Source organism: Mustela nivalis (assembly GCF_964662115.1).
Source record: "Mustela nivalis genome assembly, contig: HAP1_SCAFFOLD_868, whole genome shotgun sequence".
In the NCBI taxonomy this organism is placed as follows: domain Eukaryota; kingdom Metazoa; phylum Chordata; class Mammalia; order Carnivora; family Mustelidae; genus Mustela; species Mustela nivalis.
The window spans coordinates 92,935-237,113 of NW_028135796.1; the positions used below are offsets into that span (position 1 = coordinate 92,935).

The 144,179-nt window shown below is 48.0% G+C and overlaps 1 long non-coding RNA gene and 4 pseudogenes across 7 annotated transcripts in view; 2 read left to right on the forward strand and 3 right to left on the reverse strand.

Annotated features, from left to right (window-relative positions):
- Window positions 1-56,407: 56,407 nt before the first annotated feature.
- LOC309857539 (transcription factor SOX-2 pseudogene) lies at window positions 56,408-58,442 on the reverse strand (annotated as a pseudogene). Its single transcript has one exon. The product of its transcript is annotated as a transcription factor SOX-2 pseudogene (transcript).
- Window positions 58,443-63,107: 4,665 nt separating this feature from the next.
- LOC309857542 lies at window positions 63,108-107,348 on the reverse strand. Of its 3 annotated transcripts, none has more exons than XR_014307762.1 (4): window positions 107,222-107,348; window positions 84,046-84,171; window positions 83,761-83,886; window positions 63,108-63,251 (listed from the first exon to the last, which is right to left on the reverse strand). It is a non-coding gene; the product is annotated as an uncharacterized lncRNA (long non-coding RNA). The 3 variants fall into 3 exon arrangements; XR_014307763.1 differs by lacking the exon at window positions 63,108-63,251 and adding an exon at window positions 80,952-81,052 and having other exon boundaries at window positions 83,761-83,883; XR_014307764.1 differs by lacking the exon at window positions 63,108-63,251 and adding an exon at window positions 80,952-81,052.
- A 13,008-nt stretch (window positions 107,349-120,356) lies between these two features.
- Window positions 120,357-121,963, forward strand: LOC309857543 (receptor-interacting serine/threonine-protein kinase 2 pseudogene; annotated as a pseudogene). The gene has a single exon. The product of its transcript is annotated as a receptor-interacting serine/threonine-protein kinase 2 pseudogene (transcript).
- Window positions 121,964-124,910: 2,947 nt separating this feature from the next.
- Window positions 124,911-126,926, forward strand: LOC309857541 (protein O-glucosyltransferase 3 pseudogene; annotated as a pseudogene). Its single transcript has one exon. The product of its transcript is annotated as a protein O-glucosyltransferase 3 pseudogene (transcript).
- A 14,736-nt stretch (window positions 126,927-141,662) lies between these two features.
- The window catches only part of LOC309857545 (sialate:O-sulfotransferase 1-like), a 4,328-nt pseudogene continuing 1,811 nt past the window's right edge, over window positions 141,663-144,179 (reverse strand). Inside the window, exons 3-4 of the transcript in view lie at window positions 143,241-143,438; window positions 141,663-142,211 (exon numbers count right to left, since the gene is read on the reverse strand). The product of the transcript in view is annotated as a sialate:O-sulfotransferase 1-like (transcript). The remainder of the gene's footprint in view (window positions 142,212-143,240; window positions 143,439-144,179) is intronic.

The window sequence follows — 144,179 nt, forward strand, 5'->3', positions numbered from 1 at the left end:
AGGGGGCCGCCCACGCCAGAGCACCCTGTCGGGGACCACGGGAGCCAGCACAACAAACGAGCCTGTGTCGGGAGCCCCGAGTGCTCCTCCTCCTAGTCACATCCCCAGGCACAAGACCAAGGGGAGGTCCAGATCGGAGGGCGGCACTTCCAGCAAGGCTGCCCACGGGGACGGGGGCGTCCTGGCCACTCCTCCTAGCACCATCGCCTTTGTGGTCAGCACGGCCCACACCAGCCTTGCCACCAAGACCCCCTCATCCCCTGCCCAGAGATTGACTAGGTGCAGAAGAGCTTCAGCGGGCAACAAGATATCTTCCTGCACATCCCAGCCGACTGCCGCTGCCCCTGCCTTCACAGCGGCCCCCCAAATGCCCAGCACTGTGTCCCATGCTGGGCCCAACAGCCAGCACCCCGACCCCCAAACTGACACCACAATGCCGGCCACCATCAGCATGAGGCTTTCGGCAGCACCCCCAGTTTTGGGGAGAGGGGATGATATTGCCGATCTGTGCTCCAGATTTGGGGCACTCTGCATCTCAGCATCAACGAGCAGGGCCCCAGGTGGCCCGCAGAGCTCCAGGGCAAGCCTGGGCCCGAACACAGGGGGCCGCCCACGCCAGAGCACCCTGTCGAGGACCACGGGAGCCAGCACAATGAACCAGCCTGTGTCGGGAGCCCCGAGTGCTCCTCCTCCTAGTCACATCCCCAGGCACAAGACCAAGGGGAGGTCCAGAACGGAGGGGGGCACTTCCAGCAAGGCTGCCCACGGGGACGGGGGCGTCCTGGCCACTCCTCCTAGCACCACCGCCTTTGTGGTCAGCACGGCCCACACCAGCCTTGCCACCAAGACCCCCTCATCCCCTGCCCAGAGATTGACTAGGTGCAGAAGAGCTTCAGCGGGCAACAAGATATCTTCCTGCACATCCCAGCCGACTGCCGCTGCCCCTGCCTTCACAGCGGCCCCCCAAATGCCCAGCACTGTGTCCCATGCTGGGCCCAACAGCCAGCACCCCGGCCTCCAAACTGACACCACAATGCCGGCCACCATCAGCATGAGGCTTTCGGCAACACCCCCAGTTTTGGGGAGAGGGGATGATGTTGCCGATCTGTGCTCCAGATTTGGGGCACTCTGCATCTCAGCATCAACGAGCAGGGCCCCAGGTGGCCCGCAGGGCTCCAGGGCATGCCTGGGCCCGAACAGAGGGGGCCGCCCACGCCAGAGCACCCTGTCGGGGACCACGGGAGCCAGCACAATGAACCAGCCTGTGTCGGGAGCCCCGAGTGCTCCTCCTCCTAGTCATATCCCCAGGCACAAGACCAAGGGGAGGTCCAGATCGGAGGGCGGCACTTCCAGCAAGGCTGCCCACGGGGACGTGGGGGTCCTGGCCACTCCTCCTAGCACCACCGCCTTTGTGGTCAGCACGGCCCACACCAGCCTTGCCACCAAGACCCCCTCATCCCCTGCCCAGAGATTGACTAGGTGCAGAAGAGCTTCAGCGGGCAACAAGCCATCTTCCTGCACATCCCAGCCCACTGTCGCTGCCCCTGCCTTCACAGCGGCCCCCCAAATGCCCAGCACTGTGTCCCATGCTGGGCCCAACAGCCAGCACCCCGGCCCCCAAACTGAAACCTCAATGCCGGCCACCATCAGCTTGGGGCTTTCGGCACCACCCCCAGTTTTGGGGAGAGAGGATGATGTTGCCGATCTGTGCTCCAGATTTGGGGCACTCTGCATCTCAGCATCAACGAGCAGGGCCCCAGGTGGCCCGCAGAGCTCCAGGGCAAGCCTGGGCCCGAACACAGGGGGCCGCCCACGCCAGAGCACCCTGTCGGGGACCACGGGAGCCAGCACAATGAACCAGCCTGTGTCGGGAGCCCCGAGTGCTCCTCCTCCTAGTCACATCCCCAGGCACAAGACCAAGGGGAGGTCCAGATCGGAGGGCGGCACTTCCAGCAAGGCTGCCCACGGGGACGGGGGCGTCCTGGCCACTCCTCCTAGCACCACCGCCTTTGTGGTCAGCACGGCCCACACCAGCCTTGCCACCAAGACCCCCTCATCCCCTGCCCAGAGATTGACTAGGTGCAGAAGAGCTTCAGCGGGCAACAAGATATCTTCCTGCACATCCCAGCCCACTGCCGCTGCCCCTGCCTTGACAGCGGCCCCCCAAATGCCCAGCACTGTGTCCCATGCTGGGCCCAACAGCCAGCACACCGGCCCCCAAACTGACACCACAATGCCGGCCACCATCAGCATGGGGCTTTCGGCAGCACCCCCAGTTTTGGGGAGAGGGGATGATGTTGCCGATCTGTGCTCCAGATTTGGGGCACTCTGCATCGCAGAAGCAACGAGCAGGGCCCCAAGTGGCCTGTAGGGCTCCAGGGCAAGCCTGGGCCCGAACACAGGGGGCCGACCACACCAGAGCACCCTGTCGGGGTCCACGGGAGCCAGCACAACGAACCAGCCTCTGTCGGGAGCCCTGAGTGCTCCTCCCTCTAGTCACATCCCCAGGCACCAGACCAAGGAGAGGTCCAGATCGGCCGGCGGCTTTTCCAGCAAGGCTGCCCACGGGGACGGGGGCGTCCTGGCCTCTCCTCCTAGCACCACCATTTTTGTGGTCAGCACAGCCCACACCAGCCTTGCCACCAAGAACCCGTCATCCCGTGCCCAGCACCTATGAGGACCTAAAAGAGCTGCACCGTGCAAGAAACCATCTTCTCCCCCATCATAGCCCATCTCTTAAGGGCCCAAAGGGAGAGGCTTGGCTGAGCCAATAACTACCTGGAGACATATCTAGTGGTGTACTTCCACCTTCCAACATTGGGAAAACTTCCCAATCCCTGACCTACCATTTTTAAGGAAGGTGGGGGCCTGAAGCCTCGTCTGTGATCCCAGGGGCCATGGGCCTTCGGACAGTACAGGGTAATCGGGTCCCTTGGGCCTCCAGTCCCACAGCTCCTGGGACTCCTGCCGCTGCCCACAGATTTCCCCTCCCCTCTCCCCACGTTCCTCTCAGAACCTTTAGGTAGTGTTCATTTCATTAATAAAAGCCTGTTCTAGTTTCTCTGCATAGCTCTCTTGAGTCTCCTCTGTGGGTCATGTGGGCAAAAGTTGGGGGCCGAATGGAGGCTGGCATGGGAAGCCAGACGCCACCGTTTCCAGGTTCCCGTGGCCCAGCGGAGCGGGTAGGGCTGGAAGGACAGACCCTTGAAGAGTGAGAGTAGGTTTTCCGTTTCGGGGATGGGCCTGGGAGAACACTGGCCTGGGGAGGGCAAACTGGGGAGACTCACCCTTGCCTATTGGAAGCGCTGCTCCTCTCTCACTGGGGACCCCACGGAATCTTCTTGCTTCACAGCCCTAGGGCGATGTAAAGACACTCCTGGCCTAGAGTATGGGTCTGGCATCCACGACTGTGGCTCAGGGCAAAGGAGGACAGCTTTGCCTTGAGGGTCTGACAGCTCCCTGAGCGGTGAGTGACATCCCACTTCATACAAGCACCAGGCCTCCCTCCGTGCATCTCTTCCCTCTGCCAGGCATTTGGGGGCCCCTTCCGGATGGCACTCAGGAGAAGAATGAGGAAGAAACAAGTCACCTGGGAGAGGGAGGGAGCAAGGACGACGCTGAAAGGACTGTCACCCCCAAAACTCCTCAGTCCCATATTGATTAGATACAAGATCACAGCCAACGAACGAGGAGGTTATACATTAGTCTTGGGTCTTGTAGGTCAACCAGAAGGAATGGGAGTCCTACATCGACCATAGTCTTGCCGGTAAACAGAGTAGGCTGTGCCTGGCCCAGCAGCATGGAATTTTTGGCGGAGAAAAACTCACTCATATGTTTTTAGCTAAGTTTTATCAAGGCCTGAGACAAAATTAAGGAGAAATTATGCCATAAACTAGAGATTCCCAATCTATCAGGGTAGCACACCCATCAAGGACAACACAATTATTAGTAGATCAGAACATTCTGCGGGTACCGCCCATTATCTGTGTTGAATAAATGGAAGATAACAAGAGTCAGGTGGAGCTCTCTACTACTTTGTTGAATCCTTAAAAGGGACACTTGAAAACAGGTGCCAGAAGCAGTAGGAAGCCTGATACCTTCGAAATTCACCAGCGGATAAGAAAGGCAAGCATCCTAACTGCACCCCTCCTCTGTTTCAGTGCATTGCTGCAAGAAAAACTTTAGAAATTTCCTTTGCTTTTTTTGGATAGCCCAGATATCCATTACACACTCCTTGTAAAACCCCTCATCCAAGATCCACTCCACTAAGGAGCACACTCCCAAAGCAAGAGTTAGCTACACTCCCAGTCTAAAATTATTTACTCCCCTAATTGAAATATTTACTGAATCTGAACAACAGTGTAACCACTTTATAGTTGTCATATCCTTTTATGAGGTCAAGAAGAACACAGAATTGCCTAACTAGACGAGAGCCTAGAACAGTATCATCAAAACCAAGTATTCAAGGAAAACACCCACCAACTGTTCAAAAGTACAAGGTCACGAGTATAAAATAAAGGGCAGCTGTCCTAAGACCATATGCTAATGAAGCCATGTCCTGTATTTATTGTACATGGAGTTTGGGGCTTGTCAAAACAAAGCCCTCCTGCCCACCAACCCAGGTTCTTCCTTGTGGCTGATGGCATCTTGTTAGAAAACATCTTAAATTTTTAAAATGCCCATCACCTGCTGCCAAACAAGCCTGATAGTTTCAAGTGAACTGAGCTACACCACATAGTTCTGAGCATGGACGGTTTTAAGAAATAAAGTGGAATCCTCAAAAAATTCCACAGGGAGTGAGCAGTCAATCTAGATAACTTTCCATCTGCCCAGCTCAGACATAATCTTTAAAAAAAATTAGTTTTACATGGCTTTCTGGTTTGTTGACACAAGTAACTTAATAAAATTGTTTTGCTAAAACCCTGATTTTTTTCCCCTTTGAACTCACACAGTATCTACATATTCCATTAGTTGCTTTTAATACTTCACTTGTCCTTTAAAAAAATCTTTTAAAAGGAAGAGAGGGGTGTAAAGATATGCAGGTAAATACAATAAGTGCTTTTCTCTAAATAAGCTGCCAGCATGTTCATTGCTGTATTGCTTTTATTAGTAAAATATTGGAAGCACCTTAAAGAGTTTTCATGAGGGAACTAGCTAAATAGTTATTGATATATAAAGGACTGCAATACAACTATTTTTTTTTAAGTAGCTCTATCTGTACTATCATGAAAGATTTCCATTACAGCATTCAGTGAAAAAATTAAGTGACAGAACAACATGTATAAATGTGAAACCATGAATGTAAAAAACAAAAATATATTTGTGTGCTTGAAAGTTTGGAAGGATTTTACCAATATCTGAGAAAGAGATGGATAGAAGAGAATTACTTTTTGCTGTATACCTGTCTATGATATTTGTTTTTACTACAAGTAAGAATCAGATTGTAAAATAAAGAAAAATGTAAACCTAGAAAAAAATCTCTAAGTGCACAAAAGATATACATAGGAAAATGGATATTTATATTTTCCAGTATGCTTTTTAAAATCTACTATCTAGAATTTTATATCATGGGACATATTATATATATGTAATTTCAATAAAGTAAATTTTCTAAAAAAAAAAAAAAAGTGCATGCAGAGGGGGCAGAGGGAGAGAAGGAATCTCAAGCAGACTCCATTGAGCGTGGAGCCCAATGCAGAGCTCAATCCAACGACCCCGAGATCATGACCTGAGCCAAAATCAAGAGCTGGACACTGAACAGACTGAGACACCCAGGCACCCCCCAGAGGCAACTTTAGATCCTTATCAGTGACCCTGAGCCAGCATGTCTCACCCTCAAAGTCACCCCACCCTGGACTCTGCAAACTGCTTCTCTGTTCACTAGGTGGCTGGGAGCTGAACTCTGTTGCATGAGCTATGGACACGTATACACTCATTCACATGCAGAGACGATCACACTCACAGGCAGACACACATGATCACATACGTACACACACGACCCACATGCTCACTTGGAGATACACGTGTACATGTACACACATGTCCCCATGCACTAACACACAGACACAAACACACGGGTATGTGCATGTTCACGCTCACACACACATGATCAAAGTCACACACACCGGCACCTACTCAGAGGTCTGTCCAGCTCCACAATACAGACAGGAGGGTGGGTCTTGTGGGCATCCTGAAGGCTGCGGAGGCCCCTCCCTCCAGAGCCCAGGCTTTGTTCCCCCATCTGTGCTGCCTTTAATGCTCTCAGGTTTAAACCCCCTTGGCTGGAGGACAGCTGGACAGTCAGTGCTCACTCTCAGGTGAGTCCTTCTGTCCCGGGTGACCCGTTTGGCCGGGTCAATGCCCTCCAGGAGACCCACGCCTGCTGCCTTGGGAAGTTGTTCATTTGGGCTTTACGATGGGAGGAAGCTGAACAATCATAAGAATGCGTTTCTGCAAATTTTGGATTTACCTAAAGACACAAGCATGTGCCTATTAGGCATGGGGGAAATTATTAGCGAATGTTTTAAAAGAACCAATAAAAAGGAAAATATCATTGCTCGTTGTTTTTTATGGATCCTAATGTTTCTTTCTTTTTTGTTTTCTAATGGAAACATCAACAAACTCCCCTCCTAGATGCCGGCCACTAACGGACACAGTCAGCACACGGTAATGCAGGCACGCGGGTACCCGCCTGTCATAATTCATCTTCAAAACTAAAATTGGCCCAACAAAGAGCACAAAATCACTGCAAAGAGCAGATTCAATAAAAAACCGATTTCACTCTCTTTTCCAAAGCAACAAGCCGGGGACGGGAGCTCTTAAGTACATATCAGGTCGCTTCTCCGATTGCCACTCCCACCCCAATTTGATGAATTCTCAGCTATTTACTGAGGACCTACTCCACTGGAATCATTAGTTAGGTACTGGAGGAAAGCAAAGTTTGAGGCAAATTCCCCATGGCCAGGAAGCACAGTCAGGTGGGGAAGGAGATAAGTTACACTGTTATGAAAGCCCCAGAAGAGAGGCAGTGTGGGTGACTCCTGCCAGGGAATCAGGGAGGGCTTTATGGAGGAGGTGGCATTTACACGTGATGGAGAGGCAGGAAGAGGGTGGGCAGGAGCTCAGACTAGCACGGGGGCAGTTTTAGCGGAGTGCAGGGGGTAGTGCGGGAGCGTGCAGAAAGGCAGGTGGAAGGTCCCTGATTGTGGAAGAAGCAGGTGTTGAAATTTGTAGGTGAAACCTGAGCCCCCTTCCCCTCCTATGGTGTGGTAGGACAGCAACCTGCCCCCTGCCAGGCCCTGGGTGGTCCAGCTCCCTTGGCTGCAGGCCTGCCCCCAGGAGCCCAGAAGGGCAATGCAAAGGACTCAGCCAATGCTGCTAATCAGAGGAGGCGGGGGCGGGGGGGGCCTGGGGGGGCTGTCACTGGGGTCACTGCTCACATGGGGCACAGGCCCCACAGTCAACCCCACAGCAGATGGCTCCCGGCGCTTCCAAGGCAAAAGGTTTTGGAGCATTTACTGTTCAGTGATTCTCTCCACCTCTGCTGCTGACATTCCCCTCCTTGAATGTTCAAATGTGCCAGGAAGAGACACTGAAGAGAAATGTTCAGGGGCACAGGAGGGAAATGCTAATGAGAGCCACAAAGCAGAATCCCAGGGAAGGGGAAGTCTCCTGAAGGAGTGGCAACCTGGTTGCTCCCTAACAGGGAAGTCAATTTGGTGACTGGGCAAGAGACTGTCAGAAAAGCGGGGCCCGGGGAACAGAGGCCGGGTGGCAGCCAAGGGTGGTGGGAAGGAGACCCATGCTGGTGCAGGTCTGCTTGCCCGCCGGCCATCCAGACCTCCAAGGGGTATTTGCTAACAGACCGACTGACTGTGGGGAAACTAGGGGTCACAGGTTCTCTGCAGGGGAAGGCAGGTGCTGCTGGGACCTTTCCGTCTGGGAGGATCTTGGCAACATGTGGAATGTGTCCCTCAGGAACGCCCCACCTACACCTGTGGCTCTCACCTTTCTGGGGCAGAAACCCGGACTTGGGGGATCTGGGAGATATTTGCCCTTTCCCTCCCCATGCACATTCCACCTGTTGCCCACTCCGTGTGTCCCCTCTGCTTCTCCTGCGTTTCTCTGCTCCCCCTACCCCACCCAACGACCCCATGGTTTCCTCTGGGACAGACTGAATCTCCAGTTTGGAGGATTCACTGCCTCATTCTAGATCTTACTTCTCAGCCTTCCCCCAGCCCCATGCCCCTCCCAAGACCCCCAGCCCCATCCCCCCACCCCACAGCCCCTCCCCCCAGCCCTTGCCCAGGCACCACAGCCCCTCCCCCCCACCCCACAGCCCTTTTCCCAGGCACCACAGCCCCTCCCCCATCCCCAGAGCCCTTCCCAGGCACCAAAGCCCCACCCCTGGCCCCATGCCCTTCCCAGGCCCTCAGCCCCTCCCCCCACCCCACAGCCCTTCCCCCCAGCCCTTGCCCAGGCACCACAGCCCCTCCACCCCACCCTAAAGCCCTTTCCCAGGCACCACAGCCCCTCCCCCATCCCCAGAGCCCCAAGGCCAGGCCCTGCTCCCTCCCTGCCCTTGGGAGGGAGGTGCACCATGGTGGTCCACATGGGTGGACCATGTGACCTGTCTGGGCTAATGAGCTATTCTTGATGCAATGCCTCAGGAGGCTTGCCACGTCCTTGTGCCCTGGAGTTGGGCAAGCTTTCATTCCTGGGATCCCCCAAGAAGGTTATGCACCAGGCAGAGGCGTCACTTCAGATATGGCCTCTGCAGAAAGCTGAGGAAAAGACCCAAGTCTATTCAGGAGCCTAAAGAATGCCCCGCTCGCCCGCCCCAGAATGAGGGTAGCCCAGATCAGCTGTAGCGAGGTGAACCCGCAGAGCCCTGGTCATGAGAAGAAATAGCCTTTGTCTCAAGTCACGGAGGGTCGGATGCTTTGTTACATGGCGTGGCTGCTCTGTTTGCGGGCTGGTGCAACCCTGGTCATCCAAGCTCCCCCCCTTCCTCCTTAAGCCCAACTGTCATAGGGATGCTCGCTGTAGCAGGAAAGACTTCCCCATGAGAGATATTCTGACTTTCTTCCAGAGGCTTATTCCTTAGTTCACGTGCCAACATACGGAGATCCATGCTCAGCCTTAGCAGGGGCGACAAGAGGCAAGAGCGGGGTGGTTCTGCAGGAGGCTGAGACATACGCCTTTTCTTCGAGAGTGAGAGAGCAGGGCCAGAAGCCAGCAATCACATGGCAGGGTACCGGCCAAGTTTCTGACCCAAGAGGAGACCACGGGGAGACAAAGTCATCATTCTGCAGATGCCCGTGTTTCTTCTTAAAGACAAATTATCTCTATTTTTTAAAAAATCCCCAGTAATTACGAGTATCCCTTCTTCTGCACACACCGCATGAGCCAGTGAGGAACTGGAATGCAACACAGCCTTCCCATATGTCAGTACCAGTTATGCCTTCTTTTAAGGCGTGTTCTGTGCATCCTTCTGGAAGGAGGTGAATGAAATGTTCTTGTAAATGGACAAACGATTCACGGGATCATGACTACTTCTCACCAGCTGCATCAATTCTAGGCAGCGATGGGACTTGGTGAGATATTATTTACAACTTGTTAAAAACACTCCTTGAGACACTTCGGGCCTTGTTTGGTCCTGGTGAGCTCAGCTGCACGTGGCTGGGATGGCAGTCGGCCGAAACTGGTCCTCCCGGCACACCCACGCTGCCTGGGCCCAGAGGAACTGCATGCCGGCGTGGGGAGGCTTCTGGAACTCTTTCCTCTGAGAGGGAGGACGGGGAAGCCTGAGACATGCACGGGACTTTACTGGGCCATCAACGAGGCATTCGATCAGGCATCGATCTAAGTGACATTCTGTCTGGTGATGGGGTCACAGCTACACAGGGCAAAGGACAAACACACAGTCCTGCTCTCAGGTTGTCTATGGTCTCACAGAGATACGGTTCCCCGTCTATTAGGTAGTCTTCAGGAAAGAAATGACCTGGCTTGCCTGTCCCTTAATCTCCTCCTCCGTCAAATTATGAAAATGAAAATGGTCATCACATCCCAGGAAGGTGGGGACAGCCATGTCAGCCAACACATGTCCACCATACCCCCTTGTTCCCTGAGAGGACCCTGAGCTTGTTGGGGCGGCCATGCTTCCTGATGACGGCTCACCTTCTCAGGCTCCCTGCGGCCACGTGGGCCACGCGCCCCGGTTCCTGTCCGTGAGCACAGATAGAAATTTTGGTGAGCGCATTCCTTTCTGAGTAAAAGGACAAAGTTTCGCGAGAGACGCTGCTCATTTGCCTTCTCTCCAGAAACACCTGAATGGAACCTCTGACCACGTGGGACCAAGGGGACAGTGACGGGCTGGAGGGGCCTTGGGCTCCGGACGTGCTCCTGGGCACCTGTCAGCCGTGTTCTACTTAGTTCCAGACAGCTCTTGCTTCAGCAGCTGTCTCACGGGTGAACGTGCTCTGGACAGTGTGAGCCCACAGACTGCAAGGTGTGCAGGAACTACTCCTTGGGGCCGCACTGTGTGGTTACTGATGCCGTGAGCACCCAGGACGGTGGCGTGGTGAGCGGGTGCGGACGCCAGATGCTTCACGGGGTCTGCAGTCCCAGCCAGTGCCACGGGCTCTGAGCCTCAGAGGTCTTTCCAGGCGGACCCCTCTGCTCCTCCCAGCTGTCCTGCCCTCCACGGGGCTTCTACATTGGCCGTTCCAGGAGGATCCAAGCCGGAGCCCTGGCTTCTGTCCTGCACGAATCGTCCGCCTCGCTTATTTCCAATGGGGGTCTGCTCCCAGCTCACTCCCAGATGAGAACCTCCCGGAGGGACCCCTCACCATCAGTAGCCCCTTGACGTTCCCGTCCTTCGAGCCCGAGTGCCGACACTGCCACGGACATTTCAGCAAGGCCTGGGGAGACACAAAACATACCTCACTTTCAAAAATTCAATCCTAAGAAAAAAAAAAGAACCATGCAATGTTTGCTTTTTTACTGTGATATATTCTTGTTAACTTCAATATAAAAATGTTTTAACTTCCCTGCTGATGGAAAGAATTAATTGTATTCGAGGAAGATGCTGGGTGTTCAGCCGCAGTTTTGCGCGCCCCCTCAGAGGGCGTTCGGGAGCTCCCTGTCCTGTCGTCCATGGGACGTGGGTGCCCTCCTGTGACCCCTTGTTCCACACACCGTCCCGTCCTCATGGAGCGTCGTACCTCCCTGGCCACTGGCAAACTCCCGGGTGTGCTCCCGTCTGAGAGAGCCCAGCAGGCCGGCTGTGCTAACCGCTTAGGCCTCTGGTCCCACCACACACCTGTCAAGCACAGGGAACATTCTGTTCATCGTGGAAGGCTTCCAGTTACTCGTGTGTGACCAACGATCCCCACACCTAGAGACCCCTCCTCCCGAGGGGGACAGGTGCCCCAGGAGCAAGCGGGCACCAGCTGCCTGGACGCGCCTCGGTACCACAAGCGGGGAGGCGTGTGGACAAAGAGAGCGTCTGAGAACGGATGTGCCGGCCGGTGACGTCCCCACGCACCCTCGCAAGCCGTCTCTGCCCCGCACCCGAGTGTGGAGGTTGAGGTTGGGGCAGGAGGGCAGGGAGGGACCTGCTTGCTGCTGGGAGGGACCCGGCACGGAGGGACCCATCTCCCGCTCCCCGTCCCTGGTATTTCTTATCCCCAACCCCACACGGGAAACAGAGTGCTTGGTGTTCATTCTGAGCGCAGGTCAGTGGTCTGTACAGGAAACCGGGATGGGCTCTGGTGTTGGCCACATCCCCCCAGAGCCACTTCTGTGTCTCCCACTCTCAGGGGCCCAGCAGAACAAGGGGGGGCTCTAGGTGTCTCCCCCAAGCCCCTCCCCTCGGCCCTCTGGAGGGGCAGGCTGCCCTCCGGGATCTGTCCATGGCTGTGGGCTAAGTGTCCGAGGTCTAACAGCCCCTCGTCTGCCATTAAGAGCTCCGTTATGGGAGCCTTCATAGCAGGTGTCATTGAACAGACATTAAGACCCAACTGGCCATGGTTAAGGGGACCATTAGCCCATGCCTGATGTTTGCCCTGACAAAGGGTGACCCAGCCAAGCACTCATGTGATAATGGGCTGGGAAACACTCCCTGGGGCGAAGAAACAGGATGGGGGGGGCGGGAAGGGCACGCCCTGCCTGGGGCCCTCAGAGCATCTAAGGACTCTAAGTCAGCCTCGCCCTGGCCTCCCTGGGTCTCTGGCGCTCGACCAAGGAGGTGGGGACCGCTGCCTGCCCCACCAGCCAGAGCATGCTCCGGGGAAGCCTGCCTTGTGACGGCAGGACAAAGGGTCACGCTGCCTCAGTTTCCCCTGAGCTGACGGGTCTTTGGGAGCCGAGACCAGCGTCAAAGCGAGCTGAGCTCATTTATGCTTCTGTGGGTCTGAAGGGGGCAGGCCCGTCAGGGCACCGACACCCCACCTCCAGCAGAACTGTGCATCCGCATAGGCGGCCGGCCCCACCAACCCACTCTCCCACCTGCAGCCTTCCATGACCAAAAGACGGCGCAGTGTGGGGTGCAGATGGGCGCTTTGGGTTCAGGTCTCCCTGGGTTCGACGCCCAGCTCTGCCCCCTGCGAGTCAGGCTCCTCTTTTCTGTTCCCTTGGGGCGCTGCGCATACCATCCCTCTGGCCGCCCAGTTCCCTCTGCTCTGTGTTCATGCCTGCACCTGCTGGAGAGTGGAGAGCCCAGGGTCTCCTGGACCCTGCCACTCCCCAAGGGAGCAGACACCCCCTAAATCACGTTCCATCCATGAAGGTCCTTCCCCTGGGCCACGCCCGATGGCGAGCACAGCCGGAGACTATCCGCAAAGCCACCAACCTGCCCGCTGACCAGACCTTGCGCCCCCACCTGCGTACCCAGCCCCGGCCATGCGCTCAGCTCACTCCTGCCATGCTTTCTGCTCCCAGCGCCCCAGGTACCACTTCCTCCTACCTGCTCCTCCTCCTCCCCTTTCTGAGCCCTTCCCTGCCCCCACCCTGCCTCCTCCCAGGCGGTCCCTCCCCCTGAACCTATGGCTCCCCATAGCCTCTATGTCCCTCAGCCTGTAGGCCCCTTCTGCGGGGCACGTGCCTTCAGGAACCTGCCTCGGGCAGCCGGGTCCTCCTCCTCCTCTCTCTCTGCCATGTGCTGTGGTGACCAGCAGTGTATGTGAACGTGCTCTTGCCAGACTCATCCCAGCCCTAACTGAATGTCAGGTGCACTCTACCCGCCCGCTGAGCCAGTCCCAGGGCTGCGCCCTGCCGAAGGGGTGGGAAGGTCAGCACCCCTCGTGCCGGGCCTGTAACCTTGCACACTTAGCCCCCAGCCACGGACAGCCTATACTCCCCCGTGCCTGGAGTGCAGGGTACTCCCACGGGCCGCGGCCAGCCAAGCCCGCAGTGTTTCCCGTGGGTCATCCAGCCCCTCTCACGTGCACAAGTGCCTCCTCTAAGATTTCTCGTTCCCCGTGAGTGGTGGCGCTTTTACTCTTAGGACCGCACTCACTGCGTCAGACATCGCGGTCCGGAAGGGGCTGAACAGTGGCTGCTAGAGAGGCACGTCTGCGTTCGCGACTCTGCAACCTGTGGCGGATACCTTTAACGGGTCTTGCCTAATGTAAATAAACGAAGGATCTCAACATGAGACGGTCCTGGATCATCCCCCAACCCAGACACAAGCGTCCTTTCCAGATACACACACACAGGACAGGACACACGGACACAGAGACAGATGGAGGGACGCAGCCATAACCACGGACCCTGGGGCCACAGCGGCTGTGCAGGGCCAGACAGACCCTGCCTCAGAGCCTGGCCTGAGTGGCTGCTGTGGCCTCGCCTCGCGCATGGACATACGGCGCCCCCGGACACTGATTCCGGATGCCCCACGGACACTTAAGGGGCAGCGGGCAGCTTGTTAGAGTCTCGTGGGTACTGAGGGGCTGAGTCCCAGCCTCCCCGTGAAATGGGGGGGGGGTAGTTGGTAAAAACAACCGTTTGCCCCTTGGGTTGCTCTGGACTTAAGGGTGTAGAAGAATGGACCCATGGACAGCAGGGAGGGCCCACGTGGGACACAGCATGTGCGTGGAAGGCACCTGCTGTAACAGTCCGTCTGCGGGGTCCCCAGCTCAAGCGCTCTGGTCTCCGGGGTCTCCGGGCTCACACGCTCTGGTCTGAGGGATTCCCCTTCTCATGCACTGTGGTCTGCAGGTTCACCCAGTCTCGTGCTCTTGTCTGTGAGGTCTCCCGCTCATGCACTCTGGTGTGCGGGGTATCCTGGGCTCCCGATCTCTGGTCTGTAGGGACCCTGGCTCACCCGTACTGATCTGCAGAGTCCTCTGCTCATGAGCCCTGGTCTACTAGGTCCACTGCTCACATGATCGAGTCTGTAAGGTCTCCGGCTCGTAAGCTCTGGTCCGCGAGGTCTCCCCGACTCTGCACTCTGGTCTGCGGAATTTCCGTGGCTCATGCGCTCTGGTCTGTGTGGTCTCCCCCTCACGCACCCTGGTCTGCAGCACCTCCCTGCCTTGGGCGCTCTGGACTGTGGGGTCCCCTGCTCACGAACCCTGGTCTGTGGGGGTCTCCTGCTAACGCACTCTCATCTGTGGGGTCTCCCCAGCTCTCGTGCTCTAGTCTGGGGGGTCTCCCCAGCTCTACACTCTGGTCTATGGGGTCTCCCCAGCTCATAAGCTCTAGTCGGCAGGGTCTCCCCAGCTCACTCACTCTGGTCTGCGGGGTCTGCCCCTCATGCACTCTGTGTCCACCCCGCCACACAGCATGTGTTTCCCAGCCACCACACTGCTGACACTCCCTGCTGAGAGACTGTCCTGGGCTCTGTAAGATTTGAATGGTGTCCTTCCACTGCATTCGCCCCGGCTTGGCTCCCTGTCATGCGGAACGACCCTGGCTCACTCTGGCCCAGGTTGGGAGACACCGCTACCCTGGTGGAGAATAGCCTACTAGGTGGAGGGGCCAGGACTTCAGAACCTGGTGCTCCTGAGTGCAGTGGGCTTGGGATGCAGGCAGGGGTGCCGGGTGGAGCACTGGAGCCGGCAGATGGTTAGCAAAGGCCCTGGGGTGGGCAGGCCATGCAGGCGGTACACAGACAGGGACCCGGATCGCCCTGGACAGTGGCACCAGCTGCACGGTGACTGCAGGTGCTTCCTGAAGCTGCGATGTGACGGGAGCCATCTGCCCGTCAAGGGGTTGGCTACCCCGTGGCTGTTCCTGCTGTTCCAGCCAGCTGAGTAAACCCTTAATGGGATGCGGGAGAAAACATCTCTTCACGGGGCTGCAAAGCCTCCCAATGAACTCTTCAAATAAGAGTCACACGCCCAGGATGGGGGTGGGAGTGTGCAGTGTGATTTGGAGCAGTGTCTCTGCCAGGGCTGAGATTTCTGTCGTGGTGATAGAGGTTCCTAAAGACCCGGGTCCCCCCGGCCTGGGATGACGATACTGGCTGTTTACAGACAAAGCTGAATTGGAAAAAGAGAGACCACGCTTGGGGAATGTCACTTCATTTTCCTTTCCTGTGACTGCGGTCCAATCCACGGCGGTGCCAGCCCCTCCCCGCGGAGCTCCAGGGTGGCCCTTTCCCCCTCACCTGTCCTCTGCCTAGAAACTGAGGGGAAGAAGCACGAAGTCCCTCAGACTCTGGAGGTCTGAGCCCATGCGACTCTGCCCTTTGCTGCTGTGTGACTTCAGGCCATGCGAGCCTGGCCCACCTTTCTGAACAGGACAAGGGTGGCCACGATGATACCACACCTGCTTACTAGTGGCTTATTCCAGAGCCCACAGGAGTCACGATAGCACTCTGAGGGCGGGTTCTTACTACTCCCATCTTACAAAAGAGAGAGAGGCTTCGAGAGGTCAGACAGTTTGCCAAGGCCAAGCACCTCATCAGGGCCACCCTGTGTGGTTGTTCCGGTTGTGTACTGCAAAAAGGAGCTCCACCTAGGGCGACAGTTACACTGCCGATGAATGCTGACGTCCAAGACAGCATGAAGAGGGCACAGGGCTCCCAGCGTGGCACTGGGCATGTTCGAGAACGATTTCCTTCATGACCCACCCACACGCCCATGCCCGGATCCCCATGCAGGAGCACAGGAGCTCACGCTCCCTCTTGGCCTGACACCTGCTGTGGAGCAGACCCTGAGTCGGCTCTGGCTGCCTGGCTGGAGGATGGAGCAGGTGCATGCTGGTGTCCATGAGACTGGGAGCCCAAGGGAACAGCAGGTGGGCGTGGGGCACCAAGCAGGACCCTGCCCAAGGACCAGGACCACAAACACTGCTCTCTAGCAGTCGGGAGGGTAGACATCCCAAGGCAACCTTGCTGGCTGGACCCAGGAATCACAGGGCTAGCCTCCCTGGCCTGACCTGTTTCATGCCTTTTCCAACCTGCCCTTCTGCGCCCCAGGATCTCAGGATGGCCCAAAGACAGAAGGGAGCCTCACATGAGGCCTGTCCTCCAGGGCCCGGGTGGGTCCCACCTGCTTGCTCAGTGAGGAGCATGGGAGGGGCGTCAGCTCTCACCAGGCCTCGAGATTTCTGTAGGTGGATGTGTCCCTAAATGTTCCCTGACTCCTGCCCAACATGTTCCTCTGGTGCTTCAGCAACCCCTCCGAACCGCCCTCCAGCAAGCATGTCGGGCTCCAACTGCAGCACGATGTGCGAGTTCTCCACACACCATGCTGCACCACACGGGACGGGGACTTCATGCCAGCGGCCTCTGTCAGTACTGTGCACGACCCACTCTTCCCTTTGCACGACTGCCACTGATGATGAAGTCCTTGAGACTGTGCTAGGGTCACCTCCACCAGGAAGCCCTCTCTGATTACTCAGGAGTCGCCCTGAAGATTCTCACCCTCTCTATGTCAAATGACAGTCCTCAGCTCCGTGGCCTGTGCCCAGGGGCCTGCACTCCCCTCTGTCATGACGTGTACCACTCTTGGTGCTCACCTTCTCCACCAGAATTTGATCTTTTCCACGCTGTGGACTCTATCAGCAGGGACTTGACCAACTGAGAAAAGCTTTCTCAAGGTCTGGTGTGGACCAGAGCCAGGGACTCACAAGTCCTTGTGACTCTGCTAAGTCGGGAGCTCCTCACCAGGCCACCGCCAGCAATGTCCGAGGCTCCCCATCCCCCGCACCTCTGGCCCCCCTTCTGGTCCTGAGCTTATCTGGGACAGGGCAGCTCCTCACAGACGGGCTCTCAAACCCTCCAGCAGGCGCCGAGTGCTACCCATTCTTCCCAGGGATACCGTGAGCGTTCCTGTGCCAGGACGGAGCATGCGAGAATCTGATGTGACACGCTCGCCATCCTCAGAGAAGGTTCTGACCAGTGAGGAATGGGCCGCAAGGCAAACCACTGGAACAAGACGTGTTTGCATTGGGTCGAGCAAAGCGCTGTGCAACGCGGTCCTGAGACGGGCTGGCCCTACATGGAGGAGAAGGGGTTGGCTCTGGCCGAGAACAGCGCACGCGAGTTTGGTCCCAAACTGCACAGCACCAGAGCGCCTGACCAGCCCTCCATGCGTCACGCAGGATGCAGGGAAGAGGGATATCCAGAAGAGCCCAGCCCTGGAAGAAAGGCATCTTCACCGCCTGGACAAGGGACCTAGAATTTGCCCTGCATGCGACAGGTGCCAGGACAGTCCCGTACTTCATAGAGACACCACCTTCTTGGGACCTGAGCCAGCGCCCCAGCAGCTGATGCCTTGCTGGCTCTGAGCTCCTCCGGCAGCAGAAAGGATAGACAACCAGGAAGGCCCAGGAGGTGGGAGACCGGGGGCAGCTGTCCTTCTGATGGGGATGTCCTCTTCTTGGCCAGAACCTTCTGCAGCCCTCAAAGCAGAAGCTCTTCAAGGATCAGACAGAGTGACCGGGCCATGGACACCTCTTGGATCCTGGGAGCACGCTCAGGTCCGGGCGAGATGGCGCAGAGATCAGAGAGAACATGGCCTCACTGGGTCGAGGATGCGGCCCTTCCTTCCAAGGAAGCCTCGGTCTCCACATCCAAACCATCTGAACAGCTTCCCAGGCTTGTGGTCGGGATGCAGCCCTCGAGCACGGAGGGAGGGACGAAGGAATCAGATGCTGCCAGGCCTCTCCCCCAGCACCATGCACGCCATCCCCAGGACCGACCGGGGAGCCCCAGGCCAGGGCAAGCTCCTGCCCTGGACATGAGGACCTGGGCCCAGCCCTGGGGAAGCAGGACGGAGAGGAAGACTACGTTCTTGGTGCTGGTCCTGCCGGCCTGCTGGTCATCCCCTCAGGACCAAGGGGCAAGAAAGAGCAAAAGACAGAGTTCTCATCCCCAGGGATTCTCAGTCCACACAGCAAGAAAGACCCAAAGGAGCACCCCAGCTCATGGCCCCAAAGCCACTGGAATGTCACAGTGTCTAGCCCCTCCTTGGTTCTCCTGCACGAGTGGGAGACACAGCTCCTCTGAGAGACCCCCGCGTCCATGGCGATGCTCCCTTCCCGCATCCATGGCGACGCTCCCTTGCCTGTGATCCTCCACACCCGTCTGAGCTGGGCCTGCAGCCCAAACCATGCAAAGATCAGCTTTTTCTCAAAACAAGGAGTTCCCTGAGGCCGGTGGCTTTGTCAAGCCCCAGGCATGGCCTGCAGCAGGTGCACGGTCCCTAGTCCTGAACTGCAGAAACACGTGCCATTAGGCCACCGTAGAAGCTCATGCGGTGGGTGCGCCACCTGCCCTAGATCCTTCCAAGCTGCTCTCTGAGATGCAGGACCTTAGCACCTGGATGAGCAAAGATCACTGACAGTCTTTGCCCAATGGAGGACCCTCCTTTCTCAGGGAAGTAGGTCCTTGGTGGCCAGTCACATCCCCTGGTCAAACCATGGGGCAACCGCTCCCTGAGCACAGCTGATGCACCCCCACCCCCACCAGGCACCCTGGAGTGTAGGACATGTACGGGCTGGGGCGAGCCTCCAGCGCTGGAGGCCAGTGGGTGACCAGCACACAAAGGCTCTGGGGGCGTCCAGGAGTGGGCAGCCCACAAGAACCATTCCCCCGGTCTCATGGAAACTGTCAACGTGGCGGAGAACCTCGTGAGGCCAGCCCGTGATGGTCCGCCAGCGAAGGAATTAGTTTAAGTCTGATGTCTGCTCTTCATTCCAGGAGACGGAAACTGGGACCGCACGGTGGAAAGCTATTTCTGAACACTCAGAGTGGACGGTGGCTTCCAGTCCACTGCCATCCACGTCACCCTGAGGTCACGGTCAGCACCGAGACGCACTGCTCACAGCCCGTCTCCCTCTTGAACTAGAGGCAGGCTCTCATGCCTCTAACGGGTTTCCCGCGGCCACCGGGAAAAGTCACCACACGCTCTCTTGTAGCTCTGGAGTCACGAGGTCTAAATTCGGGGCCGTACTCCCCAGGCAAGTGTGTTCTCTTGTCTCCGAGGAGTCCAGACACAACTGTGCCCTTGCCCCTTGGGCCCTCCTCCACCTCCAGCAGCGCCTGCAATCCTCTACCTGCTTCCCTCGCTCCCGGTCTGTCTCTTCCACACACAAGCCCACACACAGCAACATATACACGTGTGCACACACATGCCTCTGCTTCCCTTGTCTCACCTCATCTGAGGCAGACCCACCTGCCCCCACGTAGGAAGCTCCTCACACGGAGCTGGTGTGTGGCCCAACAATCCAGGATCACCCCACCCCCAGTGAGAACCTTGAACCAGTCACATCGGCGAAGCCCCTCCTGCAAGGGGATGTCACACATTCCCAGCTTGGGGGCAGCAGGACGTGGCATCTTCTGGAGGCCGGGACCCCACCTGGCCCAAGCCCCGGCCAGCTCCTCAGGTGCAGCTTCTAAAGCCCCTCGGGCCTTGGCCTGACCACCCCCCACCCCAGACAGAAGCCTATCTGTGTGGCTCTGAGCAGTGTGCCACCCCTGCCGCCCGGCCCTCAGTTTCCCGTGTGTGCAGGGCCATGGGCTTCCAGTTCTGCCATCCAGCCGCAAGACCGCTTGGCACATAGGCTGAGCAGGGAGGGCCTGGCCGTTCGCTAGCAGCACGGCAGTGAGGACACCTGTGTCCAGAGAGAGAAGCCACTCACCTAGGACCCAGTCATGGAACGTGAAGAAGTCCCTCAGCTTGCGTGTTCTAATTGAATCAGCACAGATTTAACTCGGGTGTGACGTTCAGAACATGACCCATAAAAACATCCACCAGTGTTGCTCTACGGGGCCTCCCGGAGGAAAGATGCCCTCGGGGGGTTCAGGAAAGGGCCACCTGGCTGGGGCTGTTAGCCGGAGGCTGGGAAGGGCTGGCGGGAAGCGTGTCAGGAAGGATCTACGACAGGCCAGAAGATGTCACCCTCCCACCTGGACGTCCCGAAGCAGAGGACGGGGTGTAGCGAGGGTGACCAAGCTGGCCACGGGTCCGAGGCTCAGTGTTCTTGGCTCCAAGATGCCTGTGCCCCTCAGCATGGCTCTGAGATGGGTTGAAGGCAAACCCCTCGTGCTGATCGGCCAGCAACAACCTCCAACGACAAGTGTCCACTAGACCTCCTGACCTCCGTCTGACCAGCCTTCGCCCAACCCCAGAAACACTCTTACTGGTTCCCACTCTGCTAGTGAGGAAAAAGCCCTCCTAATAAAAGCTCCTCACTAATAACAAGAATCCTCTCTTGTGGAAATTTGGCACACATTCTTCAACAACAAAAAGGAAAACAGGATGTATGCTTTGCAGCACTTACCAGCCCTGAGAAGGAGACGTGGTAGACTCTGACTCATTTTTCCAACCACGCTGGGGAACGGAGATGCTGTCAATGTGAGCGTGAAGGAGCTGTGGGGACAGAAGTTAGAGATGAAGTCCGTGAGAGTCTAACAGATGTTATTTTTGGAACTGGATGTGGGGCAGCAGATAGAACCGTCCCTGCTGGGGCTGTGAAGGTCACACCTGTGCTAGGACACCAGGGGCCCCAGTGTCAGAAGCAGAGCTTCCAAGGGCCAGGACCTCCCCATCCCTCACATGGAGGATTTCCTCTAAGAACACCTCCATCCTCACATGAGGGTCCATGTCCACACAGGACGGATGAGAAAGGCTGACACAGAGAGGAGCATGTGGGAATGGGGACAGAGGTTCAAGCCACCGGCCAAACGTGGCACGTAGCCACCAGGTAAAGCGGCGTGTGGTGCCAGGAAGGTGCCATCAGACGTCCTGGCAGAGAGGATTGGAGAGACCACCTCCCCTGCGGACGCAGGGTGTGGGCAGGAGGCCAGGGTCACCTGTGTACTGGACTTCCAACTCCTGAGGGCTGGCTACAATCTGTCTTGTCCATGCCTCTGTGCCCCATGCAGAGAAACGGGCCCAGCAGAGAGCAGGTCCTCACAACATGGTAGCTGGCTGAAGGAACCATGAATGAGTGAGTTCCTAAGCACACGGCGCTGAACCAGCTCAGAGCTGGGCCCTCGGGACTCCAGCGCACTCTGCTGGGGGATCACCCAAGCCAGGCCGCCTCGAGGACCCCCCCAACCAGCTGCCCTCTACGCAGACTCCTCTGGCTTCTCTGGGACTCCTTTACTCAGCCCTCCCTGATGGCCGGCTGGCCACGAGGTGGGACACAACCCAATGCAGGGGCTCCCGGGGTTCCCCGGACGGCTCCCTCCCAGCCCCGCAGACTTTTGGCCACCAAGCCCTCCTCATTCCACCTTCCATCCTCCTTCTGCCTTACAGCTAGCTCCCTCCGTCTCGGCCGGGCCTGCATCCTGCCCTGCGTCCTGGCCCTCTGGCCAGGGGGCCCGACCCGCCTCTGCTGCACTAACAAGCAAGCCCCATTCCAGAGCCTGTGGTACCATCACTGTCACCCGAGGCAACCACAGTACGGCCACTCTCCCAACACAGGGCCCAGCATTCAGGGAGGGGAAGTCCCGTCTGAGATACTGCGTTTTCACGGTAGAAAGAGAAGCCAAGCCAGGAGTGGAAAAACTCAGTGCCTCCGGGATGGTGCCATAGCTGGTCCCCAAGTGTCTGATGCCCCTCCCTCCATAAGACGGAGTTAAGGGCCCCACTCTAGGTGAGTGGGACTGCGGGCCCGCTGCAGCCAGCAAATGTCTGCCCGGGTTTCCTGGGATCCCTAGGGTGTGGCTGCAGGGTCCCCAGGCAGCGTGCTGGCCTCCACCTGTGCCCACAGGGCTCTATCTCCACCGTCTGGGTGACCTGGACATCCACCACGGGAGGATGGGGTGCAGGGCATTGCCTGAACCCTACACCAGCAACGGGCGCAGAAATGTGTGCAGAGAGGCGGGACAGCAGGCCTGCGGCGAGGTTGGGAAATACGGCTCACCCCCCAGTAGACTGCCGCCTGGGAGTGGAAGACCGGGATCTAGGTGATGCCCGTGTCCCCAGCAGAGGGGGGCTCCCCAACGACCCCTTCAGTCTCCCCTCACAGCACCCCTTCCCCTGCCTCTCACCTCAGGACACACAGTCAACCTGCCAGATCAGGTACATAGACTTATCACAAACCCATGTCAAAGGCAGCACACCTTCCCTGTAAAACCTGCTGTGGCTCCCAGTTCCAGTCGCCCAATGCGGCTCCAGCATCTGGGGGCTAGAAACCAAAGGCTCAGGTCATCTCCCGTGAGTGTGGATTGACGGTGCAGGGACACATGCACAGCGGCCCTCTGCTGGCCGGCAGGGGTCGGGAGCTCTCCTACACGCTGGGCAGACATCCAGCAGGCAGAGCCTGCTGTCTGTCCTCCCCGAGGGCCTCTCTTTACAGGTGGCCCCTCCCCCCAGCAGCATGGGGGCAGGATTGCAGGGAAGTGGGAGCATGGGATGGACCCTCAGGGGTCAGCCCTGAACAACACAGTGTCACTTCTGGCACATTCTTCACATCCAAAAAGACCGCAGGGCAGTCAAGTGCTACAGGAGGGGATGAGATCTGTCCTCGGTCGGGCAGGAGGAACAGCGTGTGCCTTTGTGGAGGGGGGACTCCCTGGGATCCATGCTGGGATGCTGCATCTCATCACAAGCTGAGAACAGGGTGCTCGGTATCCACACACTACAGAGATGCCTTGGGTCATCTCAGGAGGGTCTACATAGGGTTGACCCCAAAGTCACACACTCCGGAGGTCTGCCCAGGGAGACTTGGGATGGTGAGACGAGGTCCCATAGGCACAGACCATGAGCAGGTGCAGGGAGAACTCCATGGGGAAGGAGGACCCCCACGTCTGGGTGGAAACTGACACCTGGCTGCACTGGCTGGTGCGGGCAGACAGACGGAGCAGAAGGAGGAACAACTGGTGAGTGATGCCTGGTGCCCACAGGAGGGGAGTCTCTAGAAAGAGCCATCAAGGGCCACAAAGAGCTCAAGGGCACTGAGAACAGATGACTCCACAGTGTCCGTGGGTTGGCACTCCCACATCCTCCCAGGGCAACACCTCCCAGGAGAATTTCGGAGCCATGGGGGCTGGAAGCACACTGCGGCGGGTCAAAGAGGGAGCTGGGAGTGAGGAAAGAGACTCGGTTCTGTCCCGGGCTGGCCGAGGAGGACCGCTGTGGAGGAACCTGTCCTCACACCCCGTGACTCTTGCCGTTCTGGAGCTTCATAAGCCTGAGAGCGGCACATCCATGGGCCAAGAAATGTGTGGGCCAAACCTCACAGCCCCTAAGGCCCGCCGCCATGACCCTCGCCCAGGGCACACCTGCCCCGGGCGATGGCCCACAAGCCTCCTGCACTAATCATGCTCCCTAAGGAGGACTCCATGGTCTCAACCGGGGCTGTGACATGCTTGTCTGCACCACAATATCATGCATCCCACAAGGAAGAAGGTACAAGAAGCCAGGCAGCCTATGCTGTCCATCGCTCCCCTTGCCATGACAGCCCAGTACTAGGAACTCCACCCTGCCTCTGCAATGGACAGCTCAGGCTCTAGAAACTTCTGGGAGCCTCCAAGGGGCCACTTCAGCCGACGGGGGAAAGCCACCCCTCATGGTATGGAGCCAGCCAGGGTGCTGGCTGGCTCCATGATCTGCATCACCCTTGCATTGGGGAAGAGGCAAGAAGGCACACGGGTGCAGAGAAGGCCTTCTGGAGGTGAGCACGGGACTGGGAAGCTTACTCCTTCAAACCCTCACTCACGCGCAGGCCTAACGATGGCCCTGCTCTCCCAGGAGGTGAGCCCTCCAGGGGCTCTAGCAAGAAGACCTCCCCACAGGAGGTACACAAGGCCGGCTGTGACCTACAGGTGCTCGGGGAGGGAGAGCACAAGTGAGGCAGGCCTACCTTGGGAGAGACTCCCCTGCAGGAGACTTGCTTAAATTTCCTGTCTCAGAAATGCAGAAGGACCCCAGACAAAGACGCGCAACCTCCTCCATCTGACTCCCGTGCGCAAGGCAGCCTTCTGATGGCCGCGCGTCGGTGCCTTCTGCTCTAGGAGAAGGAATGAAAGCAGCACTGATGGCAAAGATACCCGGGTTTGATGCACACAGTCCTCATCTCACAGCCAGCCACAATCCGGTAACTCGCAGAGATGCTGCTGTCAGTCTATACACCCAGGGGTGCGTACAAGAACCACAGCCGCACTGGGCCTGCCTGGCCCCCGTCACAGGGTCGTGTCGCCCTCCCCAACCCCGGCTACCTCCGGAACCCGCCACGCAGAGCCAGATGCCTGTCCGGTACTTGGCAGGCCATGGGCTCCGCCGCACTTAGCAAGCTGGATCGTGATTCAGCATCAGGCGCCGGCAGCCTCCACCGGAGCAAGGCAGACGCTTAAAAATAGCAGAGCTGTGGCTGCATCCACCAGTGGGGGGCTGCTAGCCCCCAGCCAAGACCAACCTCCCCAGCCCCCCAGAGCAGTGAGCGGGGTTCCCATCAATCCCCCCAAAAATCCAGGGAACCCTGGGCAGGGAGCGGGGTTCCCATCAAGCCCCCCAAGAATGCCAGGGTCCCCTGAGCAATGAGCTCACAGGTCATGAGCTGTGCAGCTGGGATTTGGAGATGGGCTCCAGGCTCTCCCTGAGTCCCACCTCGGCCCAGGGAGCCATTGGTGAATTCCCGGTCTTTAGTCTTCTCTCTGGGCCACAAACACTGATCACAATTACTGCTTCCCAGAAGAGGACTAGAAATCTGCCTTCACAGCACCAATGTGTCTCCCCACCTGTCCCTTTGTCCTCATTCTCATACACCTGCTGGGCTGTTCTACCTGTCAGAACACAGATGTCTTGGGACCAAATTCACCATCTTCCTAATAGGAACTCTTCTCCCCGACTTTCCATTCCACATACGGACGCTCGTCACGAGAACTCCGACTACCGCTCCTCCCTTGCTTCATGGCATCTTTTTGGCTTCCTGTCCCCTCCGCCCCAGCCACCGGTGTCCAACACAGCCAGACCATTTTCCAGAGCAGCTCTTCCCAGCCTCGGGCCCAGGGCTGAGCTGGGCTGCGCGCCTCCACGTGGTTCCACCCGGTGCATGGGCCGGGGTCAGCGGCACCCCTAGTGTCTGCCCTCTGGACGCCAATCCCAGTCACGGCAACCGCTGTGTCTCAGACAGCGTCCAACACCTGAGGACAGATATGCTACAAAGCATGGCTCAAACATGCTGCTCCTTCCAGGGTCCCGCAAGGGCTCGCCGAGGGCTTCCTGAGGAGTTCTTGGGAAGGAAACAGTGTTCAGGGTATTATGCTTCTGGTTCGTCATTTCCTTCCTCTGGGGTTTTGGGCTTAACCGCCCTCAGGCTGGCAAGTCCCTCAAAGGCTCTGGGGCTGAGTGCCCCAGCAGGGAGGCCGTGGGGCCACGGGCCAGGATGGGACCCCAGCCCCACCACCCTAGCCCGCCTGTATCCCAATACTGCAGTTTGAGGTCTGAAAATGGAGATGAACACAGTACCTGAGTCACAGGGTTAAACGAATTAATATGTGGAAAGCACGTAAACCATGCATAAAGCAGCCAACCACTTCACGCTGGCCTATGGCCACCATGTCACCATCGTCATGCTCACCATCCTGGCAATGCTTCATGTCTCTTACCTACATGTCTCCAAAACACACTCGCAGTTCAGGCCAGAGTGAGGCCCCCCCAAGCAGCACCAAGCCTCACACTTTGCCCAGGGACAGCGCTGCCTTTGTCCCCTGCCCTCCACCCGTGTTTCTACTCCTGGACCCCACGGTGCTGCCTGCACTCAACACAGAACTTCCCCATCACTGCGGCAGGAGACAGAATTACCTCCCGTCAAACTGCGTCCCAACCCCCGGGGGATGGAATCCCAGCTCGAGGTCCCAGGGAAAGCCGGTGACGGTGCCTGGTGCACAGTGAGTCCTTGGTGATTCTCATGGGAATGCTCTTCCCAATACTGTGATAACTCTTCGCAGAGGGGTATCCCAAGGCAGAGCTGGACACTTGTGCTAAGGTATTCTCCTAAAAGTACAGGGTGAGGACAGGTTTCAAACTCTCGGTTCTTATGTGCAAGGTCAGAAGCATGGCAAGACCACGGCTCTGCTGGTGTAGTGTGTGCAGAGTTCATTCATTTTCTCCCAGAAATCAGCAATTGCTTCATCACAGTTCAGCCTTGGTATTGGCTTTAATGACTTATCCATGGTCAGGAGAGTGAAACCCCATGGACTGTGCTCGGGACCGTGACTTTCCCAACATGACGGGTTCCCCACGACAACTGCTCCCTGGTCTCAGCGTGAACAGGTCTGGCTCAGGAACCGTGTTCACTGGGAGCTGTCATTTCTTCACTCAGGCCTCGGGACCCATCACCCCGTGTGTTGGGAAACCCTGGTAGCGCCACCAACCACATTCCCACACCCTCAGAAAGGGACCTGCCACACCAGCTGTGGGCAGCTGACTGCCAATGCCCCACAACCCTTCCTCCGGGGGCTGGAACCTCAGGCCCCAGGGGACAGACCTAGCACAGGGACAGATGAGGACACATGGGGCAGACAGATCCTCCACGGGGTCAAGAACAGCTGCATAGTAAAGTCTGCAAGAAAGTACCAGCTTATCCGAGTACCCCCCAACCATGAATGTGTCCAAGGGAAATTTAAGAGAGGACAGAGTTGCTCGTGAATGCACAAAGTCTAAAACCCAAGATGTGAGGGAAAGCACCTGCCCAAGGCAGGCTGAAGTGGATTCGTGGAGAATGAGATGCACAGGAGGTACGGATGGCTCGCAGCCGCGGAGCTCGCATGCTGGCCCAGACACCGCTGTAAGTGCTTTTCCACATGTGACCTCGTCTAAGCCAGAGAACCCCTGGGAGGTGGCCACCGTTACAGCCCCCACCTATCTGCAGGAAGGCAAGTGACATCACAGGGAAGCCCTCAGGGAGAGGAAATCAGGCTCGCCATCCTGGCTCCACTGCCAGCCTGCTGGGAGACCCCCAGTCCACCTGCTCAGCGATGATTAATCCGCCCTCCGAGGTCCCTGCAGCATGGGTGCGTGTCTAGGGCCCACGCTGGGTAGGCCACGGGTCTGAACGACCAAGACATTTACTATGTTGCTAATAGCCATCATGGGAAACAAAAACAAAAACACGGTTTCTCCTATGCCACGAAGCTATCCGTTTATAACAATAGCAGATAATCACACTTAGAAAGCCCATAATACTTCAATGTGTCCTAACGACGTGCTGAATTACAGAGATAACTAAGACAGAAGCATCATTTTTGCCATTTATTGGAGTATTTCTCACTCTACGCCCATTTTCACGGGAGGAGAAATAAAGATGACTATTTCCCACATGTGACTTTCCAGACAACGCAGGCCTTGGGTCCTGCCTGTTGTTCATCTCTGACTCCCACCCTGGCTGGCCCAGAGCCTCGCACATCAGAACGATTCAGAATATTCTTGCTCAGCAAATGATCGCTGCCTCTTCGAGGCTTACTTATTGTTTTACTATTTAGAGTGAAACGGCTGGACAGCAGTCTTTCTAAATTGCGGCGCGTGCCACAGCCAGGAGAGCGAGCGGTTTAACCGCGGGGCGACTCCAAAGGCACCTGCCCATCCCGGTGAGCCCGGCCCCTCCACCCAAAGGTCCCCAGCACATTCTGGTCCCAAGCCCAGGCATTTAAGTCCAAAACTTCAAAAACAAGGAAACCCTAAGTATGAGAAACAGTTTCCCAAGCCCCTGGCCACCGTGTCCTCCCTTGCCTGAGCAAGGGCCCTGAGCAGTTGGCCCTGAGCCTGGGATGTTCTGGACTCTTTTCGGGTAACGAATGCATGTGAGGCTCCTCACACCAGTCTGCACACACCCCTGCGCCGGAGTGGGGCCACCCACATCTGGAAGCTAGAATGTGGGTGGAGACAGAGGGCTCCCAGGAGGCAGTGAGTAGACGGGTGACTGTGGGGAGCCCGACCTCAGCTGGCCTGGCCACCGCCCACCCCATCGGCCTGGAGGAGGCCCCTGAAGAGCTCAGGCCCAGCCACCACACCCGGACCCACAGGTCGGTCAGAAGCCCTGTGCGCTTCAACTGGGAATGTTGGAAGGAGGAGGGGAGGAACAAAGTAAAGGTCCGACTGGGAGAGGAGAAACCGCCCCGGGAGAGATAGATGCAAAGCGACTTAAAATGCAATCCGAGCCAACTTCCTACTACTGTAGGTATTAACCCATCACTACTCCGCAGGCCCACTCCAGCAGTAATTCAATGTTTACCTGACCTAAGCCAGACGTGGCCTACTTGGTGGCCCGGGGACCCACTTGCAATTGATTGTTTTAGGGGCCAGCAGCTGTAATCAAATACTGGGAGTGTCTAGCAGTTGGCTGATGAGGTTAGAGCAAACATTACGGCCTGTAATTTGGGAAACTGCACATGTGAGCTTCCGGATCATCCCCGGGCCCCACATCAGTGTCTCCAAGTTCTGTGTAGAGCAAACCGCGGGGAACGTTCAGGGAATGACTTAAGAAAACACACGAATTGGAAAACAGCAGATTGTTAACACCCCCCTTCTCTCTCACACACACACACACGCACATTTGCACACATGCCACTCTTCCTTCAGAGCTCAGCTCTGGATCACCTCCTCCTGGAAGCCTTCTCTGCTCTCCCCTGAGCTCTGAGGCCTCACAGTACCCCTTCATCAAAATTCACACTGGTCTGTCTCAGGTACCTGCCAAGGGCTGACTTCTGTCCCCCCTTACCCCCAGACTCATATGTTGAAACCCAAATCCCCCTGAGCGACTGGAGGAGGGGACTCAGATTAACAGAGGTCATGAGGGTGGAGCCCTGAGCCACTATGGCTGGTGTCCTCGTGAGAAGGGACTCCAAGGAGCTCCCTCTCCCCACTCCCTCTACCCACCACACACGGCAGGAATGGCCACTTGGGGCCCCAGCAAGAAGGCGGCCATCTGCATGGACCTCGCTGGCCCCTGACCTCTGATGTCCAGCCTCCAGAACTGCAAGAACATGAAGTGCTGTCTTTTAAGCCACAGGTCTGTGGACTGCCCACACCTGACGCCAGGTCCTCTCCCCCATGTCTCGTCTGAGCTCCTAAAGCAGGACTTACACACAGTAAGCACTTACTAAGTTCCTTTGGTTAGGAGGAACCATGCAACGGGAGGCAGGCAGAGGCTGGCAAGACCACCTCAGTTCCTCACCCACAGCAGCTCAAAGCCCTGCTTGAATCCGGCGGGCTACAGTGAGGAAAATCTCGGGCCCTTCAGGGCTGCATTGGCCGAGGGCAGGACAGGGTTGAAGACTAAACCAGTGTCCTTCTTGCCAGTGACACAGGCATCCAAAGCCAAAGGGAAGGAAGAGTCAGAAGTAAAAATTCTCGATTCAATAGTATCTCTTAATCCCATGGTCTCAGATCTTGGCTGCCAAACCACTAAGGAGCCTATTGACCTGCCGACCAGCCACGAGGCCAGAACAGACTCCGTCCCTCTGTGCTTCCAGAGCTCAGGAGAGCCAGCCCGCCTGGAGCCCACCCTGGAAAAGGAACCTAACATTCCCTGCAGAGGCCCAATGCCAGGGCTGCCCTTGGTCCCAGTGCACAACACTGCTCAGGAGAAACCGTTACAATGTTTCTAGAACACACAGAGTGCAGTTGGGTCAAGAGTCAGTGGGATCCTGGCATGGTAAGTGAAGATGCTAGGCGCAGCAACCACAGACTGGCACTGGACACGGACAAAGCCCTTGGTGACTCCTGGATCCAAACACAACCCCCTGCCCCCCGTGTCCCACTGGCCCAGTGCCTCCAGCAGCTGAGGTGGTGCCTGGGATAAAGGGAGACAGAGGGGGCATGTGGAGGAACCCCTCCCCTGCTGCAGACTCATTGGGGCTGTCCGGAGTTCTGTGGTGCCTTCCCTCTCCTCCCCCCAGGGAAAGAGAGGAAACCTCCCTGGTCATAAGCCCAAGGCAGCCTTCCAGACTGACATGGACTGAGCGAGCCTTGACCACTCGGCTGCAGCACGTGCACCCGACTGACAGCACACAAGCCTCCCGGGACCACCAAAGGGTAAGCAGGAACGTCTGCTGGACAGAGGCCAGCTCTGGGATGGGTGGCGGTGGATCCCATCAGAGTCTGCAGAGTTCACAGCAAGAACCCAGGGCTGAGGGGCACCTGGGAAGGAAGGACCACCCACCCATGCCAGGGTGCTGCCACCAGAGTCCCCGAGAATCCCCGAAGCGTCCCAGAGAGAGAGGACCAGCTTGGACGCAGCCCACCCCGAGCCCCAGCCCCCGGGGGCTGCCCTCCCTCAGCTCCCCCAGTGGTGGAGAGGGGGCGTCCTTGGCCCCTGTTGCCCACGCAGCTGTCGCACCCCACGGGATACCGGGCTGAATGGGGGCTGGAGATGCAGCTGGACACCAGTGAGAGCAGTGGAAGGTCCGGCGCACACCCACCTTGGACGGCAGTTCCTCAGAATCAGGGAGCACCGCGCAGAGCCGTCAGCATACCGGGCGCACGCATTTCCCGTCTCTCGCGGCCTCGGGGGCGTGGGCTCTGCAGACTCTGGAGCAAGTCCATCCCGCAGGCCGCAGGACCTAAGCCCAGCTCTGCCGCCTCAGCCACGCCAATGGAGGCGAAGTGCGCAGCCGCCCGTGACACCCACCAACGAGGGGCTCGAAAAAGAGTCACGGGGTGATTCAACGGGCTGAGCTGGAAGGCGTGGGGTGTCCTTAGCCGAGCTCTCTCAGCGCCTTGGCAGCCGGCCTGGGGGAGCAGGCGGCTGGGCGCAGGCCGGCCGGGCGCCTCAGGGACATCCTACTCCGCAGCTTGCCACGCTCCCTGTGAGCGCCTGCGGACGTTGCCGGCGTATTTCCGGCACTTCCGGCGTCCTGCCCGCACTTCCGGCTGCGCCCATCCCATGCGGCCGGCTGGCCTGGATACTTAAGGCACTTCCGGGCCGGCCCTCTGATGCCCCTAGCGGGTGTGGACACCCCTGCACTTCCAGCAGCCTGGGGAGGACCGGCTGCTGCTGTGGTCCCGCCTCTTTGTGTCCATAGAAATTTTGTGTTCCATAGAAACACAAAATGTCTGGGACGCCTGAGTGGCTCAGAGGGTTAAGCCTCTGCCTTCAGATCAGGTCATGATCTCAGGGTCCTGGGATCAAGTCCTGCATCAGGCTCTCTGCTCGGAAGCAGGGAGCCTGCTTTCCCCTCTGTCTCTCTGCCTGCCTCTCTGCCTACTTGTCATCCCTCTCTCTCTCTGTCAAATAAATAAGTTAAAAAATGTTAAAAAAAAAAAAAAAAAGAAAAGAAACACAAAATGTCTTTGTGTTCCATAGAAGTTTTAGGACTGTTTCGAGCAGCTCTGTGAAAACTGCTGATGGAATTCTGTTAGGGATTGCATTAAATTTTTTAAGAAGATTTTATTTATTTCTTTAACAGAGAAAAATCACAAGTAGGCATAGAGACAGGCAAAGGGCGGGGGAGGGGGGAATCAGGCTCCCCACTGGGAGAGAGCCTGATGCAGGCCTCGAGAACCCTAAGATCCCGACCTGAGTTAAAGGCAGAGGCTTAACACTGAGCCACTCAGGCACCCTAGACATTTAATGGATCTAACTGACTTCCATATCGAGCAGGGGCTAGGTTCTCGCTTAGTCCAACGCGCCTAATTTAATTAATTATATAACAAAACATCTTTTGAATCAATAAAGTAAATTCAAATGGTTTTCTGATTCTTGACATTCTGACACTTTGTGGTGTGTAAAGCAGTTAAGTTAAAGTCAGTTTTTCTATTTTTTCTGTCTAATAATGGAGTCACCTAACCTTTCATCCATAGAGTGAAAATTCAGGAAATCTGCCATGATCAGGGAAGGTCTTTGGCAGCCACAGTCTCCCACCTTTCCGTCTTTGCCTGGATGAGTAGCCAGCCAGAAGTTGTTTGGGTCTTTTTCATCTTCATAGGGATCTTGATGAGGATGCCCTTCAATTATCCCTGTGAAGGTTTCTAACCTTTGCCAAACTTCAGCACCTCCAACCACACCATGTAGTTATTTCTTATCCCTACAGCTAAATGAAGCCAACCATATCAATTTTATTCTCAGGGCATTTTTACAGCAATGCCAAGTGCTAGCAAACATAGGAGTCAGCTTTTGAGGCAAAAGAGGGGGAAAAGGTGAATGTCTTTCAGGGAAAAACATTTCCTTGTATAGCCTCATTGACACCAGAGACAAGGACAGAGAAACATGCTTCTGTCAACACGAGTTTAATTGGGTGATATTGATCCCGAGAAAAAGAATGCAAAGGACCCTGCAACAAATCACCCAAAAGGAGGCGGATGTTACTTTCCTGAGACATGTACTCTGTCCTCTTTACTTGCTCAAGCAGCTGCATAAACCAGGGAGAAGAGGTTGACACAAAAATCTTATTTGGAATTGACTGAATTTTGGCAGAAAACATGTCCCAAGATAACTATTTCATGATGGTCTTTGGTTGTCTTGGGGAAAATTTAGTTTCGCTGAGAGGGCCCAAGAATATGTTGACGGTGGAGTGCTTCTTCAGAACTTCAAATTGTGAGAAAGGTAGCTCTTCAAACTTCATTGATTTTATTCATGCTAATTTATTAATTAATGCTGATTTTAGTCAGTAACTTGAAATATCATTTTTCCTCACTGGCTATATGATGGTTAGTTTTATGTGTCAGCTTAGTTGGGGTCTAGGACCCACCTATTTATTCAGGCACAATCCAGGTGGTGCTGTGAAGTTGTTTGGTAGATGTGGTTAATAACAACAATAAGTTGACTTGAAATGAAAGAGATTGTTCTCAATAATGGAGATGGGCTTCATCCAATCAGCCAAAGGGACTTAAGAGCAAAAACTGAGGTTTCTCAAAGAGGAAAGAATTCTGTGGGTCATGACCACAGCATCAAACCCCACCTGAGTCTCCAGAATGATGGCCTATCCTATGGATTTTCATGTGCCAACCCCACATCCCATAAGCCAATCCCTTGACTCTTTTCATTTGGAGAATCCTGATACAGTTGCTATCCAGCATGTTTTTTTAAGAAGTTACCACTACTTACACATAAATGGAATGATAAACCATACTCACAGATTGGAAGAATTAATATTAATATGTGGATACTACCCAAAGCCATCTAGAGATTCAGTGCAATCCCTATCAAAATACCAATAGTACTTTTGACAGAACTAGATTGAAGTATCCTGAACTTTGTATGGAACCACAAAATACCCCAAATAGCTAAAGCAATATGACAAAGAAGAACAAAGCTGAAGGCATCACAGTCCCAGAGTTCAAGATAAATTGCAAAGCCATCATAATCAGGGCAGCATGACCTTGACACAGAAACACACACTCTTTTTTTTTTAATTTAATTTAATTCTTTCAGTGTTCCAAGATTCATTGTTTATGCACCACACCCAGTGCTCCATGCAATACATGCCATCCTTAATACCCACCACCAGGCTCACTCAACCCCCAACCTCCTCCCCTCCAAAACCTTTAGTTTGTTTCTCAGAGTCCACAGTCTCTCATGGTTTGCCTCCCTCTCCAATTTCCCCCAAATCCATTCTCCTCCCCTTCTCCCAATGTACTCTCTGTTATTCCTTATGCTCCACAAGTAAGTGAATCCATGATAACTGACTCTCTCTGCTTGACTAATTTATTCAGCATAATCTCCTCCAGTCCCATCCATGTTGATAAAAAGTTGGGTATTCATTCTTTCTGATGGAGGCATAATACTCCATAGTGTGTGTGTGTGTGTGTGTGTGTGTGTGTGTGTGTGTGTGTGAGAAAGAGACAGAAAGGGATGAAGGCAGAATGGACGTTGCACAGGGATGACAACTCCCGAGGCCGCAGTGAGCCAGGCTGGCACACGGGGACGCATGGGGCTCTGGCCAAGTACATTTATACGCACACATCTATTTTTGAAGGATAGACCAACAACCTGGTTCAAGACCTCATGATTTCTGTTGCTTTATCCACTGCCCCCAGCTCAGCTGCAGGGAACACAGGCTCCAGAGGCATCTACTCTCAGTACAAGCACACAGACATCAGAAAACACAACCCGTACCTTTGAAGAAGCCGCCAGAGCTTTTCCTTCCAAAGCATAAACTCCGTCACAAAGCGAGGCATCCGTTCTGGGCTTGCTGACATGTGTGTGGGGCTGCCTGATGCCAGTGCCAGAGAGGCCTGATCTCAGAAGATGCCCCGCGGCCCATGGAGGACAGGAGGCCCCACATGGCAGAAAGAGCCGCCATAGCCAAAGAGATGGGGCGTCCGGACACGTCATGTCACCCTTGAGGTGTCCATCCGGGCCTGCGAGAGGAGACACAAGCCTGGCCAGGCTCTGCACCATGATGGGGACATGGGGTGCCAGGGGGGCAGTGAGCGGCTCTTGTCTGCCACACATCCCCTGAGGTGGAGAGCTCCACAGGGTCAGCAGCCAGTCTAGAAAGATGAACCCCTTCCTACATGTTAGTGCTTCCAAATTGTTTGACTCTGCAAGAAAAGGTTATAAAAACATCACACTGCTTGCCCACGAGGCTGCAAAGTGATCAGAACAAGCTAGTTAGGTGACGTACCCTGACGATAACACGCGCGAGCTCTGACAGGACAGGGACCCATGTCGAGGTCCCAGTGCACCCGTTTCCCAGCTATGTCACTTGCTGAGTTTCTGGAACTTTACAAGCCCAGGCTGGCCCATCTGTGAAGTGCGTCAAAACCAGCGCCTGCCTCACAAGGCGCTAAGTGGCTTGCCACATCAACCCTCTGGCCACATGCTAAGCTCTCAGAACCAATGGCATCACTGGTGCTGCTGAGCACCTCCTCCTGACACGTGGGATTCACCTTCCACGCGAGCACCAGAACACCCTGGACGATCCCGAGTGTGCACAGAAGTGTGGGTACTGGGCTCACATGGCCACGCCCAGGTTCTCACTTATTTACTTAATGTGCCTCTGCACAGAATTCCAAGAAGAACGATAACAGTGGCCCTGGAGGGAACACCCAGCATGTGCCACAAGCCTCCCTAAATGTGTGATGTCCATGCTGGATTCTCATGGTGTCAGGAGGAGCGATGACCATCTGCCCCATGTGACAGGTGAGGGAACAGGGCTGACAGAGCTAAGTGATGCACCCCACGGCAAAGCCATCGTGTGGCAACCTACGATGTGAGCCCAAACAGTCAGACGTCAGTCCACGCTCTTGCTAAACATTGCACGCTGCCTCCCGACCCACTTGGGGACCCCATCTCCTGGCTGTTGGTGGGTGTGGAGAAGGCTTGGGGTGGGGACCACAGCCGACGCACTGGTGGGTCCCGGGGAGCCCCAAAACGGGAGGGAACCACTTTCCTGGCACAGCCAACCAGACCCAGGCGCTCAGGGGGCAGATCACCCCTACATTTAAAAGCCCCTGAAGGCTCCATGCTTTCCAGCACCATGCAGTGGATTTCCCTGGGACATCAAGAAAAATCAGACTGTGTGCTAAGAAAGATGGGAAACTGAAGGGGGAACCAGATGACAGAGGGCAAGGGGCAGAGTCCCTGGGGATGACAACGGGTGCCCCGTGACAGCATGACTCCTCCTTTCAAAGACCGCATATGATTCCAGTAAGGCTGAGGAAACAGCAACATCTGATGCATCTGGATAATCTTCCATGAATCCTTGCCTGGTACCCCGAACCATCGTTCAACCTGGCCCCGTTTCTATCAAGTCTCGAAACACAAAAATCCTTCAGTCGGCGCTGTGCCTCTTGGTTCTGAATCACAGTTTTGGCATCTTTGCCCAGTTAGCAGTTCAAGATCCCACGAGTGCTTCCACCAGATACTTTACAGGGAGAGCAGACATGCGAGGATTATTAAACACATACACATGGTGTACATACATGTGTACATGTGCATGTGTACGCACACACACATGCACGCAGCCATGCATGCGCACACTCGCACACCAAAACCTCAGAGGAAAGGCCACTGTGGCCTTTGTGGCAGCGGTCACTCTGGCCATAGCCCTTGCTGGTGGAGGACGAGGCTACACTCCAGTTCTGTGTTCCAACCTTAGCTACCAGCTACTAACACTAGGGTCTGTTTCATTTGCTCCCTGCAGATCCTCCAGACTCCACAGAAACAGCTCTCAAAGCTTCAAAATGAAGCTTATCGGAAGGTAACCGATTGAAAAACATTTAAACAAAACTTGTCAAAATCTTGAAACAGGCATCTTGGACTGATAGAATCGTAATCATGACACCGTCCACCCAATCTAGTTCTGGCTTTCTGAGCAACGAGACACCCCCAGGCCCAGAGGAGCCCCTTTCCTTATGGCCCAGGCTCACCTCTACCTGCCTGCACTTCTGGACATGGGGGACACCGCATCCCTGCAGGTGAGGGTCCCCAGAGTTAACAGGTGAAAGTACTGGGTGCTCAGTTATATTTGAATTGAGAATTTAACAAATGAGTTAAGTCCCATGCAATATTGAGAGTACGCTCAAATTAAGAAATGATTTGTCATTTATCTGAAATTCAGCTTTTACCAGGCATACCGTGTCTTACCTGCCACATGCACTGGAGGCCCAACCCCAGGGACCTGGGACGGGTGGGGGCCGGACTCACGAGAGCATGCCTGCTGCTGTCCCAGGGGCCCCCACTTGCCCTTCCCCCAGCACTGCTTTAGGACGCCCCCCTGGCCTCTTTTGGCTGTCAGCACTCCACACAACCCATGGTCCAGCGGCGTCTTCCCTGCTGCATGCACACCCTTGAAAGAACGTCATGTGGTCGTGTCTTGTTTCCAGGAAAAGCTCCAGGGGCCTCCTAACTGGAGCCTGCTTTTGTTTTCCACTTCCCCCTCGTAGACCCGTCCTGCACGCTGTGCTCAGAGGCCCACACTCAAATCAGTGTGTGTGCTTCAGTCATAATTTCAAGACCCGCATGAAACTGAGAGCTGAACCAGTATGCCCACCTTCACTAGCAGGAAACCCCTCAGACCCCGACCTGCTGCTGTCCCTGGATGCCCTGTCCCCTCACTACTGCGAACCACTGCTCAGGGTAATGACACACATTCGAGGAGAACAGGAAGAAAGGAGCCCTCAGCTCCAGGCTTCCCAGCGTGTGCCAGCCACGGCTCAAGCCCAGCCATAAAATGCAAAGGAACAGAGAGAAGCACGGACAACACAATAAAGCAAGGAGAAAATGAATGACGCCATAATACAGTCTGTTTTCATTTCGTGCAGAGAAAATTAATTTTTTAGGACATTTCACTTAACTTGGCAATATTTTACGGTTTAACCTCTGATGCCTGAAGCGCCTCTCTTTCCTGCCCTTCAGCCTCAGACGGGGGAAGCCCAATTTACGACTAGCTGTAGGTCCTGCCTCTTGGGGGATGACCAACCTCATGGCCCAGCTCAGGGCCGTGTGCACTCAAAGGAAGGGGAGTTGCGCTGACCAGGATTCCCAGCTCATCACCTCCCGCAGGAGCACCCGCTGTAACTGTGAGTCACCCTCCTGAAGAGTGGACACATTACTTTCCAGAGCAAGGAACCGGCATGGGCTGGTCAACCAGATGAGGCTGTGTAGGCACTCGAGGTGCTTGGCCCCCTCCAACTTGTACCCAGGGCAGCAGTGGTAGGACATGACATCCCCACGGGGAAGGAGGTCTGCAACTCGGAGATGTTCGCGTAGCCATTGGAAGAGGCAAGAGGTCTCAGGCAGCCTGTGGCGAGGAAAAGAGGAGGGACGGTCGCACTTGGTCCCCTCTGCACCAACGAGACCCGCAAAACCCTGGCCCCCTGCCCGCCTCCAAGGGCTCTTCAGCCAGACGCCCGTAACCACTTTCCTGTTCGATTCATGTCGCAGAATTTGGCGTTATGCTTGCAAACCACACAGAGAGGCCCAGGGGAAGAGGGAGGAATTGAGGGGGGTACAGCTGGGATCAGGGAGCCCCAGACACACCTCAGAATCATCCGGGAACCTTTAAGCAACACAATCCTGGCTGCGAGCCCTAGGTCTATGCACAGCCAGGGCACCCCGAATTTTTTAAATCTCCCCAGGTGATGCTAACATGCTCCTGGGGGTGAGAAGCACTGAGGTGCTGTGCAGCAAACATACACCCCAACTGTTTCAACAATGGGGACACCTGGGGGGGTCTGAGGAGGTGGCAGCAAAAACACCCTTCCCCTGCTTGGACTGTGAGGCAGGGGCCTGCGGACCCCGTGTGATGCTACGTGAAGATCAATTTGCATTTTAGGTGCACTTGACATGGTTCTCAGCCTTGAGAACTACCCAGAAAAAGGGTGTCTCAGAATACACCCCTCTCGGCCCCCTCCCAAGGAGCTCCTGGTCAGGGTCTGCGCAGAGCCCAAGGACATGCACGGCAGGCATGGGGCTGGGTGTCGCAAGCCCCCACAGCACACCCAGAATTCTCCATGCTGTCTGTGTTCCCACACTTCTGCTTCTGCCAAACGGAAGCTGCTTTTCCGTGTTGAAACCTGTGCCTGGGGAACATTCCCAGGGGCACAGAATCCCGTTCTGTGTGGCCCCCGCTGCGATCCTGGCATTTCCTGTCGGGGTCAGTGGTCTCACTAGAGGAAATAATGACTCTGCAGAGCTGGGGCTCTTCCCGCGGAGAACTAATTGTGTGTGAAGTAAATAACGTATAATGGAAATCCCGACTCTCCCTTCCAGTCGCCGAGCACGGATCACAGCATGCCCATGGCAGCAGGTGTCTGAGCTCTGCTCCCGAGCTGGCTTGCTTTGACATTCTGAGCCTCGAACGGCTTCATGCTCCGCCGACTGCCCTGGTCAGTGAGCTGGTACGTGGGATCGATGTTTCGGCGTGAGACCAGAGAGGCCAGGGCAGCCCTGGCATGCAGAACTTAGGGAAATGCTCCCTTTGGGGCCGACAGTGTCCCGTGCCACAGAGATCCACGGGCCTACTACCACCCAGGCCACATCTGAGACACGTGGCCACATCCTTTCTACACGGCCTGGAAGGATTTACCCGTTGAGCTGAACATGAACTGTGCTCACAGGAAAAGTGAAGTGTCGGGGAGGAGGGGGAGATTGGGACTCAGGAATAAACAGAATCCGTGACTGAGAAAAGTAAGACAAGCACGTCAACATGAACAACTGACCGTATCAGAGTCCCTAAGTGCTGTTCAAATGAGCTGGCACAAGGGACAGTGCCTGCGGCTCCTCCCAAGAAGGAGTGTCATTCCTGGCCACTCCCACAGAGAAGCTGGAGTCCCCTGAATATAAAACAGACAGACCCACAGTGAACAGCAGGTGCGTCTGGACACTGCTCTCCAAAACACAAAGTTCCCAAGGAAAACATGGCCTTGGAACATGCCCGCCTGCTTGCCTGCCCCAAAAGAAGCCAGAAGGGGTTGTAACTGCTTGTAACTGCAGTAGTAAACCAGGGAAAGAGAGACATGCTCCTTGGCTGGGGACAGCCCATCCCAAGCATGGCAGCAGACACCAGGCTTTGACACAATAGCTTGGTGCAACCTCTATTTACACTTCCAGGCAATGGCGAGCCGGCTTGTCAGGCTCTCTCCCCCGGATCTGGGAGTGCAAAGAAAAGCCACAGGACGAGACGTCATGCTAAGGGCCAGTCATGCTCCCCGTGGCGCTCCGAGGTGTCAGGCCATCTAATGCCGCCAGACCCCTCACGCCCATGCCATGTTGGGCAGTCACTGCTTGGGCAGCCAGGCCCCTACCTGCCTCTGCATGGAGATGAGTTCAGGGCACAGAGCAGGGGACATGCCCTGAGGGAGGGTGGTGTGGGTGACGGTGCTATCCGGGGAAGGGCACCTTCCGAGAGCAGCCAGCCGGCTCTGGGCGACGCTCTGAGATGCAAGCGCAGGGTGGTGGACAGAGCAGAGCAGGAGGCCACACCTGAGCCCCTGATGAGGATGCCACCCTCGGGCATTTCTTAAGAAATAATAGGGACCAAAAGAACTCGTAAATAGGTGCACGGAATTTGCAAGACCTAAGAGGGAGAAACCTCTAGAAAGGGCAGGAGAACAGGGGACAGTGGGGGATGCAGGATTCATGAAGGCAGAGGGGGCTGGCATCCGAGGTAGCGTTCTTGGCCCCGGGAAGGAAAGGGACCAGTCGTTGGTAATGTTCACGTGAATATTCAGCCCAACCTCAGATCACGGTAACAACTCTCCACAGCCTCCCGAGAAGTGCCCCCAGAGCACATATATCCCTGGAAATGTCATCTGTGCAGGCTACGTGGCACAGGGAGTTTGAGCAGAGAAGCTCACAAAGGGGTGGCCTGGCCGCCCTTGGTCCTCCCGATCCAGAGCCTCTGTTTCTGCCAAGGGCCATGTAGGACTCTTAAGCCCTCACAGAAGGAAATAATTCATTTCCGACCCCGGGGCACGCAGAGTAATATCAGAGCCTGCCAGCCATGACCTAGAGCCAAGCGCTAGCATTTGTCTCGACCGGAACACGCCAAAACTCCGGCGCAAACAAGCCTCCTCCCGGAAGAATGAATTATGCACTGGCTTTCAAGTCACATGTCAAGAAAATAAAATCAGAATTAATGTGCACGGAAGGACTTATTTTCACAAACAGGGTCCTCCGTGTTGGCCCAGGCAAATGTTAAAAAGGCAAGAGGATTCTTGGGTAGTTTGGATAAAATCTGAATTTGATTATTTTTCTGCTCCTCAGGCATTATAAAAATGGATAACGTTAAGAAAAAATAGCCTCTGTAAAGATGCGTCTTTAATCTACCCTCACCACCACTGAAATAAGTATAAACATTCTGCTGTTTTCATTAAAAATGCCATAGTTCATCATCGTGCTCACAGCCTGGTGACAAAATGCCTATTTCTTAAAAGACTTTTGTTTCTCGGTGTGAAGGAGAAGTCAACATGCTCAAGAACAAGGGCTCTTCTGGTCTGGGCTCTCACGGTGGGCACGAGGGGCTGGTGGGGACCGCAGGGAGGGTGTGTGGATGCCAAGGCCAGAGCCGGTGGGCCCTGCTTCCCTCCACGTCCCAGTGGAGAGACACACACGTGTTCCCAGCCCGCGCCCCTACCTTGACAGAGCGGCAGGTTGTCCCACGTCCCGTCATCACGGCACAGAGAAACCATGTTGTACAGATCAGGGTAGCGGATCTTGAATCCCTCGTGACAGGTGACGATCAGCTTGTCTCCGTGTCTGTATGTCCTGTTATGAATCTCAGCATCGTCGATTTGAGGGATACGGCAATCTGCAAAGGTGTAAAATGGACACGTTATTTTTTTAAATTTCAGCCTGTTGTGCTTCCCAGCTTGGCACAAAGCTCTTCTTTTCGGACCTGGCTTCAGGCTTCCCTGTGATAAAAGGCCCTCGCACAGGGACTGCTAGCCCCTGGACTGGAGGGGACTGAGGACAAGATGTCCCAATCCAGCCATGAAAGGAGCTTCACCTCCAGCCTGGAACCCTTCACACCTCACAGTGGAGCCTCAGGCGATTTTGGAACTAAGAGAGGAAGGACAGAGCTGGGGGCTCACAATGACCTGCTAAGTGGTCCCACCCAGCCTACCGCCTCTGCCTTGGGGCAGAAGAAAAAAAAAGCCTTGCAGAACAGTGGGGGACAAGCTGGGGCCACACCGGCCGGCACTCCCTTCTACCGGATCTGCTCCACGCGGGTAATAACATGGAAGCACATGCAACCACCAACACCACACAGCCCCCCACAGGTAGGTGACCTGCTTCCTGGAAGCAGGTGGGAGCAGAATACACTCGGAAAGGGTCTGTAGCCCAGCATCAGGGGCGCAGGAACAGGAAGTCCACACAGAACGTGATTGAGAGATAAAATACAGTGGATAAATTATAACCCTCCACTTCGAACACGGTCTCCTCCCAATTCCGCGTGTGTCCCCACATAACCTTGGGCAGCCATCCCCGGAGGCGTACAGAGGGGTTGCGCTCCAAGCTTCGCAAGTTTTAAAAATGAAGCAAAATCCAAGAACAGCATTTCGACAATCACAGAAACTTTCTCCAAGAGTATCTCAATGCTGTAAGACTGGGTTTCTCAGCCACTCCCGAAAGCCTTCTGAATCAGCCATATGGTTGGAATGGTGGGAGACTTGACCATGAACTGCTGGCTCTGAGGCCTGAGCCCAGGAGTCCTGAGGCTGCGGAGGGAAGGGACCCAAGCAGCCCATGGCCGGGAACACAGGTGGGTTTAAAAAGCACATCCCAGGAGTTTTGATGTAGGGTTGGGGCTGGGTTTACAGGGACCAATGAAGAATCTGACAACAGACTCTAGAAAACAGGATGACCTCTTCCCGGGGTCATTCAAAGTCAAAGCTTGGGTGTGGCATCTGCCTTCATCTCCAGATTAGCTGGAGAGCAGGGACTGCACCCCTGCATTCTCCCACATGCCCTTGGCACTCCGGGACTCCACACGTGGCTGGCAAAGAAATGTCAAGGAAGTGCGGCCATGGAGCCCCGGGACAACCCCATCAACCCTCTGTCTGCAAATTTCAGCAGGAAGCGTCCTTGATGGAAAACTGTTGTGGTTCTAGTTCGACCTCTCATTTTTGAGCTTCAAACTGTGGAAAGGGGTTTCCAACCCCTCACGTTTAACCAAAAATTTTTCTACCAGAATAGACAAATTCCCCCAAAGTCAATGCCAGAATGATCCTGACTGGAGTCACAAGGCAAGTGACAACTTGGCACCACTGCTGCCTTCTTAATGGAAACGGGAAATCACGTTTCTCAGTAGTGCTAACGCAGGCATTACTCAGAGCAAATAAAAACACCTTTATCCAGGCGCCCCTCTGTAAAACCCCAGCTGCCAACTAACCCCATGGTGCTGATTTACGCGACAAAGCCACCGTTCCCCTGACTGGCTTCCGGCTTCTCCGGGAGCTGACCCAGGTCCTTAGCAGGCAGCCAGCGTCAGTGAGTAAAGCCAGTGGACAGAAGGGACACTGCGGCCCGTGAGTGTGTGGTCACTGGCTGTGCAGAAGCAGCAGTCACTCACACAGAGTGCCCTGAACTCCTGACCAGATGCCTCTGTCCACAGCCAGGAGCTGGGGGCCACCACGGGGCACATGGCCCAAGGATCCCAGGGCACTACGGCCTCCCAAGTTTTGTTCATGATGGAGTCACCATGGGGACTGGCTGCTATGGAACAGAGACTCGCACTGACCAGGGAGCTGGGAGCAGGCACCGGAGCTATGGCCAGGAGGCCAGGAGGGCTGTGGCCCAGATAAAGGACAGAACAAAACAGACCAGCAGTAGCTTCACAGAAGTGGGCCCCCCAAAGCTGAGCTATGATCCTACCCTTGGCGTCTGGCGCCTGAGCCCCCCACCAGAGGAGGGGAGATAGGAAGATGGGCCTGGCCCAGCCAGGCCATCCTTAGCCGGACGTGACTATGCACTTCATGTCTATGGAAACAGAGAAGCCAGGATCTTTAGTGCCCCAAAACAAATACATATAATCTTCATCAGTTCTGAAGTTTCAAACAGAAATAAGAGAAATTTCCTACAGTATGAGTGCATCCCGTCAGCCGGAAGAATGTTTAAAAGCCGCTCCAAAAATGCCGTTACCAAGGATGACAGATAAAGCTCCATCAGTATCTGACTCTGGCAGGAGTGGGGATGTGATCAAACCCGACACAGACAGACACAAACGGGCACTTTGGGGATACAACTGAGAGGGTGCAAAGCTTCCACTTTGAGACATCCTTTCTCCCCAGACCACTGCATCACTGCATCTGAGTCCTGCTCGTGTAATAGGGGATTTAATAGAAACAAGTCAAAGAGGGGATATTAAGGTGATATTACACAGTTATACCTAAGAACAAATTATTCAATGACATTAGTTAGCATAGAGCAGAGTCCTAAGGAGCAGAAAAGGCAAAGTTCTAAGAATACATACCACGACCAATATTTACTGGCCTTTTTAAATGCCAGTTATATGTGAACATGAACCTGATTCCTTCAAGTGCCAACTCTGACACCCATTCTCCCTAAAAAGTGTTTCCAGGAACATAACTACGTAATCGACCCTGGAGCATTCATATCCACACAGGAAAGGTGCTGGAAGCCTCGCTGTAAAGGATGGTGTTGGGTTTTGTTTACCCCTGCATTTATAACACCCGGTATTCATCCATCCAACCATCCATCTGTCCACTGGTGACTCGCTGAGCACCCAGCTGCAAGCGCTGGGCATGGAGAGTTAGGAATCCTACCCTCGCTGCATGGAGAAGGCCGCTAACAAGTTAGTAAATCTGCGAGGTAGAGACTAACATGCAGTGATTGCCGCTCGCATGAGGAGGAACAGGTGCTGAGGTCACAGGGACCTACCAGGGGCCCCTGGAATCCTGGTGCATGGGACAGGCACCCTGAGGAGATAATGTTTATGATGCAGGGCCACATGGCAAGGTGGCCTTATCGAGCAGATCTGGGAGAAGACAGCTTTAGGCAGAGGGAGAGTAAGTGCAAAAGCCAGGAGAACACGAGTGTCCTTAAAATCACACAGGAGGAGGGGACGCCTGGGTGGCTCAGTGGGTTAAGCCGCTGCCTTCGGCTCAGGTCATGATCTCAGGGTCCTAGGATGGATTCCCGCATCGGGCTCTGCTCAGCGGGGAGCCTGCTTCCTTCTCTCTCTCTCTGCCTGCCTCTCCATCTACTTGTGATTTCTCTCTGTCAAATAAATAAATAAAAAATCTTAAAAAAAAAAAAACACACACAGGAGGGGGACACCTGGCTGGCTCAGTCCCAGGGTCCTGGGATCAAGTCCCGCATCGGGCTCCTGGCTCAGTACAGTGTCTAATTCTCCCTCTGCTCCTGCACGCTCTCTCTCTGACATATAAATAATAAATAAAATCTTTTAAACACACACACACACACACACACACACACACACACACACAGGAGGGTCCATGTGTCTGAGACACAGTGAGCAAGGGGAAATGAAGGCCTTCTAAGTTGGGGCATACTTCATTAGGTAGTTAGGACAGGACTGGCAAGAGGTTGTCTTTTAGATAAGCTGTTTCCCAGGATGATAAAACAATAGAAGGCCTTTGTCTCCAGGCAATATTCGCAGAGCCTGCGTGTTCTACTATTGCTGATATGTTCCTGAGCCTGTCTGGGTTTTAAATGCTGAGTATCTTGGGCCAAAGGATTTATCACGGAAGTTGATCTACAAAACCAAATAAACTTTTCATTACTGAAACCTTATGGAAACCACAGCCTGCATGGGCTGCGCATAGCAGAAAATATTCATTTATTTCTAAAATCCTTTTCAAAATTTGTTTTGATTTTTCAAGAGAAAGCTTGTGTAACCTGCAAGGCTGCAAAGTTAAAGAGGAAAAACCACATGCCTGTCTCAATAAATATAGAGAAGCATCTGTATCAAGGGACACAGACTCCTACCTGCAACACAGGGAGCCACCTTCCCTACACAGCATCCACCCGAGGCCCATAGCACCCGTTCTGAATGGTGACGCTGACCATTGTTAATTGAAGGATACTTGACCAACCATGCCCTCTTGCTATTAGGCATAACCACGGTGATTCCATATTTCAGAACTTCCGACAGTGCCGCCAGGGGTGTCCCCGTCTGTCCCCACACACCGTGGTCACAGTACCACAGACAGTACTCCCGGGCGCATGTTCCTTCCTGCGACCCACCTCACAGCTGGAGCTCTCTCAGCCCTGCTCAGCCACCACTCCCATGTTCGTTCCAACGCTTCTCTTACTTGTTCATTTGTTTTGTTGTTGAGATTCCACCTGTCACACACACACCTGTCCTTCTCTGTGTGATTTAGTTCACTTTACTTCTTTGTTTTAATTTTGACTCTTTTAGAAAAAGACCTCAAAAATAAAAGCAGAGACCATGCATGCTCTCAGCTTGGGGAAGCCTTTGCCTATGCTCAGTGACAGTCGAGTTCGGTGCTTCGAAGACTTCCATAAACACGGTCTATGCTAATTCCGAAAAACAGTGAGCTGTCAAGGTCAGGAAAGCTCCATCCACACCCACGGTCAGGGGTGGTGGGGAGAGACGGAGCCCTTGCCCGCACCGGCACTGCCTCCCTTGCGTCAGCCCAACCTGCCGCGGAGACAGTCAGCCCCCTGCCCGCCGCCAGGTAACCTCTGAGCAGTGTTCTAAACTCACACACACCCACGCAGCATGAAGCACACAGAGCAGACACCGCCACGCTTGCCAGAGGTAGGCAGATACCGCGCCATGACGAGAGACCATAGGGTAACTGCTGGAAACAAATGCCCACTGTGCCGCCCTGTCTCCCTATCAAAACCCGCCTGGAACAGACGCGACAGTGACTGAGTGGATCTCCCGAGTACCACACGTTCCTGCCTCCACGGGCAAGTCTGAGCAGCACGTACTCTGCTTTCTCAGGCGCCGGGGCTGGGAGTGCGCGGCTGGCTAGGGACGCAGCAGTGAGCACCCCTGGTGTGACCTGAGCTGCTCTCCTGCCTCGACAGAAACCAGGACCTGGGTCGTCATTGAGGTTGAGGAGGGACACGGTGACTTGTGACACCGAGCCTCCTTTGCGCCCGGCCTGGCCACAATGCTCTCCCGCCAGCATGTGGGGTGGGCCCCTGGGCTGACGCGGCTGGTCCCCACAGCCCCACGAGCAGCCTCCACGGACGAGGGGGGCACTTTACCTTCTTGTGCACAGAAGGGCTTATCACTGGGGATCCAGCCGAGGGTTCCATTGAGATGTCTCACACACAGCCTCTTTGTAGGGCCCTGGAGCGTGAACCCGTCTTGGCAGTGAAACTGGGTGACAGACCTTTCAAGGAAAAGCCCTCCACCGGGTGTCCTGAAGCCATTCTCAGGGACACCGGAAGGTCATCGAACCCTACATTGACAGAGAGAAGAAAAGGAGCCTCTAAATATGTGCTTCCGAGGCTGGGAGCCTTCCTGCATCCGTGACGGACACTGTCACACACCGCCAACACCTAGCCACTCCAATCAGCCCAGAATGTCCGCATTCTGCCGTGTGCCACACTGGCTTCTTGCTTAGAACAGCGCCCGGAGCGTCCTCCATCCCCCGGCCGACCACAGCCCTTCATGGAGGCTCGGGGAGGAGCAGGGGAGAAGGAAGCCACACAGGGAATGACGCCGTGCAAGATGCTGCAGGGGGGTGAGGCGGGAGGGTCAGGGAGGAGGCATGGACTCTGAGCCACCCAGCAGGCCAGACGACATTTCAGGGACAGAACCAAGGATGTAGGACTGGCAGGGCTGGCATTCTCACAGGACAGGCCTGAGCCACCAACACTCGTCTCCTCCCCGGCCCTCAGCCTGGCCCCTCCCGCCAGGCCTCCTCCGGACTTCCCGAGGATCTGGGTACCTTCCAAACCTCCCAGCCACCCATTCTGTGCTCCAACTAGAGCTCAACCGCCACGGGTGCTGAGCTGGGAGCCCTCCAAGGACGAGTCACCTGTTCATCTTTGTGACCCTCAGAATCCGCCGCTGCCCCACGTCACCCCCACGCATGTCCCAGGGAGGAGCAAAGGCCCACAGACTCCCACAGACTCCACAGTCACCCCACTTGGGAAGGGGTGACCCTCGACAGCTGGGCTATGTGGAAGCAACGTGGATCCACAGAGCAGGCTGGGCGTCCTGAGGTCCACAGATGACCCAAGGAGGGGCCGGGATCAGCACTGCTGGGGGCGGAGAGCAGGGACATGGCTGGCTTCATGTCTTCAGTCTGCAGCAGAGTGGAGGTGCCCCCTCCGTGGGGGCTGGTCGACATCAGCCCCCAGAGTCTGACACCCTTAGGGTAGCCCCAGGGGGCTGGGATACATGCAGGGAGCAGGGGAGGGCTGAGGCCCCCAGGGAGCCAGCCAGAGGGAGGACTACACGGGCATTATGCTACACGCAGACCCAGTGGACCACCCCGGCCAGATCCCCATGGCACAGCGGTCCCCCTTGTTCAGAGCTTCCTGAAAAACACTTTTCCTTTGAAGTTAAAAACCCCAGGCTCAACTGTAACCAACCAGGGGAGGGAAAGACAGACTTTAAAAACTCCATGCTTTTTTAAAAAGTTTTAACAAACTTAAACTTCAGAAAAACTTCAACAAAATGCCTGTTCTCTTGAGGATGAAAAAGTGACCCCTTACCGGGTACATGATGACATGCAACTCTTCCCCCCACGTTTCTACCAGAAAAACCTCTCCGGATGTTTAGCATTGCAAACTCTTTCCAATAAGATTCCAAAGTAAGTAACTGTGCCGTTTTGTGTGTCTGGGTCATCATTAGCTGGGAAAGTGCTATTTTGACTCTTTCTTTTCTTCACAAGAATTGGCTAATTACCATCTGCTTTTAATTGCACAAAGGTGACAAATGGGAAAACCATCAAAATCCTGAAGTGCCGCTCCACCGCCAATGCCTAAAATCCTCTCCTGCCCCCATTGACCACACTGGATTCCACAGCTCTGGTTTGGGTCCTCACTCCATCACCACGGGATGCCCCATCTGTGCCCCCTGTGTAGTACATCCCGTGTGTGCCCGCCGGAGGCCAGCCCCACCTGCGCGGCAGCCGCATGGGGTTGGCAGGGACCACGCTCACGGGGATGCTTCCGCATCCACTCCACCTGCTTACGTGCGGAAGCTCCCACGTGGAAGGTTCGAACCGTGCCTAAATGCTGGTCTCCATGGAAACCCGACTTTCATGGTGCCAGGCTCCTATCCCACTATTTTCTTTTTTTAAAGAAGTTTACAGACTACAGCTTTCATTCTTCGTAGGGCATGAGCCTAAGGTTCACACAGGTGATAGGAATGTAGCTCTCCAGAGCATCCCTCCCCCTTCTCTGGAAATCACACCTGTTTGCTAAATCATCACTTTTCACATTACAACTAAATAGTACCTCAATATTATTCCCAAAGGAATCACCTATAGAACAATGATCACAGTTCCTCTCTTGACAAGATGTTTCCTTCTAATCTGCAGCCTCCTACTTTTCTGCTCATCTTCTTAATACAAGATGATTCAGTGACAACACCTCCAGGCCTGTGACATGTGCACACAGGACAGCAAACAACTCCCAACTTCATGGGATCTAGAGTCTAAAGTACACAAGCCTGGACAACAGCGGTCCCCCCAAACCTGTCCTGGAGCTCCTCCTGTCCTGTCCGTCCTGACAGCCCTGCCCATCATGACACTGCTCTTGTCCTGTCTGTCCTGTCCATCCCATCTGTCCTGTACCTCCTCCTGTCCTGTCCATACTGTACCTCCTCTTGTCCTGTCCATCCTGTCTATCTTGGAGCTCCTCCTGCTGGGGTCCTATACCTCCACCTGCCCAGCAAACACCAGGCCGGCTCCCTCTAGCTACATCTTGTTACCTCCATTCCCACTTTATTGTCTGCCTCCCTGCCTGCTGAAATCTATTTTGGGGAAGATAGTCTCCATTTGATGTCCCAGACCTTCTACTGAATTAATAATCTTCCAATATCCAAGAGCCCTATTTATTCCGTGAATGATCCTTTCTGGAGCCCTTGTTGTTCCACAGACACAGCGGATTTTAATCCGCTGAGGATTTTAATTACAGTTTCCTTCAAATGTCTTTTGCTCCTTTATTGATTCTGCTCCTTTCACATTCTTTTTTTAATCTTCCTGTCTGTTTTAGTTTCTTTCATGTGAGAGACTTTCCTCCAGCATGTCTGTCCAAGTCAAGAGACAGCAGAGACATAAGCAGTAGCTGTATATTAATGGCAGAACTGTTTTTTTTCCCTAGAGAGAGATCCTCCATTCACCTGTGTGTGTGTCTGTTGAGGGTGGAGAAAGGGGGGTGGGTATAAGCCTGGGAGCCTCTGTGTGTTGGCCAAAATTGGGCAGAGAGCATTGCAACTCAGTATGCAGACTCTGGTTTGATTCTGTTAAAATGTTAAGTCAGACTGTGTTACTCAAACTCATTCGAAGAAAAAGCAAGGACTTACAATAGCCAGCCAGGCCCTACATGATCTCCACTGCCCACCCCATGGCCCTTCAGTACTCCTGACCTCATCTCTCACTCTTCTCCACCAGCTGACCACCTTGCGGCTTCAGTCTTGCATCTCCCTCAGGACCTTTGCACTACCTGTTCCTCCACCCAGGACACTACCACCTCCAATCTGCAAAGCTCTTTCACTCTCCCAGTGCAATACTCAAATGGCTCCCACTTGGCCACCTCGTTTTAAACCACAGCCCTTCCCCCCAGAACTCACAACTTCCCTGATTCCGAGTTCTTCTTCTCTAAGTATTTATCACTTCTGACATCCTAGGCAAATAACTTTACTACATCTACTATTTACTGTTCATCTCCTCCCACAAGAACAAAGCTTTTTGATCCATTGAGATCACCCATACAGACCCAATACCTGTGACAGTATTCACCCCGTCCTTAGCTGTGCCCAACTTAAGGATTCTGAAAATACAGCACTGGTCTTCTGTTACAGCGAGGAAAGGCAGTCCGCCGGCCACATGCAGCAGAGACAGGAGCCCAGGAACCCAGTTTTCAAACAATTCTCCTGTTTGCAGCTCCTGCAGCATGCTCGCCCTCAGAGACAGCCCATGCCCTCCAGGTCTGTGGCCTCCAGGGACACGATCTTCAGTCACTCACTTCTTATCTGCTTCTACCCTGTTCTGTCCTCTCTGCTCTACAGTACCCATCAGCACAGCGCTGGACGATCCACAGTCCAGCCTCCAAAATGCTGGTCAAGTTCATTCTATGGTTGTCACCCTCCATTCCATTACAGTCAGTTCAGTGAGAGTTCATAGGGGCCAGAAAATAGAGCACATGTTCAGTTTACCACATTTACCTGTGCTGCTAACTATCTGAATCCCAGAACTAGCTCCCCCTTTCCATACTCCCTTGCTCACCAAGAAACCTGATGCTGATTACGGCTCCTCAGCTCTCTGCTCTGGTGCAGGCTAGAGTCTGCTCTGTAGAGTCCTATTAGTAGGCAGTAAGTGCAGTTATCTTGCTCTGTGACCTTGATAATGTCTCCCCAGGAGAGAGAGCTGGAGGCTTAAGAGGCTGACATACCAGCAGACTGAACGTCACACGAAGATAACATAATCTAGAAGCCTCTTGGGAGATAACCAGTGAACCTTTCATTTTTCATACATTTATCCTTTATGCTAAGTATTTTCATTTTTTAAATTTCCGCAGAACACAATTAGATTTTTTAAAAAATATCTATTTTTGAGAGAGAGACAGAGAGAGAGGGTGCAAGTAGGGGAAGGAGCAGAAGGAGAAAGAACCCTCAAGCAGAAAAACCAAGAGCTGGACACCTAACTGAGTTGCCCAGGTGCCCCCAGAATACAGTTGCATTTAAAAAAGAACGGAAGGCCGAAAAAAAAAATCTGTAAGATAAATATAAATATATAGGCAAATAGGTAGGCAGGGGATGGGTGAGCAAGCGGACAGACTGGACAGAGACAGACAATTCACAATAAATATATAATGGATCATTTACTGAGTACCAAACATGCCACAGGCCTTACATAGGTATCCTATACCTACCATATCATTAACCTGCACACTAACTCTGTAATCTGTTATGCTATTTTATTTAAAAACAAAAATGAAACAAAACAAAAAACCCTAAAACCAAGTATCTTAAGTCACTGGCCTGAGGTCACAGAGTCAGCTGAGATAAAGTCAAAACTGCCCAATTCCAAGTTCCATGATTCTTATTCCATACACAGTTTTTAAGTGTCCATTAATACAGTTTAAAACGTGAAATGGGGGTGCGCCTGGGTGGCTCAGTGGGTTAAAGCCTCTGCCTTCAGCTCAGGTCATGATCCCAGGACCCTGGGATCGAGCCCCACATCGGGCTCTCTGCTCGCCGGAGAGCCTGCTTCCCTTCCTTCTCTCTCTGCTTGCCTCTCCGCGTGCTTGTGATCTCTGTCTGTCAAATAAATAAAAATCTTTAAAAAAAATAAAATAAATAAAATAAAATGAGAAATGGAGGGCACCTGGGTGGCTCAGAGGGTTAAAGCCTCTGCCTTCAGCTCAGGTCATGATCCCAGGGTCCTGGGATTGAGCCCCGCATCGGGCTCTCTGCTCAGCGGGGAGCCTGCTTCCCTTCCTCTCTCTCTGCCTGCCTCTCTGCCTACTTGTGATCTTTGTCTGTCAAATAAATAAATAAAAATCCTCAAAAATAAATAAATATAAAAAATTTTAAAAATAAAAAAAAAATTAATAAATAAAAATAAAATGTGAAATGAATACATTCTGATCTGATTTTAACAGAATGTTAAATGGTGACAACATTTTGAATGTTTCCCAAAGCACTATTATTTTTATAACTTGTAATAAACATTAAAACATACTGTCCATCCAGCTCAACATCCTGTCCCAAAATGGCCAGTAGCATCAGTCGATATCCTGTGGTAGGAAAGAGCTGCTTTCCCTCATACCAGCTTCAACACCTTAGGGCCAACCCCCAACACAGTCTTGTTTTTCTAGAAGACTCTGCCCCACACTGGTCCTCCCCTGTGCTGTGTCTATGAGCAAGCCCACACCCACCAGGCCAACAACAAAGCCCAGTTATGTCAGGGTAGAGAAGGCCTCCACTTCCAGCCGCTGGAATCTCCAGCACATGATCACGCCTTCTCATGGGAAAAGGCAAACACTGCCTTTGGGTTCAGAAAAGAAAAATTAAAAACAGTGAGCAGCCATACCTGGATTAGTAATGAGTGACAGCAGCACAGCCGGGAATTATTAGTTTCATCTGGGCCGGAAGGAGCCTCAGTGCAGGAATTTTTGGCTGTAGCTCTGCTCTTTGCTGAGAATTCTGAAAATTAAACACTGATCCCCTCGAAGTGGAATGTGCCTATGCAGATCACAGAAGCGCGCTGGCCGTTGCAGCCAGAGGTTTATATGAGATCTAATAAAGGACTACACGTCGGAATACAGTTTTCAATTTTTCCATTTGAACTCAATAAAAAATAAATGACAGTCATGGCGCTCAAAATATTCACACCCTGGAGCTGCCAAGCTAAATAATTCAGTATCTTTTTGAACAGAAAAATCTTTTCCCCCAGGACATATTTTTCAAAGTATTAAATGTTCTGTTAGCTCAGCCCTCCTTCTGCAGCCAGCTGCATTCTGTTTTTGAAACTGGAGAATGATGGTCTGCCTCTCCCGTAATTGGAGAAAAATTCCAGTCCCATTACGTAGGAAGCATTCAAATCACACACCCTTACAAGTTTATAAGTTATGGTATTCTTAATATTATGCAAACTCTGAATTAGTGAAAATATCTTCAAAAGGTGGAGAGAAAAATGTGCTTTGAAATAAAAAAAGGAAGCATTTTACACTGCATAATTAAGCTAGTTAACTCTTTAAATTTTGTTCATTAAGCATGAAAAGCACTTAGTAACCTAGTAAGATTAATTACAAAAATCAGGACACCTTGATTTGATGAAGACGTGGCCTTAGTGAGGCAGCCCGGGGTGTGCATCTGTCCCCAGGCACCTAAGAACCATCTCTATGTGCTGATCCTGCCAAGGTTAAGACTCATTATGGCTACAATCTGCTGCTTTCTAAATAGTTTAGAGTGCTGGTTACTTCTGTACCTATTCTTAACGAAGATAAGGCAAGTTTTTCATTAGGTAAGAAAACTGAAGAGTATCTTTCAGGGCTTTCAAACGCTGATTAACATTTAAATCCATCATTTCTAATAGCTCTTACTTTCCTGGCTCTCACAGTGTGGAAGTCCACTGTTAAACAGTTCCTTCCCCTACTCTCCTTGTGTGAGAAGGGCAGAGGAGGCCAGAATAGGGAAGGCCCATGAGAAGGTTCCTGTGATGGTTCCTCATCACAGGCAGAGATGCTTCCGGGACTGGCACACACACTCTACCTCAGGCAGGCTCTGAGACAGAGTCAAGAACTTCCACTGCTTTCAAGTTCTTTGTTTGGCTTCATAGCAGCTCCCTAGTTAAGGGGAGTAGGGTGGGCTGAGTCCCCACTCACGGCATCTCTGCAAACCTACTCCCCCGGAAGCCCCCAGGGTTGTCTGGGGGGCCCCTGTGCCCCCGAGACAAAGGTGAAAATGATTTACACTGAACTACCCTGGCTTCCCCATAGACGGGACTGTTGGTACTCTGGAGCACCCATTCTAGTCCCCCAATTTTGTTCATCGAAAACAGCTCGACATCCCCACATATATTTCAGCACTCAGCTTTCAAAGCACCGTCTTCTGGATAAGCAAAAAAAAAAAAAAAGAGGATCTGTTCTGATGAACAGGAGGGAAAGCCCTGAAGCCACCATTCCAGCAATAGTGAAGTGGCCCAGACCAGACTGGTTGGCGGAAGGTAGGGCACACAGACATCTCCAGGAGCAGCTTCCGGCACCAGCTTCCGTGCCGTGGTTCTGTGGTATCAGGGACTATCCCCTTCCCTCCTGCACAGGCAGCCGCCTACACTGCTTCTGTATGTACCCACATGTCTGCATTTCCAGGGCAAAGTTTCTGTTTCCAGGCACAAATACTACTGGATGACTGCAGCTTCGTCTCTGAACTGCCACAAAATCATGGCCTGGCACCGACTTTATTATTAAAACACAGAATAAACATTAATTATCAAAACTAGGCAAAGGGCTCTACTTTTTCTGCCAAGTAACTCATGGGAGGTGGCTTTTTAAAGCAAAGACTACCCTCTCCTCAGGCCCTATTCATCTGTTTCCTGTACCTGAGGCTATTTGTATATGAACATATGTAGGACGTACACTTACACACTTACATGTCTGTCTCCAAGGCAAGAACTGTCAGTGCCAAGTGCACTGGCACACGGCCCATGCAAGCACCTGCGAGGCACCATCACAACAATGTTCACTAGCATACTGCCCAAGCGAGTACCCGTGAGGCACAGTCACTGCCAAGTTCACTAGCACACTGCCAGAGTGAGTACGCACAAGGCACTGTCAGTGCCACGTTCACCAGCACACTGCCCAAGTTACTGCAACGTTCATTAGCACACTGCCCGAGTCAGTACCCGCAAGGCACAGTCACAGCCACGTTCGCTAGCACACTGCCTGAGTAAGTACCCACAAGGCACTGCCAGTGCCATGTTCACTGGCACATGGTCAGAGTGAGCACCTGCGAGGCACCATCAGTGCCACCTTCACCAGCACACTGCCCGAGTGCGCACCCGTGAGGCACAGACACTGCCATGTTCACTAGGACACTGCCTGAGCGAGCACCCTCAAGGCATAGTCACCGCCACATTCACCAGCACACAGCCCAAGTGTGTAGCCACAAGGCACCGTCACAGCCACCTTCACCAGCAAACTGCCCGAGCAAGTACCCACGATGCACCATCACTGCCATGTTCACTAGCACATGACCCAAGCGAATGCACTTAATTACTTTCGTTAAACGTGTTTGTGACACCCTGTTAGCTAAGTCCCACACACTAAACCAGGATTAATCACCAGTAGCTTTTTAAAAGGGGGGTAAGGTGCTTGTGTTTGTTAATTTGGTTTGGTTACTCCCCAGTAGAATTAAGACCCTTGAAAAAGGACATTTTATTTTTGAGGTCCGAATTAGCAGTGCAGAAATAAAAGCAGCATTGATTTCAAAGGAGTATTTTCCTTCTCTCAACTGTGATACATAAGATGTGTTACTTGGGTATCTCGTCCTCCTAGAGGAGGTCTGACTTTGTCAGGCTATCATGGTGAGTCACATGAATGATGATCTTAATTAAGAAGACAACTTTGCACTTTGGCTGACTAGAAAAATATAGACGAAAAGTCTACATTATTGTTTTGTTATAGAAGACCTGTCTGCCTTCAAATGCTTATGAGAAACCCCAAATGCTGTCAATCTGAACTTTTTTCCTAACGAGTTTGTAAATGATTCCAAATAAAGCGTTCCTCCACTGGACAATTAGCTTCAAAAATATAGAATGCTTTTGTTTCCAAGTTGGAAAAAATACAATTAAAATGAGAAACATCTATTTTGTTTTCAGTAGAGCTGGCCACTTGTTAGGAATATCTGAAATGGAAAATTACTACAAAATGCTTTTTATAACCCTAACACCATTAAAATACTTTTTTTCATATTTCAAAAATTTATTTATCTCAAACTGTGCATAATGGAGTAAAAACTTAAGTTGAAAATGTACCTGTTATAAGGATGGTATTAGTTCAAATATATACATGGATTCTTGGCAGACTGATTCAAATAATACAGAACCAAATCTTTAAAATACAACTACGGAAAATAAAGGAGGGGGGGGACCTTAAAATATCACAATAAATTTACAGAAATATTACAAACCATAAGAAAATATTTCAAACACAGTAATTTCATGTTTTTTTTTTTTTTTATCTGAACAAAATGGAAAGTTGGGAAACAAAAGCTATTATAAATTACCAACGAAGTCAACCTGTATGGCCATTTTTGCTTTTAACAGTAAGTTAAAAAAAAAAATTTAGTACAATCTAAAACTTTTTCCCCTTTAAAGAAGACCACGGAGATGGTTTTGCCAGTACTTATTCTAATTTTTCCTTTTGTACAATTTTTAAACAATTACAATGTCCAAATCTGAATATTTTTCTTCTTTCCACGTTTGCAACTGTCCTAAATTTCAGCTGCAGAATCAAAATTCAGCAAAAAGCCTCCCCTTGAAAAATATTGTCAAATTCTCAGCTTATAAAAAATGGACATTTTGATTGCCATGTTTATCTCCATAAATACTGTACAAAAGTTGCTTGCAAATATTAAAACATTTTTTTTCGTCGCTTGGAGACTAGCTCTAAATATTATTGGTAAAGACTTTTGCAAACTTTCTGCAAAGCTCCTACCATATCACTAGAACTTTTAAAAAGTTTTGCGTAGTTTTCTTTCCTCCAGATCTATACAAGGTCCATTCCCTCGCTCGCCCCACCCCCCCAATTTTCTCTGTACAAAAATAGTCCCCCCAAAAGAAGTCCAGGATCTCTCATAAAAGTTTTCTCGTTGGCATCGCAGTTTTTTCATGAGTGTGGATGGGATTGGTGTTCTCTTTTGCAGCTGTCATTTGCTGCGGGTGATGATTTTTTTTTTTTTTTTTTTAAGCGTACCGGGTTTTTCTCCATGCTGTTCCTTACTCTCCTCCCCATTTCTCTCGTTTTTCTTTGAAAATTTCTCCCCCCCTCTAGTTCACTGTCTGGCCCTCACATGTGTGAGAGGGGCAGTGTGCCGTTAATGGCCGTGCCGGGCACCGGGCCGCTCCGGTAGTGCTGGGACATGTGAAGTCTGCTGGGAGCGGCGGGCTCCGGCACCTCGGCGCCGGGGAGGTACATGGTGATCATGTCCTGGAGGTCCCCAGCCTGGCAGGGCGCCCTGGAGTGGGAGGAAGAGGTAACCACAGGGGGGCTGGAGCTGGCCTCGGACTTGACCACCAAGCCCATGGAGCCAAGCGCCATGCCTGGTGTGCCCTGCTGCGAGTAGGACATGCTGTATGTGGGCGAGCCGTTCATGTAGGTCTGCGAGCTGCTCATGGAGTTGTACTGCAGTGCGCTTACGTCGTAGCGGTGCATGGGCTGCATCTGCGCGGCGCCGTGTGCGTTGAGGCCCGGGTGCTGCGGGTAGCCCAGTTGGTCCTGCATCATGCTGTAGCTGCCATTGCTACAGCCGTTCATGTGCGCGTAGCTGTCCATGCGCTGGTTCACGCCCGCGCAGAGGGCGGCGCCCACCCCGACCCCGCTCGCCACGCTGTTGCCGCCGGGGTCCAGCAGCCCGCCGAGCAGCGTGTACTTATCCTTCTTCATGAGCTTCTTGGTTTTCCGCCGGGGCCGGTATTTATAATCCGGGTGCTCCTTCATGTGCAGCACTTGCAGCCGCTTGGCCTCGTCGATGAACGGCCGCTTCTCCGTCTCCGACAAAAGTTTCCACTCAGCGCCCAGGTGCTTGCTGATCTCCGAGTTGTGCATCTTGGGGGTTCTCCTGGGCCATCTTGAGCCGCTGCCCGTGGGACCACACCATGAAGGCGTTCATGGGCCGCTTGGCACGGTCCGGGCTGTTCTGGTTGCCGCCCGCCGCCGCCGCCGCCGCCGCCCCCCGAAGTTGGCTACGGGCCCATCGGCTTCAGCTCCATCTCCATCATGTTGTACATGCGGGCGCTGTGCGCAGGCCCGGCCCGCCGGCGGCCGCCGACCCTCGGCCCCCGCCGACCCTCGGCCCGGCCGGGACTTTGGGGGGCCCGCGGGCGGGGGGAGAGGAGGAGGGGAAGTGGGCGGGGGTGTCGGGAGCGCAGGGCTCCATGAGAAAAATCAGGCGAAGAATAATTTGGGGGATGAAAAGAGAGAGAGAAGCAAACTGGAATCAGGATCAAAAAAAGCGCTTCCCTCCTCTTCTGGCGGATCCTGCCACGCGCCGATGATTGTTGTTATTTTTTGGAAAGGCTTAAGCCTGGGGCTCAAACTTCTCTCCCATTCTTTCTCTCTCCTCTTCTTTCTCTCAATCCTAGTCTTAAAGAGGCAGCAAACTACTTTCCCCCTTTTGCAAACACTCTTCTCTGCCTTGACAACTCCTGATACTTTTTTTGAACAAGTTAATAGATAACCATCCACCATTAAAATATTTAAAAGCAGAGCTGTTACACTCAAATATTAAAGCACACCCAGGAATGCAACAGTTAATGAATTATTGGGGAATAATTAAGTCCCTTTATACTTGTCTGGTGCAGATCTCCTGTCCTCCCTGAATGCAGAGAATAAAGCGCAGAGCACCTTCCTGTGTACAAAGAGGTTCCCTGATACCCAAGAAGTAAATGGAAAGGGGCCCCACAAATCATTTGGGAAGGAGGACATCTTCAACTCAGAAAACTCGTGAAATCCTCTAAAACTGGGGAAGAACTAAGGGAATTTCCCTTAAATAATGCATCTTCACAGAATCTTGCCTACAATTCCAGCGATTCAGCAGCCCTGCTGAAGGCACGCAAAGACAGGAGCATCACAAGGAAGAAGGAATCACGGCCACTGGGCTGTCAGGCAAAGGGACAGGAATTGGGAAATCTAAAAGTATAATAACCCTTGGGGTAAAGTGGGAAAAACAGAGAGTGAGAAGAGAGAAAAAGGGAAGGACAAGGGAGTTGTTGGAACTGAGAACACATGGGAAGATGAGAACACCGAGGAGGAGGGGGAAAAGCAATAGGCGGGAGTGAAGGAGGGAGGGAGAAGGTCTGCTGGCATCTCTCACGGCAGCGCCCCTGTCAATCCTGCAAGCACTGCAGGACATCCACCTTGCACATGTCCCAGCTCGGGAGCTGGAGGCACAGAATGGGGAGGCAGCCTTGCCGCCGACCAGGAAGTGACTTCAACAGAGGCCTGCTGCCCCACCCCGCCCATGCCCTGTGCTTTTCTCCACATCCCTCTTTCAGAGGATGCTCTAATATGTGTGGGGCATCAGAATGCATTCTCTTTCTCAGGGGGCACCCTTTCAGAATCTCAGTGACATGCTTGTCAGGAGCCAAAATGGTCAGGGTGTTCTTTTCTCTTTTTCTGGATGTGCTGTGATATAATCGATGTATCACACTGGGTCATGATGTTCATTCCAACTGAACTGGTACTTTTATTTTAAGGCTTTTGATTTTTAGAAATTTCATAATTCCACTTGTCAAAATGCATCATATACATTAAAATATTATTTTAAAAAATGTACTAGAGGGGCACCTGGGTGGCTCAGTGGGTTAAACCACTGCCTTCAGCTCAGGTCATGATCCCAGGGTCCTGAGATCGAGTCCCGCATCCGGCTCTCTGCTGAGCGGAGAGCCTGCTTTCCTCTCTCTCTCTCTCTGCCTGCCTCTCTGCCTACTTGTGATCTCTCTCTGTCAAATAAATAAATAAAATCTTTAAAAAAAATGTACTAGAAACAAAACCTGTCACAGTCACTCATGAAGGTACTTCAAGTTCCACAGTCTTTCTAAGGTACATGTTTGTCAGACCGGCCGCCAACTACTTCCCTGACATTATTGTCAACAATACTATTTTGTGAATGCTGCCTTCCCAAATCATGGAATTCTTTTTCTAGCTAAACTGATCTGGAAAGGTTTATGTTATACAGATCTGGTCTATTGCATCTAGCATGGTTCTGATTTAGATGGCCCTTTTTGCACACATACTCAGTTTACAAGTAACTTCATTCTTCCCAGAGTTTCAGTAATTGGTATTTTTCACACAGTTACCCCGCAAAAATAGAACATATGCCTCAAAGCTGGCATGCCCTGACAGTGTGTTTCTTTTCTACAAGTGAATGGCTAAAATCATCTTGTCATAGGTGTGGAACATACATAGAACAGACACTTGGAATTTTAAAATGCATTAATTTGATCTTTTCAAAAAACCACACAAACTACTTACATGACTTTAGTCACAGAATTAGAAGCATTCAGAGAAACCATTAATAACATACAGAAATTACCACCATTTTGTTAATATATGGTATATACACATTCACTATTCAGGATTAAACATGGACTATATAGAGTTAATGTATTTAATAGAAAATACACAAAGGAAGCATTCCCAAAATGTGGCTTTTTGCTTTTGAGACTGGCATTTTACAAGGATTTGGGGGTGAAGGAGGGGGCGGATATATACTACTCTGAGATGTAGTTCATGGGAAGCTAGCATTAAAACAGTATTTAAGGGGCACCTGGGTGGCTCAGTCATTTGAGCTTCTGACTCTCGTTTTCAGTTCAGGTCATAACCTCAGGGTCATTGGATCAAGCCCTGCGTCAGGCTCCACACTTAAAACAGAGTCTGCTTGAGATTCTCTCTTTTCCTCTGCCCTTCCCCCACCCCACACACATGTGTAGAGTACAAAAATGAGACATTCTGAGTTTTTATGGAAAAAAAAGAGATGCCAGTACTTCTTGCTATGCTTTTTATGTTTCTTTTTCAATTTTCACTCTTACTGTTTCAATAGTGGATTCCTTCTCTACTGAGATGCTAATAACAATGGGTAGTATGTGTTGACTGCAGTAGACAGCTAGCTCTAGTCATTTTCTTACTGAGGTGTAACTGACATACATTACATTAGTTTCAGGTGCAGAATATATTTTTATATTTGTACTGATTGTTAAATGATCACCAAAGTAAGCAGGGAGCCTGATATGGGGCTCCATCTCAGTATCTTGAGATCATGACCTGAGCCAAAGCAGCCACTTAACCAATGTAGCCACCCAGGCGCCCCTGCACTACAGTGTTATTAACCCTGTCACTAGTTTACTTTATAACTGGAGGTTTGTTCCCTTTATTCCCCTTTATCCATTTCCCCCATCCCACACCCCCTGCCTCTGGCAACCATCAATCTGTTCTCTGTATTCAGGTGCTTGGTTTTTATTTTCTAGATTCCACAAATAAGTGAGATCACACAGTATTTGTCTTTCTGTGACTTATTTCATTTGGCATGATGCCCCCAAGATCCATGCTTGTTGTTGCAAATGGCAAGATCTCATTGTTTTTCATGGTTGAGTAATATTCCAATGTGTACATAATCACACCTTCTCTACTCATTATTAATCATTGGACATCCATTTCTCATGCAATGCTCACAATCACCCTGTGAGGTGTTATCCCACTATTGGGCAAACAGCGGAACAAAGAGATAAAAGGGACATACATATGAATGCAGGAAAACAACAATGTAAAGCAGAATTGGGTAGAGATGGCATCTCAGCTCAGACGGGGAAAGACAGACCAGTGAACATCAATGTTGGCATAACTGGATTCCATTTCGACAACTCCAAACTCCATTTGGACACATCAAATAGAATTAGATCCTAAAACACCCCCAAGTAAATGTCAGGTGGATTAAAGATTCAAATGTCAAAAATAAAACAAAAGGCATAAAGAGTACTACAAATACTTTTATGAACTTAGCTGGTGACATGAAAGTCAGAAACAAAAAGAGAGAAAGAGAAACTGATGAAATTGTCTATTGTCAGGTTTAAAATTCTAACTGGTCTCTTCCTTCCTTCAGTTCTTTCCACCCAATAGAGTAACTGGGACAAGATTCACTCTCTTCCCTTCTTCCCTCTCCCTTCCCTCACCTTTTCCCGTCCCCCAGGCAGGGCATGGCTGCTGGGAAAGGGGAGCCAACAAGTCCTATAGCAAAAATCTAGCTAATTATAGCCAGAAGAGTTGTACATATAAGGGATTGAACAAGTAAGCAAAATCCTGAGGTTAGTGGGAGGCAGGCTGCATGAAAAGAAGAAAGCCCTATCACACCAGACTACAACAGAGGGTATTTATACAGATGAACAAATACAGAAACACAGATATATATTCCCTGTGTAGACACCTGGGTGTGTACACACACACATGCACATTCATATATGACAGGACGTAAAAGCAATGAGGGCTTGGCAGTAGTGAGCACACCAAGTGTCTAGATCTTTGTTTCAAACACTGTTCTCCACAAGGAAGAACTGGAGCTCTTGGGAGAAATGACTGGGTACAGAGCTTGAGCAGGGAAAGAACAAGATGAGCCCAGAACACCTCTTTAGAAGGGGCTGTAGAGATGTGCCAAACACTGAAAACCATACACTTAAGATGGGTACATTTTATTATACACAAATTATCTCAATAAAGTTAATTTTTTAATTTTTTTAAAGATTTAATTTATTTATTTGAGAGAGAGAGCATGGTCTCAGAGAGAGGCAGAGGGAGAAAGAGAAGCGGGCTCCCCACTGAGCAGGGAGCCTCACCCAAGGCTCAGTCCCAGGACCCTGGGATCATGACCTGAGCTGAAAGCAGACACAACTGAGCCATCCAGGTACCCCCGATAAAGTTAATTTTATTAAAAAACTAGACTGAGAGACTAAAAAAAATGTTCGTTTAACATTGGTTACCAAGATTACACATGTTTCTGACTTCTCCCCAGCCAGCTCAAGGTATTCAGGGTAGAAGTATTTGGTCATCTGCAAAACATATTTTAGTAATACAAAGCTCAGGTATGTATCATTGGTTCTCCTTCATGAATATCATTCTGCGTCCACATTTTTAAAAATACTTTTAAAATGTTTAAACAAGGGGCGCCTGGGTGACTCAGTTAGCTAAGCAAGCATCTGACCCTTGATTTTGACTCAGGTTATGATCTCACATCATGAGATCAGTCCCTGAGTTGGGCTCTGCACTGGGCATGGAGCCTGTTTAAGGATTTTCTCTCTCCCTCTCTCTCTGCTCCCCAAACCTTAAAAAAAAAAAAAAAAAAGTTTAAACGAGATTTATCCATACATAGAGATAGTGCCATTACAGCCTTGTTCACAAAATCCAAGAATGGAAATAGCGTAAAGGTCAGCCAAAGAGGACTAAGCACATGCCCCATCATCCCTCCAAGGGACTAGTAAGCAGCTCTGTATGCATAGATACCTACTGTCTACAGACTGGAGTCTCACAGGAGCCAGCATTATCCATTCAAAAACCTAAAGCAGACATCACGCTCAACTAATCAGGCACATAAACAAGCCTTCTAAGGGCCTCTCATTACTCTTAAAATGAAACCCAAACCATTTGCCTTGGCCCTACCTGGCCTAGCGCCTGCCTGACTCCTTTACCTTCCATGCCCCCATCAGTATTGATTTCTTTACCTTCCCGAAGCCTCCTTCTGCTCATCTTCCCTTGGCTAGGCACTTCTTGTCAGACAGGTCTCCATTGCTTCTAAGACCATCCCTAAGCACCATAAAATAACCCTATTTTAATACTCATCCTTTCTCTCCATGTGTGTTTATCTCCCCTACCTGAATGTGAGCTCCATGAGAATAGAGATCTTGCATATTTTTTTTAAAGATTTTATTTATTTATTTGACAGACAGATCACAAGTAGGCAGAGAGACAGGCAGAGAGAGTGGAGGAAGCAGGCTCCCCGCCCAGGAGAGAGCCCAATGCAGGGCTCCATCCCAGGACACTGGGGTCATGACCTGAGCTGAAGGCAGAGGCTTTAACCCACTGAGCCACCCAGGTGCCCCAGAGATCTTGCATATTTTGTTCGCTGCTTTATTCCCAGGATGTGTGCCAGCCAGGCACTTATTAATACACATGTTGGCCAAATAAATGATCTCTAAGATGTGTTGTGAAATAGGGGAGAGGGCACAGACGCTGCTTGTGGTATAAATAAAAAATATGCAGATATCACATACATGTTTGTATCTGCATACAATCTCAGGAAGGAGACTGAACGAACTGGCATCAGCTGTCGCTTCTAAGGACAGGGGAAGGTTAGAGGGACTAATAACTTTACCCCTTTTGAATTTTTTACCACACGCATACAGTATCTATCTTAAAAAGTAATCTGAGTTAGAAGCTGTTACTCCTCAAACACAGTAATATTCAATATTAGAAATATTAAGTAATATTAGAAAATGAACTTCAGAAAGCATGTCGTTTTACAGCTTTACAGAGCCTTCCCACACTTCTGAAAGGAAACAATATCCCCAACCAACACAGTCCTTTCACTCTCCTGCCATTGTATGTACTTGTTAACTGCACTTACTCATCATCATAAAGATATTTTGATTCTGTTTGTTTACAACATTGAAAATGGATCCCAAACAAATCTACTACTTTCCATCTTTCTTCCTCCTAATGAACACCCACGGCTGTTATTCTCCATGTAAATCATGCCACAGAACACAGGTTTAAAAAAAAAAAGCAGAAGGCAATACTTGCCCAAAACAATAGGCTCAAGAAATAATTACAGAAATCTCCCTAGGACAATTACAAAAATTACTCCAATCTGTTTGGAGTTAATGACATTTTATTCTATATGAGCAATATTCTACATTGTGGCTCTGGACCAAAATAATATAAACCAAAACAAATAAAAAATAAATTATTAAACTGAACATTTAAATTTCACTTTTAACAGAATTAATTTTTTTCAAAATTAAAAATTAAACTGGTAGGAAACCAACATTTAAAATATTAAGAAATTAAAAATAGAGCTTCCCTATGATCCTGCAATTGCACTACTGGGTATTTACCCCAAAGATACAGATGGAGTGAAAAGAAGGGCCATCTGTACCCCAATGTTCATAGCAGCAATGGCCACAGTCGCCAAACTATAGAAAGAAACAAGATGCCCTTCAACAGATGAATGGATAAAGAAAATGTGGTCCATATATACTGTGAAGTATTATGCCCCCATCAGAAAGGATGAATACGCAACTTTTGTATCAACATGGACGGGATTGGAAGAGATTATGCTGAGTGAAATAAGTCAAGCAGAGAGAGTCAATTATCATATGGTTTCGCTTATTTGTGGAGCATAAGGAATAACATGGAAGACAGGGGGAGATGGAGAGGAGAAGGGAGTTGGGGGAAATTGGAGGGGGAGACAAACCATGAGAGACTGTGGACTCTGAGGAACTGAGGGTTTTGGATGAGAGAGGGATGGGAAGTTAGGTGAGCCTGGTGGTGGGTATTATGGACGGCACGTATTGCATGGAGCACTGGGTGTGGTGCATAAACAATGAATTCTGGAACACTGAAAAGAAATTTAAAAAATTAATAAAAATTTTTTAAAAAGGGAAAAAAATAAAATAAAATATATTTTCAAAGTATCCTAGAAGTTAAACCTGATAAATTTACATTTTACTCAGGTAAAAATAGCAGATATTCAATAAAGGACATTGACTAGTTGCTAAGAATTCAGTTTCACTGTAAATCATTCTGAATATTAGAAACATGTAAAGTGATTCATACATTTCTAAATACTATTTAAATAGAAATATAAATAATATAAATAAATAATATAAATACTATACCCATATAGTATCTAAATACTGTATCTCAAAACATACTTCCACCCCAAAATCTTGCATCTTACAGAGGGGGAAAAAGTAAAGAGTAGGGCTTCAAAATTGTCTCTCAATAGCATGATCATTAAACTATCTGGCTGAGGTCCAGATAAAGCCAAAATACACAAACATGCGCGCAAAAACAAATTAACTCACAGTCATAATAAAAATCATTCAAAACAACCTAAACATATTGTTCAAATAACAAGAAGCTCATCAAGAACCCTGTTAAGAACTGTTTCCCGTGCTAATGTCACATTGCAGATCTACATAATGTTTCAAAAACACTAGTTGAAAACACATCTAATAGCTATGTAATTTTAAGTCTTTTATCTTACATTGAGAAATTACACAAATTCAAACAAATTTAAATAAAAAATACTCTGGGTTTTTTTTTTTTTTTAAGAGCCCTTTAAAGAAGAGTATGCATAGTTAAAAGTCAAAACACACACATAAACCACTAGATGGTATTTACTATGAATCTAATCATTCTGTCTCCATTTCTGTTTTTGCTTTAGGATGACAAATGGAGTGCAGAATCAATCTTGAATGCACACAGAACATTAGTGACACTTCTGCCTTTCTTCAACAGTTACCACAAGCCAAGTGAGTTAGGTTTGAGTATTCAAAGAAATAGCCACTTTGCAAACTCTTTTGCTCAGCCAAAAACAAACAGTAAGGTATCTGAATTATGATTTTACCTTTTTTTTTTTTTAAGATTTTATTTATTTATTTATTTGACAGACAGAGATCACAAGCAGGCAGAGAGGCAGGCAGAGAGAGAGGAGGAAGCAGGCTTCCCACTGAGCAGAGAGCCCGATCTGGGGCTCTATCACAGGACTCTGGGACCTGAGCCAAAGGCAGAGGCTTAACCCACTGAGCCACCCAGGTGCCCCGATTTTACCTTTTTAATCACTAGATTATAAAAAACTATTCTTTTAACCTTTATAGATAAATGATTGACAGTTTTCTTGAAATGTACAATCAGAAAGCTTAAGTATCCCATTTTTAGTCAGGTCAACGAGCTATAAACCCTAAATGCGAAGTCTGAAGTTTTTACTGTTAATCAGCAATTCCCATCCTTTAAATTCAAAACACCTCTTTCACAGTCTACAACTAAAATAAAGCAATTGTTGGACACCCTGGGGAGTTATTCCAAACTCCACTTCACAATATCTTAAATTACTCACTTAGAAACACTATTATCAATACAAATTCTGCTGTAATTGTTCCATTCTGCTTCCTTGACACATGGCACACAGCCATATAATGTCTTTTTTGCATTCTGAAAAACTCAACATCTTACTTAGAAACAGCTTTGAAACTTGGCTCGTGGCCTGTTCGTAATTGATACTACAGCTTAAATACCTTTCCAGCAAAGTTACAATAACTTCAAAATACTCTGGGATCAACCATTAAAATGTTTTTGTTTCGGTTACAACACTAATGAGCACCAAATGTTAGAATTTGTTTTAACAACCTAATACATCAAGGATTTTCTTAAAAGGGAAAGCTAGATCAGCTATCCATTATATAACGAAAGGCAGATTAGTCAGTGTTGATACAGATAATGCTTGAAGATTTAATACTTAGAGTGCATAATCAAGAATCTAAAAGTTAAATTCAGAAAGCCTGCTCAGTCAGCCATCATGGTTTTTCCCTGTGAAGATACCAAATTTCTGCTCATGGAAGCCTCCTTCCCTTTCATGCTTTGCATTAGCCAATCAACCCTCACCGTGATGTCCCCATTCCTGTCAAAGGGGTGACACTACCATGCTTTACTATACTTTTTCGTAGTACAAAGGAATTAAAGTACCGAGGAAGCAAAAAGCCATTAAAGGAAATCTCAACATATCAGGTTTATTAAAGCCTGGTAAGAAGCGCTGATATGACAAGATTTTACAAACAAAAGTGTAAATGCTATTTTAAAAATACAACAAAAGGAAAGAATGGAGCATTTAGATATATTCTGGAGATGAACACTTGGCATGCAAACAATCAGCAGGGTAAGGACTGCTGCCACCCCGCGGGTGTCTTCCCTGGACCCAAGTGCACTTGGCAGAGGGAAGCACACTGGCACCCACAGCCGCCACCACAACAGTCACACAGGCATCTCTGGCTTTGCAGCTGCTCCTGCTCCTTCCGAGGTGGCTTGTCTGCAGACTGGCCTCTGCCTTCAGATCACCTCCACATCTAAGCATCATGACTGCTACAACCACCATAACTAATTTCATCTTTCTTTTCCAGCATCTTTTCACTTTCCTCGGCATCCTATCACTTTTTTCTTATTTTTTTCATTCTAGGTAACTTAATATTTCTTGATATTCAAGCTGGACTTTTACAGAACTCAACAAACAGGTGCCTTTCCTTTGGTTTAACAATTATTAATCCTTCCTTTTGGCTTTAATGGTCAAGCCTTGGGTTCTTGTCAATTTTTATCACTGCTCAAGTTTTTTTTCCTTCATCATTAGGTAAGATCTCTCTTTTGCCTTATTTCCATGTTTCATTCTACTCTCAATGAGGATGCAGCTCACTAAATAACTAAGGTTTCATGAGACATGCCATATTAAGAATCCGTAGCAGATTCATTTATAAAGAAATGACTTAGCAAGCAAATACTATAAATAAGATTCATGTCATAAAAGCTAAAGCCTTTGAAAGAAATGCTAAAAATAATCTCAAGTATTTCAGAAGTATCTACATATTTGTACCTGAACTAACTGTAAGTAACTGATATTTATTCTTTAAAGAATTTCCACCCAGAATCTCTTGCTTGGGAATATTTTGTTAGTATAATTGGTGATGAAATATTTACAGTGATAAAACTCATTTCTTTAAAAAACAGTCTGTATTTTTTATATTATCTTGGATTTGCATGACTTCCCCAAGAGTTGGAATTAATAAGGCTTATCATTGTGACCCTATGTACCAAGTAGAGAATAATTAAGTCATTTGTAAATATTATGCCTACAAATATAAGGAACCATAGCATATAAATTCAAAGAAGATTCATTGTAACTTCAATTTCTAACAATTTCTAAGTGCTAGTTCCTAAAATCTATTTATTAACTAGAAATGAAATGATGGTAGATTTTTGATGGATTGTTATTCTGAAACCTCAGCAAAACACTACGTTGTTACACTGCTATACTGCGCACCATTATTTCTCAGTCTGTGGATCATAAAGGGCCAACAGATATTATGGAGAAAAGGGTTCTAAGTTCCAACAAATGGAAGCGAAGCCAGTTTTTATCACTACAAGATTTCTCTGTACCATTAACATATTCATATATACTGTAGCTCCTCAAAGCACATGTGTTGACCCAACCATCTGTGTGTGTGTTGGGAGGGGTGGTATTGATGCAACTGTTCCTCAGCTTATGATTACAAAACCACACTGCAGCGGAGCATCCCCCAAAAGTAAAGTCTCACAGAATATATTTTGGCAAATACTAAGATTTACAGAGAATAGTCACTATTTGTTGTTTTTAATCTTTAACATAAAGCAATTTCTGCAAGATGCTGTATTTGTAAAGGTACTGGTTACTGGGGAAAGAGGAAAGGCATAAAGGTTAAAAAAAGAGATAAAGTCAACATTCTTCTCCTAAGAACAGTGACACCCGAAAAGATAAACAACGCTCTGTTCACATTTAACCTTTCTGCTGTAGCTATACATGAATTCAACAGATAATTCCTTTTTTTTTTTTTTTTTTCAATGACAGGCTTTGCTTAAGAGATGGCACAGAATTTAGACATTTCATTTTTTCAAAATTCAGGCTAATGGGGACTTTAAAACAACTAAAATACTAATATCCAAAGGCTTTTAAAGGGCTGCATATAGCCAAAAACAAAATGTAAATTGAGTGCCTTGATTTGTGTGATACCAGACTCAAACTAGAGTGGAGCATGAACCTTCATAGTGTTCTCCTAGATCACAGAATTGGGTAAGGAGAAAGACATTCCAATTCCTCAGGTCCCAGGGCTATTAGAGCAGACCAAGGGCAGTCCTAGGTTCAGATTTCACTAGGTGTCTAGCACAGGTGTCAAAAATAACAGCTAGATGTCTAAAAATCCAACCCTTCTGATCCAACAACTCTCATTTCTTCTGACACCTCAAAGATGCTTCAGACAGAAAGAGCACTTTACCAGCAGAAAGGTAAAGCAACCCACCATTACATTGGAAATAATGCCCACTTGCCACTATCAATAGTTTATCAATGTAACTATTAAAGGCACACTTAAAATATACTTACAAAAAATGTAACTTTTTAAATAACCCAATATATTCATTATATAGCTTGATGATAAAAGGTAAGTATAGTGAAAGTTACTTTCAGAAAATTTCTATTTTAGCAAAATTTTACTATAAACAATAAGATAAACCCCACTCGTATGGACAGTCTTCTGGAGAGATGGAAATAGATTCCGAGTTGGTATTTTTAAAGACAGGAGTATACCTACTGTGGTCTTGAAGCACAGACTCTGGAACCCAGACACAGCTGCAAATCCCACTGAGACTCATACTAGCCAGTAACTCTGAGCAAGTTACCTAACTTGTCAGTGCCTCAGTTTCCCCACGTTTGTCACATAATATCAACAGCCACCTCCTAAGGTTTTCATGAGAAGAGTATGACTTATGGCGAAGAGGACCAGACTCATAAAAAGCACTACATCAATATTTGTTATATACGCCATTATTTGTTACAGAATCCTAATTACAAAGGAAAAATACTTGAAGTTTGTTAACTTTTTTGTTGTTGTTGTTTTTAAAGATTTTACTTACTTATTAGAGAGAGAGAGAGAATAAGCTGGGGGAACAGCAGGTAGAGAGGGAGAGAAGCAGGCTCCCTGCTCAGAGGGACTTGATCCCAGGACCCTGTGATGATGACCTGAGCTGAAGACAAGATGCTTAACGGACTGAGCCACCCAGGCATCCCAAAGTTTAGTAAGTTTTTAAAAGGAAGGACTCAAATACCTAAGGAAAGCAAATGAAACATATTCATAACAGAAGGATTTATGGATGACAGTGATATGTGTACCAACTTAAAAATTGGTTCTTATTCCCTAACTCATGGACTCCTTCACGCAAAAACATGCTCATGGCTTTGTGCACACCAGCACTGTGCTAGGTGCACAGTCACAAGGATAAGCAAGATAAAATCTTTGACCCAAGATTACAGGGGTACTCTGCTCACTTTAGCGTTTATTAAAAACTTAATGTTAATAAACTATATGTATATCGTACATAATTAAATGGTGTAACTGCACACAAATGTGGTTTTATTGTCATGGTTTTTAAGAACCCTCTAGACATAACGCCAGTGAAAGGTCAAACTGGTGACTCAGGTGGATAAGCACATGTAATCACATTTTCCCTTCTGCTCCACACTCACTAGCTGATTAGAACCTGCTGGAAAGGATAGCCTGGTTCTGGGAGCTCAACTTAAAAGAAACTTGTACTGTTTTCTTTACCAAATAATTTGATTGCTCTGAGAGAAATGAACAGGGACAATTTGAAGCCTGCAATGTGCCTCTTTTGTCTCAGGCAGGTTTCCAGTTGCTCTTAGACCCTCATGTTTCTGCTGTGGGTTGTGATACATAGCCTGATCATCCTTCTAACTTGGCCACTTGTATCAACCTTACCTAGTAATCTCCAGATTTTCCAAATATACACCATGCACACAAAACTTCAATCAACACAAATAAATGATCACAGTATTTAAAAGAAAACTTTTATATACAAATTTTTGAAAGATTTAAGTCTATATTCCCTTTAAGAGCAGATAGCAATTACCTAAATACCTCTCTCCCTTCGTACTCTCTCAGCAGCTGAAATCAGCAGTGTATTTCTAAATATTTAGGATATCAGATTCTACATTCTTAGGAAAAGTCTAACTTCTAGACTTAGACTACTCCACTGGACAAAATTAGTTGCATGTGATTATCTTTAAATTGTTCACAAAAAAATGTTTTGTTTTGTTTTGTTTTTTACAGAGAGAGCACATAGAGGGTGCCCAGAGATCTAGCTGAGATCATGACCTCAGCAGAAATACAGTTGGACGCTTAACTGACTTAGCCACCCAGGCACCTGCCCCAAATATTTGATATCTTTCAAATTTTCTCACTAAAATACAATTCCTCAACTATTGTAAATGACTTGTATCAACTCACCATTCTGTCAAAATTGAAAAGACAAGACCAGTGGCAAGATAGAGATCATATTAAGCAGAAACGATATTGATCATATATGATCTAAGCAGAAACAGCCCAAGAATGGAAGGGAAGACAAAGTTAACTGAAGAGGAGTAAATATCATCTTATAAACAAGACAGGCATGACCACTATGTGGCCACAGATGTGAACCCTTGAATCTTCAGTCACATTACTGAGTAGGAATACCACTGCTGAGTTGTAGGGCACGCATCTATGGTTCCACTGGCCTTCAGGAAGTGACCAGTGAAGAAGCTTTGTTCCCAATGTAGGGGTCAGCACAGAATGTAAAAGAATAACCAGGAAACAACCATCTAGAGCTGCATGAATACTGATTCCCCAGATGGGAATCTGAATACCACTTAGTAATTCACTCATGTTACTCAACCTCTGTGTTCCATATATATTATATAGTATAGCTTAAAGTCAGGCCATGTAATGCCCCCAGCTTTGTTTCTCTTTATCATCATTTCTGTGGCGATTCAGGGTCTTTTCTAGTTCCATACAAATTTTAGGATTGTTTGTTCTAGCACTTTGAAAAATGATGTTGGTATTTTGATTGGGATGGCACTGAAAATAGAGATTGCTCTGGGCAGCACAGACATTTTAACAATGTTTACTCTTCCGGCCCATGAGCATGGAATGTTTTTCCATCTTTCTGAGTCTTCGAGTTCTTTCATGAGTGTTCTGTAATTCATATAGATCCTTTCCCTCTTTAGTTAGGTTTATTCCTAGGTACCTTATGGTTTTTGGTGCTATAGTAAATGGAATCGATTCTCTAATTTCCCTTTCTATATTTTCATTGTTAATGTATAAGAAAGAAACTAATTTCTGTACAGTGATTTTGTATCCTGCCACATTACTAAATTGCTGTTTGAGTTCTAGTACTTTGGGTGTGGAGTCTTTTGGGTTTTCCACATCCAAAGCATCTTGTCATCAGTGAAGAGAGAGAGTTAGACTTCTTTGCCATTTTGAACACCTTTTCTTTCTTTTGGTGTCTGATTACTGTTGCTAGGACTTCTAGTACTATGTTGAACAACAGTGGCAAGAGTGGGCATCCTTGTCATGTTCTGATCTTCAAAGAAAGGCTCTCAGCTTTTCCCACATTAAGAATGATATTCACTATGGGTTTTTCATAGATGGATTTTATGAAATTGAGGAATGTTCTCTCTATCCCTATAGCTGAAGAGTTTTAATCAGGAAAGGCTGCTGTACCTTCTCAAATGCTTTTTCTGCATCAGTTGAGAGGATCATGTGGTTCTTGTCTCTTCTCTTATTGATATGTTCTATCACGCTGATTGATTTGCAAATGTTGAACCACCCTTGCATCCCAGGGATAAATCCCATCTGGTCATGATGGATAATCTTTTCAATGTACTGTTGGATCCCAACAGTAGGATTTGCTAGGATCTTCTTGAGAATTTTGGAATCCATATTCATCAGGGATATTGGTCTGAAATTCTCATTTTTGATGGGGTCATTGCCTGGTTTGGGGCGATGCTGGCCTCATGAAGAGTCTGGAAGTTTTCCTTCTGTTTCTATTTTTTGAAACAGCTTCAGGAGTATAGGTATTATTTCTTTGATGCAGACATGCATCCATTTTTTTCTAGGTTGCTTAACTTATTGGCATATAGCAGTTGATAATTTCCGATGATTGTTTCTAGTTCCTTGGGGTTAGTTGCGATCTCTCTCCTTTCATTCACAATTCTATTAACTTGGGTCCTTCCTCTTTTCTTTTGCAGAAGTCTGGTCAGTGGTTTATTGATCTTATTTTTTCAAAGAACCACCTTCTAGTTTTGTTGATGTTTCTACAATATTTCTGGGTTCTAATTCATCAGTCTCTGCTCTACTCTTAATTATTTTCCTTCTTGTGCATGGGTTAGGCTTAATTCGTTATGGATTCTCCAGTTCTTTAAGGTGTAAAGATAGTTTGTGTATTTAGGTTTTTTCTATTTTTTTGAATGAGGATTGGATAGCCATGTATTTCCCCCTTAGGTCCGCCTTTGCTGTATCCCATAGGTTTTAGACCGATGTGTTTTCATTCTCATTGGTTTCCATGAATTGTTTAAGTTCTTCTTTGATTTCCTGGTTGACCCAAACATTCTTAAGAAGGATGGTCTTTTACCTTCCAAGTTTTTTAATTTCTTCCAAACTTTTTCTTGTGGTTGAGTTCCAAAGCATTTGTGGTCTATGAATATGCAGGGAATCATATCAATCTTTTGGTATCAGTGGAGACCTGATTTGGGACCCAGTATATGGTCTTTTCTGGAGAAAGTTTCATGTTCACTAGAGAAGAATGAGTATTCTGTTGTTTTAGGGTGGAATGTTCTGTATATATCTATGAGGTCCATCTGGCCCAGTGTGTCTTTCAAAGCTCTTGTTTCTTTGTTAATTTTCTACTTAAATGATCTGTCTATTACTGAGAGTGGAGTGTTGAGGTCTCCTACATTTATATATTATTATTAATATGTCTATTTTGGTTAACAGTTGGCTTATGTAGTTGGTGGCTCCCATATTGGGGGCATAGATATTTACAATTGTTAGATCTTCTTGTTGGATAGACCCTTCCAGAATGATATAGTGTCCTTCTGTACCTCTAACTACAGTCTTTAGCTTAAAATCTAATTTGTCTAATATAAGAATTGCTACCCCAGCTTTCTTTTGCAGTCTGTTGGCATGAAAAATGCTTCTCCATCCCTTCACTTTCAGTCTATATGTATCTTTAGGTTCAAAATGAGTCTCTTGTAGACAGCATATGAACGGGTCCTATCTTTTTATCCAATCTGCAACCCTGTGCTCTTTTATGGGGGCATTTAGACTGTTACTGAAAGATATTATTTTACTGTCATTATGTTGCCTGAAAAGTCCTTATTTTTACAGATTGTCTCTGTAAATTTCTATTCTATATCACTCTGGTGGTCTTTCTCATTTTATAGAACCCCACTTAATATTTCTTGCAGGGCCAGCTTAGTGGTCACATGTTCTTTCAGTTTTTGCCTGTCTTGGAAGCTCCTTATCTCTTCATGCATTCTGAATGACAGCCTTGCTGGATGAAGTATTCTTGGCTGCATGTTCCTCTCATGAATATGTCTTGCCAGTCCTTTCTGGCTTGCCAGGTCTCAATGGGCAGATCTTATGTTATTCTGATGTTCCTCCCTCTGTACATAAGGAATCTCTTGCCCCTAACTGCCTTTAAGATGGTTTCCTTGGTTCTAAGATTTGCGAATTTTACTATTACCTCCCAGAGTATTGGTCTATTCTCCTTGATCTTGGGAAGGGTCCTCTCTGCCTCTAGGACACAAATCCTTATATCATTCCCCAGATTAGTTTAGTTCTCAGCTAGGATTTACTCATATATATCTTCTGGGCCACTGTATCTCCCAAATCGAGGATTGCCCCTGCAAGAAGGCTACCCATACTGCTGAGAAGCTCAGTGATGGCTATCCTCGTAAGGCCAGGCTGGCCACTAGAAACACTGCTAGAGAGCTGGGTTCCCTGAGGCACAAAGACCTGGTCCCAGTGCCTGGATGTGTGATAATCCCAAGGTTCAGAGCTGCCCAAGGGGCTGATTCCAGGAGCGGTGGAAACTGCACTCTGGTTAGCTCCTTCCTCTGCCCAAACTCACTTCACAAGCCCTCACTTTCCTACAGGTGCTGCTGCCAAGAGAATTGTCTAAAAAACCTCCTGCATGCAAATCTCTGCCTCAAATCTCTATTGCCTGGAGAACCAGACCTAAGACAAACTTAAACATTCCAAAATGCTGCATGAAATAAAACAAACATTCCTTAAACACACAGTAAGAAATTAAGTGCTGAGAGGCCAAAATCAGGCAGGAGAAGGAGACTAGAGCAGTCAGCATGAACTGACTGTAGTTGCTGGGGGGAGATTTACCGGTTTCAATAACCAAGGAGCTCAAATTTTAACACACCTATCAAGTAGCTGGAAATGAGGACTTAACCCTGAGTGACAGGGAACTGGAATAAAACACCCTCATAAAACCAATTTCGCCATCAAGGAAGCTTAGCTATACCTTGGCCTGAGTTCTAAGTGGATTAAAAAAAAAAATCCCCAAAAGCTACACTGAGAATTTGAGTTATATGCCAGCCTTCACAAAGGCCTGAAGTTCAAATTTATACTACCTGCCTGCATGATCCAAGAAATCCAAGTCTCAGAAATTTATAAAAAGAGTGATTTCAGGCCAATACTAGCCATGGTATACCTAGCAGAAACAAATGTATAACTACTCTGGGCCCACAGAATTCCACGAGGGAAAGAACAGAAAGAAAAACAATTAGACAACAAAACACTTCAAATAACAGTACAGATAGGAACTATAAAGTATGCTTAGAATTATTAAAAACAAAAGTCTTTATAAAACTTTGAGGAGGAAAAAAAAAGGGACAGCACCAGAGAGGCCATGTAACTTTGGAGGAAAAAAGAAAGAACTTTATAAGCATTGAAATGAAAAAAAAAAAAAAAGTGCACAGTGGGTTCAAGAGCAGATTAGAAACATAAATTTTAAGGAAAGCTTCTAGGAAAAAGACAATAATAGTTTGTTAACGGGTAAAAACCAATAGAATTTGAAGAATTAGAGAAGAACAATTTATAAAAAGCATAAAGACATAAAATATGATGATGATTATGGTACTCAGTGATCAAAGCAGAAATATTAAAAATAAGCACAGGTAATGGATACTGTGGTTGCCTTCCCAACGTCCATGCCCCGTCATTGTTTTTTTTGTTTGTTTAGTTTTGTTTTTGAGTAATATTCCTGCTTCATATAACCTATATGTTTTGGGGGCCTAGAGCCACCCTCATTCTAGAAACAGGGCATGAAACTCAGAGGCAAGGTTAAACAGTATAATCACTGCCCCCCAACTCTACCCTGAGGTTTGGAGAGGTTATCCAGTAACTTCTGGGAAAGAACCTCTCTCAACTTGGAGCTGCTCAGCCATTTTGGAACCATGAGGGAAGCCAGCCTAAATACAGTCAACATGTAGATCAGAGCAGAGCTGAGAGAACTGCAGACAAAAAGAACAAGAGTTTTGATCAAATAGCATGTAAGACTGACCTATCTCTAAACTTTCAAGTTAGGTAAACAGAATAAATCTCTACTGTTTCATGTAGCTAGTTGGGTTTTCTGTTATTTGCAACTAGAAGCATTCTGTCTGAGACCCATGGTAAAAGACTAAGTTCTAGCTGATCTACCACTAAAATTTCCACTCATTTTAGACTGAATACAAGTTTTGAATGAGAAATTATTAGGCTATCTTTCAGAATTGGCTTAGAAGCAAAACAAGGATATGCCTGACATGGGAGATTTTCAGGAATGCCAAGACTGTAATTCCCCAGGAGCCAGGAAAGCTGAGCATTCCCAAATGAAAAGCCTAGCATATGGTAACACAATTTCCATAGAAAAGGGTAAAGATGATGGAGCCAAAGGGAAAACAGGACATATGTAAATGAGGTTTGCCCCTGGAGCAGTCCACTGAGTAAGAATCTACCTCATCTTAAGTCTTTGTTTTCATGCTATTTATTTAAACTGTACTATTTTAAAACACTGAAAGCCTCTGGTTAAAATAGATCTATTCCCACTTATCCCTGAAACTCCAGTAAAATGCCAGTGAAGCCATTTTCTTTAAAGTATGAAACACTTAATTATGAAGACTAGAAGTGATTATAGACCAAAGAGGTTAATCAAATTTTGGAAGCTGGAAAGCAGAGGTGTGAGCACTTTCTGGCATAGCAGAATAGAGAAAATTGAAACCTAACTTTGTATAATCAAAAGGATACCAACAAGAAGGTAATTGACAATGAAGAATCGTAGATAAGGCTCAGGACAATGGGCAAGACAATGGTAGGTGGGGCTAGAATCAGAAGGAGAGAAAGATTCATGAGACAGCTGGATTAAAAATGTTCTCTCTGATTCTCTGAGTCTCTTTCCAGCAGGATGAAAACAGACTCTGATGGACTCTAGACTGAGGGGCTGCAGGCGCTGAGTACGAGGCTGAGACACCACAGGGAAGCAGAGAGGACAGAGGCCAAGTTTATATGCTAAGCAATGAGCTACCACTGCCCCAGCTCTCTCCCCTACTCAACCTCCAGAATCTGGTGGCCAGTCTTACACCCCCTTGATAGGAGACAGGATTCCTCTTTGGGAAGAAAACCAGAAAAGATTACAGGCATTAAGAGTCAGAGATGTGTAATAAAATAAATCTGGTCTTCATCTAACAGCCCTGGAATGAAAGCCATGCACACAGCTTCCACTAAGACTTCTCAAATTAGCCAAGCACTTGAGAAACATGTGAGGAATTCCTCTGCATGAAAGACAGAAACCAAACAACAGAAAAACAAATGGAAAAGAGATAATACGGTACACAAAGAAGTCCTGTATTTTTTTTTTAACTGAAACTAACATCTTCAGATGGATGAGATCAAAGTGTGTCCATAAAGCACTAACAGGGCCTATCCAAAGAAATGTTTACACAACAAGAAAAAGCTTTTGAGATTTTAAAATGAGAGCAGAAACATAAATACATATATAATATGAAGACTGGAAGATAAAGCAGAGGAAAAGTCCCAGATACTAGAAAGAGAGAAAGAAGAAAAAAAGAAAATTAGAAGACCAAAATCCAGGAGATCCAATACTAGACTTTAGAAATTCTAGAAAAGAGAAAAGGGAGAAGAAATAATCAAAAAGGTAATACAAGAAAAATTTCCCATAAACCCCAAGTCAAACAAGTTATGGGAAAAAGTGAATATAACTTGCAGTCACTGTAACTCCACTATAAATAATAGTTCATTACAATAATGAAGTCATTGACCAATCAAAAATCGTGTACCTGGGGCGCCTGGGTGGCCCAGTGGGTTAAGCCGCTGCCTTCGGCTCAGGTCATGATCTCAGGGTCCTAGGATCGAGTCCCGCATCAGGCTCTCTGCTCAGCAGGGAGCCTGCTTCCTCCTCTCTCTCTCTGCCTGCCTCACTGCCTACTTGTGATCTCTCTCTGTCAAATAAATAAAATCTTTAAAAAAAAATCGTGTACCTATTATGGAGAACCAATGCTGAAGGGGAGAGGGAGAGAACTGAAAAGCGAGATATAAAAGAGGTCAATCCTCAACTACCTCATTAAAAAGTCAACAGTTAAGTGACAAATGAAGAAACAGCATCATAAATAATATTTAAAAATACAGAGGTAAATGCCAGAAAAAACTGCTAAAAGAATTCAAACCAGATGCCTCTGGGGCTACTGACCCACATCTTTCTCTAGAGGCTTGACCTCATTGGTTGGCTTTTTAACAGTAGTTAAACCCATAAACCTTTGTAAGAAACAACCATTTATAATATCAAGTAGCATGAAATACCTCTCCATATATTTTTACATTCATTTATGTCTAAATTAAATAATTTTTCCAAGAATTAAGTCCAGTTAATATCAAATTAAGTCCAATTAATAACCATACAGTTAAAAAATTATTTTTCTTAGAAGCTTCAAGATCCACTCTTCTACTTTCAGATATGCAATATGGTATCATTAATTATAATCAATGCTATACATTACATCCCCACAACTTATTTTATAACTGCAAATTTGTACCTTTTGACCCCCTCACCTATTTTGCCCACCTGCACCCTTGGTCTTGGGCAACTGCCAATCTGTTCCCTATATACATGAGCTCAGTTTTTCATCTTCAGGTTCCACAGGTGAGATCATATGGTATTTGTATTTTTATGTCTGACTTATTTCACTTAGCATAATGCCCTCAACGTCTATCAGTGTTGTAGTAAATGGGAAGATTTCATTTCTATGGTTATTATATTTAAATATAGATACATACACACACACATACACACACACACACACACACACACACATTATGTTTTCTTTATCTATTCAGCCATTGATGGACACTTAGGCTGCTTCCACATCTTGGCTACTGTAAATAATGCTGCAATGAACATAGGGGTACAGATACGTTTTGAATTAGTGCTTTCATCTTCTTCAGATACTCAGAAGTAGAAATGCTGGATTCTACAGTAGCTGTATTTTCAATTTTCTTGAGAAACCTCTACATTGTTTTCCACAGTGGCTGTACAAATTTGTATTTCCCCCACCCAAAAAAATTTTTTAAATAAATAAAACAATAAAACATATGTGTATAAGCATGAAAAAAATTTACATTCTCACCAACACTGCACGAGGGTTCCCTTTTCTCCATATCTTTACCAACTTGCTATCTCTTGTCTTTTTTATAATGGCCATTCTAAGAGGTGTGAGGTGATATCTCACTTGCGTTTTGATTTGCACTTCCCTGACAACTGGTGATGTTGAGTAGCTTTTCATGAACCTGCTAGCCAGCTGTATGTCTTCTTTGGAAAAATGTTTGTTCAGATCCTCTGCCCATTTGTTAACCACAATGTTTTCTGCCACTGAGTTGTATGGGTTCTTTATATATGTGGATCTTAGCCCCTTATATCAGATATATGATTCACAAATATTTTCTGACATTCAGGAGGCAACCCACAACTCTTTAAGGTGGTGTTTTATTTAGGCCACTAGGTAGAATGCAACAAACTGTAACAGCTGTAACAAAGAAGTACAGAAATGCAAGGGCTTAAGTAAGACAGAAGTTTATTTCTCTCTCACCTAACAGTTCAAAGTGAAGTTGGTCCTCATTTGGTGTCTACCTGTGGATCCAAGGCTGCTGCTTCAATTCTTGTCATTTCCCAGCCAAAGAGAAACAGGAATTGAGGACATTCAGGGCAAATAACTGTCTTTAAGAAGAAGACCCAGAAGTTGCCCACAACTCTTCCTTCCAAATACCAGGGTCCCAAGCTTAGTCACAGAACCACATCCAAGCGAATCTTGCCCTAGCATGCAGTTGGGGTGGGATGTCATGGGTTAGCTAATATAGGGGTGGGACCAGAAAGCTCAAAAGAAGAAAAAAAAATGACTACTGCGGTACAGTTAGCAGTGTTTGTCACAGGTAAGTATTATCATCCCTCCTTCTTAAATGAGGAAATTGAGATTCAGAGCTATCTACCAAAGGTCCCATAGCTAATAATAATTAAGCCAAGATTCAACTGCATATTCTGTCTCTAGATCCTATACTATTTCTACTAAACCATGCTAAGTGACAAAAGGAATACATATTATTTTTAAATTTCTTGCTAGGAGCGCCTGGGTGGCTCAGTCGGTTATGTGTCTGCCTTTGGCTTAGGTCACGATTTCAGGGTCCTAGGATCGAGCCCCACACTGGGTTCCCCACTCAGTGGGAAGTCTACTTCTCTCTTTCCCCCTGTCTCTCCCTCCACCCCCACTCATGCTCTCTCTCTCAAATAAAATCTTATTTCCTGCTAAATACGGCACAACTGGATTGGTTCTAACCAAACACTCCTGGATATCCAAAAGTAGTTGCCTCCCCACCCACAGCAGAAATGACCTGTCCACTTCCATCTAAGAGGTTTAGCCTGCCTATGGAAATAGTAAAGATCTCCCAAAGGCAGCAAAACATTGTCATGCAAGACAACGCTGACTGTCCTCAGGACTCACCTCTCCCACCCCTCTATGTTTCTAGACCTATAACCAGACTCAAGTCCCACCAGGTACCTAGAGGTGGGATACAAAGTGTGACTCATGAGGAAGTGCACTACATTTCAAAAGAACTACTTGGGTTTTCTAATTTGTACAAGGAGAAATCTAAGGAACATGTACAGGAATGGAGATTTAAGGCCGTGGAATAACAGTGGAAGAAACATCAAGTTGGATCAAGCTGAATTGATTGGTACGAGCTCACAAAGAAGAAATTCTGCATTTAATGTTTCAGCTCAGGGAGTTAGCAAAGGCTCTAACGATTGGTCAGTTCATTGGTTGGTTGGCTGAAAGGCAGATCAAAATATGCTGTGCCTGTGAGCAGCCTGGAAATGCCCAAGCTTCCTTGATTTAATGCAGAGGAAGGGATTCAAAGGCTCAGGGAGACCAGACAATTAGAGTGGACTGTCATTTAAGATCAGCTCACTCGGTGGGGGAGGATCCAGAAGATATAATTTTCACCCATACATAGAGAAATGAATTTGTGAGGAGAGGTCCCAACCTTCTTGAAGAGCTCCATTAATTGCTCTCCCCTATAAGCCAGACCTTACACTGGGAACTGTAGCCATCTCAACTGGAAAACCTGAAAGCAATGGGAGTAATTGGATCCCAGAAGGGCAGCAGCCAAGTGACAGCACTCAAGAGCCAAACGCAAGGCAAGTATAGTTACTGTAATGGACAGCAGCCAAAACCACCATTAGAACAGCAGGACTCTTCCAGGCCTGTGGCACTGGCTGGTTACCCATGGTGCTGCCAGAAGTGATGTAGATACGAAGTCTACTAAATTCCCACCTGATCTACAGAAGCAGAAAAAGATTTAGGTCAAGTGAACAAAAGTCTAACTCAAAACACAAATAGAGCCATGGTCCTCCAGTCAATTCCCAAACTTAAATCAGTTTACAGATCTAGAGTCCCCAACCCAACATGGGGCTTGAACTCAAGACCCTGAGGTCAAGACCTGAGCTGAGATCAAGAATCAGATGCTGAACCGACCAAGCCCCCCAGCTGCCCCCAGTCCAGAAACAAAGAGAAGGCCCAGTCCCCTTGAGGAAGGACCCTGGCACACCACTGAAAATGAATACAATTAATGGTTCTTCCAGCATCCCTCCAAAGATGCCTACAGAGGCCTTTCATAAACTGTGCACTGGAGAAATGGAAATAATTACACCTTTCAAAACTAATGGATACTGGGTCTGAAATGACACAGACTACAGGAAACCCAAAACATCATGTGGCCCTCCAGTATGGGCTTATACAGAGGTCACGTGATCAATGGAGTTTTGGCTCAGACCTGTCTCACATGGGCCCGGGGTCCCCAAATCTATCATGCAGTTATTTCCCCAGTGCCAGAATGCATAACTAGAATACGCGTACTTAGCAGCTGGCAGAATCCGCACATGGGTTCCCTGAACTGTGCAATGAGGGGTTACATGGAAAGGCCAAGTGGAAGCCAGGAGAACTAACCAAGGAAAATAATTCTGATTAGAAGCAATACCACATCCCTACAGGGATTGCCGAGTTTACTCCTACCATCAAGGAGCTGAGAGCTGTGGGGAGAGGGATGCCTACCACATCTCCGTGAAAATCCTACTGGAGAGAAGACAGAAGGATCCTGAAGAACAATGGACCATCTGAAGTTAACCAAATGAGAACTCCAATTATAGCTGCTGCGCTAGATGTTCTCCCACTGCATGGGTGAATGCATCCCGCTGGGAGCTGGCAGGCACCTACTGATCTAGCAAATACCCTTTTCCGAAGACCTGTCCAGAAGGCCCTCCAAAAGCAGTTTGCTTTCAGCTGCCAAGGTCTGTGATACATCCTTACTGTCTTACCTCAGGAGCATATCAACTCTCCAGCTGTAAGGCATAACTCAGTTCCCAGAGACCTGGATCTCCTTTCCTTTGCACAGATCTTCCACTGGTCCATTACATTGATGGCATTGTGGTGACCAGGCCCTACTGAAGGAAAAGTAGGAACTACTCTAGCCTGGCTGGTAAGACACATCGAAGCATGCTGACCACCCATCCTCTCCGAGATGAGGGGAAAATTGTATCTGGTCCCTCCTACAACCCAAGAAACATACTCCTCATTTGGGTGTATGACTCCAGCCCACTTACCCAGTGACTGGAAAAGCTGCTGGTTTGACTGGGGCTGTGCCCCTTGGGTCACGTGATGCAGTGGATCCCATGGCATCTGAAGTGCCAGTGGCAGATGTGAATGTGTTTGGAGCATCTTGCAGTCCCCTGAAAGTGAGTCACCACAGGCCTTCAGGATTTTGGAGTAAGGCCTGGCCATCACCCTCAGACAATTACTCTCCTTTTAAGACATGCTCTTAGTCTACTAGAGGGCCTTCATAAATATTAAATGCTTGGCTATGGGCCCCAAATTACCATAAGACCTGAGCAGCCCATCCCACCAAACGCACAGCTTGGCCTGCACAGCCACACTCCATCATCAAATGTACATGATGCATACATGGTCAGGCCCAAGCAGGCCCCGAAAGCATAAGACAGACAGATGAAGTAGCCCAAACACCCATGGCCCTCACTCCTGCTGCTCTGCCTTTTCTCTCCCCGCCTGCACCTACAGCTTCATGGGGAGTTCCTTATGACTTCCTAGCAGATGGAGACTCAAGCCTGTCTACAGACAGGTTGCCTGACAAGCAGGCACTGCCAGAAATGGCACTAGCCCTCCTCCTCTGGGGCATGGCTCAAGGACAACAGTGAAGGGAAAAGCCTCTCAGTGGACAGACTCGGAGCAGCGCATCTGGCTGTGCACTATGCTTGGAAGAAGAAATGACCAGACACTCAACTCTAACAATTCGTGGGCTGTAGCCAGTGGTTTGGCTGGATGGTCAGGGCCATGGGAGAAAGAGAATCAGAAAACTGGGAACAAAGAAACCTGGGAAAGACGAATGTAGCCAGACCTCTCTAAATGGGCAAAATATATGAAGATCTCTGGGTTCCATGTGAATACTCACCAAAGGTAACTTTAGCAGAGGAGGATTTTAACAATCAAGTGCCTAAGACGATCTGTTCTGTGGCTATCAGTTAGCCTCTTTCACCAGCAACCCCCAGGTTAACTGGCAAGCTCATGAAGGTATTCTTGGTGGCAATGCTAGAGGATATGCATGGGCTCAGGAACACACACTTCCACTCACCAAGGCTGACATGGCTACAGCCATCACTGCCAGCTGTAGGGAACAAAACTGAGCCCCTAATATGGCACAATTCCCCAGGACACTAGGCCACTTCCATTATGGGAGAGTCAGCATTGTATCCTTACTGGAATGAACACCCTTGGATATTGATTTCCCTTCCTTAAACACAAGGGTTCTGCCAAAACTACCATCCGTGGATTATAAAATACCTTATCCACCATCATGGTATTCTGCATTGCTTTTGATCAAGGAACTTACCTCAGAGGAAAAGACCTGAAGGAGCTAGCTTGATACAACAGTGGAATGGCAATAAAAATAAACTACATGGTGTATGTCAAGGACAACAGTATTTTTCATACTTGCTTGATATGTCCACAAGAAAAATAATTTTAAATGACGGCTAATCTTGTTTAGTGTCTCACAAAATTTTCAGGAGCAATTCAGACATTATTGTTAAGAACAAGTGAATTAATGTAAGTGGGATTAAAGTTTATAAATGAGCTATTTAAAACAATCATTATGTTTTATAACATGTCTACTTAAGAAGTTTCCAGAATTTTCTTGGAAAAAACTTATCTATACTAAGTTAAGTTAAATGATGGAAAGTTGTACTTAAAGGAGGCATATGCCTCTAGAAATTGGAAGTAGTGTATTCATAAATTTACTAGTATACTAAAGATGGTTAATATGTGGCAGACAGTTCATAGTTGTCTATTCCTTAGTTTTCACTGAAAATTAAGGTTACTAAAGATTAAAAATTCTTATCGACTATGTAAATGAAACTACTAAAAAGAATATAGACGACGAAGAAGAAAAATATACAAAGTATGCAAGGAAAATAAGATGTGTTTATGGTAAGAAAAAGTATACAAGGTATAAAGGATTATGATTTTGTTGAGAGAGAGTAATTTGTCCTAATACAAGATACAACTGGCTGTTCTAGAAAGAGAAAAAGGAAAATAGGACAAAAACGGAGTAGATATTTTATTTATTTTGTGTTTATTTATTTATTGTGTATTCAAGTTGCTAAGATTAAATAGACTAATTTGTTAGTCAAAAAAAAAAAAGATGGGGGTACCTGGGTGGCTCAGTCAGTTAGGCGTAGGACTTCTGATTTTGGCTCAGGTCATGATCTCAGGGTTGTGAGACTGAGCCATGCATCAGTCTCCACACTCAGCAGGGAGCCTGCTTGAGATTCTCTTTCTCCCTCTCCCTCTGCCCCTCTATATGAGTGCTCACTCTCTCTCTCAAATAAATAAATCTTAAAAAAAAAAAAAAGATGAACCTTAATATCAGAAGTATATTGATGTAAAAGTAGAATGACAGATTTTCTTGGATTATTGGTCTGCTTTCATTAAGAAACCAAAAAAAGATTGGTTCCCAGGAAGATTACTTAAAAGATAACAAAGTTTTGTGTGTTATCAGAATGATTTCCTAGGCTTCATGTTGTCTTTATCGGGTCCTTGATTACTTAAGAAAACCAAACCTTCTCAATATTAAAAGAACTAAGGGTTTTAAGAACTTTTTTTGGTCACTTTGGTTAAATAGATAATCACGTATTATAATGATCCGTGGTACTATTTAATCAAATATTCAAATCTTTTGACATTTTGACAAGCTTTCCAAAATCAAATTCAAAATAAAGTCTTTTTTAACTAAACTAGCTTTGTTATTTTAAAGAGGGTCCCTGGAAAATCTCAAAGGATTTGTTTCTCACTTTGTGAGAAATATTAAACTAATGAAGTTTAATCAAATAAACTCCATGGGAAGCATTGTCAAATAAATGATAACTTTCTTTCGGTTTTATTTGTATGGATACATGCCATTAATATAAGTATTTCAGAACTGTATGAAGTTCACAGAAATTTTCAGTACTCTTTATGTTCATGATGTTTTGAGCAAATTAACATTTCCAATTTTTCTCCCACCTTCCTGCCTTGGAAGCAGTGAGAACCCAAACTGTCCTTTTCTTGAAGTTCTGCAAGCTGAGGATACTTGATTTGATTTAAACATCTGAGAAATCGCCCCAACAGATCACATGTGAGCAACCTTCCTGCCTGCAGCCATGTGGGCCACTCGGAAAGTTCACTGAAACATGTGGTGACCCCAGAGACATTCAAATTGCAAACCAGGAAAATCTGTCAGATTGTCTCTGCCTGTCCTCACTCTACCATCTCCAAATGGTAGACATCTAGACATCTTAACTGCCTGCTTTCTGGACTCAACATCTAGACATCTTAACTGCCTGCTTTCTGGACTCAAAAACGGAGTTTAGAGTTTGTTCTAAACATTAATCTTTGTTTTTCTTTTATCTCTGGAAAAATGTCTTCTTCAATGCCTGACTGTTCATACCACAGAGAGGTCTACTGTAGGTTAGGGTATCTACACCCACCTATATACTACCACCTCCTGAAATGAGACACAACTGTTTGACAGGACTGACCACTTCCCAGGACAGAAACTGGTTCCGTGGGTTGTGGGACAGTCTACCAACTCAGGGTTTGGACTATGAAATTTCTTGGAAAAGTTTCACATGGTGGAATGACAAGGTTCAGGACGTGCTACCCCAGAATACAGCACCTTGGCATATTGAATATTATAAACTGAAGGAATATGAGAAATAGCACATGCAGGAAGGACTACCTAAACTTCCCCTGAAGTAGGTCATAAGGCCCTCGAATGAGGTGTCCTCCCTGAGGGAGGGAGGGAAGGAGAATACTTCTCTCTAAAGATGGAGGGACACCAAAAAGACTCTTTGTTTTCCTCTGTTTGCTACTCTTAACTCATACTCCTTTTTTTCCTATCATATTTTTCATTTTCCCTCTACTTTTGATGAAACCCAGGATAAAAATTGGTTTTAAGCATTTTTTTATCTTCATTTCCTTCTGAAGCCTCTGTACATAAAATTTGTATTAAATAAAATTTGTATGCTTTCTTTCAAAAGTCTTCTGTTATAGAGAACTTAGAAAGGAAACTGGTATTTTCTCCTCTACAATAAAGCACCAGATGACTTCCCAAAAACAAAAACAAAACAAAACAAAAAAAAACACTTCTGAATACTCCCCCTTCTGGAGGCTTATATTGACTGTCCTCTTGAGGAAGAAAGAGAAAAGTCTGAAAACAGATCTTTTAGTGGGGCATTAAGTATTGTTTTACCTTGAATCTTATTCTGAGATAAACAGGAGCCAAGAATTACTTAATCTGAGCATCGACTACCATGTGTAAGCTCAGGTAGGAGCAAATACTCTTAAGAATATTTATAATATTGGGGCACCTGGGTGGCTCAGTGGGTTAAAGCTTTGGCCTTTGGCTCAGGTCATGATCCCAGGTCCTGGGATTGAGTCCCGCATTGGGCTCTCTGCTCAGCAGGGAGCCTGCTTCCCCCTCTCCCTCTGCCTGCCTCTCTGCCTACTTGTGATCTCTTTCTGTCAAAAACAAAAACAAAAACAAAAACAAAAACAAAAAAACTTACTTGTATTGGAATTTTGTGAAGTTCTGAGGATTTACCTTCTTCAAGGGCCTCCGTAATCTTCAAAGAGATGATAACTGAGAACTCATCAGTTCTCTTCAGATTTTAGGCTCAAGAACAGTTTTTTTAATTAATAGAAATTAGATAAGAGAAATTGTCCTTGTATCTGTTTTAACTCATGTTTTTAAGTGAAGAAATCATGCATTATCAAAAATGGTGTCTGTTCTATTTTTCATCTAATCTCCTTATTTAGCAATAAATATTAGGAGGGCATGTAGAAGTAGAAAATAATTTTAGAGCAGTGTTTCCTAGATTCTTCTTTCCTTCATATAATCTTACAATGTGAGTACCTACATAAGATATGTGTTTTCCTTTGTTCACTAAACATTGTTAAATACCATTTTAACAGGAAAGATGATTAATCCATATTTTTATTTTTTACTTGGTTAACATTTTATCAAGTTATTATTTCTGTAGCAGGCGGTGTTAATTCAATGATGCTGGCAGGAGCATTCAGTTTGTGCTAAGAAAAAAGATGAGCATTTGAAGGGAAACAATTGCTTGCTTTTAAGTGTGATGTTGAGTAATGACTAAGTGCATTCATTTGCACAGTCAGTATAACCTCCAGAAAGATTTTTCCATGCCTTTTCCTCAAGTGGATCATGTGATCTGGTGTTTATCTTTGACTTGAATACCTTCAAGTCTTACAAACCACGTAATGTGACCATGAAATCAATCAGTTGTTTCAAAGGTCTCTTTGCAAGCAGATTTTATCTTTTTATTCTGGGAGGGGGTGGTATCAGGTTATTGCAATGAAGCCTGTACAGTCTATGTGTATACACTGGAAACTTTTCTCCCCTTGCCTTCACGTTCTTTACAGTGACTCTCAATGCACAGATTTCTACACTACTTTTTAGTTCTCTTCTCCAAACAGTCCCTGCCAGCAAAGAGTTAGCTTTGTGCTAAGGCGAACAGGCCATTATGTTTTTAAAAATTAAACAGTGTATATGGCACTTTGTAGCTGTCTTTTATAGATAGATGACAAAAAGTCAATGCCTGTGAGATTGTAACTTCTGCTCTTTCTTCTTTATTTTAGGGGTGATGGGGAAGGAGCTAATCTCTAAAGAATGGTGAAGTCTGTGAAGAACCTGCAGAGATGGTTATGGTAGCACATGGAATTGATGGATCTTCTGGATTTCTACACCTGCAATGTTCTCAACGTAGGTTTCCTCTAAAAACTGTCTGTGGGTCTTTTTTTCTTCTGCAGGACATGTGTACACATTTGTTGTACAGGACCTTTAATATGCTGGCCTTAGACTGTGCTAATGTGAAATGCTTCTCAGATGATTTTCTTAAAAACTGGGTTGTTTTAACATTGAATGTCAGCATTATTATTTGATGAGTGCTACCTCTCCATTATACATACATACACATGTGAAATTACGAATGAGGCAGTGACGTGTGAAATACATGGCTAGTATTTTGGGAGCAGTGAGTTTATTTTTGGATAAAAAAAGTTATTCTCAAATCTATTTAACAAATACATGCATGCCAATTGTTTATGATGTGTAAAGATCAATGTCTGATGCTGGCTAGAATTTAGAAACAGCTATACATTCTCATCCCTGTCTTCAATGACCCACATCCTGTACTTGATAGGTATAAGTGCTGTAGTGATTCAGAAGAGATCATCACGGACAATGAGATTAGAGAAAACTTGGGACATAATGAACTGGGTTTCAGGATTTGTTTGTAGGCTAAATTTGTATTTTGCTTTTATAGATTTCAGAGAGTGCAGGACACGACGTTCTGTTAAATAGTAGGCAGTAACTCAAAAGACACGTATCAGTTGTCAGAGCAGCTTCACTGACCAAAAGATAACTTCAGATTTTGAAAAGGTCATTATTCTTTATTTGGGTTATATTTGTATCCTGGACATAGATAATAATCTTCTCAAACTAAATTAGAGTCATCTAGACTAGAAGATACACCAATCATGTCATACTCTCTCTATCCTGGAGTTATCATCTCCAGTCCACCTTTGGTAATACTACTGATTTTAATTTTCCAATCCTGACAACCACTACTATACTATATGAAGTGGACAATGGGGATAAGTTGTTGTCTTGCAAATATTTGAAAACTTTTCCCAGGAGCACCTAGGTGACACAGTTAGTTAAGCAACCGACTCAATTTTGGCTCAGTTCATGATCTCAGGGTCATGAGATCAAGCTCTGCACTGACTGTGGAGCCTGCCTGTGATTCTCTCTCCCTCTCCTCGCCTGCGCTCTCTCTCTCATTAAAAAACAATAAAATAAAATAAAGACACTTTTAAAATATCCCATCAGGTTTCAGACAGAACAAAGAATGAAAATTCCTGGCAACACCCTAAAATTCCCCCAACGCCCACTTTTTTTTGTTTTTGTTTTTGTTTTCTAAACCAAAGGTATACCTATTTCAAGTGACTCCAAACTGATGAGCCTTTTATGACTTAAAACCAATGAGCCTTTTATGGCTCAAACATGGACACAACCAGGCTTCCCCAAAGAGGCTGCAGAAGATAAAGACCTCTCAAGATCTAGAGCCACCCCCAAAGACAGCCAAAAGAAAGAGTAAGACAACACCCCTGAGAAGTAGCAATAGTGGGGAGGACATTAGCCAAAAATGGGGTGCCACATCCCTGGGAACTCCAACCTGCATCTGGCCAACTGTACACACAAGTCCAATAACTCATATGCCCCAGCAGGGAGAAAGGCAAGCCAGGCTTTCAGGACACAAGGAGACAGACAGGAGATGGAGGAGAACAGCTGTCCCTGGGAGGGAGAAGATCCGTACTCACCTGGTTACCCAAAACCAAATTCATGAGAGTCACAATTCAAAGATCTGATTTTAACAACTATTTTTCTCTTGCTAATCTGAACTTGGAAAGGAAGGGAAAAAGAAAACTATTTCCTTCCTCTCTTTAGTGTAGACTGGGCACTACAGACAGAGATGTGGGACAGCTGACTGTGGCAAGAAGTCTTACCTTTCCTGGGCTTTTGTCAGTTTTCCCAAGATTCCATCTGCAGACTATGGATTGGGGTGCCCCAGCCATGCCCTCATGGTCACCAGAAACTATAGGGGAGGAAAATATCTTTTCTCTCTCCCTTCTAAAAGTTGACTGGCTCTCTGTAACAGAAGACAGAGTAATAAGAGAAAAGCATATCAATTTATATAACATAAATATGTGACAGAAGGACCTTCAGAAGGAAATTAAGACCAAAGAAATGTTTTTATACTAGATATAACAAGGAATAGAGTCATGGAAAAATGTGATGAGATAAAGAAGTAGTAAAATGGGGACACTTAGCAAGGACTATTCTTTAAATTCCCCTTGGCATTACTCCATCAGAGATAAGGATGATCCTTTCCTCTGGGTTTAGTGAGGGCACCTCTCATATGTGGGTCTTATGACCTGTTTCGGGGGAAGGTCAGAAAATCCTTCCTATACCTGCCATTTCTCAAATTCCTTCAGCTTAAAATATTCAACATGCCAAAGTGCCATATTTTGGGGTAGCATGTCCTGAACCCCATCATTCTCTTTCAAACAAGTTGTTTCTGGGGCACCTGGGGGGCTGAAACAAGTTATTTCTTATGACTCTCAATGGAAGAGTTTTGCCTGTTAGTAAGAATGGGTATATAAGTCCTCCCCAACCCCAGATTCAATGCAAAACACTTCAATCAAGCACACAACAATGTGGACTTCTTTGACAGTGCAAACCCAATGGCTGGAGATTCCCTAAAAATGCTGTATTATATATTTTTAAACTATTTTTTAAATGTATGGCAGAGCCAGTTATAAAGACAGAGAAATGTTCTAAGGCAGAAATGGTAAGAAAGCACAAATCTAGAGGTGAGTTAGTTCTGAAACCAGCATGTCCTAGGCACATGTGCACAGTCCTGGTGGCTAGCACTTGAAGTGGGGAGAGGAGAAGTGATAGGAAACAGGATAACAGGAGGTGCAACTGGGGAGCCTAAGCAAAGTGTAGAGTCAGAGCACAGCCCCTCCCACAGAAAGCCCTAAAGGGGGGATACATTATTTCTTTTTAAGATTTTATTTATTTCTTTGACAGAGATCACAAGCAGGCAGAGAGGCAGGCAGAGAGAGAGGAAGGGAAGCAAGCTCCCTGCCAAGCAGAGAGCCCGATGTGGGGCTTGATCCCAGGACCCTGCGATCATGAACTGAGCCGAAGGCAGTGGCCCAACCCACTGAGCCACCCAGGCGCCCCAAGGGGGTATAAATTAAAAATAATTCATCTTCCTGTCAATAGGTACAAAAAATTGAACAAAAGAAGAAAAAAAATAAATGCATATGGGTAAATCTAAATACTGTATTATTTCGGGGGTTAAAAGATCAAGTCCTGGGATGCCTGGGTGGCTCAGTCAGTTAAGCATCTGCCTTTGGCTCGGGTCATGATACCAGGGTCCTGGGATCCAGGGTCCTGGGATCAAGTCCTGCACAAGTCCCACATTAGGCTCCTTGCTCAGTGGGACATTTAGTGCTCCCTCTGCTGCTCCCCCTGCTTGTGACTTGCATATGCTCTCTCTCTCACAAATAAATAAAATGTTAAAAAAAAAAAAATCAAGTCCCAGAACCCACAATACCAATAAAAATAGTTTGTATCAGAAAAAGACTGATCTTGGATGGCTCAGTCAGTTTAGTGTCTGCCTTAGGCTCAAGTCATGATCCCAGCCAGGTCCTGGGATTGAGTCCTGCATTGGGCTCCCTGCTCAGTGGGGAATCTGATTTTCTTTCCGCCCCCCGCCCCCAGCCCCAGCTCATGCTCTCTCTAAAATAAACAAAGTCTTTGAAAAAAATTATGTTATCTCATCGATACGTAACTTATTTCAGTTAATTAAAATTTGTCAAAATTCATAATTGAGCATATAATCCCAAAATACAATGAAATAATATCTGTTGTATAAAGATTATTTTGTGAATTTAGAAACTGATCCAAAAATCAGAATGTTCAGTAAAGCTTAGTAAGTCAAGTGTTTCCCAATGATAGTGTTATAAAGGTTGACTCCAAGGACAAAAGAAAGTGAAAAACTCTTTGTTTGACAACCCACATATGGATTATCCGTGTGCTCATCCCATCCCCACTTTAAATTGTCCATGGCCAATTTTAAATTCTGAGTAGACTTTTTTCTCTTCTACACAGGACACTTCCAGAACTTCCCCATCTGTACATTTTAGAGAACAGAAATTTATTTCCATGCCTAAGATAAACTTCAAATGACAGATCTGCCGCTAAACTCCAATATAACCCAAAATACAGTATGAATGCTTTAACTTTCTGTTTCTCCCAGTACAAAGGTTTGGCTACCAACTTGAAAGCAGTATGTCACAGAGTCAACAAGGTGACATAGTCCTCTCACCTGAAATAAAAGCTGAACTCTTTTTGCAAGACACCAACTGGCAACCACTAAAACTAAAGAAGAAAGTTCTATTTGACTAGAAATGTAAAATCCCGCATGTACACACAGACTCTGATAGGGCACATGGACTTCCGGGAGTAGAAAGCTTCAACGGAACTGGATGATGTCTACACCTGAAGGCGTCAGAGCTTGCTGTCCTGCAGAGTAGTTAAGGGCTGTGGCCCTGAGGTTAGGATGCCCAGATTTGGATCCCAGCCCTGACAACGGTTTAACACAGGTAAGCTATTTAGCGTCCATATAGTCCAGTCTCCATCTGGGAGGCAGGCACAACAGCCCTTAACAGGACTGCAGTAAGGATTAAATTAGATATGACAGATGTAAAAGCCCTCAGCATAAAAATCACACTTATATTCCATAACTGTGAGCTAGCTATGGAATTATTATCCTGTTTCTAATATTATTTTACAATGCCACACTACCAGAAATGTCAAAAAGCACCTCAAGCAGTGGCTAAATAAATTATAATTTTGTCACTTGCTGATAAGAAACAATGCAAATGCCCACCATATAGCATTCTGCAAACACAGTAACTAGATCCAAGGCCAAGCAGCCACATATTAAATCATTAAAAATTATTAAGACATCACAGTGGAGACTCATCTGCTCACTCAAGCCCAAAGAACTGATCACTAATAATCAAGTCACAGTATTGAGGGACTAATGAAAATTTTCTACAATATGCTGCTGCAGTGACCTTGAGGGGGCAACCATAAAAAAACCCCAATAAAGTCAAAAAGAATCAAGAACCATACAAAGTATGCTATGACCACAGCACTCTGATATGCCAGCCTCACAGCCTGGGCAGCTGGGGGCCAGCAGGCGCTAACGGGAGGCTCTTCACAACAGCTGAGTTCTCTCGTGTTCCATGGGTACAAGTACCCATAGCAGATTATTCTAGAAGTCTGGTTTGTGTTTGACACTGACAGCCTAAGAAAACCTTAGCAGTCTCAGGGAAAGTAACACCTATGCCCAAAACCTACAACTCGGGGATGAAAAGAAAAAAGACTGAAGAAAAACTGAATTCTTACACCACCCCTGGGGCCGAAACTATTTGAGACCCAACTGTGAACTGGCAGCTACCACCATCAGTATCACCTGCACCAGTTCCTAGAGCAGGAATCTAAGAACCGCTTACCCGTAGCCCCTAATTCACTCTTCATTTCAAAGCAGGCTTTTTGTCTCAGTTTAAAAAGATCGAGAATGTCTAAAATTCTCTTTGCAGCAAATGGAAATGCATTCATCATTACTCCCCATTATCCTTTTCAGCTGGCAATAACATGTGGTTATAAAGCAGAAAAACAAGAAAGAGTCTGGGCGGTGTTGTCAAAGCTCAGATTCCAGCCCTGCCCTGTAGCCGGCTGTAATATGAGAAAGTTCCTGCTTCACATTCCAAAAGAAATTCATTCTTCTGTGATCAGCCCTCTCTACTTTAACTGCCTCCTTTCTTTGTGTCATTGTTTTTTATCCACGCGCAGCAAATATTTTGTAAGCATTTACTAAACTACTTTAAGCTAGAAGCTACATTATGGCACCATCCTTGAAAGAGTTATCCATAATACCCTGATTGCATTTCATGCAAGTTTAAAGTGGAACACTACTGTGAGTGCGTGGATATTAAGAACAATTCTAGAAGCAACATGCTGCTTATACTCTCTAGGAAGTACCTGAGGGTAGATGCCAAATTTAAGGCTCTTTTGAAACACAGCGGAAAACGGTGTACAATCAAAAGCAGATAAGCTTTAGAATTTTATTTCCACTGTCTGTGTTACAAATTTAGACAAATTACTTGATCTCTCCAAACTTCGGTTTCCTCACCATAAAAGGGAAATATAAATATCTACCTTAAATAAGGTTATTGTGAGGGCTGAATACAATGTCTCCTAAATGCCCTGTGCAGTGCCCAGTATGTAGCATATGATCAATAAATAGAAGCCAGTGTTATTAGAGACATTTTCAACAAGAGGAACACATGTAGTGGTGACTTACACTTTGGGGTGGAAAAAATTCATTATATCAACAGAACTTATTATTACTGTTCTAAAAAGAACAAGTGAAATCATAAGCTTCACAGGAGAACCTGTAACTCAATACCATAAATTAGGAGCACTTAACTTATGGCAAGGTGGAAGACAGGAACCTACAAATTAAGAAGTGAGTTAGGTACATTTCATAAAAAGAGTAGTTAAACAACAACAACAAAAAAATGTAATGAGATTACGGAGGAAGGACCTGAAGAAGGAAGAAAGTCATGAAGCAGCTATACTGATATGTCAAGTTGAGAAAGCCCTACCTCTCCCCATTATCATTTCTCCTCTTCTGACTCCTCTAGGGAAGAAACATGTTCTTCAGAAACTGGGAGTCCAAAATAAAGAAGTCTGAAGAGACCAGGTAAACAAGCAATCTCTACATATTAAACCATGTACTAATGCTCAAGACTGATAGGTTTTTGTTTGGTTCTGCAAATTTCACTTTAAAATACATATACAATTTAAATAGTGTACCTTAGGAGCAGGTCTATTGATCATCCACACCTTCCTCTGAATTAACATAATCAAATAAGGAAAATTTCACTGGGAGGAGAGGTTAAGGTACTAGAGGGAGAGAGAAATGGGTGATACAGCAGAGCAGGGAACAAAAGAGCCTAAAGGGTTCCAGAGAGACCTATACTCAACAGATGTCCAAGTACCAGCAAGGCTCCTTAGAATGAAACTAAACACTCCAGGTTACTCTGTTCTGAACACGAGGGAAACGGCTCCCGGGTCTGGTTCAGAAATAATCACATTGTACAGTTGGAGCCTCATGTCTAGTCATCTCAAATTTTATCCCATACACAAAAAAAATCTGTTAGACTACTACCGAGTCTATATCCAGAAATGGTTTTATATCTTAAGATGCAATTATTGGAGAAAATGTCTTTTTAAGGCAGTCCTCTTTGGAGAAGGTATCCACTGAAATACTACATTTTGTTTTCTACTCAAAACCTGATGGAAATAACCCTTTGAAGAGGAAAGGGAGAAGCTGCTTCAAAATCCTGCACCTTCACTCCCCTTTCCAACTGTATCTTCCTAGTTATAGTCCAAAAGGCAAAAAAAAAAAAAAGTAATAAAATTGGAAATAATGCCATAGTTAAGTATACTGTTTCAATTTGATGAAATGAAATCTGCAATTGAAATACAACCCCCCAAAAAAGGGCAGAGCTTATTCAGAAGGACCAAGCCTGTTGACCACAGAGATGAAGTAGCACTATCTATGGTCAGAGATGTGCCCCTGCCTGGAGATATTAAAGCTGAAGTAAGAAACCACATTGAACAGCTGTGGGCTGGCACGAAGTAGCTGGAGTGAGCATAAGCGAAGGGGAGAAAGAAGAAGAATCTCTAGTGACAGCTTCTGATTAAGACTCTCAGCCAGCAGCCAGGATACAGTATATAAACGCTACCATTTTTAGTACTAGGAGCGCCAGGCATTATGCAAATGAGTGCATGGTGTACATCATCTCCTTTACTCCCTCTACTGGCTATGTGCAGTGGGTATTAATATGCTTATTTTGCAGGTAAGGAAGAAAACGTGGACGATGCCTAAACCCTCGCAACCTTCTAAAGGACCCATTTACTTCCTACAATGTTTTCACAATGCCCCACAGAACCCTTAAAATTCCCTCTTGGAAGGATTTCCAAACTCCACCCTGTGCTTTCTCAGACAACACTTGAGTTCCAACAGCTCCTATTTCTCTACTAACCTCCTCAGGAAAGAAAGCCCTCCCAAGCAACTTCTTCCGAACCACACATTCTCCCCGACTTGAGAGCCTCTGGAATATCCCCTGGGAATCATCCCATGGCTAGCTTGTACTTCCCTGTGAAATCTAGGTCCCAGGGGTATCCCATGTTACTGTGGCCCTAAGCAGATATGCTATCCACCTGTGCACACCATGGGACACACCCACTTCTCTCTGCCCACCCTCCCCCCAGTGTCACCAAGTGGCCTAAATATCATCTCCATTCTCTGGACTATCAATTCATACTCAATCCCTTAATAATGACTCAAAATCACCCTCTCTTCAGAAAAGCCCTTTACTTCTCTGGAATCACTCTCATCACAGAACCATACTGGATTGAAAATCAGATCCGGCTTCTAATGATGGTTCTTTGACTCACTGTGTTACCTGGACAAAATCATCCACCTTCCTGGGACTGGTTTCTCAACCACAAATGAGGAGAATTTGATGAAATAAGCTCAAAACTAATTCCCACCGCTTAAGAATTTTTTTTATGCAAAAAGGCTAGTAACAACTTATAAAAAAAGAGTTATAAAATTCTTAAATTATTCAGGGTACTCCAAATTTTAAAAATTAATACACAATATATAAAAACTATGAAAAACAGAACTTTTACATTTCAAAGGGTGACAAGATTGATTTAATTGTCCATTTTCTATTCTTTATTTGACACATGAATGAAGACCCAGGTAATCCCTTGGAAGCTACTGGTCTATGAATATAGACATTATCCTCATCAGTACTCAGTACCCAGTATTTTTTTTATATATTTTTAATTTATTTATTTGACAGACAGAGATCACAAGTAGGCAGAGAGGCAGGCAGAGAGATGGGGAAGCAGGCTCCCTGGAGAGCAGAGAGCCTGATGCGGGGCTCGATCCCAGGACCCCGAGATCATGACCTGAGCCGAAGGCAGAGGCTTTAACCCACTGAACCACCCAGGCGCCCCTACTACCCAGTATTTTAACATACCAAATATGTTTCAAGAACTGTGAAAGTTGGTCTTATGGTCAACCTGGTTGGAAGGTATTTTGTAGATGTGGTTAATATTTCTTCAAGAAGCTGACTTTATATAAAGGAGATTACCCACAATTGTGTGGGTAGGACTTATCTACTTAGCTGTAGGCTTAAGAACAAAAACTGAGGTTTCCCAGAGAAGGAATATCTGCCTCAAGTCTGACAGCATCAATGCTTGCCTGACGTTCCAGCCTGTCAGTCTGCCCTACAAATTCTGGACTTACTAATCCCTACAACTTCATGAGCCAATTCCTTCAAATAAATCTCTCTCTTTTTTTAAACATTTTATTTTTTTAAGATATTATTTTTTTATTTGACAGACAGAGATCATAAGGAGGCGGAGAGGCAGGCAGAGAAAGGGAAAGGAGGAAGCAGGCCCCCCACTGAGCAGAGAGCCCAATGTGGGGCTCGATCCCAGAACCCCGAGATCATGACCCGAGCCGAAGGCAGAGGCCTAACCCACTGAGCCACCCAGGGGCCCCCAAATAAATCTCTTTTGAAACAAACACACATATATATATACTGGCTCTGTTTCTCTGGGGAGCCCAAGACACCAACATACTCAGACTAAGACTGGTATTTTTTTTCCTTTTTGTTTGTTTTTTAAAGATTTTATTTATTTAACAGAGAGAGACACAGGAAGAGAGGGAAAACAAGCAGGGGGAGTGGAAAAGGGAGAAGCAGCCTCCCCGCTGAGCACAGAGCCCAATATGAAGCTCGATACCAGGACCCTGGGATCATGACCAGAGCAGAACGCAGACACTTAATGACTGAGCCACCCAGGTGCCCTTTTTTTTTTTTTTTAAATAAGGGTTAACAGATGTCTATTTCTTGCAACCTCTTCTTTAAAATATAAAAGCATTTTTTAAATGTTAAAGTATTTTAAATAAGTGCTCAGAAGGTTATTTTTAAGTTAGTACTTCCTGCACAATGCCAACAAACTAGCAATACCACTATCACTGTGCTTTTCTTTACTAAAATACATAGGAGGGAAAAGAACAGTGATATTTCCTACATGGAATTTTTAAGCTCCAAAACTGATTTACGAAGACTGTGAGATTCTATTTTTTTTTCTCATTGTCATGGCTTTGAAAGTATTTCCTCACTACCTGTTAGTGTAACATCACTGTGGGGAAAGTCAACCATCAGCTCAATCTCAAACACTGAGGAACCATACCAAATAGAGGTAGACTTTGTCCTACTTGGTGACATTTGCAAAATCAAGCTGAGTATTCTCCAGCTCTAATTTTTATTGTTGATCCCTCAACTGGTGAATCTTCAACAGTGACACAGAAAAAGATTTCTGAATCACTACACACAAAACTACTAAGGATCTAAGAATCACACACTTAGGTGACAGCAGTTCACACACTGCTGCCATTCAAAAAACATTATGATACATGATAACTAGAAACTTGTTCTGTAAAGAGGCCAGTAGTGTTTAGGCCTTGCAGGCCATAAAGTCTCTATGGCCACCACTCACACCTCTGCTGGTGTCGCTCCAAAGCAGTCAATGACAATCCAGAAATGGATAAGCATATCTGTGTTCCAACACAACTTTACCTACTAACATAGGCCATTGTTAGCGGGGTAGGGGGGGTGTACTTTGCTGACCCCTGCCATATACTCAGAAAATCACCCAGCTGTTAAAAGTCCCTGGAGATCACAACATCCCACTTGATGCCAAAATGCCTATAGTTACATCCCTGACAAACAGGTATCTGGTCTCTGTTTAAGTCCCAGTGACTGTCCTGCTCAGGGTAGTTCCCATAATTAGACTCTTCTCCAAGCTAGACAGTGTTTCTCCATGAGGGACACCAAGATTTTAGGATGGGATATTTTCTTGTTGTGTCGGACTGCCCAAAGCACTGTGGGTCATTATGCACCCCTGATTCCTAAACACTAAATGCTAACTACACACACATACATCCCTCACTGTGACAAACAAATACTTTCCCACAGATTTCCAAATCCCCTAGGATGGAGGTGTTGGCACCCAGTGGGTCAAGATGCACTGAATTGTATCAGCAATGGGAGTATGTGGTAGGCGTCCTTTGCAGCCATTCCTCCTTCAACCTACAGCAGATAGAATAAATCACAGTATTCTTTAATACCAAGCGTGGACTCTGTCTCACATTTTTAACAGTGTTCAAGAATGAATCAGAATCATGATGTTAGCACATATGTGTTGTCCCTAATCTAAAAAGAGTTCTGTATACACACTCTGAAGACAAACTGGCTTCCTCTGATTTTATAAGGCCGAAACATAATACGGTTTAATTTTAAAACCTATGGGGCTTTGTTAAAGTTTGGTTTTGAGAATGGCTGAGGGGCACTGAAGACACCGAGGGCCACTGAAGGTGGACCGAGGTTAGGAGTGCAAGACACGCAGCAGCCCTGGGCACAGCTCAGTTCCGCACCATGAGGTCATCCTGCGTCCTGTCTGAGTGGCAAATATCCCATCAGAAACATATGTGGACAGAAAACCATGCTCCCGATGAGGAGCATGAGCTATGTAGCTATCACCAATCCAAAGCCAGCCCTGACTCCACAAAAGCTTGAAGAGCTAACTATTATAAATGTAAAAGACAAAGCTTAAAGGATAAGCATGTAAGAAAACAGAGACCAAAATAGATCACTACAGGCTCAAATGCTGAACCTCTGAGACCCAGGCAGGATCAAATTTAACAGGAATAAACGTAAAGTCCCGTGGTTCAGTTAAAAAAATAGGTGCACAGGTACGGGGGCCAGACTAACAGATTTCCCATGAAAATTTGGGGGGCTTTGACTTACTAAATGCTTAATATAAGAGCAGGATGTGTCTTCTTAAATGTTAATGTCATTTTGGACTTCAATAATATTGAACATGCAGTAATAGAACCTTACAGTAAGTAATGGTCCCGCCATTTGCTGCCTTAATCTGATATCTAAAATAGTGCAGACAATTATGGAAGCCATATTTTTAAGATACAGCCAACCTAGTGCAGCTAGAATAGTATGATCAGGACGGTAACAGATCTAGGTAGAGATAATATTTAACCTGAGAAGACACATTTATCATTAAATACGTGACAAAATTTTACATTGCAAAGAGAAAATAGACCTATGTTGCTCTGGATGATATAACTAAAACAAATAGATAAGAACCACAATAGGTAATTTGGATCTGTTATAAGTAAAAAAATAATCTTATAACTGGAGCCTCCCAACAATGAACCAAGGCTGATTAGAAAAATGTGAACACCTTGTTACTCTAAGTTTTCCTGCAAGGGCCATAAAAAAATCCCTTCCCATAAATCCCAGGAAGGGAAGGGTCATGAAAGTATCCAAATTAGGTAGAAGACTAGATTAAATGACTACTACCATCTACTCTAATCCTGAAATGATATTATTTTAAGTGCAGAAGAAAAGATTAAGTAGAGTCAGTGCTTTCTTCTCTTAACACCAAGTTCAGTTGGTGAAAAGGGAGAACAAGAAAGCCAAATACATCCAAAAATATGTGATACAGAAGTACCTAAAAGCGAGATGCAGTAGAACAGGTGACTCAGGATAAAGGGTATGTGGATTTGAGGTCAGAAGACCAGGGGTTGCATCCTAGATCGAACACAGCCTCATTCCAGAGGATATCGGGTAAGTGACTGACTGAATTTTTCTACAGCTCATGGTTTCCGTCTCTGACATGGGATACTACCTGTCCTGCCCTAAGGACCAAATGACTAGATAAGAGAAGCACTCTATAAATAACTTACACATAAATGATCAGTCATTCATTATTCTACTTAGAGTCTTCCAAGCTCTGCTCATTGCACTTTAAAAAGGATATGAAAAACCTGGGATCTTGAAACCAACCAACATAAGGTCCTGTGAACAGACTAAAGACATAGAAAGAATATCTTTAGGTACAAATCCTAAAGGTATAAAAATAGTCTTACTTGAGGGATTAACAAGGTATTTATTACAAAATAGGCCAAATGTCCTTAAGAAGGATACTGTTCAGCTGTTTTCAATAACCAAGGACTAGAGATTAAGAGGAGGCAGATTTGGGGCACCCAGGTGTCTCAGTCAGTTGAGTGTCTTGGTTTGACTGAGCCAAAATCCTCTTGGTTTTGCCTCAAGTCATGATCTCAGGGTCCTGAGATCAAGTGGGCAGCAGCTCCTTGCTCAGCAGAGAGTCTGCTTGAAGATTCTCTCCCTCTGCTCCTTCCTCCATGCATGCTCTCTCTCTCTCAATTAAATAAAATAAATCTTAAAAAAAAAAAAAAGAGGCAGACTTGAATGAATGTAAGCAAGATCAGGTATGTCTAAGAAAAACATTTACGTGCTTGTTTTGAGATCAAATGAAAATGTATAAGCCACAAAGCAACAAACAGACATAGGAATTATAACCCCAGTTCAGGATGATAAGACCTTGGAAGAGGCTACAGAGGTCTAGAAATCAAAGCGCACTGGTCGTGGACTAGCCAACATTCACCACCCTTCAATGAGGCACATCAGAGTGTCTACCAACATACTTTCTAGCACTAGCATTGGGTGAATTAGAGCCAATCAATTAACTATTTGTTAGGAAAGAAACATAAAGTCAGAAGTATATTTTACATGAGCCTTCTACTGGGGGGACCTGGTTGACTTGGTCAGAAAAGCACGTGACTCCTGATTTCGGGGTCATGAGTTTAAGCTCATGTTGGGGGTAGAGTTTACTTAAAAAAAAAAAAAGTGTTCTTTTTCTCAAGTGATAAAGCAAATGGGGTAAATGGGGTAAAATGTTAATAGGTAAATCCAAATAAAACGTATACAAGTGGTTCCTTGTACTATTTTTATTTTTGCAACACTATTCAATCACTGTGGAAGAGTCACCACTTAAGTTTAAAATATTGGGTCTTGACTCTGATAGTCCTTATCTGCATAGTAGTTAGCTCTTATAATAAAGTCTAGAACTTGATAATGCATCACTTCCTAGAATCTGCCCTACCTCCTCCACTTTAATTAAGACAAATCTATTCAAATATACTGCCTGGCGTTCTCATCAATCTCCTCACTTTCTTCTTCTAGATATTGAAAATAAACACCAATGCTAAAATAAACCTCGGTATTTATTTTTTTTCATTCACATTTCAACCCTTCCTTCAAGCTTTTCCATGATTCCTAATTACCACATAAACTTTTGACTTCAAGAGCCTCTGCCAGGTCATTCTCAAGGAGGTGAGAGAAGTAGGAGGGATCCCTCTTTCTGCCCCCTGCAGGTGATAAAGGATTCATTGTAGGGTACTTTAAAACGATGATAAAGCCACCTAAGTCTTTCTGCTTTTATTATCACCAAGCACCGGCAATTCTAACAATGTCAGGGCTAAGATACTCCCAACCACCAGAGACCGCTCCCACCATCACCTCTTAACACATCAACGGTAATGGTTGCTTCCCCCACATCTTTTATTTGAATTTTTCTTTTCATTAGGATCTCAAATTAAAGCAAACCAACAAAGAAAAGTAGTAAAAGAGCAAAGACTAATGGCAATCAGAGTATGTTCTAGAATATCTCCGACTGTATCACTTTAATAGGAAAGTTCGTGTATAATTTATTGTGATGCCTCAACTCTAAGCAAAACTGAGTCCATTTATATAACCCAACCTATTATGATTTTTAGCATTAAAACTATTTTTTAAACAATAATAAAGTAAAAAATGGCTTATAGACATAACTAAGTGTCTGGAGAGTTGAAAATTTGCCAAGATTTATGGGATCAGACTCAGGAGAATGAACAAGACTGCACCAACAGGACTTCAGCCCTTTTGGCAACTCTGATCCCCCATGTCACACTGGGGCCAGGTTACCTTAGTCACTGAGAGAAAAGGTCTAACTTGGCAGAAGAAAAAGACAGAAGTCCTTCTAAAAGAAGGGGTTGACTATGCCTCAGCCAATCTTGCTGAGGACCATGCTTACATTACAGACAAGGCAGCTGGCTGGTAAGTTAGCAGAAAATCAACACTCTCCTTGGACCCTCCTTGTCCAGAAGCAGTATTCCTCAGCAGTAACAAATACTCCTGATTCCATCAAGTGGCAGAAAAGGCCTTTCTAACTAGGGGGTACAGATAACTGAGAATGGACTATGTAATTATAAAACTGACAATCAGAGAACACAGAACCAAAAAACAACATAGCAAACTACTTCATATATTACAAACAGGTGATGATGGAAAACAACAGAGTGTAAATACATGTATACAAAAACAGACTTGACTTTGGGCTATCAGTGTTTTAGTAGTTCTCCCAAAGCACAGATATGTATTTTACCATAGCAGAAACAAAAAGAAATAATAAATCCATAAGAATAACTAGTAACTTGCTGTACCCTCATAAAAAATAGACACATTTTACAGTTTAACCAATAGTGGAAAAGTCCTACAGAATAACACATAGATTTATCCATAAAATCTTAATAATTTACTCAATTAGGACAAAGAACAAAAATTCCAAAGATTATCCAGAACATAGACCAATCAAATTTCAAATATATCATTCAGACATATAACTAGAAACTTGCCATAGAAGGCAAGCTCTTGTGTTTCAAAAACAAGCCTTTCCTCTACCCAAACTAAAGTTTTAAGATCTGCACACTTTTTCAAGTGTTTTACCTCCCAAAAGTTAACGGAAAAGGAAAACACATTTTTTAAACCAAGATTTTATAAAAAATTGAGGACAAACCTTGTCAGAAAAAGAACATTATCTAATTTAAAGAAATGAGATTGAATTAATATGTATGTATGTAAATGTATACAATGGTTAATTCCATAACTATAAAGATCAGTGTCTTTTCATTTTCTAATTTGAGAAATTATTCAATATGCTCAATTACATGTTAAAGCATTGTTTATTCCTAAGCATTGCTTTCCAATCATGTCCCTAAATATAAGGAAACCATAACTATGTCACTCAAGCACAGACTTTCAAATCCATCAAGAGTTTATGCATGTTACTAATATTGTAATCTGAAATCTGGAACAGAGTAGATCTTAACTGTTTTCCCCACCCCCCCAAAAAAAGATGATTAAGTATGTGTGGTGATAATCTGTCATCAGTTTGACTGATGACTATTTATTAATAAATATTTTATAGCTCCATAAAACTGGGGTTGTGGAGGAATTTATAAGCTAGCAAGACAGTAAGGCACCAATAAATGTAAAATATTCTGGTTTATTTAATTAGTGCAAGTCAGACCACCAAATCAGATCCAAAAATTCCCTGTACCAATACAGTAATTTGCAAAATAAAAAAGTTTAACACTTGAAATAGCAAACACCTGCAACAGGCAAGGGCTCATCAGATCTCACCCTCCATCAACCACAGTGGAATGGCTGTCCCTTGCTACCCTGCCCAGTTTGTACACCCGAGGCTCACAGCCAGCTGTCTCCATAATTACACTTACGGGAGACACTACATGATATAGAGTGGGATGCACAAATTCATTGCAGGCAATAAAGCTTATATATAACACAGACAATAGCTGAAATTAATAAGGTTACAACAAGCCCATACACTTCACTGAACACTAAGGAAAACTGAATGTGTTTAATGTGTACATGACGACAGATCTGGGGTCATTAGTATTTGTTAACACGCTGTCAACTGCAACGTAGTAGAAATGTAAGGTAAGTAAATTCTCAGGAACTAGTGGAAATCGGCTGCAGGGCTCTGTAAAGTTGAGCTTTCTGGTTAAACCGAGCAGGAAGCAATAGGTAACTCGGTGGAAGCGCGTCGGTGAAGCAGAAGGGGAGTGAGTCCCACTGCCTTTGTGAAGGCACATTCAGTAGCTAACCCAGAGCGCTGCCCACTCAGGGAAGACCGCCCAGCAGGACCACGGGTCTCGGGGGCGCCTGGCTGGCGCCGTCAGGGGATGGAAGTCCCAGCCCCACCGCGGGGCAGACGACTACAGGTAGTGCATGACCTGACGGCTCTGACAAAGACAGCGGCACGAGTGACAGCGGCCAGCGGAGAATCCACGTTTTCCCGGGAATGCGAGCTCTCCTCCGGAGACCCGCACTGGGTGAGCACACACACGCCCGTTAGCCAGCACCACCTGGCACGCGGGTCCCACGAGCTCGGCGTCCAGCAGCGGGCGGCCGGCCACCTGCCCTACGCTCGGAGTCCGCACCCTTCCCGTCTGCGACCCCCGGACGACTGCTGACCCTTGCCGCCAGCTGCGGACGCCGCCCCGCGGTCCGCGTCCTCCGGGCTCCCGCCTTCCGGGACGCATCCCCTGCCCAGGGTCGCCCGCGACCCCCGCCCGGGGCTCCCCCTCACGCCTGTCCTCGGGGTCACCCGCGCCCGCGGCCCCCGACCATGCTCGCCTCCCTCAAGCCCCGGCGCGCCCTCCGGCCGGTGTCCGGCCGCCGCGTCCCTACCCGGTCTCCACGTCCCGCAGCGCAGGGTAGCAGCGGCGGCGACGGGGCCGAGACACCTCCACTGAAGAGACGAGCGCCAGAACGCGCCAGCTCGGACGCCGACCCGGAGCCGGCTTCCGCCTCCCACAGGAAGGCGTCAGCGGGCGGGACCGGAAGTCCCGCCCCCGCCTGGAGGCGCGGGGTAGGAGAGGCAGGGGCGCTTTGGCGGCCGCCCATCCCCCGGCACTAGCTCGGTGCGCCGCGGTCAAGTCGGAAGGCGTGCGTCGTGGCCCGCGGAGCGCCTGAGCCTGGCGGGAGGCCACCACACGTCCGCGGGCTGACCGGGAGCGGGGTGACGGGAGCGGGCTACGAGCTGAAGGCCGGAGGAGGCGGGAGTGCATGCCGGGGAGAGGGGCGCCGGACACAGCTCGGCCGCGTGGGGGAGCCGAGGGTGGGGCGCGGGGGACTGCGTCGGGGAGCCCTGGGTCTGCATGGCGGGGGGGCGGGCCGCGGGGCGCATTGGGGAAGGCTGTGGGCATGTCGCCCCCACCGAGCGAGATGGCAGCTGAAGCCGCAGGGAAGCACAGAGTGGGCTGAGAAAGATGAAACTTGACTACGCGCTACAGTAATGAGGATCGTTGGCTCCCTGTGGTTATTTTCTGGCTTGCTACTAGTGTTTAATAAGTACCTTCTTGTACACCAGGCCCCGCTTTTCCGTTTTAGAAAGAAAAAGCATGACAACAATTTTTCTTTAACTTTTGGTAGTAGCAAGGTATGTTGTGAAATAACAGGATTGTTACAGAGGAACGGGAGAATGGAGGTCGTACGGAGTCTGTACCTCAAGGTCACAGCATCCGCTCTGGATGGAGTAGAAGGGTACAGCTTGGGTTTCCCCACCTTGGGGAGGCGAGCCGTCCATTTGTGGTGGTGTATGAAATAACCCAATCATGTGGTAGAGAGTTGTAACTGAAGGAATGAGAAGATGGTGTGTGAGTGTGTGCGCGAGCGTGCGCTGGACCAAGTGCACAGGGGCTAGGCTATCAAGAAGTAAAATATATCAGGCACTCCATGAAATGTTTGGCTATAGGTCACCACAGCTGTTGGTTGCTTAGTTGTTAGAATGCCCTAACACACAGGGCAATCCCTTAAAGAGCCATATATGCATATACAGGTGACCCTCTTCTAGGGCAACCAAACGTCTTGGTTTGCCCAGGATTGAGGGGAATCCCAGGACACTGGAATTGTGGTGCTTAAACTGGGATAGTGCTAGGAAAAGTGGGACAAGTTGGTCCTGCTATCATCCCCTGTAAAACAGATTAATCCAGAGATGGACACATCTTAAATCAGGCCACTTAGACGTTTCCCCCACCCCCAGGAATTTAAAACATGGCATAGGAAAACACAGAAGATGGCCGTTAGAGCAGTCACATAAAGGGCAGTGCCCTAAAGAAAAGATCAAAGATCACCCTTTGCGAGGCAGGAGATACCCCTGTGTACTTCCAGACATTTTGTTGCTTGACTAGCCAGAGAAGGCTTCTGCTGCTTGCAGGCACCCACAGCACACCCTTGTTGAACACTATCCGCTCTCAGAGCCTCTGCTGAATGGGTCCATAGTCATTGCCACAGCAAACTGCAACAGATCCACCACAACACCAAATAGCTTAAGAATTTCATGCGCAGATCTGGGTCATAATCGGAGCTGTAGTTGGTCTCTCTTGTTGAGCTTAAAAGGTCATGTGAACCTAGAATTGGCTTAGGCATGAGCAAGATGTCCGAGGTCGGTGGAGCGAAAGAGGGGAAACTGGAGGGAAGAGAGAAGACAGCATTACCTGAGAGGTGTTCATCTTAGTCCCCACCTGCCAGGTTTTGATTTCTACTCCCTGTGGTATCCTGCTACACTTCCTGTCCTCAAATTGTATTAAAATTCTGTGTCCTTCTGGGATACCTGGGGGGCTCAGTGTGATTTCGGCTCAGGTCATGATCTCAGGGTCCCAAGATGGAGCCCCGTGTCAGGCTCTGCACTCAGTGGGAAGTCTGCTAGAGATTCTCCCTCCGCCGCTTCCCCTCCAAAATAAATTTTTAAAAAATATTTTAAAAACTAAAATAAATTCTGTGTCTTTCCAATAAAGTCCGCATTTTTCTTGTGTTGGTTTTAGTAGATTTCTATTCCCAACACTGAAACAGGACAGCAATTCACAAGGCACAGATTGCCTGCTCATCCTACAGCAACCCACTCTTCTCACCAGAGCTCTGAAGCCAGTTTGTCCTCCCAGGCCAAGGACAGGAGGAAGATTTGCACACCTGCACTGCTGTCTGGTCCCTTCAGGAAAACTGCCTCAGTATCACAGGGTGCATGGGAGGGAAACAGGGAAACCATGTATTCCAAAGTCATTATGCAGAGGGGAGAAGGAAAGTCCACTTGGACGGAGCGGTTTTCCCAAGGTCAAATAGTTCAACCGTCCCAGAGACAGGACTGGTTCAAATCTCCTCCCTCCTAGTCTGTGACCTGATTTTCTGGTAGGGAGGGGGGAGTGCAATACCCCCCCGAACCCCACTGCAAAGTCCCCAAGTGTGCAGCTGAACATCCTGGCCTCCAGCATCAGCCAGACTGAAAAATCATGACTTCCATTTCATTGTCAGTGATGGTGGCAAACAGAGCTTACTCAGAGCCTGGAGAGAATGTTTTAAGAAAAAATCTCAGGACTCACCAACTGGCTCAGACAGATGAATGGGTTCATTAATAGAGCTAGTAAGGCTAGTTTAAAGTATGTATTTACACTTTTCTGTACTCCATCTCATGCACACATGGGTGTTTTTCTTATTTGTATTCATAAAGATCAACCAACATCACCATCCTCAGCAGCACTAAAGTCCACAGCTGAGCCTTCGTCCCTTTGCACACAATTACTGGTAATTTGTTGCAAAATAAACTCCTGTAGTTGGAGGCAATCAGAACAGCATGTTCCTGGGAATACTAACTGCTTACTGTAAAAATCATATTAATTAAAATTATGTATGGACTGATAAGGTCAGCCAATGTTCTCCAGTTGATAATTCCCAACTGGGCTGCAGGGTCCTAAAAGCAAGGTATTTTTTTATGAGGCTCTCAATCTATTGTGATTCAATAATACTGCTTTAAGTGAAAGTTTATTCATTACATTTAAGGTGGCGTTTTCTTCCTAAAAGAGGAGTCTGGGGAATTGCCCCAGAAATGTCCCCCAATTGATTGGCACATTTAAAAACACAACCTTAGATATTTTGGTCTAATTTGTTTTATTGTGGTGAAAGATATGAAACACAAAATTTACATTTTGGCCACGCTCAAATGCATACACTAGACATTGTACATCATAATGTTGTGTGGCAGCTGTCCCCATCCATCCCTAGAACTTTCTCATCTTCCCATACTGAAACTTCAGACCCATGAAACAGTAACTCTCTATTTCCTAGCTCCCCTAAATCTGATTTTGGTCTAGGTTTATAGGTTTTATATCCCACAGAAATATGTTCAATACAGATCTATAGCCTCTGCAAATAAACATTTATAGATAGAAATAAAATAGGGCCTTACTCACCTCTTGTCTCCTATGGAATTCAAATGAAACCTGTGATTTCCACAGGGACACCTTGTATAATAATCAGGTATTTCTACTTCAAACCTCTTTAAGACCTATACTCGTGGAAACACCGCCTGTAAAACACCATAGAGAAACTTGGCATGGTTCTCATTAACTGGAAATTTAGGGTGGTTGTGTTCTGAAGGACTTTTATACGAGCTGATAACTGTAAATGCCAATCCGTGCTTGTCTTTCTGCAAAAGCAACAAACACCCTACACATCTGATCAGAGCTCAAGCCTCATTATGTTTTCCTCCCAGCGGTTTCACAACTAAGCAGCAATGCTCCTACCAGACAAAGCTTTACCTGCTTCACCCCAGCGGGGCTGGTAGAACAAGCCTTTCATCATGAATAAAGGTTGCACTACACAGTTTGGTAACAGAAGTAGACACGCAGTTCTACTCCCGACTTGGAAATTTTACCACTAGCTAAATAATAGAATGATTTTTCAGCTCTGAGTCTCAATGATACAAACTTACTTCCAAACTTTCTAGGCCGTGTGAAGCCAAGGACCCTCCTGGCAAATTCTGTGGGGCCCCTTCTGGGTCATCACACCTGGACTGCCTGCATATAAGCATGTCCCAAAGATTGCATGGAACAAACTTATCATAAGAAAGTATTTACTTATTCTTTATGTGAATTTCGAATCTGAGCATCCTCTAATTTTATTTGTGAGCTCTGGCAACCCTGTTGTACATAAGATTCCTTAAGTATAGCATTGCACTCTTCCTCTTCCTCTTCCAAAATATGTATAGGGCATTAGCCGGTCTCACAACAATCCACCCTTGTACACTTCCCTTAACATTTCATAATAAAAGACAGAAGCAAGTCAACAGATCTGTGAAGGGTACTGTTGAGAACTCAATGGAATGTGTGGAAGCCTGAATTCAAGAGAGAGATCTGATTTCCACATGGTTGTAAAGCAGTAACTTAAGGTGGAGGCAGAGTTCTAGAGTCTAGGATTTTACCCGAGAACTCGGTGGGCAAGTGGTTTTAAGCTGGACTGGTTGCTTCATGGTACTGACTTTTGAAGTATTTTTCTGTAGTGTTCTTTTTTTTTTTTTCCTTAAGTCATGTTCTATATCTTTTATTCATTCATTCATTCTTTCTTTCTTTCTTTCTTTTGCCTCATGGCAGTCAAGTAGAATTTTCATATTAGAGGAGTACAGCCTAGAAAATATTGGAGGAATTTCTGGAAGAGGGAACACTGAGACATTTGCAATGCCAACCTCGCTCTCCGCACCCTCTTTACTCTCTGTACTGTCTTTACTATTCACTCCAACAAAGACTGGGAGAGCAGACACCCTTCCCAGGCCAGGAACGTGCATGTGCCCACTCATGGCCTGGAGATCTGCCTGTGCCCTCCCTGGGCTGGGGACCTGTGTCAGTCGCCCAAGCCCCCAGCCCTTGGGCCTCCATGCAGAGGCCCCTGTCCTCTTCCTGGCCCTTGTCTCACTTTGTCACCTGAGACATCTTGCAAGCATTGTCTGTAAACACCTGTGACTTCTCTCTATGTGGAATATGACCAATAGTATCTAGACAGACACAGGGCTTTCCTATCCGTCCTTTTTAAATATTAGCCTTTTGCCAACAACCTTCTTATCAACTAAGCATGCTCTCAGTCTTCTGTTCATTCAGCAGGTATCCAGACAGCGTCAGCCCTGCTCAGCTTATCAGGAAACAAGACAAAACAATCCCTACCATGAGCAGTTTGCATTCTAAAGGCTTGTGGCTGGGGGGTGGGGGGCAAAAATAAACGGTGTAGCAATAAATATCTTAAATATGTTACAATTTAACAGTTATTTATTCACATGATGATAAATGTTCATTTGTTATAACTTAACATGTTTATCTTACACCATGATAAATATTTTAGGAAAAAGTAGGGCACTGTGAAAGACAGGGGCAGTGGTGGGGAGGGAGTGAATTACAATCATCAAGAAGTGGTACTGGAACAGAGACTTGAAAAAAGTGAATAGAGGGCACATTTGGGGAAAAGTTCCAAGCCAGAACAGCCCGGGCAAAGGCCCTGAGGCAGGAGTAGGAAAATTGAATTCTGATGTCCAGCTCTGAAGCTTGCAGTGTGCTCACACGTGTTTCGGATCCAGCTCAGGCTCAGACTAGACTCCCTTCCAGAATGACTGATTTGCCTGCATTTCTGTCTGCCCCCTGCTCCTAACCCTGTGGACTCTTCCCTTTACCCACTGCCCCTGGGAGGTTACCATGGGGTCAGGAGTGGGACATTATTTCTGCTTTCTATTGGCATTAGCTGGGCTGATCCTTTGCCTTGGGAATGACTGTGGGGACCAGCCCCCAGCCTCATCAGGTCCCTGGAGTGTGGGAGTCTGCAGTGTTCCCCAGTCTCCTAGCCCTGTAGACAGGATGCTCCCTGCCTCCCTCCCCAGGTGATGTCCATCACCTGGGTAACCAATTCCCTACACAGATGGTCTTCTTTCGGGTGACTTATTCCTGCATGGAGCTTGACAGATGAGGAAGCTAGAATCGACATCCCTGAAGTCACAGGCTGTGTTTTATTGGGCTCCGATTCCAAGTACCCAGCAGAGAACCCAGCCAGTGACTGTTCTTGATCAAGGTTTGCTGAACGAATAAGGCACAAATATCCTCTCTACTCAGCAGCTAAGTAAACTGAGACCAGGGACTGGAGGCATGACAGCCAGCCCAAACTTTGTCATTACAGATTCAGAGAACTGCCTTGGTTTGCCTTGTCAGAGTAGGGCAACCTGTGCCCAAGCCCCCCCCCCCCCCCCCCGCCTTGCAGAGGGAATTTGTGCAGAACAGGGAGGACACACATGGCGAACACAGTCGGGAAGAGTCAGTCCTCATGCACACGGTCACTAGTCCATGGAGGCTCTGAAGCAAGGAGAGAGTGTTTAGGTTAAAATTATTTACTGAAATCATTAGCATTTGGCCCAGTGCCCACTGAAAGTCTGCCAAAACCCGGGCCACTTACCAACAGGGAGCCCCAGCCAGACGCTGAGCAGCTTAGTTTCATTTGCTCTGAAAATAGAAAAGAACATCCCTCTGGGAATACTCATGCACTAAGGAAATGCCACCCCTGTTTTAAATGCTGGACTGTATTCCCGAAAGGAAATTGGGTTGTAATAGAAATGAAGCCCGTGGTACCCTGACCACGGAGCAGGGCTGCTCGGCCCCGCGTGCAGTGAGCATGGAACAGACATGATGCTCTCCCACCCACATTCTTTATTAGAGCTCCAGTCGATGACGAAATCATCCTGCAGAACTTAGACTGCTTTGGATCCTGTAACAAGCGGATGAGAGTCTGTTTGAGTCTGATGCACTTTTCCAACCGGACTACTGCCTCCACATAAACTCCTTTTTTTGGATTGCTGTCATGGCCTCCAGACTGGACTTCTGGCCACTTGCTCGGGCCATACTACAGGTTGCTGTCGGGTGTTTTTCCAAATCTCCTTTATTTGGTTCAAATACGAGCTTTATCCCTTACTGACTGTGTGGCCTTAGTTAACTTGGTCACCCTCTTTGTGCATTGGCTTCATCATCTAAAATGGGGACGATAACAGTACCTACCAGATAAAACTGGTACCAGGTTGAAGTTAAGTTAAAGCGGGTGGAGTACTGAGGACTATGCCTGCACACTGACACCGAGATATAAGTGGTGGTCATTCTTGTCACACATGCAAACACTGGTTGGCTTCTTGCCGCTTTGGGGATAAAATGCACTCCTTTAGCAGGTACGGGTTTTCCTCCTCAGAACCTCCAGCTGTCTGTCTAGATTCATCCTCCAGCTTTTCCTTTTCCACTTCTTCCCATGATTATGCGTCTCCTCACCCCTCTGACAAAACCTATGTTCTTTCAAGAAAGTTCTGTGAGTGGGAACTTGAACACTGCTGTCTCCCCTGTCTTTTCTTATTGAGTGTCTTTTCATGTGCTTTTCTCTATACGTGGAACATTCTTCTGCCTCTTCTTCCATGACACATGCCATCCACCTTCCAGGCCCTCCCAGCTATGACTCTCTCTGTGCAATCCCCCAGCGTCCTTCAAACAGGGAAAGCAGCTCTGGTCCTCCAGGCCAACGGAAGCCTTCATGTCTCTGAAGGGCCAATAACCACCGTGTACGCCTCCTCAGGCCATTGTTTCTTGTCTCTCCTCATATGAACTCATACTCCCTAGAAGGCAGGAAACATACCAAGACCGATGACTTCAGTGCCTGGCATGTGTCTGAGAAATGTGCAAGTAAATGAACTGATCACAGAAGAGCAATTTGGAAAAGGGCAAGGGGACTGGCCCATCACTCGAGGCCTCCTGCACCACCGTCGCTAGGTGAAAGGAGCTGAGACTTTGGGCCAGCGTGACTTCTGGCTCCATGACTCTAAGAGAAGCTAGGAAAGTTCCGTGCCATGTGTTAACATAGTTGGTTGGATGCAAATGGTAAACCTGACCTGGACTCCAGTGTTGTCATTTCATTGTACTACTTTTTTCAATTTTTATACTAAAAAGATGTGTAAATACATACGATGGACTAAATGTTGGTTCTCAAGGTAATGAGTTTCGTGAGAGTTCACAGACAGGAGAGCTCAGGTGCACTCATGTTTCATACAAGGGGTCGTCCTTCCAACTGGAAGATCTGAAAAATGCACATTGAATCTATGCCTCTTGCTAAGAAAAGTCAAATGCAGAGAATGATGAAGTGGTGGGTGAAGAAAGGCGGGTGCTGCAGGGGCAGAACAAAGGAGCTGCTTGCCAAGAGGATGGTCGACAGTGAGGTGAGCAGGGAGCGAGCTGTCCACGCTGCTCCAAATCCCCAGTCAGTGTGTTTATGTCACTGACATGCAAAATGAAAAGGTCCAGCAGTGGAAACGCTAGCAGTGTTTCCTCGATGGACACACAGAGGACGCAGCCGGGAAGATATCTCTTGTCCTCTGTGAAGTTTCTCCTTTTCAGACTTGACTATGTCACAGCGAAGTCTGACACGGATCATATGGGAAAGTAGAGGTGAAACAATGAGCCTGCAAGGAAAATCGGTCCTACATATATTTTTTAAAGATTTTATTTATTTATTTGACACACAGAGAGAGAGAGAGAGAGAGAGAGAGAGAGAGAGAGTAGGAACAGGGGGAACGGCAGGCAGAAGGAGAAGCAGGCTCCCCACTGAGCAGGGAGCCCAATGCGGGACTCAATCCCAGGACTCTCAGATGATGACCTGAGCTGCAGGCAGATGCTTCACCGAATGAGCCACCCAGGCGTCCCCCTTCCTACTTATTTTTTTAAAAACAAGCGTATGTTTAAAATATTAAAATCATTAAGGCTGAAGAAATACCAAGGAAGATGTGGGGGTACAGGAACCCTCGTGTTTTTCTGGGAATGGGATCAGGACAGCGCTGTGGGAAATAACATGGAGGGTCTTCACAAAGGTAAAAACAGAAATACCATATAATCCAGTAATTCTACTACTGGGTATTTACCCAAAGAAAACAGAAACAATTCGGAAAGCTGTGTGCGCCCTATATTTATTGCAGCATTTTTTACAGTAGTAAGAGGAACGGATAGTGATGTGGTATAGACTGATAATGGAACATTGCATAGCCATCGAATTAGGAATGAGATCTTGCCATTTGAAATGATGTGGATGGAACTAGAGGGTGCTATATTAAGTGACATAAGTCTATCAGAGAAGGACAAATACCATACGATTTCACACATATGTGGAATCTAAATCTCAAAACAAACAAGAGCAGGGTGCCTACTGCTCCCGCTCTCTTTCTGTCAAATAAATAAAATCTTTAAAACAAACAAACATAAAACCCTTAGTCATGATATGAAATGTAGTTTTTTTTTTAATTAATAAAAATGAAGAAATGCTTTAGACCATTTTACCTTTATCTTCCTGTTTATTCACAGATGAAAGAGAAAGAGAAACTTTCCTGCTTTTTCTTCTCAGGCTCCCAAGGAGATCTGTTTACAGAGGTAGAGAACATTCTTTTTCTGCATAGAAAGCTCAGCTTCCGGAGGCAGGGTGCAGCCCTTACCTCTAGCACCCAGTGAGAGCGGTCAGACCTGGGTTCCTGTGAGTGTCCTTGGACCCACAACTGTTCCTCAAAATTTAACATTTTTGGAAATAAATAAAATAGAAGGGTTTTTTTGTGTTTTTTTGAATGGAAATCTTTAGGACGCTTGGGTCCTGGGATTGAGTCCTGCATCGGGCTCCCAGCTCATGGAGAAGCCGGCTTTCTCTCTCACTCCCCCTGCTTGTGTTCCTTCTCTCACTGTGTCTCTCTCTGTCAAATAAATAAATTAATTAATTTTTAAAAAGGAAATTTTTAAACAGAAGTGCCCAGATAAAAGTATAATATTACCCCAAGTTTGAAAACAGTCATTTTGTACAGTTTTCAGGGCTGGGGGAAGAATCCTGTTTCACCGTGGGTGTGGCGTCCAGCCAGCAGATCCAAGTGTAGGTTGGGAAGAGTGTCACCCCACAGACGAAATGGGAGGCAGCACCCTCGGCTGAAGTTCTCTAGGATCTCAGATATCCAATCCGATTACTTGTGTAAGAACGCAGACTTGTTGGATCCCTTCAGGAAATTTTATTTAAAAACTATGGTCATTTTTCTACCTCATGGTCTCTGCTTGTGCCCCCTCTTCCTTAAACAAATGGGAAACGCCTGAAATGATCACTGGGAACAAGAGGAGAACCTTGGGCGCCTGGGTGGCTCAGTGGGTTAAGCCTCTGCATTAGGCTCAGGTCGTGATCTCAGGGTCCTGGGATTGAGGCCTGCATCGGGCTCTCTGCTCGGCAGGGAGCCTGCTTCCTCCTCCTCTCTCTCTCTGCCTGCCTCTCTGCCTACTTGTGATCTTTCTCTAACAAATAAATAAATAAAATCTTAAAAAAAAAAAAAAAAGAGGAGAACTTTCTCCCATCCTTCGTGAAGGTCAAAGCTCAGAATTCAGCCAAACCGCTCACAATATGCAAACCCTGCCTTGTGGGGGAGGCAACAGCTCTCTCCCCTCAGGGATAGACCTTCAGGAATTTAGGGCTTCTGGACCTTCATTGTGCTATTCCCTCCACCCATCTTCAGCTGTCTTTGCTCTGAGGACCTTGGGGTTGGTTTTACTTTGTTTTGTTTTGTTTTGTTTTTTCTGGACGTCACCCAGATGTCAGCGATTCTTAACCTTATTTCACTCATGACCCCTTTCGAGAACAAGGTGAAGGGTTTGCATCTATTCCTCCATGACAAAGCATGCCCATGCGCACACTTGTGCACACTCAGTTTTGTGTATGATTTCCATATGCTCACGGGCAATCTTTTGGTTTGGGTCTTATCTTAGAAAACCTTAACTATATAGATAATGTGGACCCAATATATTAGAAACAAATATAGCCTATGTTTGTAAAGTCTTTGCAATGAATGGTTCCACACAGCTCAGTCCCTTCCCCGGGCAAGTTTTTCGAGCCTGGGTTTCAGAAACACACACCATTAGAGCCAACCCAGCCCATCTCCTCGCCTTGGGCTGGTTTCACGGTCTGCAGAGTAAAAGATTCAGGAATGCTGACCAGACTACATGTTTTGCCTGAGGTTGTACTTCTCTATTACCAGAACATCCTTTGAATTAGCCTTTCTTTGGAAAAATATCTTGACTAATTTGTACTCCCTCCTCCCTGCTCCCACCTTCCCTGAATCATACTTCTTTATCTAGAGGTGAGGAAGATGGAAACATGACCAAGATAAGAAAGTCAAACTGTATTTGTGAAATACCTGTGGTGTCATGGGTCCTGAGTTTCTGAGTACAAATATGCAATGACTTGTGTTGTCAAAATAATCATTCTCACGTGGAACAAATCTTGAGACTGGAGAATTTAGCGGTGCCATTAAAACTAATGAGGATTATGATTGTCCATTAATTTGACAATGAGAGTTTAATTGCAGTGGGACACTATAGAGATATTTTTCATTTATATACGAAAAGATAAATCCAAGGACTGTAGTACTTTAAGAAGCCATTTCAAAGCCTTTTTGATACCATCTATTTCAAACTACCAGACCTCTTTCAGGGGCTTTGAATCAGAAGATTCCTGAGTAAAAGCCAAGTAGGTAGAAAGGAAGAACAGTAAGTAGAAGGAGATGTTCCAACATCTTAAAACAAAACTGTATTTTTGTTATTTGCCATTTCTGCGTATGCACGCATTCTTGAGGAGAACATGAAGAGGGGCCGAGCACAGGGGCATGTTTGCAGGCACAGAGTATGGCCAGAAGAAGGACACAGGAGCACAGCTCTGGGACACCAGTCAGGAAGCAAATGGAGGCGGCAGCCCAGCCTAGCACACCTGCCTTGTCAGAATGTCTAAGGCAGAAGTGAGCGGCTGTCTGGATATGAGGGATTAAGGACCCAGGGGCTGCTCCAGACTGAGCCAGGGAGGGAGGCTCTGGCAGCGATCTGGTTGGAAGAGGGTAGGGGAATTTCCCTGGAGCTGTTTCCAAAGCAAGCCTGCCTAAACTATGACAAGTGCTTGCTGTGGATTTTCCTGATTTGGGGTAACCTGAAGAAGGCCAATGGACCTCTGGTGCAAGGTGTCCCCTAAGTCCTCCTCTGGAGCTTCTGTTAACATGCTATCTTGCTCCTTCTCTCCCCTTTTTTCTCTCAGAAATAACCTGCTAGCTACCCCGCTTCCCACTCCTCACCTGGGCCATCTCTGCCCCCAGCCCCTCTGTGTGCAAATCCCCGTGCCCACTCCTCTGAGCAGAGTCACTTTAGTGGAAGCTCATGGGTCATTCTCTCATCTGGACTCCCTTAAGGGTGTTCATTAAGACCATTTAATGAGTACAGTTTATAGCAGACAGGTTTTAGTGACTGTCTCTCATTATAACAAACGTGGCTCACATTTATTCTTCTGCTTTTCCAAGGACTTTACATGAATCTATGCATCCAATCCTCACTATAACTAGAGATTCCCTTGGCCTATCCCTGAACTTTGTAATAATGAAATTGTGCAATAGGTACATTGTAGCTTCTTGTACTCCACATTTTGTCTGTGAGATTCCTCAGCAGTGTTGGGAGTACAGTAGCTCACTCATCTTCATTGTGTCTAGAATTCTAATGCTTCCACGAGAACAAGAGCTGCCCATGTCATTTTACACGAGGACATCAGAGCAATACGCCTCCATTCCCATCTAATGCCAGGATTACTCGTGCTTGAGTTCCCAAAGTTCTCCGCAGATATTTTAATTACAGTTTTAAAATAAAGCTCTTGCCAAAAGGAAAGAAAAGGAGAAATTTTACCAGTGAAATTCCTTGCTTGTGATTGAAGTAAGCGGGAGAATTCTGAAGCTGGTCTCTGGGCTCTAGGCTTGAGTTTAAGAAGGTAGAGCCAGATGGCCTGCCTCCTGACCTAGTGTCCCTCCACGAGAAGTGCCTGGCAGCTCTAGCTCCCGCACAGGGGGGCAGGTGCGGGCGCCCAAGCGCAGCCGATGAGCCCCAGAAACCACCGAAGCACCAGGCACACCCAGAGCGGGCCAGCGGCCTGAGCGCCCACAGGGTTCCCGACCATGAACCAGGAGGGTATCTGCAGCGCCCTGCCTACCATTCCCTGCCACAAGCTCCCCGACCTGCGCTACCTGAGCCGCAGCGGGTCAGGCACCGTGTCCTCCGCCCGCCACGCAGACTGGCACGTTCAGGTTGCCGTGAAGCAGCTGCACATCCACACCCCCCTGCTCGACAGTGAAAGAAATGATGTTTTAAGAGAAGCTGAAGTTTTACACAAAGCTAGATTTAGTTACATTCTTCCAATTTGGGGAATTTGCAATGAGCCTGAATTTTGGGGAATAGTTACGGAATATATGCCAAATGGATCATTAAATGAATTCCTCCATAGAAAAACGGAATATCCTGATGTTGCTTGGCCACTGAGATTTCGCATCCTGCATGAAATTGCACTGGGTGTAAACTACTTGCACAATATGAATCCTCCTCTACTTCATCATGACTTAAAGACTCAAAATATCTTATTGGATAATGAATTTCATGTTAAGATTGCAGATTTTGGTTTATCAAAATGGCGTATGATGTCCCTCTCACAAACATGGACTAGTAAATCTTCACCAGAAGGAGGGACAATTATCTATATGCCACCTGAGAACTATGAACCTGGACAAAAATCAAGAGCCAGCGTCAAGCATGATATCTATAGCTTTGCAGTGATCATGTGGGAAGTCTTATCCAGAAAACAGCCTTTTGAAGAAGTCACCAATCCTTTGCAGATCATGTATAGTGTATCACAAGGACATCGACCTAACACTAATGAAGAAAGTTTGCCACTTGATATACCTCATCGAACACTTATGAGCTCTCTAATAGAAAGTGGATGGGCACAAAATCCAGATGAAAGACCATCTTTCTTAAAATGTTTAATAGAACTTGAACCAGTTCTGAGGACATTTGAAGAGATAACTTTTCTTGAAGCTGTTATTCAACTAAAGAAAACAAAGTTACAGAGTACTTTGAGCACTATTCACTTATGTGACAAGAAGAAAATGGACTCATCTCTGAACACACCTATAACTCATGGACCACAGGAGGAATCATGTGGATCCTCTCAGCTCCATGAAAGTAGTGATTCTACTATAGCCTCAAAGTCCCTGACAGCTCCTCAAGAAAATGATTTTTTATCTAGAAAAACTCAAGACTTTTCTACACTGTGTCACTATCCAGTAAATCACAGTTGCAATAGTAACATTTCTGCAGTTCAGAAGAGGAAATTTTGTGATCACAAGACCACCCCAGGCTCTTTAGCAGGGATAACTCCACTCTCAGCTGAGGGAAATTCAGAGCGATTACAGCCTGGCATAGCCCAACAGTGGATCCAGAGTAAAAGGAAAGACATTGTGACCCAAATGACAGAAGCCTGCCTTAACCAGTCCCTAGATGCTCTTCTGTCCAGGGACTTAATCATGAAGGAGGACTATGAACTCATTAGTACCAAACCTACAAGGACTTCAAAAGTCAGACAGTTACTGGACACCACTGACATCCAAGGAGAAGAATTTGCCAAAGTTATAGTACAAAAGTTGAAAGATAACAAGCAAATGGGTCTTCAACCTTACCCGGAAATACTTGTGGTTTCTTGATCACAATCTTTATATTTATTTCAAAATAAAAGCTCATAAGTGGGAAAAAAAAAAAAAAAAAAAAGAAGAAGAAGGTAGAGCCAGATCTTAGCAAAGTTCAGGAAAAGGAACAGAAATGTCATCTTTGGAAGCAGATGCCATACTTTAAGAAGGTGGAAAAGAGGAAAAATTAAACTTCTTAGGTAATAGTTCTCATTGTCTGTAAGTTACACTTCCAAGTTCCAAGTACTGACCATTCCCGGATCCCAGGGGTTCGCTTACTGAGTAGCCCGCAGGCTCCAAATGTACCCAATCATCCAAACCCCAGCGATAGCCACATACATGGACGTTTGAAGACTTAGGAAGTTGGACATCTTCTCCAGATTATCCCTTTTAAATCGAAAGTCTTGTTGCTTTACATTTAAAATCTCACGGCTTTGACAGCCAAGTTGTGGCGGTGAAGACCTTTACCAAATACTTTGCTACCTGGTATCAGGAGAGGAGACTGGACTCCAATGAACCTACAGAACCAACAAGGTGGCTGGATCTTTCAGGATGCCAAGACAATAGAGAAGAACCTGGTTGTTTCTGTCTTTATTTTACAGAAAAGAACAATTATATTCTCATTAAAATTTCAGGCAAAAATGAACAGTTTCCTTCCCCAGCAGACAGCTGGACATGAGGGTCCGTGGTCAGAGGACAAATTGTCAGAGCAAATCGAGTGACGGATGCAGCTTTGTCTTATTCACTCTGGTATCTGCAGCCTACAGGCCCAGCGCAGTCCCGGGGCATCTGTAACACCCAGGAAATAGTCGCTGGATGGATGGAACAGGGATGGGAATGAACAGATCACAGCGAGGCAGGTGATGGTCAGAGTCAAGGGAACGAAAGGAGGACAAGCAGAAGTCTCCCTCTTTCTGTAAATTAGGAGAAACACAATAAATAGGTAACTTTCAAAATTACACAGAGAAAAACAATCTCTAATTCTTCAGAAAAAGGGCATTCTGAGGACATGAGGAAAAGCTATGTTGACCCACAGCGACATCTCGTGACCAGTCTGCAAGCAGCATTCAGCCCCGTGAGAAAGGAGGGTGGAGAGCTGACAGGTGCAGCAGGTGAGAGACTGCTAAGGTTTTCGGGGGGCTTGGCACTTTACTAAGCCCTTGTATCTGCCTTATTTCACCTGGTATCTTAGCCAGATGACACAGACTGTAATCAAGTCCGATGGGGTCTGGGCTCCTGGTGAGCTGGGCTCCCTCTGCTCTCTGTCACAGATGGGAAGGGGTGGGCGGGAGGACGCAGCCCCTCAGCAGTGCCAGACGACAGAGATGCATGGAGGGCTGGGCAGCCACCGCAAGACCTGCACAGTGTCTCCTCAGGGGGAATGAGGTCTCTGTCTGCACTGGGGGGCCCATGAGTGACCTTTCCAACCCCTCTTCCCTGAAAGCCCCGGACCCCAGAGCCCGGCATCTGCCACATGACTGTGTCAGGATTTGTGTTCACAGGATGTTCCCAACACACTGGTCCCAATGGTCTCAAAGGGCTACAGCTGGTCTCAATGGTCTTATGTCTCCAGCCTTTAAAATGCCCACATTTTAATGACTGATGGACAATTTCTGTCCCCTGTCTTGGACTCTGGCTTCCTCAAGTGAGGGTCTTTCTTGTACCTGCAGCCCCAGCACTTGGGGAATGTAAATAGGAAATAAACTTTTGGGACTTCATCAAAATCAAAAGCTTCTTCACAGCAAAAGAAATAGTCAACAAAACAAAGAGGCAACCCACGGAATGGGAGAAGATATTTGCAAATGACAGTACAGACTAAAGGTTGATATCTAGGATCTATAAAGAACTCCTCAAACTCAACACACACAAAACAGACAATCATATAAAAAAAAGTGGGCAGAAGATATGAACAGACACTTCTCCAGTGTAGACATACAAATGGCTATCAGATACATGAAAAAATGTTCATCACTAGCCATCAGGGAGATTCAAATTAAAACCACATTGAGATACCACCTTACACCAGTTAGACTGGCCAAAATTAGCAAGACAGGAAACAACGTGTTGGAGAGGATGTGGAGAAAGGGGAACCCTCTTACACTGTTGGTGGGAATGCAAGTTGGTGCAGCCTCTTTGGAGAACAGTGTGGAGATTCCTCAAGAAATTAAAAATAGAACTTCCCTATGATCCTGCAATTGCACTACTGGGTATTTACCCCAAAGATACAGATGGAGTGAAAAGAAGGGCCATCTGTACCCCAATGTTTATAGCAGCAATGGCCACAGTCGCCAAACTGTGGAAAGAACCAAGATGCCCTCCAATGGACGAATGGATAAGGAAGATGTGGTCCATATACACTATGGAGTATTATGCCTCCATCAGAAAGGACGAATATCCAACTTTTGTAGCAACGTGGATGGGACTGGAAGAGATTATGCTGAATGAGATAAGTCAAGCAGAGAGAGTCAATTATCATATGGTTTCACTTATTGTGGAGCATAACAAATAGCATGGAGGACATGGGGAGATAGGAGAAGGGAGTTGGGTGAAATTGGAAGGGGAGGTGAATCATGAGAGACTATGGACTCTGAAAAACAATCTGAGGGTTTTGAAGGGGCAGGGGGTGGGAGGTCGGGGTACCAGGTGGTGGGTATTTGAGAGGGCACGGATTGCATGGAGCACTGGGTGTGGTGCAAAAATAATGAATACTGTTATGTTGAAAATAAACCAAAAAAAATTAAAAAAAAAAAAAAAGAAAGAAGAAGCAGAGACAGGGAAGTTCCCTGGTTTTTTTTTTTTTTTTTTTTTTTAACCCAAAACTCCAGGACACAAATATTCAAAGGTGTTCCTCCTCTCTCTCTATCAGGAAGGACAAAAAGAAATTGCCAGCAACTTTATTTTCTTATTATTTTTTAAAAAGATTTATTTATTTATTTGACAGTTAAAATGAGCATAAGAGTGCATGCAGAGAGCCGGACGCCGGACCCCGCGACCATGCGCCGCCTCCCGCCGGCCGCGCTGCTGCCGCTGCCACTCGCCCTGCTCGTGGCCATGGGGGGCCCCAAGGCGCCGGTCTGTGCGCCGTGGAGCCTGGTGTGGGGGCCCGGGCTGCGGGCGGGCGTCGTGCTGCCCGTCTGCTACTTCTACCTGCAGGCCGTGAACTCGCAGGGCCAGAACCTCACTCGCTCGCCCCCAGGTCAAACACTATTCAAAGTAGTAATCAAATCTCTTTCACCTAAAGAGTTAGTCCGGATTCACGTCCCCAAACCTTTGGACAAGAACGATGGGACATTTTTGATGCGATATAGGATGTATGAAACTGCCAGCGAAGGGCTGAAGATAGAGGTCCTTTACGGTGATGAGCACGTGGCTCAGTCTCCTTATATTTTGAAAGGACCAGTGTACCACGAGGACTGTGAATGTCCAGAAGGGGATCCTCAGGCCTGGCAGAAAACTTTCTTCTCCAACCAAGGAACCACAGATTGCAAAGGATTTTGCTTCCTTCCCCGGCATCAATCTCCAGCAGATGCTAAATGAAGTTCCAAAAAAGTTTGGGGATGAGAGGGGTGCCATTGTTCACTACACGATTCTCAATAACCGCATCTACCGGAGATCTTTAGGGAAGTACACAGACTTCAAAATGTTCCCGGATGAGATTTTGCTATCACTGGCAAGAAAGGTCCTTCTCCCCGATTTAAAATTTTATATTAATCTTGGAGATTGGTCTCTGGAGCATCGGCAAGTCAATGAAATCCCGGGCCCTTTGCCTATTATTTCATGGTGCGGCTCCCTGGATTCACGGGACATTATCCTTCCAACGTATGACATCACCCACTCCACGCTCGAAGCAATGAGGGGTGTCACCAATGATCTCCTCTCTATTCAGGGAAATACAGGGCCTTCCTGGATCAACAAAACCGAGAAAGCTTTCTTCAGAGGTAGAGATAGCCGAGAAGACAGGCTCCAGTTGGTACAGCTCTCCAAGGAAAATCCAGAGCTCCTAGATGCAGGAATTCCAGGATATTTCTTTTTCCAAGAGAAAGAAAAGGAGCTTGGAAAAGCTAACTTGACAGGTTTCTTTGATTTCTTTAAGTACAAGTATCAAGTGAATGTGGATGGGATCGTGGCGGCTTACAGATATCCATACCTCATGTTGGGTGACAGCTTGGTTTTGAAGCAGGACTCGACGTATTACGAACATTTCTATATGGCACTAACGCCTTGGAAACATTATGTTCCAATTAAAAGAAATCTTAGTGATTTACTAGAGAAAGTTAAGTGGGCCAAGGAAAATGATGGAGAAGCCAGGAAGATTGCAAAAGAAGGGCAGCTGGCCGCGAGGGAGCTGCTGCAGCCACACCGGCTCTTCTGCTACTATTACGGAGTACTCCAGAAATACGCAAGCGCCAGTCCAGCAAACCCAAAATACGTGATGGGATGGAGCCCGTTCCTCAGTCAGATGATAATGCGTCCCCGTGCCAGTGCCTCCGGGAAAGATCTTCCAGAGAAGAGCTTTAAGTCAGCTCCCATCGACAGTCCTGCAAGTGCCAGCGACAGGTTGAAGGCAAGCCTTCAGACAGAGGCCGGGCAGCGGTGAACGCAGTCGAGGAGACATGTGGACAGGCGGAGCAAGATGAGAGCAAGTGTTACAGGTCTGTTTGAATATAATTTTCTGTTGTGTAAAAACCTCCATCATCAACATCACAGTTTCTCGAAACAGAAAACTTGCAGGTCACTGTGGACAGAGAGGCTTTGCCAGAATAGAAATCATTCCCTGTGAAATGATTTCCACCATATTTCCTAGTTTGTTCACTTTCCCTCTCCCTCTTCCAACTATGAAGGAAAAATGTTGGTGCAGGTTCCTCCCCTCTTATTGAATAATTTCTCCTCCTACAAGCTGCTTTGGACATTCTGTAATAGCAAACCTCCTCTTGGAAGGTCTGATAAGGATAATCAAGGAAGAAGAGCGTGGCTCCCTTGTTGAAGGTAGCTGGGAGACTGTGGAGGCCACATTTTTCTGGCCCAGCAGCATGGAATTTTTGGCTGAGCAAGCGCACAGAAAGGGATGATTTTAACAGCAGGCTTTCCGGAGGCAGGGAGACCACGGTAAAGGGAAACAGGCGATGTTCCACCCTGAGCTGCTGGGCTTCAAGGACGCGTATCCTCCTCTCCACCGGAGGCCTGCTGCTAGTTCGGGTTTTCTCAAGGTCATCGTCAAGCATGCTTGCATGACCAGTACAATTTCTCATTAGTGATATTTCAAGCAGCCTATCATTCTGAGGGACGGTTACATTTCCCCCTTTTTGTTAATGCAGAAGCAGCAAAATCCGTTTTGCAAGTTCTTGAACCATTAGTCATCAGAAAGATTTCCATGAGCATCTGAGGACTAAGCATAAAATGATTATAGCAATAAAAAGTGTCATCATTCCACCTATAATGCCAGCACCAGTGTTTTGATCCAAGCAAAGGGGTTTACATCAGATAAAATATCATTAATCCTTTGAGTGAAACTCACACTTGGAACTGATGGCAAGGATCACAGGGAATGCCCTGAATAGTATCTTGAAGGTGTTTAATATCCACAGTTAAATTACCACCCTCATGACTACTAATATGGGTCTGGGATGTATCACATAGCACAGCATGGCCTGGGACTTGAGCATAAGTAGAAGTACTTGACTGTGACATTTAGATATAAGGAATGTGGCAAGTCTGTGGGTTTCCATGATATTTCTATATCCATCATTTTCATATATTCTCTCCTCAATTTAGTTAATGTCTAAATCTGCACTCTCATTCTATCAGTCCTATTTTTTTCCCCTTGAGATGTCTTTAGATTGAGATCCACTGTTTCTTGGTCAAATAAATCATTTAAATTTTTTGTTTAATCATCAGTTGAAAGGGATTTTAACTCTCCCCGGTGCAGGTTTTTTGTCTTCATAAGAAAAATTTTAAAATACCCATCTGCCTTATTAAGTTCCTGATTTTTATCTGAATTACAACCCAGATTTCCTAATTTAAATGAGAATTGGTTGAACAAGCATTTTTTCATTTCATTTTTCATTCAATTTTTCATTTCACTTCATTTTTCATTTGCAAGCGGTCTGCTCTTTGGGTTCATCCACTTGTTGTTCTGCTCTGCTTCTCCTGTAGCTGACATAGGATGTGGCCTCTTATCAGTCCACTTGGCAAATAATAAGGGCTTATTGTGGCCCTAGGGGAACATGGCAATCTACCCAAAGCCCCCCTAGGACGGAGCTGTGACGATGCAGATCCCCGATCTGGACCACAGAGTGGTGTTTCCATTCACTGGGGCGGGAACTGCAGATCTGTGTGGTCTAAAGTGTTTAGGTCAGAAATGGAAACTGGCTCACACGGTTATGACCCAGGCAGGAGAAGACCAATGTCCCAGCTCAAAGACAGAGGGTTAGAAAGAGGGACTTCTCCCTTACTCAGCCTTTTTGTTCTGGCTCAGCCAGTTGGATGAGGCCTGGCAGCATGGGGGTGGCAATCTGTTTTACTTAGTAACCGATTCAAATGTTAGTCTCGTCCAGAAACAATCTCATAGGCCCAGAGCAAAGTTTCACCTGATTGGGCACCTTGTGGTCCAGCGAAGCCAACACAAAAAATGAACCATCGCAGCATATTCCACAAGAGTGAATGAAGCTTCTGGGTCATGGGGAAATGATACCAAATGAGGTCACGGAGGAAGAAAAGAGAGATTCCCATGTAGGAGGCTGTGCCAGTACATCTGAAGACCTTTTAAGTGCTTTAAAATTTCATGGAGAGTTTTATCCACATTTTCCATGTTCTAATCCTTGTGGCATCCTTGAGAGTACCTTCAAATCTGGCTTCCAGTTAATTAATCCCTCTGTATCTGCTTAGCCCTCTAGCTGAGTTTATAATTTTAGTTATTTCGTTTGTCAATTCTAGAAGTTTCGCCTGGGTTCCTTTCAAATGTCTGGACATTTTTGGTAATCTTTCATCTTGATGTCAATACTTTCTTTTGAAAATATACAGAGTCTGTCATTGGCAGTATGTGGTCTTTGCAAGCTTTTCTTCTCCTTCTCCTGCCCCTCCCCTCCCCTCCCCTCCCCTCCCCTCCCCTCCCTGCCCCTATCCCCTAATCCTCCTCCTCCTCCACCTTCTTCTTTGGTTCACATTCTTCACTGTTGTGTGGGTTCTGATTATTTCCTCAAAAGTTTTTTAATAGGACTATATTAATGCCTGGCTTTAAAGCACATTCCTATAGAGTAAATTTTATACGTATTCCTCTAGGTACCTCCAATGCGAGTAGATGTAGTAAGCTCAGATTTTGACTTCGATTTTTCCGTCCAGTGAATTTCAGGCCATGAAAATTAATAAAGGGAATTTATAAATAAAATGAATGGAAATTAATATGTAAGGGCTTAATTGTTCATGTTAAAAATAACCATGCTTTGGGAGAGGAGTGGTTTCCCAGTGCATTTAAGGAGATGACCTTAAGCATCCCATCTTGCAACCTGGAGATCTTGTCTACTGCAAAAGAATTCCAGAAAAAAAACCTCTTCAAGTCCTTTGGAAAGGCACATATCAGGTCTTGCTAACCAACCCTGTGCTGCCAAACTCCAGGGAATAGGCTCTTGGATTCAGGTGGCACATTGGAGGAAATCCCCAGATTCTGTGGGACCTGCACACCATGCGGTGACCTTAAAGTACAGATTTCCCAGCACTGAAGTGGATGGCATCTCAAGAGACAGCTTTGCCATGATGCCTGGATGAGACCCATGTACCTTTTCTCACCCTCGCTTCCTCTCTCCTTCGTCGAAAGACAGCGCTCCATCCCACATTTACCAAACCCTTGCATTTTTGTTGTTGTTGTTGTTATGATCTCTCAGAAACCGCCTCCTCATAACGCCATGACAAATCAATCTTTCCCCTTGTTTGTGCTGGGGGGCAGAGGTTTCTGAATCCACAAGTCTTTCTTTATCCGGGACCAATGACAGGCTCTGGATTCTTAGCCACATTCACGGTCTCCGCATTTGCACACTTACAGGATGTATTATTGGATAACGTTGGTTTCTGGACAGTACTTTGATATAATACAATTCTAATGCAGCTTTGACAAAATCTTGCTGTTTTGCAAATAGTTGTCCACCTGTTGTGTCATGTCTATACCTGAGCTGCATCTTCCCGAGGGCACTTGGTTAATTCTCTGACCGGCTGCTTGCAGGGCCCAATATTCTGTTTTCATGGCTGTTTGAAGCAGGGACTCCAGGAGGCATGCATGGCTCTGGGTTGGCCTCATTAGGGAGAACTGTTCTCTCCTAAGTCACAATAAGTGCCAATAACTATTTTCAGTCGGCTACTTTCTGACCTAGGGTCCTGATTTAGAACCACAATACAATTGGGAATTTTCATGTGAATTTTTATTTTTCTTAAAGATTTTATTTATGTATTTATTTAAGAGAGAGAGCATATGCAGCAGGAGCAGCAGGCAGAGGGAGAGGGAGAAGCAGACTCTTCTGCTGAGCAGAGAACCCGATGTGGGACTCTATCTGACCCCAGGACCCCAGGATCATGACCTGAGGTGAAGGCACATGCTTAACCGACTGAACCACCCAGGGGTCCTGGCTTTATTTATTTGAGAGAGAATGCATGTGCTAGCTCTTGTGCGAACAGAGGAAGGTGCAGAGGGGGAGGGAGAGGGAGAGAGAATCCTGAGATAATGAACAATCACTCACGACAGAACAGGAACTACTTACTGACAACAGGCAAGTGAGTCAGGGGGTCATCTCCACCCCCTGCATTTGGCAGAGACTCAAGTCAAAGGCAGGCAGAGGAGCGGGAAAGCTTTCGGGTGGTGAAAGGGGAAGGTCCGATGACAGGTTGTTGGGGTGGGGGGGCAGGACAGGAGCTGACAGAAGAGGGCTCTTCTATGTCGTAGACCATATCCGAAGAGCATATCTATTTCCCCTCTTGGTCTCAAGTTTGGGGGTGTGTGTGCGAAGTTGGGAGCAAGAACAAGAAAAGCTATCTGGGGCCGATCACTGCAGAGATGTGGCTTGGCTTTCCAGGAGGGCCTCTGCAGAGCTTGTGGGTCCAGTCCTGCCTGGTTCCTTGTCAGATTCAGAAAGTTCCGTAGACTGGAACCCCTCTCCTAAGCTCTCTTCAGACAACTGAACACCTTCTATGGATAGAGAAACTGTATTTCATAACAACTATGATCAGTACTATACATAATAATTACAATAATGATCAATAATAATTATAATCATCTACATATCATTCAATGTATAAATATTAATATGTATGAAATTATATAGTCTATATATCACGCTTATAGCATGTATGTAATTATACATATTTATAATAATTATGATAACATAAGTGATCAACTAAATTAAAACATAATAAAGTAATACATTAACAAAGTATTAAATAATAAAACTTTTATGATAAAAATAATTGGCTCACTGGGAGCCAGAGATGCTCCTTTTCCTTATTGTGAGTGGTCTCAATGCTTTAGGCTGCCAGGTTCTGATCTCCAGATAACTGAGAGTTTCTGTACATGGATTATCAGTGTTTTAGAGCACTTGTTGTAAGGGACCACCGCCTTCATGACCAGACTATGATCTGCCTTGTGTGGGCCCCACGAACTCTGGCAAGACCCTTCTGTTGTCAAAGGTCTTCAGTGAAGGCCCTGAGAATTTGATCTCAACTTGAAAAATTGTGTGATGAAAAATACATGCACAGAGGCATGAGGGACAATGTTGGTTTGACAATAGATTTTAGTATTTAAAAGCACTGGTATTTTAGAATGCCATCTTGAGGGGTACGTGCAAATAGTAAAAGGGATACAGCACTTAACCGTGGGTGCTGAAGAGCTGAGTTGCAGTCCTTATTTAGCATTTCCAGATCCCTTGAGATCCTTCGTAGTAGGATCAGTGGGTATAGCTGGCTCAGTGGGTATAGCATGTGCCTCTTGATCTTGGGGTCATGAGTTCAAGCTCCACACTGCGCATAGAGATTACTTTAAAAAAATGCCATCTTGAATGTAAAGGAACTTGAAGAGGCTGATAATATCTGGAAACACTACGAAGGATCTCAGGGAATCTGGAAATGCTAGAAAAGGACTGCAACTCAGCTCTTCAGCACCCACGGTTAAGTGCTGTATCCCTTTTACTATTTGCACATCATCAAGACAAGCCATCTGCTCACTCAGTACAAGAGACCAAAAGCTACTTTGAATCTGAACCACTTGCATGTGGAAAATGCTAAATCTTCATCCTTACTTGCTGGATGACTCGCATGTCCTGCAAGACAGCTTCTCTCAGGTGATGAATTCGTTAGAAGGAAAAGACAGGTGTCGGGCTGTGAGAAGATGGCATCTGATGAACACAATGGTTTCCCAAAGGCCTTGAACCTACCGTGTTCTTTTCTCATTGCAATTTTATTTTGGCATCGAGTTCATAATAGCTCCAATATTCCTCTAGTTATCTCAGACTCTCCTTTCTAGTCAAGTGAACATTCTGTAAATCAGAAGAATGATCATTGGCATTCACATCATGCACACACAACTGAGAGAGAATGGGTTCTCTGTTTACCCCTGGATTCTCTGTTTATCCTCAAAGCCTGCCTCCTCCTCTGTTCTGTTTCCTCTGTATTCTGAGTGAAAGTGGATGGAATTCATGGCTCAGGGAAATCAATCCCTTATGAAGAACTCAGCCTGGGTCTGTGGGCAGAGTGTGGTGTCACTGGTACTTTCCCTAAGATCTCTATCAGTTCCGAGATCTTGGGATTTTGTTTTATTGTCTGTGGGGTGGTGTTTGTTTGTTTGTTTGTTGTATACTGGCCTTATATATTGGGGGAAAAAACAAGTACCAAAAACTTCAGTTAATCTCTTTAACAGAAAGGAGTAACCTGCCATAGTGAAATTAACCTAAAAAAATTAAAAACACCATGTATGTTTCTTTGATGACATCTAAAGCCTCATTCCACTCTTAAGAGCAATGACATTGTTTTAGTTGTTGAGAGGAATTAGATGAAATGTAGGCACAGTGCAGGCATCACTAATTACTATTCTATCATTTTCGAATATTTTGAATGGAAGACTACTGTATAAAATCAGGATACAACATAACATGGGTATATTTTCCTAAAAGTCTTAAGTGTATGAAAAAAAGAAAAGCAATTTTCAGGTAATAGATACAAAATTTTAAAACCAGCCAAAGAAGTATAGTTTATACCAGCTAAATGCAAGCTGACATGGATTTCACAAGATAACAAAGCCAGAATCATCTGTATCTTCATCCATTAACTGCTCATGTGTCTTGATGAGCTCGCCAGCCTGCACAAGCCATAAAGATACAACCCCAGCCATAGACAGAGCCTTGGAAAATTTGTCCACTGGACTCTGGGCCAGGATATTAGTCAGGTGAAGGATGGGCTCTCCCAGGCACCTCCAGGCCCAAGCTGGGCCAGGTCTGGGCTCTAGAGTGGAGTTGAAAATTTCACCAGGGGCACCCTGCCTGGGCTTTTCTCAGCCAGTGTGAGCGCTGCCGGTCTCACGAGTACGATTCTGAAATACCCATGGACAAAAACCCCTCCTTCCTTTGTGGTCCTCAGTCCGTTGGACACCCTTTGGAGTGGAAGGGTGGGGGATTTCTTCTCAGCATAGAGGGCTCTGAGCTGCAGTGGTCAGGGCCATGGGCAGGGGGTGAGAACTCTGGGGATAGCTGGGCGAAGGACAGCCAGCGGCCCCCTGCACGAAGGCTCCAGCTGGGGTTCTGGCAGAGCTGGGCAGAAAGGAGTACATTTGGGTCTCATTCCTGAGGAGCTGGGGGCCAAATGTCCAGTGAGTACACAGGAACCAAGAAAGACACTGTCCACACATGGTGGCTCTCAGCAGGGGGTCTGGGCCCAGGGACCCCCGCGCCTGCTATCCACACCCAGCTAGAACCCTTGTAAGGTGAAGGGGCGGTGCCTGGCAGTTTGCTTGGGTCCTGGGTTGGGCCAATGGGGAGGACCGGGATTCTGGGAGGAAGCACCTGCCGGGCTGGGAGAGTGAGGCTGCTGCAGGGCCCGTGGGCGTGGGGAGTGCCAAAAGGCACCACACAAATTGAGCATGCCCAGCAGCCAGGGACCAGGGAGCAGAGAGGAAAGGGGGGAGGGGACCGCAGCCACCCAGGGTCCCTTGTTCTTCTCCAGTGACAGTATTCATAAAGAGGAACTGAGTACCCCGCATTTTGCTAGGCCTGTGGAATATCAAGGGTCTGACATTCTGCCCTCAAGGAGCTTATGGTCGGGTGGGGGGGACAGACACTCCAACCACACAGGCGTGAACGAGGGGGCCTGTGTTTGCCTGTGTTGGCACGGATCAGGGAAGGCTTCCTGGAGGAGGCAGCATCTCAGCCGGTGCAAGAGGACAAGGATGGTTCAGCTTGTCTGCAGGGGATGGGGGTTCCCAGCACAAGGGCCTGCAGTGAGCCAGAGGTGGGCTGGGTGCTGGGTGTGGGCTGGAGAAGCCAGATGGGAGGCTGAAGGGGGAGGTGTGTTTGAGGAGTTCAGTCCCCAATATGCTTTATGACTCGAGCCATCCCTGATGTGGTGGGCTGCAGGTTACAGCCGCGTTGATAACTGTGCTTTTCCTATCGGCCTTCATGAATCTGTCCTTCCCACCAGTTAGAATATGAAATCTGGCAACACATGGGATGTGGGGTGTTTGCTTATGAACCGGCCGGCCACTCTGCTGAGGGCTTTGATCCCTCACACGGCGCCGTGGTGTCCTCTTGTAGGAGAGGAAGAAGGAAAAGCAAGCTTGTGCTGGTGGCTGTCACACGCTCTAAGGGACCAGTCATTTGGGGGCTGCACTTCTCTGTGTAGGGTCCGTCTGTGCACAGGGTCTGTGCATGTCCAGTTCTCTGCATGAGGGTCTGTCCTGCGCTATCACACAGCTCGTGATCTCCCACAGCAGGGGACCCACTGTGATGGCCGTGTCTCCCCTTTGGGCTTCCAGATCCTGAGGCCTGATCTGTTCATTTGTACTGGCTGGGGGCTGGACGTGTTTTGGGTGCGTGCGGGGAGCCCACCACATGTCCCTTGGCAGGCTCCGAATTGCCCATGGGGGGATGGTGCCTCCAAAAAACATCACAGAGATACCATGTGATGAAGTCTCCTGCGGTTGGAAGGCTTGGAGACCCTGAGTTTGGCAGAAAAAGCTAACATCAAGTAAATTTTATCTTGAACCCAAGCAATGCTGGGATCCGTTTCGGTTGATGCAGTGATGGGGTAGTCCTTAGTCCTTGAGACCAAGGCCAGGAAGTCCTGCCGTGACCATGACTCCCTGGGCCTAGGGAACATTCTGGTAGTTTCCAATCCTAGTGGCTCTGGAACTTGCTTGGAGTGCCTGCTGGGAAAGAATCCCATGGGCCCATGTGTCCCTGACCATGGAAAGGGACTCCCCTAGGCACAGTGCTGTAGGGGTTCTGGGCTGTGGAGGGTGGACGCAGGTGGAGGTCCCAGTTAGGCTGGTCTCACCACAGATGTGGATGTTCCCCTGGGCAGCTCTGGCAAGGCGGCGTTCACTCCTCTGCCTCCAAGTCGGGGCAGTATTCCTGACCCTGCCTGCTGGCTCCTGAAACCTCAGGCCCCAACCGCGACCTGTACTACCCTGCAGGCTGCCTCTCCCAGGCTCAGAGACTACAGGCTGGGCCAGTGGGGAGTTTGGCCCTGGGGTCCCAAGCCCTGTGCCCTGGGACTTCCCAGGTGGTGTCTGAGTTTCCCTGGGCCCTGGCTTTTGCAGGCCAGTTCCAGCCTCTGCTGGGGACTCAGCAGCAGGACCACCACATGTGTCTGCACTGTGGGGGGGCCTGCCGCTCTCTGTCAGCACGTAAGCAGTCCCTGAGGGAGTTCCTCTCTCTAGCTTCTTGGCTCCTGGCTGGCCCTGGCTGCCCACTCACGTGATGTCAGAACAGCCCCCAGACTCTCCTGTCCTATAGGTGAGGACACGAAGGCTCAGCGGTGAGAGGCCACTCAGCAGCCAGGCAGGGTCCTGTGAGCTTCTGTTTCCCCATCTCCGCCAAGAGCCTGGCAGATCTCACTGCCTGTTGTTTGCAGGCCTGGAAGAGGGTGTGAAGGGGCCTCTCACCCCCACGCCTGTGAGCGGCTCTGTGCCCGGGGACCCATCTTTCTGGTGTGCCCTGGGGCTCCCTGCACACATGGTCTGCATGTGGGGGCTCCCATGCGCTGGGTGGTGGGCTTCCACGGATGTAGATTTGACGCAGGCCCCCATAGAATCTGTGCTGTGTCTCCTGGGGATGTTTAAGCAGACTGGCGGCTCTGAGTCCTGAGAAGAAACTGGAAATGACGATTTCTTTCCCCTAAAATGGAAAATAGAAGAGTTGGAGAAACCGTAAATCGCGCAGGGTAGGAAAAGCTTTCACTGTACTTGGAAGAGCGTCAAGGCCGGGAGAGGCTATGTGACCTCCGTGAGGTCACACAGTGTGTGTTGGCCGAGTGGGGGAAGGGGCTGAGGGCCTGGGAAGGGCATGGGGCCAGGGGTGGGGCTGTGGTGCCTGGGCAAGGGCTCTGGGGATGGGGAAGGGGCTGGGGGGCCTTGGGAGGGGCATGGGGCTGGGGGAAGGCTGAGAAGTAAGATCTAGAATGAGGCAGTGAATCCTCCAAACTGGAGATTCAGTCTGTCCCAGAGGAATCCATGGGGTCGTTGGGTGGGGTAGGGGGAGCAGAGAAACGCAGGAGAAGCAGAGGGGACACACGGAGTGGGCAACAGGTGGAATGTGCATGGGGAGGAAAAGGGCAAATGTCTCCCAGATCCCCCAAGTCCGGGTTTCTGCCCCAGAAAGGTGAGAGCCACAGGTGTAGGTGGGGCGTTCCTGAGGGACACATTCCACATGTTGCCAAGATCCTCCCAGACGGAAAGGTCCCAGCAGCACCTGCCTTCCCCTGCAGAGAAGCTGTGACCCCTAGTTTCCCCACAGTCGGTCTGTTAGCAAATACCCCTTGGAGGTCTGGATGGCCGGCGGGCGAGCAGACCTGCACCAGCGTGGGTCTCCTTCCCACCACCCTTGGCTGCCACCCGGCCTCTGTTCCCCGGGCCCCGCTTTTCTGACAGTCTCTTGCCCAGTCACCAAATTGACTTCCCTGTTAGGGAGCGACCCGGTTGCCACTCCTTCAGGAAACTTCCCCTTCCCTGGGATTCTGCTTTGTGGCTCTCATTAGCATTTCCCTCCTGTGCCCCTGAACATTTCTCTTCAGTGTCTCTTCCTGGCGCATTCGAACATTCAAGGAGGGGAATGTCAGTAGCAGAGGTGGAGAGAAACACTGAACAGTAAATGCTCCAAAATCTTTTGCCTTGGAAGCGCCGGGAGCCATCTGCTGTGGGGTTGACTGTGGGGCCTGTGCCCCATGTGAGCAGTGACCCCAGTGACAGCACCCCCCCATGCCCTCCCACGCCCCCGCCTCCTCTCATGAGCAGCATTGGCACAGTCCTTTGCATTGCCCTTCTGGGCTCCTGGGGGCAGGCCTGCAGCCAAGGGAGCTGGACCACCCTGGGCCTGGCAGGGGGCGGGTTGCTGTCCTGACCACACTGCAGGAGGGGAAGGGGGCTCAGGTTTCACCTACAAATTTCAACACCTGCTTCTTCCACAATCAGGGACCTTCCACCTGCCTTTCCGTACACTCCTGCACTACCCCCTACACTCCGCTAAATCTGCCCCCGTGCTAGTCTGAGCTCCTGCCCACCCTCTTCCTGCCTCTCCATCACGTGTAAATGCCACCTCTTCCATAAAGCCCTCCCTGATTCCCTGGCAGGAGTCACCCACACTGCCTCTCTTCTGGGGCGTTTCATAACAGTGTAACTTATGTCCTTCCCCACCTGACTGTGCTTCCTGGCCATGGGGAATTTGCCTCAAACTTTGCTTTCCTCAGTACCTAACTAATGATTCCAGTGGAGTAGGTCCTCAGTAAATAGCTGAGAATTCATCAAATTGGGGTGGGAGTGGCAATACGAGAAGCGACCTGATATGTACTTAAGAGCTCCCGTCCCCAGCTTGTTGCTTTGGAAAAGAGAGTGAAATTGGTTTTTTATTGAATCTGCTCTTTGCAGAGTGATTTTGTGCTCTTTGTTGGGCCAATTACAGTTATGAAGATGAATTATGACAGGCGGGCACCCGCGTGCCTGCATTACCGTGTGCTGGCTGTGTCATTTAGTGGCCGGCATCTAGGAGGGGAGTTTGTTGATGTTTCCATCAGAAAAAAAAAAAAAAAAGAAAGAAACATTAGGATCCATAAAAAACAACGAGCAATGATATTTTCCTTTTTATTGGTCATTTTAAAACATTCGCTGATAATTTCCCCCATGCTTAATAGGCACATGCTTGTGTCTTTAGGTAAATCCAAAATTTGCAGAAACGCATTCTTATGATTGTTCAGCTTCCTCCCATCGTGAAGCCCAAATGAACAACTTCCCAAGGCAGCAGGCGTGGGTCTCCTGGAGGGCATTGACCCGGCCAAACGGGTCACCCGGGACAGAAGGACTCACCTGAGAGTGAGCACTGACTGTCCAGCTGTCCTCCAGCCAAGGGGGTTTAAACCTGAGAGCATTAAAGGCAGCACAGATGGGGGAACAAAGCCTGGGCTCTGGAGGGAGGGGCCTCCGCAGCCTTCAGGATGCCCACAAGACCCACCCTCCTGTCTGTATTGTGGAGCTGGACAGACCTCTGAGTAGGTGCCGGTGTGTGTGACTTTGATCATGTGTGTGTGAGCGTGAACATGCACATACCCGTGTGTTTGTGTCTGTGTGTTAGTGCATGGGGACATGTGTGTACATGTGCACGTGTATCTCCAAGTGAGCATGTGGGTCGCGTATGTACGTATGTGATCATGTGTGTCTGCCTGTGAGTGTGATCGTCTCTGCATGTGAATGAGTGTATACGTGTGTGTGAATGTGTGTACATGTATGCAGATGAGTGTGAGCACGTGTCTGCATGTGAGTGGGTGGGTGTGAGCATGTGTATGTGTGCGTGTGTGTCTGTGTTAGTGCATGGGGAGCATGTGTGTACACATGCACACTTGTCTCCATGTGAGTGTGCATATGTGGGTCATGCATGTTCATGTGATCATGTGTGTATGCTGTGTGATTGTGCGTTCATGAGAATGAGTGATTGTATGGATGTGCATGTAAGTGTGTGTGTGTGTGAGCATGCATGACTGTGTGTTCCCATGTCTCCAGAAGTCCCCCGTGGTGAGTGATTGGGGACGAGAAGTCAGGATATGCTGCAGGGCTGGGACTCCGTGCAGCACCAGGGAAGGTAGGCAGTGGCCAGCAGGCAAGGGGGCCAGGCCCCGTCTGTGTGTGCTCCTGGCTGCGCCCCATGGGCATGTGACCTCTCCCTGAGCTGAGTGTGTCTGCCACAGGCCCGCCAGTGCCTTGGGCTTCTCTGGGACCAACACACAGGTTACTCCTGCATTTCCATTGCGCCTGCTGCTCTGCAAGCCCCTGTGGTTCCCGCAAGCAGAGTCACAGCTGTGGCCCGGCATCTGCTGGGCCGGGGCAGCTCTCCATCTGCCCTCTTGCTTCCTGTAGCCCGCTTGGCTCTTTTTGGCTCTGCAGACATTTCCTGCCTGCACTTTTTCTGACACCAAGTAGCCGTGTTTGAACCTGCTTTCCCTGGAGGCTCCTGTGCGAGGCTGTGAGCACACCAGAGTTCCCACCCCGTGGGCCTGGGGCCTCCTCCAAGTTTGTGTCCCCCGAGACTGTCGCGGGCCTGGACCCAGAAGCTAGGCCATCCCTGTCTGTATCCCTGGGAGTGTGTGCGATGGTGCATGATTGTAAGCAAGGTTTTCCCAAGTGGCAGGAAATGCTGGGTCTTACCACATGGGCTTTAGGTAATCCTTGTGTTAAGTCAACAAGCAGGTAATTACTCTGTATTTGTGTGATTTCCCTGAAATCATTTCATGATTCATTTGCTCATCCATGTGCTTGAATAGTCATTCAGCAAACATTGAGCAAGCACCTATTGATGCCAATGGGTATGAGCTGTTGTGCAGGAGCTGGGTTCTAATCGCAGCCGATCACCCCACCCAATCGCTCAGGAGCCCGTTTGCTTATCTGTTCAGGGGGCCTCCTGAGGCTGATCGCCTCCCCAGCGTCTGGGTCTTCTCCTTAAAGTCACACGGGGGGTGGGGGCCGGGAAGAGAGAGGGCCAGAGTTGGGAGCTAGGCACAGGAGGCAGTCAGGATCTGGCTGTCCATCCCATCGAGACTCTAGGCTTGCTTCGGGGGGTGCGGGGACCCTTGGGTGCACGGCAGGTACGGCCTCCTGGCAGGCCTCACGTCTTCCTACGACTCCAGAGAAACAGTTTCATCAGGGGCCTTTCCAGACTGATTCTCAGAGCCAGGGCCGTGGCAATAAGCGTTGCCAGCGTTAAGCAGAGAGCGGCTGTGGGACGGCCCAGGACAGGCTCCGCACCACGGGGAGTTTGGCGGGGACAGGTGTGGAGGCCTCCCTCCGAGGAAGGGCAGCCCGCCGGGCCCTCCACCCCATCTGCTTTCACCACAGTGGCTCTGGGCTTCCCCGGGGCCAGGGGGAGTGCAGGGTCAGGACGTTCCAATGCTGGTTTCCCCAAATCTCTCACCCCGTTTTCTTCCCCTGGCACAGTTTGGCTCAGCCTGCAGGAGGGCAGACCAAGGGGCCCTGCCGCCATCACTCCAAGCCTGGAGAAGCTGTCGAGGGGCCCACACACCATCATCCACCTGGCCGGGGTCCAAACCCCAACACACTGGAGACCTGGTAGCGCGGCCTCATTCTGAACCCGAGGTACCCCTGAAGGGAGCTCTGTCCCTCCAGGCTGAGCAGCAGGTGGCTGAGGATGGTCCCTCTCTGTGTCCCCACCTCTGTCCTCACCCACCCACTCCGCCCCCAGCTGCAGAAACTCAGACACACACGCCCCACAGCCCATCCCCCTGTTCTCCAAGCCCCTGAGCCTTTGCACACAGTTTTCTCTGCCTCAAGGTCCTTCTCTCATCTCTGCTGGGGTAATTCCAGACCAGCCCATATGGTGACCCTGAGCCTGCACGGCAAGCACAGTCCTCTGCTACTGGGTTTCTTCACCTCTGTGACTACCCCTCCTCTGCCCCCTGTGGCTGTGTGCTGGGGTGGGCGGCTTTTTACCTCTCTCCTCAGCCACCAGCCAGCTAGCACAGAGCAGCCTGCTGCGCTCGTGAGGACCCTTCCTCCGTGGTGAATGAGTGGGAAAGACAGCAGGCTCCCACAGAGACACAGGGTGTGGTGACGAGGCCCAGGGATCCCGTAGCAGGGGGTGGGTGTTGGGGGGGTGGGTGTATGAGAACTCAGAGGGTTTGCCACCGGTTCAAGTGACTCCAAGAACCATCCCTCCTGGGTCTCCCCATGTGCACCCCAAGCTTCCACCTGGAGGCCAGCCCTTCCCTGCCCCATGCCCCCTTGCCCCACACCCTGCCTCTAGGACATAGGAAAAAGCCAGGCAGGTGGCCCCTCCACAGGTGCTGACATTGGATGGGATAGTTGTCGGGGGGTGCACAGAGCTGTGGCAGGTCCTGAGGTCAGTGTGCATGGGGTTGGGTGAGGCTCCACTCTGCACTGCCATCCGGTCTACGGAGAAGGGAGATGCAGGGCTGTGAACCCAGGAGCCTGGTGGCCATACCACAGATGTTCACAGGGTGTCATATGTGCCGTTTAGGGTCACAGGGTTCAGCAGCCTCCATGAGTTCACATCCACGCTGCGGTACTTGCTGTCCACAGCACTGACGTCTGCCCAGCCCCACACCAGGGGGCAAGGATCCCGGCCAGGAAGCCTGCAGTGGGAAGCAGGAGAGCCCAGCGCACATGCCGGGGCCGGCATTGCCAAGTCCGAGCGGGTCCCCACAAACGAGCAGCGGTGCGTGCAGTGGGTCTGTGAGCATGGGGTTCCTGTGGCGGCTCTGGCAGCCAGCCCCCTGGAGTAGTGTCAGGGCGGCGCGGGCAGCCTGGCCCCGCTGTGGTCATGCAGCACCTTGTCTACCGTCCAGATGTAGCCGTGGATTAGAGCCCTCATCTCAGGGGTGAAGAGCTCAGGGTCGTGCGGGCGCTGGCCACACCGTCAGAAGCTGCCCTCTTTGTTGTTCTCCACGCACCGCAGACACTCCTCACACGGGGACACGTTGAGGAAGGCCACCATCTCCCGAGTGTGAGCAGCTCCTCCTAGTGCACCACCAGCAGCTGCTTGCTGACCTGCAGCCAGTCCAGCATGTGGTAGATGCACACGAAGTCTGGCCACTCTACAGGGAGAGACGCACAGGTCGGCCCCGCCTCCTGTGCGCTCAGGCGGGGAGCCGGGGAGGCGGGCTACCAGGGCAGGTGGCCTCTGGGACCAGGCCCTCCTGACGACTGGCGGGCAGTAAGATAAGCACCTCGGGGCCAGCCTGGGTCACTGGGCCATGTCTGCCTCAGTGGCCGTGCAGCCCCACACAAGGACAGGTGTAGCATGTGTGGAGAGAACTGGGTCCCTCTCTCAGGGACAGTGAGCGCACTGCCTGCGGGGCCCACGCCAGGGCAGGGAGAGCCACGTGGCCCACACGGCACAGCAGTGTTCTTCTCGAGTGGGAGATGGGGTGATCCTGATCCACGCTCACCTTGCCCTGGGTGATGGGGACAAGCAGGGGCACCGGGAGAAGGGGTGCAGACCTGAGCACCTGCCGGGGTCTTCCTGTGAAGCTAAGTAAGTGAGGTCCCTGCCTGATGACCACCATGTCCCGTGGGGGTGGCCAGTCCACCCCATGACTCTGATGGGCAGCCCACAAAGTTTGGGGAGGATCTATCCATGAGAGCTTATCCAAGCAAATACAGACGTGCTGGGGCTTTTGTCTTGCTGGGGTGGTGTCAATATCCACAAATACAGCTGTGACCATCCTGCCACCTCGGATGGTGTGGGGACCCTTCGCTTTCCCTGGTCTTCACGACCACGCTCAGACAGGGACTGCCTTGGTGTCTCAACTGGGTAAACTGAGGCCCCTGGGAGCCGAGGAGGGACCAGAGCTCAGCCTCCTGCGCCTGGGGTGCCAGCAAGGGGCAAGGTGGGCTGGAGGTGATAGGAGCATCTGCCCGGACAGGATCTGTGGCGACGGTCCTGCCCAACTGACGGCCCCACACCTGCTGCCCTCTGACTGCTCAGTGTCCCAACACTCGCCACCCGGACCCGTGTCCCAGCCACACTGCGGGGGGCCGCGGCCGAGCCCGGGCAGGGCCTGGAACGGGTGTCTTTGCACAGGAGAAGAACTGCCCGGCCTCCCCAACCTCCCTCTGCCCACCTTTGCTCTTCCAGTTTCGGTCGGCCGCGTAGCCCAGGTGCCTGGTACACTTGCGGTTGAACTCGGCCACCAGGAGCTGTATGGGTTCTGGATCAGCAGGATGGCCGAGTCGAACATCTCAATCTCCCTGGGGCCGCTCTCGTGGGTCTTCTCGCAGACGGTGCGCCGGCTGCCAGTGGTCCTTCTTGCCTTTTAACCCTGCGGGGGAGATGTGGGGCCGCTGAGGATGGTGATGGACCCTGCCGTGGCAGCAGGCAGAGCTGAGCGTACCTCCAGGAGATCCCACAAGTCCAGACCCTGCAGGCGCATGCCTCTGGGCATCTGCAAGGCGATTTCCTGCAAGCATCGCCAACAACCCAAGAGGCAGTCATGGCCTCAGGCGTGGCCAGAGTGGGCAGGACACCTGCCAGGATCGCAGGGCAGCACGGGGTTCTGGGCCCCTGGAGCAGCTGTCCCTGTGAGGCCGGGCTTCCAGCCCCCGCCCAAGCAGTGGGCCCTGGGGTCCTGTTGTGGGGTCCCAGCCCTCCCCACCCATAACAGAGTCACACATGGGTCAGCAAGACGCTGTGGGCTCGTTCAGCGGTGGCCTTTATGCTGGGGATGGAGGGGCACCTCCCAGGAACTAGGAGTAGGGGGCTGATCAGGGGGTGCAGCCAGATGTCACAGAAGGACCCCCAGAGGGGTGCACTAGAACCTAGACTGCAGCCATATCCTGACAGACCCAGGGTCCGCCAGCCGGGGACCCATGCTCCATAAACGAACATGCATGTCTCCTGGGCTCTTGGGGACAGCGACGAGCCCCAACACCATCTGCTTCGTGAGTGGGGGAGGGGGGCATGCAAAGGTGCAGCAGGCAGGGCCAGGTTCTTTGATGTTAGGAAACAAGGCCTCTGAGTCCGGTTTGCCTCCTGGAACCCAACCTAGTTCAAACAGATCTCT